Raw genomic sequence first — 135,442 nt, forward strand, 5'->3', positions numbered from 1 at the left:
TCTGCCTCTCTCTGCACTCATCTGGGTATTTTCCTCTGATCTTCGGGTCATTAATTTTCTTGCTAGCCACTTCTAATCTGTAATTTTTTATTGCGATTTCAGCTCTAGAGTTTCCATTAGATCCTTTTTTTGTACTTTCCCATCCTCTACCAAAATTCTCAATCTTATTTTTAAAAGAACATTCACAGTAGAAAACAACACTGTAATTATTCTTCCATAATGCATACAGCTCTGACGAAAATAATATATTTTCATTATTGACAAGATCTTTGTTCTCTTGGACTGTCCTCTTTGTTCCTTGCCGTGATGCAATTATTACCACAGCTTTTTATCTTAATATCTTACAAGGTTGAGTCTCCCTTTATCAATACAATTTTTTTAAAGTATTTTGGTTATTTCAGACCTTAATTTTTCCATACGGATTTTAGAAACAGTTCCATTCCTTTAAAAGTTCTTCTGAGATGAGATTTTTATTGGTGTTTCATTGGATTTGTGGTTTAATTTGGGAAGAATGGTCACCTCCACAATAAGTGTTTCTGTCCTCCTTTGTGTCTCCATTCATGCACGTCTTCTTCCATGTTCTTTTAAAATATATATTATTTTCATCATCAGAGCTATATGCATTATGGAAGATTAATTACAGTGTTGTTTTCTACTGTGAATGGCATTTTATTTTGTATTTTCTTGTTATTTCTTTTTTGGTAGAGAAAGCTAGCATTTTTTTCAAGTCTAAGATATGCATTTGGCCGCAAGTCACAGAATATCCAGGTAGTAATAGCTTAAACAAACAGAGACAAGAGGTCAGGATGTCGGCAGTACAGGGTCAAAGGCACAGCCTTCCCCTGCCCTTGGGGACCCAGGGTCATCCCACTTCTCCACCCCACGTAGCCTGCTGGTTCAGCATCCTGTAATCCTCAGATGGCCACAGAAGCCCTGGGAACCACGTCCACCATCCAGGCAGCACAAGAGAGAAAAGGAAAAAGGCATTCAAGTTTTGCACAGCCCCTCTTTTTAGTAGAAAGCATTCCCAGAGATCCTCCAGAGCACACTTAATTGTGGATTTCATTAGTTTTCTGTGTCACATGTCGCCCCCTCCCCCCACCAGCTGCAAAGGGCAGGTGAAAGATCAGTGTCAGGAAAGAGCATTTGGGCCACAGATCTGCAGAATCCGCCACTTCCTCAGCAACATTTTATCCTGTCAGTAGTTCTGCTGATAGTATGTCAAACAGAAGTGGTGAGAAATAGAATCTTTTCTAATTCGTATTTTTAAAGGGATACATTTAAAGGTTCTCCATTAAGCACAATGTCTGCTGAGGTTATTTGTTTTTTTGGAAAAATAGACTTTATCAGGTTAAAAATTCACTTTTTGACCTAGTTTTAGCATTTTTTAAAATCACAAATGAGTATTGATTGCAATCAAATACTTTTTCATTTTCTGAAAAAAATAATGAGTATTTGTCTCCTTTGGTTCATTAATGAGGCATAGTAAATTGACTAGTTTTCCAAAGTAAATCATCCAGGACTTGATCATGATGTATTTTTTAATGTGGTTGGATTTAGCTTGCTAATATTTTGTTTAGGATTTTCACATCTATATTCCAATATAAAATTTTGTTGTTTTTTTTTTTCCTTATACTTCCCTTACACATCTTAAGATAAAGGTTTATGTCTCATAAAATCAGTTGAAGGGCCTCTTCTCCCTTCACTTCTGCAAGCTTAGCTTATTTCCTCTTCCTCCCCAGTTTCTCTTCTCTCCTAAGTAGAGCTCTTAGATGGGAGACTTCCTAAGCGGACCTACAAGTCCTTGCTTTTCTCTCATAGCCGCAGTTTTTCTCCTGTTCACCCAGAGAGATTTTCTTAACTTTATATTTAAAGCCTTTGTTTTTTGTTTGTTTGCAATGTTTTTTATTTTCAAAAGTTCTTTCTTAGTGTTTGCCGTGTCCTCCATCACAGCACTCGGTTCTCATCTTATAAATCTAGTATCTCCCCCAGTCTTTCTGCTTATAAATTGGATTACATTTGTTTTAAGTTTTTCTGATTCCCTAAACATCTTGATTTTTTTTTAGCATTTGTTTGCCTTGGTCTTTTTCGAGTTGCTTTTCTTGAATGTCTTAAAATGAAGCAGTGGTTTGGTTGCCTGCGAGTTTTCTGTACTTTGGAAGGGCCGGCTCACTGGGAGGCCTTCGGGGTGCAGGTCCTTCTAACAGCCAGTTCAAACAGTCTTCAAGGAAAAGGGGAATTCTGCTCACTAAACAGAAACGTCCAAGACGTCGGCCTTGACACTGCCCGATCCAGGGGTCCAGTGGCGTCACCAGGACTGGGCTCTCCTCTCTGTCCCGCCCTGTCCCCACTGGCCCCAGACACAGGAAGAAGATGCGTCCCTCAGCAGCTCAGGCAAGTCCTGGCCTAGGTTGGAAGGCAGCCCCTCTATGTCCAGGAAGAAGGCTGGCCGGCCAGGCCAGGCTCGCTGATTCACCCACAGAGCCAGGATGCCGTCTTGGCCAGAACCCCTGGGCTGGCTGGCTCCGCAGGGACAGGAAGGACACTCTTTGACCTGAGTGAGGAAAGTGGATACTGAGTGGCAAAAGCAGCAGCTGTCCCCGCAGGACCCACGCCCAGCACAAGCTGCCCTGGTTCATCCCAACTTCTTCAGAGAAGTGTCTTTTACTTCCCTAGGTGAGCAAAGGCTGCCAGCTGCTCCCGGCAGGCCTCAGGGGGAGACTCAGTCCTCACTTCCCGGAGCCATCGATCGTCACAGCTGCCCCTGAGTTCCGGTCGGTTTTCTCTCCCCTGAGCTGAAGCCCCCTTCCCAGAGCCCCCTCTCAGGATTCTAGGATCCCCCACCCCCCCATGGGGGCTGGGGCAGGAGGGGCCGCTATCACCCAGCCAATGGAGAGGTGGGCACAGGCCTGGGGAGGTCTTGGGGCTGGGGTGGGTGTGGAGGAAGAAGCCTGGACCCAGGCCCTGGACAGCGGGGCGACCCCATCCCCAGGCGCAGGGACCACCCTGGAGCCCAGGGTCCACAGTCACACTGAGTTCCCGCAGGTGCGAGGGCGCTGCCCGGGGCAGGGATGCGTGTGGAAGGGGGTTGGGGGGAGTGGTGCAGCTGGGGTTCTTGTAGAGCAAGGGGGTGGAGAAGGGTGACGCTGGGGGGTCGGTGGGAAGGGAGGAGGCAAGGGGAGATGTGCGGCGGGGCTTGGTGAGGAGCGGGACAGGGACGGGGCTGGGTGTGCCTGGGGTGGGGGGTGACGGAGGGGGCAGACCGCGCGGAAGGGATGGTGTCTGGGGAGGGAGGTGGGAGGGAGGACGGCGTGCGGCCAGGACGGCGGGTGGGAAGGGCGAGGCTCGCGCCCCCTCCGGAGTCTGCCTTCTCTCCTCCCTCCGCGCCTCCCGGGGGATGAGCGTCCGCCGCCCGCCCGCCCCCAACCCCAGCGCGGACTGGCGCACAGCCCCGGCGCCGCGGCTCCGCGCTCCGGAGAGGCTGCTTCCCCCGCGGCCGCTGCCCCTGGAGCCGCCTCCGCGGCCTGCGGCTGCGACGTGGCCCGTGGCGGGTAAGGCCCAGGCGGCCGGGATCCGGGCGCCGGCGGAGGCTGGGGCGGGCGCCGTGCGGGAACCGGCGGGGCAGGAGGGGAGGACCGAGCCGCCGCCCTGGTCGCCGCGCCCCGGCCTGCTGGACCCGGCCGCCTGAGGGGAACGCGGGCCCGGGCCGGGGTCTAGGCCTGACGGCGCGGGGGAGGGGCGGGCTGCACGGGGACCGGCCCGCGCGGTGTCCCCAGTGGCGCGTCCTCCGCGCCACCCACGAAGCACGAACCCCACCCCCCCATCTCCGGGTGTGTCCCGGCGCCCAGTGCACGCGCCCCGGACCTTTGGTCTCCATGACTGGGAGGGAGAGCGCCCGGAGGGTTCGGGCAAGCCAGGCCCGAGGTGCAGGGCGGGTCCCTTCTCCACTCTCATCTGGTCCTTGGGGGCCCTCCGTCCCTGGCAACCGAGTCCTCCAAACCAACCTCTCCCCCCACGCACACCTGTTAACGGGAAGGCTCTGTGGTGCCGGGTATCCCAGCGTGGCTTCTGGTCCTGCTCTAGATCCCAGGGTACAGCGCCACCTCCCCCAGGCCAGAGGTCCCTTTGTGGGGTGCTCAGTCCCCCATTTTGTGCCACGCACAGAACTCTCCTGCCCTCGCTCACCCACTTCCCACAGTTTCTTAATACGACCCCACCCAACCCTCAGGCTTGAGTCCCTGATCCTCAGGCATTAAAACCTCCTCCATCAATCCCCAACCCTGAGCGGGCTGTCTCCCCAAGTTTTAAGTTTGATCCCCCTAGAGCTTGACCCCCATTAAGCAGAGGCTCACTCTGCTCCCCCCAACCCCTGGTCCCTTGCCTAGGTGTTGACCCTAGGGTAGAATCCCCACCCCAGGACAAGACCCCATCCCCCAGGCCCTGAGCCCCTGTCCCCCAGGCCCTGAGCCCGTGGCCCTCTAAGGAGCTGAGAGCCCTCTTCTGTTCACCGCAGGTTCAGCCCCACGAAGATGAACTGGACGGCCACGACGTGCTGGGCCCTGCTGCTGGCAGCCGCCTTCCTCTGCGACAGCAGCGCGGCCAAGGGTGGCCGTGGAGGGGCGCGCGGCAGCGCCCGGGGCGGGCTGCGTGGGGGCGGGCGCGGTTCCCCGAGGGTGCGCGTGAGGCCTGCGCCCCGCTACGGACCCGCGGGCTCCTCCCTGCGCGTGGCGGCGGCAGGGGCAGCGGCCGGGGTAGCGGCCGGGGCAGCCGCGGGCCTGGCGGCAGGCTCCAGCTGGAAAACAGCCGAGGGACCCGGAGCCAGCGGCCCGTGGGACGGGGAGGACGAGGCGCCCGGCGGCAACGGGACCGGCCCGGGCCTCTACAGCTACCGGGCTTTGACTTCGGGCGCTGGGCGCACACGCACCGACCCACGCCTCTGCGGGCTGCTGGGTGGGGCCCTCGGGGTCCTGGGGCTGCTGCGACCCTAGGCCTGACTGGGGTGGGGGTGGGAGGCAGCCAGGCCCTCAGGCCGCCATTGCGCAAGCCCACCCACAAGAGGGCCGGACAATGAGCGCCCTTCCCCTTGCAGCCTACAACCCCCAGAGCGAGACGGGCTGCCCGGGGCCTCTCCTACCTGTGACCCACAGGGCCACTTGCTATCCACCATCCTGTCCACAGGGTGGTCCCACAGGCTCCAGGGCCGCTCTCCCTCCCCTCCAGTGGGGAGATACACCACACACAGAGGCAGGTGTCCTGGGGCTCCTGTGTCACGTCCCCAGCCAGTTGCCCACCATCCTCTCCAGAGCACTGAAGAGAGGTGCCAAGACCAGACCCTCCGGCCACTCCAGCACCTGACACCACCGAGGGCAGCTGACCCCACCCTGGACACCTGAGAAGCAGCTGTGGACGGTGCCGACCACCAAGTAGAAAGGCCTCCCCCACAGAACCAGCCAGAGGCGACCCAAGGATTCAGAATTGGACGGAGGGGGAGGTTGTAGCATGGAGAATTTCCACTGCTAACCACCTGTACAGAAGCGGCAGTTTCATAGACTTTATAGAGCTTGTCCTTCCCAGAAATGCCACTGTGGTTATCTCTGGGTGGTTTCTAGAACATACCTGCCCACAGGGCACCTGCCCAGGATGCCAGTGACCAGGGGAGAAGCCCACATTTTCCTTTGAGCCACTTTGCTCCAACAACTTCCTAAAGAGTCATCTAACTCTACTTGGGACACATCTGGCGAAAAAGAAAGGAATGTCTCGGTTAAACTTCAAGAGCCTTCCATTTTCTTTGAACTTGAGGTTCACGTTTCAGGTTCTAGAGTTCCCACGTACTTGGGGCGAGGAGAGGGGCAGTCAACAGCCAATCCCACAAAAGAGCCCCCATGGGCACAGCCCGAGCCATGGTTCCAGGTAGATCTCCCAGTGGGCAGCAGCTGGGCCAGGGCCAGGCAGGGAGGCCTGGGTGAGGGCACCAGGGTGGGCTCAGCGGAGACCAGGAGCCCTGGACAAGCGGCGTGAGGATGTGAACTCAGGCTGCATGCGCCACGGCAGCTCCAGCAGAGGGGAAGGCAGCCGAGAAGGCTGTGCCCTGTGCAGTGCCACGTGGGTTTGTGTGATCAGAGGACATTCTGGGGATGGGATGGAAACCAAGAAGCTGCTGAGGAAACCCCAGGCTTCCTGCCACCGTCCAAATGCCTCTTTGCATAAAGCAAGCACTTCCTTTTTTGGTGCCGAGGGGCCTGCTCCAGAACCGGAGCCAACATGGTTCATGCACCTGGAGCCGCGACCCTGAGTAGACCTCTAGCCTCGAAATCTCGTCCTCCTCCGGTGCTCGGGCGGAGCCGCCTCCGAACCCACCCTCACTGCCCCAGCACCGTGGGGCCGTGCCTTTGGACCCGGCTGACGGACACCTGTGCCAAGACCAGAATCTCCCACCACCCCTCATCCCACAACCGGCAGCAGCTCCACGGGAGTGGAGGGGCTTGGCACGCTCCTGGTGGACCTGGAACAAGTATCCACAGGCTGCAGCCTCAAGATGCGGTCAGCCGGCCTGTGTCCACACTGCCAGTGCTCCCGGCAACCCAGAGAGTCCAGGGGAGCCTCTGTCCCACCCAGACCAGCCTGAGGTGACCAAAGACCCGTCCACCAATGCCAGGCCCGCCTGGGGCCTCACCAGCAGTGCGCTCCCAGCGAATCCACCCAAAACTGCCTCCCTCTGATGCACAGGGGGACTGCGTGGAGACCTCGGCAAGGGAGAGCACCCAGCGGCCCCTGCGTCTGAGCTCAGTTCTTACAGCACCCAGGCCCAAGCCCACCCCCCACTCGCACTCCCAAACTTGGCTTCTCAGTTGGCCCCAGGACGGCCTCACACTGCACAGCCATGTGCGAGCCAGAGGCCATGGGGTCCTTCTGGGTGAGACAGAAGCATCAACCCAACCTGACATCCTGCGTGTCCAGCATTTGATGCAGCCCAGAGTGCCAAACACCCCAGCCGCCCAGCCAGGGCTCCTGCAGGAGGCACACAGCGTGCTCCACGGGGGGACCCCAGGAGTCCAACACAGGGACATCTTAAGGGGAGCACAGGCTGGGGAGACGCCACCTGGGCTAGCCCGGTCCAAGGGGGTGAGGGCACGACATCCGGCCCTAGCTGAGAAGCAGGCACCCCTACATCAAGGGAAGGGCTGCCCTGGGTGCCAGTGTGCCCAGGGCCTGGGTGGAGGGTCAGCACCAGGTGGTGCCGTGGGAAAGTAATAAAGCGAGTCCAGAGGCCCCTGTCCAAGTGCAGGGCCCTGGCCTGTACCCAGCTCCCACCCTACCTGCCCTTCGTCTCCCTCCATCCCCCCTCATCTAGAAAGCAGGCTGGCAGCAGGGTTTGGGAAAGCGCCTCTCACACCTCTCACCCCCGCCATGAGCGAACACAGATCCCATGGCTCTTCTGCTACCTAAAGGGGTGCCTGGGTGGGCTGGAGGCCCCAGTCTCCCTGCCCCAGTGGGCAGCCCTTCTGAGGAATGGGTCCCCTCCAGGGGGGTAGGGGACAGGCTGGTCCTGGACTCTGCCTCGGCTGTTCTGACCACACGTCAATGCCTGTGTGCACATTTTAATGCTGTTGTGAAAATAAACCACTCTGCTGGCACCACGATTCTCTCCAGGGTCTGAATCAAGAGCCCTTTAGTTACTAACCTGCTCATAGGCCCAACAGTTTTCATTTGTGAGAGCAGCTTTCTGTGAGCCCCAGATACCACAGGTGCACGGGAGCAGGCCAACAGACGCCTTTTTAATTAAGAATTGCAAATGCAACCACAGAGTTTCTCTACCTCTCTAGGAGAGGCTGAGGCTGTACCTCCTCCCTGGTCAGACATGCACATGGCTCGGGAAGCCCGCTGCCCCGTCCACCCCAGACCCCACCCACACACAGGGCAGGGGGTGCTGCTGCCCCGTCCACACTGGAGCTGGAACGGTGTGGCAAGGCAGACAAGCAGGGTGCTCCTTCCCCAAGCAGAGGCCCTCAGGATACGGCGGCCGGCCTGGAGCCCCTGGAGAGGCCACAACCCCACACCCAGGAGCAGAGGCCTCCCAGAGCTGGGCCCTTCAGGGCTCTGTCTCAGCCGGGGGGAAGCTCCGGGCCCCCGCCAAGCAAGGCCCCTGCAAGACGTCGCGGTCGAGCATCACTGGGCCCAGGGACCCACTGCGGAAGGCCCGGAGGAAGTCGCCAGCTGCCGCGGTGTAGTTAGGCTGGACAACGTTCACAGGCCCTGTGAGGAGAGGAAAGGCCTTGGCCTCCACAGGCAGGATGGGGCCCAGGGCGTGGGACCCCCACACAGACGTGTCCCACCTGTCTGAGCACCCACCCTGAGAGGCAGAGGCATCGGTGAGGCTCAGGGGACCAGGGCATGTTCAAAAATGGGTCAGAACAAGGCCACTGTCCCTCAGTGCCAGAAGACCCGAGAGAGGCCTCAGAAGACCCAAGAGGGACTCCAGCACTGTCCAGGACCTGGTGGGGTGGGGGACAGGGCCAAAATCTCACCCCTCTGAGCCTGGGCAGCCTCACTGGCACCCCGCCCATCCCAGGAGAGCCAGGAATTCCCAGCACCCTCCCCCAAGCCCCCCACTCCCCTCTTCTCCCCCTCCCCCACCCCCTTCTCCCCATCGCCTTCCCCTCCCTTTTTCTCCCCCTCCTCCTAACCCCCCCCTTACCCCTTCCTGGGTCTACCTGGGGTCCCCAAGATTTGATAGACTGGCACAGTCAGTCCCCCTGGACGGGCAGGAGACCCCCGTGCAGGGCCCCACTCACCAGAGCCTGTGAGGACCTTCACCCTCTGGGTCTTCCGCAGCCTCACGGCCACCTGCTTGAGCACATCCTCTATGTCGTCACAGGCACCGCCCAGGCCGTAGTGCTGCACGTACCTGCACACAGACCCCAATCAGCCCCAACAGACGCCCGACACGATGCTGCCTGGGGAGCCAGAGCCAGTCACACCACTCACAGGCGATGGGGACAGTGCCGGCTCTGTGCAGGTGTGGTACCTGCTGACTGCTCAGCCCTCGGCTGAGGACCCGTGGCTTCAGGGCACACACAGCAAGCCCAGGCCAGCCAGGGTCACCTGAATTCCCTGCAGCAGCCTCGAGGCTTCCGGGTTATTCTCTAGAACAGGCTCTGAGTGTTTCTGCAGCATGCATTTATCCGGGGCCCACCACTGCTGGCACTCGCCCGCGATTTCTCACGGAAGCCCCATCCCCAAGCTCAAGAAGGGCCTGAGCCGAGGCCAGAGGGAAGGGCTGGCACACAGCAGCTCTCAAACTGAATGACTGAAGAGAAGAGCCCTCCTCAGGAAAGAAGTGGCCTCTGTGACCTCCCTGTCTCACAGCTGCCGCAGAGGACGGGCACACTTCCTCAGGCAGCAAGGCGGGCCTGTGCTCAGGCAGTCTGAGAATGAGGACATGGGGGCAAGTGAGGACCCTGCCATGAGCACCTGAGCCTCAGGTGGACAATTCAACACCCACAGCACACAGTCCCCAGTTGAGCTCCAGAGAGACTCCGAGCCTCAGGGCTGCCGAGCAGCAGGCCCCAAAGACACCCCTGTCCATGGGTGCTCCTGCAAAGCACGCTCTGAGGGAGACTTCCAAACACCTGCCGACTGCAGAACTCGACTCCTACATTTTCCAGGCACACTGCAGAATTTGAAAGGTCCAAGCAAACTAACTTCAGTGAAAATAAAGCAAAAAAATTACATTTGAAATGCCACTTGCCTGCAAAATGGAGTAACAGGGACCCTCTCATCCGAGACAATCAGAAATGACAGAAAACAGGTAAAGGGCTGCATTTACTGGGCAAGTGCCAATCAAGAAAACAGTGTCAAGACCTGCTCCCAGCACACGGTGTGACCGCTCGTCCGCTCCTCGGGCTGCTGCCCGCCCTCTGCGGCCCCAGGCCTTGTTCCAGCTGGGACTGACTGACCTGGGACGCTCTCTCAGGCTCAGCCTCCTTCTTCGCCCCCACCCCACCACACCCCACACCCCCAGATGTGCACTCCAGGCAAAAGGAGCTTGGGACAGCTAAAGAGTATAGGAAACAATGAGGTCACACAGCCTGGGGCAATGGCTCACCTGCTTTAAGTCCCGCACCAGGGCACCAGGGCAGCAGGCAGCCAGAGAAAGCCTATGTTATGGGGAGTGGAGGGGAATTCAAATTCCTATGAACAAGGGATTCCTAAGCACTGGAGGCACAAGCCCCAAACAAGACCCACGCTCTACACTCACCTCGGGCTGAGCGTGGCAGGAGACTGAGCTCTGAAGGCAAGCACGAACCAAGGCAGAGCCAGTTTGCAAAGACTGTGAAAGGTGTTTTTCTGCATTGGTGTGTTTGGTTTTGTTAGCTCCTGGCACTCAAAGGAATCTCTATCATAACACAAGCTGGATACAAACTCAAGAAACAGCTCAGGGTGTAAATACCATAGTTAAGATTTTAAATATTAAAATTTACAGTGTGAACAAAAGATTGTAAGACAAAGAATCAGGAAATGATGGCTCATCCAAAGGAACAGTATAAATATCCAGAAACCATCAACAAAGACCAGGTTTTGGATATACCAAAGACTTGTAAAAAAATGATCCCCAATATGCTCAAGATGAAGGAAAATACAGAGACGGACTAAAGGATATCAGGAAAACAATGAATGAACAATCTGGGAATCTCAATAGAGACAGAAATTTTAAAATTTCCAAAAAGAACTACTGGAGTTGAAGACCATGATAACTGAAATGAAAAATTCCTTAGAGGATTTCAACAGCTGATTGGAGCTGGCAGAAGAATCAGTGAACTTGAAGACAAGACAACTGGAATGAATCAGGCTGAGGAGCAGAAAGAAAAAAAGAATTAGAAAAAGCTAAAATAGCCTAAGATTCCTGTGGACACCATCAAGCATACCAATATATGCATTATGAGATTCCCAGAAGAGAACAGAGAAAGAGGCAGAAGGAATATTCAAAGAAATAATGGCAGAAAACTTCCCAAACATAGCAAAAGACATGAATATGCACATCTGAGAAGCCCAAGAAACCCCAAACAGGATAAACTTGAGGAGAGACATGCCCAGATGCAGAATCCAAGCTGCCAAGTGCATAGGACAAGTAGCGAGTCCTGAGTGCTGCAAGAGAAGAGCACTGGGCTCTGTGCAGAGAGTCCCAAGAAGATTAAGTTCCATTTTCTTATCAGAAACCATGGAGGCAAAAAGGTGGTAAGAAGAAATAAAGTGCTGAAAGAAAACAGTTACCAAGAATTTTAAATGTGGCATACCTGTCTTTCAAAACTGAGGGAGAGATTTAGATCTTCCCAGACAAACAAAAGCTGGGGAAGTCCACCAGCGCTAGACCTGCCCTCCAAGCCATGCTAAAGGGAGCTCTTCAGGCTGAAGGGAAGGACAGCAGACAGATGGAAGCTACAGAAAGAAATCAAGACCCCAGATAAAGATAACCAGGTGGGTAACTATAAATGCCAGTAGTACTGTATTCTATTTTTGGGGATGTAACTCCAGTTTTTACTTCTTATAGGTTCAAAAATACAAATGCATAAATAGTAATGATAAATCCATCATTAGGTAAATGCAATGTATAAAGATACTATTTGTAACAAGTGCAACATAAGGTTCCGTGACAGAGGAGTACAGGAGCAGTTTATGTACAGGCTGTTGAAGCTAAATGGTCATAATATGTCAAAAGAGTTACGGGAAAACATGGGCAAAGGAGTAAAAAATATCAGGAAAATGACAGATGAACATGAAGAGAATATCAGTAGAGAGGTAGAAATTATGAAAAGGAACCAAACAGCTGAAGACCATGGTAACAAAAATTTAAAATTCCATAAAGGGGTTCAATAGCAGATTGGAGCCAGGAGAAGAATGAATCAGTGAACTTAAAGATAAGACAACAGAAATCATCCCATCTGAGGAGCAGAAAGAAGAAAGAATGAAGAAAAGTGAACAGAGCCCGAGGAGCCCATGGGACACCATCAAGTGTATCAATACATTCACTATGGGAATCCCAAAGGGAGAAGAAAGAGGGAAAGGGGCAGAGAGAATATTCAAGGAAATAGTGGCTGAAAACTTCCCAAATTTAATGAAAGACATGAATATACACATCCAAGATGCGCAAATGAACTCTAAACGAGAAAAACCCAAATGACCCACACTGCAGCATACACTCAAACTGTCAAATGCCAAAGATAAAGAGAGAATTCTGACAGCCCCAAGAAAGAAGCAACATGTCACATACAGGGAAGCCGCAAGAAGACTAAGTGCCAATTCTCATCAGAAACCATGGAGGCAAGATGGCAGTGGGATGACATCTATAAAGTGCTGAAAACAAAAAACTGCCAGCCAAGAATTCTATACCTGGCAAAATTGTCTTTCAAAAATGAGGGAGGCGATACATCCCAAAGTGATTTGGGCAGAGAATTAAAATGTATTTGCAGGGTCCTCCTAAGGAACTGAGGGAAAACACGGAAATGTTGGACTTTCCCGCCTGGGTTATTACTGATATTCTCAAAAACATTGAGGACTACTAATTTAGTAGGCCGAGACCTCGATCTGGGGGCTTTCCCTTATGAGGCTTGTTACTGCAAAGGAGAGGCTAAGCCTACTTATAATTGTGCCTAAAAGTCTCCCTGAGAGATCTTTGTTGCTCAGATGTGGCCTCTCTAAGCCCCCTCGGCAGGTAAACTCACTGAACTACCCCCTACGTGGGACATGACTCCCAGGGATGAGCCTGGACCTGACATCATGGGATTGAGAAAATCTTCTTGACCAAAAGGGGGAAGAGAGATGAAACAAAATAAGGTTTCAGTGGCTGTGAAATTTCAAGTGGAGTCAAGCGGTCACTCTGGAGGACATTCTTACACACTATATAGATACCCCTTTTTCATTTTTAGGGTGTTGGAACAGCTATAGGGAAATACTTGAAGCTGTCAGACTGCAACCCAGTGGCCTTGGTTCTTGAAGACAATTGTTTAACTATGTAGCTTACACTGTGTGACTGTGTGATTGTGAAAACCTTGTGGCTCACACTCCCTTTATCTAGTGTATGGACAGATGAGTAGAAAAATGGGGACAAAAATTAGATGAAAAATAGGGGGATGGAATATTTTAGGTGTTCTCTTTTACTTTTTTTTTTTTTTTTTTGGAGTAAGGAAGATGTTCAAAAATTGATTCTGGTGATGAATGCACAACTCCATGATGGTATTGTGAATAACTGATTGCACACTGTGGATGACTGTAGGGTATGTGAATATATCTCAATAAAACTTTATTTTTTAAAAAATGAGGAAGGGATTAAGACATCCCCACATAAACAAAAACTGAGAGTGTTTACCACTAGATCAGCCCTACAAGGGATACTAAAGAGAGTTCTGCAGTTTGAAAGGAAAGGACAACAGACAACTGACTGAAGTCACATGAAGAAATAAAGATCTCCAGTAAAGATCATGTTGTGGGTAAATACAAATGCCAGTGCTATTGTATTTTTGATTTGTGACTCCACTTTTTACTGACTACAGGTTCTAAAAGGCAAATGCCAAAAATGTGATGATAAATCGGTGGTTTTGGACTCACAATGTATAAATATGTAATGTGTGACAAGAACTACATAAAGATAGAGGAGACAGAAGGGTATGGAACATAGTTTATGTATGCTATTGAAGTTGTTAAGTTGGTATCAAAGGAAATTAGATGGTTATAGTTTTAGGATGATGAATTTAAGCCCTATGGTAACCACAAAGAAAATATAAAAAACTCATAAAGACAGAAAATAGAGTACAGGGTACCAGGGGTGGGGGGCAGAGGCAATGGAGAGTTAATGCAAAATGACTGTAGGGTTTCTATTTGTGGTGGAGGGGAAGTTCTGGTAATGGATGGTGGTGACTGGTCTGCAATACTATTTATGTGATGAATGCAGTGGGATGGGATGATTTGTGCTATATATGTTTCCACTTTAAAAAAAAGAGAAACTAGTAAGATAATGACAATTAAATGCAATACATGGCACTAGATAGGCTCAAAAGGACATTATTGGGACATAGGATAAAACTGGAATATAGAATATAAGTTTTATATCAATTTTAAATTTCTTGAACTTGTTAACTGAACTGAAGGTGACTGTGTAAGTGAGCATCCTTCTTTATAGTAAATGTACATGGGAGTGCCATGGGTTCAAGGACTATGATATGTACAACCTGCTCTCAAATATTTAGAAAAGAGATGGATGGTGGATGGATGGACAGACAGATAGACAGACAGATAGATGGTATGGCAAAGGTGGCAAAAATGTTAAAATTGGTAGAGCTGGATGTCTGGGGGTTGGAGTTCTCTGTGCAGGGTTTATATTATCTTTGCAAGCATCCTGTAAGTTTGAAATTATTTCAAGATAAAAGGTTAAAAAATTAGAAAATGGAAAATAGCAAGTGTTAGAGCAGATGTGGAGAAACAGGAACACTTATTCACTGTTGGTGGGAATGTAAACTGGTGCAGCCACCAAGGAACACAGTTTGGTAGCTCCTCAGAAAGAAAGTTAAGTACAGAACTATACCATATGACCCAGCAATCCCACTTCTCGGTATATACCCAAAATAATTTAAAGTAGGGACTCAAACAGATATTTGCACACAATGTTCACAGCAGCATTATTCATAGTTGCCAAAAGATGGAAGCAACCCACAAGTCCACGAACCGATGAGTGGATAAATAACATGAATGGATACATGCATTTAATGGAATATCATTCAGACATAAAAAGGAATGAAGTTCTGATCCATGCGACATGGATGAATCTTGAAGACACCGTGTTGAGTGAAATAAACCAGACACAAAAGGACAAATATTGTATGATCTCAGATATGAAATAATTAGAATAAGCAAATCATAGAGTCAGTAACAAGAATACAGGTTACCAGGGGTGGGGTGGGGGTAGAGAACGGGAAGTTATTGCTTCATAGGTGCAGAGTTTCTGTTTGGGGTGATGGAAAAATTCAGTATAGGATGGTGGTGATGGTAGCACAACATTGTAAATGTACTTAACAGCACTGAATTATATATTTAAATGTGGTTATAAGTGGAAATTTATAATATATATAGTTTATACATATATAATTTATATATATTACTGGAATAAAAATTTTTAAAAAAACACATCTGTATAGCATACATGAACTCTAATGTAAACTACAGATTAAAGTTAATAGTGCAATTATGATAATGTTCTTTCATCAACTGTAACAAAGGTATCGTGCTAATGTGAAATGTTAATAAAAGGGAAAAGTGTGTGTAAGGGGAGATATGGAAACTATTTTCTGCATAATTTTTTCATAAACCTACAACTTCTCTAATAAAAAAATAATAACTGCTAGAACTGCAAGGAGAAACAGACAAAACCACAATTATAGTTGGAGATTTCAATACCCCTCTCTCAACAGTGGATAGTAAAATAGAAAGAAAATCAGCAAAGTGGAAATTAGGAAATTATAATAAAGATTGGATGAAAACCAATGGAACAGAAAACAGAAAGATAAGAAAAATTCAATGAAACCAAAAGCTGATGGATTTTTGGGAAAAATCAATAAAACTGATAAACCTCTAGCCAGACGGATTTCTTCAACCTGACAAAGGACATCTATGAAGCACTTAGAACTATCATCCTACTTAATGTTGAAGACTGAAAGCTCTCCCCCTAAGATCAGGAATAAGACAAAGATGTCTGCTTTCACCACTTCTATTCAACATTGTATTGGAGGTTCTAGCCAGTGTAATAAGACAAGAAAAAGAAATAAAGGTCATCCAGATTTATAAAGGAAAAATCAAAATCTCTTTATTCACAGTTGATAAGATCATTAAGTAGAAAATCTGATGTAATAAGACTAAATAAATAGATATACCACATTCATGGGTAAAAAGATTCAATATAAGGTGTTAATTCACTCCAAATTGATCTATAAATTCAATGCAACACCAATTAAAAAGTTGTTTTTTTCCACAGAAACTGATAAACTGATTGTAAAATTCACATGAGAATGCAAAGGACCTATTACAGTCCAAAAACAACTTTGAGCAAGAACAAGGTTGGAGGACTAATGCTACTTGATTTCAAGTTTCACTTTAAGGGTACAGTAATCAAGAACACGAAACAGATCAATGGAACATAGCAGAGTCCAGAAATAACTCTCACATGAAATGGGCAGCTGGTTTTCAAAAAAGGTGCAAAGACAATGCAGTGTAGAAAGATGATCTTTTTAACAAATGTCCCTGTAACTGGTTAGCTACGTGCAAAAAAAAAAAAAAAACTTGAATCCAGATCTTGCACCAAATACAAAAAAAAAAAAAAAATAGCTCAAAAAGGATCATGGGCCTAAATGTAAAACCCCAAACTACAAATCTTCCAGAGGAAAACAAAGGAAAACCATTGTGAACATGGGTTGGGCAAAGATTTCTTAGATATGACAACAAAAACACCATCCATAAAAGATCTAACTGATAAACCAAACTTCTTCAAAATTAACCTTTTCCGCTCCTCAAAAATCACTGTTTAAGGCGATGGAAAGACAAGCCACAGACTCAGAGAAAATATGTGCCAAGCATTATCTCTGATTAAGGAGTTATATCCAGAATTCATAAAGAACTCCCACAACTCAATAAGAAAAGAAACAAATCAGTTCAAAAACAAAAAACTAACAAAAGATTTGAACAGTCATTTCCACAAAGAAGATACACAGATGGCAAATAAGCACCTTAAAATTGCGCAACATCACTAGTTATTAGGGAGATGCACAATGAAACCACAGTGTAACACACCACACAACTGGATAAGCTAAAATTAAAAGACTGACAAGGATGTGGAGGAACAGCAGTCTCATTCTCTGCTGGTTGGAACATAAAATGGTACCTACAGTCATTTTGGAAAATAGTTTGACAGCTTCTTAAAAAGTTAAACATGGGCCTACCACATAACCCAGCCATTCCATTCCTAGTTATTTACGCAAGAGATAAGACAACATATGTCCACACAAGGACTTGTACTGTAATGTTCGGTAGCTTTATTCATAATTGCCAAAACTGGAAACCCAAATGTCCATCAGCAGGTGAATGGATAAACAAACTGCAGTGTATCCATACAATAAAAAGGAATGAACTACTGATATATGCCACAACATGGAACAATCTCAAAACAGGCTGAGTGAAAAAAGTTAGACAAGAGCACACTCTGTGATTCCATTTACATAAAATTCTAGAAAACGCACATTAACCTATAGTGACAGAAAGCAGATCCGCGGCTGCCAGGGTCCAGGGGTGGGGGGGACAGGGACAGGTAAAAAGGAAGGTAATAAAAGAGCACAAGGAGCCATTTGGAGTGATTGAAATGTTCATTTTCTTTGTGGCGATAGCTTCATAGATGTGTCCATATGTCGAAACTTATCAAATTGTACATTTTTTAAAATGTGCATATAATTATATGTCAGTAATACTGTAACATTGCTGTTTAAAAAAAACAACACTATTTTTGGCTAGGATGAGAAGGAAGGAGACAGAGTCCTACCTGCCCCGCACAAGCAGCCACTCACCCAAAGAGCTGGTGCTGGTTGAGGGTGAAAAGGAGGTAGTCGGCCATGGTCTCCTCTCCCACCAAGTGGTCCAAAACCGTTCCTGGGGAGCCAGCCAGCACAGGGGAGTGAGCAGCCCCACACCTGTGCACCCACAAGCTCCAACGTGCCCACCCTGGGTCTCAGACCCAAAGACTGCCCGGTGCCCAAGGAGCAGCTTTCCTGCGAGGGGCTGGGACACAGGCTGACGACGGCCGCGCCCATCCTCCTGGCACATGCCCTGGGCTGTGAAGCTGACCTTGCTGCCTCCTCACCTGCAAATGAGGAAAACAAAGGCCCCTCCCTGGCAGAGGCCCGGGAGGATGGGGGGGCTCACATCACTGTGCACTGCTCCTGCTGACGCTGCTTAGGAAACAGTCTCTGCCAGCGTAGAGAAGCGGCTGGCAGCAACCAAGGACAAGGTCATAACCCTGCCCGGTCCAGGGGTCCCAGGCCAAAGTCAGCAGGTGGTGCCCTAAAGCAGGGCAGGGGGCCCGGAAACCGCCACCCACCACCGCCCGGCTCACCACACAGGGCCAGCTTCAGGCCGGTCTCCACGCTTTCAATCCGGGGGGCCAGCACCCCAGGAGTGTCCAACAGGAACATGAGTGGCCGCTCACACACCTGTGCAGGTACAGAAGGGGAACCCAGCTGAGCAGCAGCCTCAGAACAGCCGCCTCCACCAGCTCTGCGAGGGCTGGAGACCCTGAGGGGGCCTGACAGACTCAGCCTGAGCCACGGAGCTTAGCTCTGGAAGAAATCCAGCCAGGCTCTGGGCTCCAAGAAGCCCCCAAAGAGCCCACCTACATGTACAGACATTTTCACCAAGCTCTAGGGCTCCCCATAGGATTTAACTCCCCAAAAGTCTGGAGAATAATAGAGGCATCAGCTCACAAACAGCTCTCATATCCTCCCCTCCCAGGAGGACAAACGGAGCATGTGGAGAAGCTGACGGCCACCATGACAGAGACGGGGCTCAGCTCAGCTCTGCCCTGACCGCTGAGTGACCTCCCTGGGCCTCACTGTTCACATCTGTGAAGTGGGGACAAGAATGTCTTCCCACGGAGTGGTGCAAGGACTGGGACAGGGCTGGGCACACGCGGAGCCCAGTGGGAGTGGCCAGTGGCCAGGAGGGAGGGACACAGATAGAGGAAGGCGCAGCCCCAGGCCCAGCCCCTGGCCCAGCAGCCAAGGACCCTCTACCTGAATTCTGGACATCACAGCTCTGGTGATCCCAGGCTGGCCACCCACCCTGGTGGCTTTTCCTGCAGGATGAAAAGGGGCTGTCAGGTGTTTATGAGACAAATGAGGCCAGCACAGAGGCCACAGAATCAGAAGTGAACCCTCGTATGTCACATCAGGCCCAGCAGGCAGATATGGGACACGCGAAGGTCTGGGAGGAGCTTCCTGGGCCCATCTCCCCTCCAGGCCCACCCCAACCCACTGGGACCCAGGAAATGCGCCAGGACCCGCACCACGCCCAGGGGCCTGGGTGCCCCAAACAGCTGACACTAAAGGCCAAGCCGGCATCACCCCTTCACAGTGGCCCAGACCTCCCTCCAGAGTGAGCCAGCACAGCTGCACTCCCAGGCACTGCTCCCACACTTGGGCCCTCCGGGAAGCCCAAGCCTTTACTTTGAGCACCACACTTCCTCAAACCAGCTCAAGTGTGTCCCGAAGGAGACTGCACCACCCCTGGTGGAACCAACTCGAGAGTAAAGGCAAGAAAAATACATAAAAGGTACTCAAATTAGAAAGCAAGAAGTAAAACGATATCTACTTGCAGATAACATGATCTCATACACAGAAAATCCAAAGTAATTCACAAGAAAACTTCTAGAGCTAATAAACGATTTTAGCAAAGTACTGGGATTCAAGATCAACATGCAAAAATCAATGGTGTTTCTATATACCAGCAAGGGACAATCTGAAGAGAAAAATTTTTAAAATATTCCATTTACAATAGCATCCAAAAGAGTATAATACCTAGGAATAAAATTAATAAGGAGATAAAAGACTCATACACTGAAAACTACAAAACATTGCTGAAAGAAACTGAAGACCCAAATAAATGGTAAAACATCCCATGTTCATGGATTGGAAAACTTAATATCATGAAGATGTCCATACTACCTAAAGCAATCTACAAATTCAATGCAATTCCTTTCAAAATTCCTGCAGCCTTTGTTTGCAGACATGGAAAAAATGATCCTCAAATTCACAGGGAATTACAATGGACCCTGCATAGCAAAACAATTCTAAAAGGAACAATGGAGGACTCACACGTCCCGATTTCATAGTGTACCACAAAGCTATATTAATCAAACAGTGTGGTACCAGCCTAAAGATGGATAGATCAACGGAACAGAACTGAAAGTCCAGAAGGAAACCCACACATCTACATCCAGTTGATTTTCTACAAGAGTGCTAAGAACATGCAATGGGGAAAATAGTCTCTTCAACGAATGGTGCTGGGAAAACTGGACTGCCACAAGCAAAAGACTGAATGTGGGCCCCTACCTCACACGATATTCAAAAAACAACTCAAAATGGACCAACAACCTAAATATAAGCACTAAATCTGTAAAACTCTTAGAAGATAACATAGAGGCAAATCTTCATGACAGGGATTTGGCAATGGAGTTTAGATATGACACCAAAAGCACAAGCAACAACAAAAAATAGTTAATTTGACTTCATCAAAATTTAAAACTTTTGTATGTCAAAGGACATTATCAAGAAAGTGAAAAGACAACATACAGAATGGGAGAAAATGTTTCAAACCATCTATTGGATAGGGGATTAATATCCAGAATATATAAAGAAATTTTAAAATACAACAACCAAAAGACAACCCAATTTTAAAATGGGCAAAGGACTTGAATAGACATTTCTCCAATGAAGACAAATGGCCAATAAGCATATAAAAAAATGCTCAACATCATTAACCATTAGAGAAATGCAAATCAAAACCACAATGAGATGTACCACATCACACCCTCAAGGATGGCCATTATTTAAAAAAATAATAATAATAATAACACATATTGGAGAGGATGCAGAGAAACTGGAACTCTAGTGCACTGTTGGTGATAATTTAAAATGGTTCAGCCACTGTGGAAAGCAGTGTGGCAATTCCTCAAAAAGTTAACTATAGCACTGCCATATAACCCAGCAATTCCACTTCTGGGTACATACTCAAAGACGGTGAAAACAGGTTCTCAAACAGATACTTGTACACCAGTGTTTACAGTGGCATTATTCACAATTGCCAAAAGGTGGAAACAACCCAAGTGTCTAACAGCAGATGAAAGGATAAACAAAATGTGAAACATAAATACAATGGAATATTACTCAGCCCTAAGAAAGAATGAAATTCTGAGACACACTACAACATGAAAAACCTTGAAAACATTATACTCAGTGAAATAAGCCAGACACATAAGGAAAAATACTGTACAATGTCACAAATGAAAGCTCTGGAAATAGCAAATCCACAGAGACAGGAAGTGGACTAGAGGTTACCAGGGAGTGTTTGGTGGATATGGTGTGTTTGTGAAAATAAGTAGTAAATAATAAATTACTTAATTTTTAAAAATTAATAAAACAATAAATTTTAAGATAAGTTAAGAAAGGAAAGAGTAAAGTGGGCAATTCTGTTCTAAGAATCAGAAAATAACTACAAAACAACGGTATAAGTCCCTGAAGGTCTTACAAACTGGCTGCAAAGATTTCAATGGAAGTTTCAAAAAGAAAACATTTCAGGGCATTGCAGCATGATTAGAACAAAAATACACAGCTTCCCAAGGTCACAATTTTGAAGGAAAGCACTCATTTCCAATGTGTACATTCAGACATGCTTATTAAAAGTCAGCCTTTCTGCCTAATAATTAAACCCACATATTCCATATTGTTTTGAATTATCCGGATAAAAGACATTTAAACAAATGTAAAAAACAAAATTACCCAAGTTTTAAAGCCATCTTCATATCACAGATTTGAAAAGAGAGAAAACAAATTAAGTAAAAAATGTAACTCTGAGCAGCTGTCTTGCCATCTGACCCTCTATCAGAGTCCACTGGGTCCTTTGCGGGGAAAGAGACATCAGGAAACTCCTCAACAAGCTTTGGGGACAGGCAAGCTTTGTCTCAGGACAACAGCAGACTGACCGGCTGCGCTCAGCCCTCGCAGCAGCCCCGCTCCTCTCCGGGAAAAACAAGCCTGGACAGGGAGGCTCGGCCCCGTACCTTTCCGCAGGTGCCGTCTCCTGATGGAGTTGATGAGCGAGGACTTGCCCACGTTGGGAATCCCGATCACCATGAGGCAGAACTCCAGATTCTGAGGGAGGCAGAAGAGTGGGGAGTCACATGGCCTCGCCCAGGGCCCCCCAACCCCAGGCTCCCCCAACCTGACCCGGGCCAGTTAAGAGTGGAAGGAGCTGATGGATGGAGACAGTTCTAGTTCTTCCTGTTGAACAAGAGCATGAAGCTGAGGTCTCCACCGGCTGAGGGGCGCAGCACCCCGTTCTCATTGCCAGTGCAGCAGCACAGTAGAAAGGTCAGACCACCCCTGCCCATGCCAAGACCCAGCTCAGTTCTGGAGTTCACGGTTGCAGCCCACTGTGGGACTGGGTCCCCGTGATTCAGCAGGGGAGGCTTGGGACCCCACCCCAGTTGGGGCTAGTGATCTCGACCCCCACCCCAGGCCCTACCCACTGACCTCTCCTCGGTGATAGCGGTAGCTGCACCCAATCAATTCGGTCACTGTCAGGATGATCTGCAACCAGACAAACCACACGCATGCACACGCGCACACACACACACACACAGTGCAGGTTCAGAGGTCTGATGTCTGCTTCATGTAACCACTCTTCCTGCTACCTCAAAATACCCAGATTATGGACTCCCAATGTTTTCCTTTTCATTTATTAGTTAAAAGAACAAAGACCTCATATCCAGACTTTTATTCAACATAGCTTCATACGGAAACCTGACTTCTTGTTTAATTTTTGGCAGTAGTACGTTCGAGCACCTAGGATGGGGCAATGTGAATTCAGCCCAGCTGTCTGCCTTCGGATGGAGTCACCTGTACATACCCGCGCCCATCGCTGTGTACAGGCAGCTAGCCTGGGGGAGGCTGCAGTGAAAGCAGGGCCTGCAACTACCTTCTAAGGAAGATGCACACCAAATGGGGAAATTTTGCCAAGGGTTTCTAGTATTCATAATGCTAGAATATGTTTTCTGCAGCCCTGTAAATTCATTGCAGACTGTTCTAAACAGCAAGGATAGCCTAGGAGGTCAGAGGCCACACGGCAGCTGGATGCCATCCCCAGGGATCGTCTCCAAACTCTGCTTATTCTTAAAGCATAACCTAATTTACATTATCCCTTGAATGTATTTAAGCAAAAACAACATTAGAGTATAAAACAGAGAAAAAGCCTACCTGGTCGATATTTTCATCCTTTACACAGTCGGTAAAGATTACATTTTTTAAGCCTTCTCTTTCTAAGTGTTGCAGAATTTTCTGAAAGAGGCAAGACACTTCCATCTTAAATACTAAATAAAGATATGGAAGACAGTGTGATGTGATAAAAAGAAGGGTCTGGGGTCAGAGGATCTGAGGTGAAAGCCTCCGGCTCCGCCAGGTATGTCCGTCCACTCAACCAGCCACTCAGAGACTGATAGGATCCTGTGGGAACAGGGGTCAGACAAGGCTGGGGGTCCAGGCAAGAACGGGGCCTGGGCCTGCCCCAGAGAAGCTTGGGGGTGGCGCAGCGACAGAGACCCCAGGCACATGCCCAGGTGACGGTGAGCCATGCCACGTGAGCCACGCCAGCTGTGGCCCAGAGAGCACAGGATTCCAGAAGCAGGTGGCCAGCCCCATCAGGGGCCCCTGGGAAGGACCCAGAGCAGCCACCCCCACAGAATGAGGACTGGAGGGGGGCCCTCCCAGTGGAGGATGCAGTGGGCTGAGAGGGTCGCCAGGTCTGTGTGCTCCAGGCCCTGCCAGTGGAAGGCGCAGTGCAGCCAACCACAGCTGCCCTCTCCCACTGCAGCAGCGTCTTCATGTAAAATGAGGCGAACTAGGCTATTCTGAAGCCACTTCTAGTACTAAGATGATGGCGTCTGCGTCTTCATTTAGTACTCTCATTATCTTGTGTATTCTGACAAGCTTTTATGAATGAACAGTTTAAACCTCACCTGATTCCAGAGCATATGGAACACTTTAGAAACCCAAAAGTAAACTAAGGTGAATATAAACATACTAGCCCCAAAATGAAATGAAATCAGCATAAATCAGCATATGCTGAATAATATTTTTTTAAATTGGTATTTTGTTGTTTGATCAGATACTGACCTAAAAATGCAATCAATGCTTAAATGAACAACAAAAAAAATCATTATTTTAGCATTCATCATGTGACCGATATTAAGATTTCAGCCGTAACCTGAAAGCACCATGCTCTGACGCGTGGTGCATCCCTAAATTCTCTGCTGACACCTCTCTGAGCTCCTGCCCCAATGCTCCGGCCACAGCAGCCCCTGGAAGAAGGCAGGCCACCCCAACCCACTGAGGTGTGACACTGCTGCGTCCGTGCAGCACTGGGAGGTCACCTCATTGCACCCACCTGTCCACCAAAATAGCATTTTAAGGGCAGAGACGGTCACTAAGATTTAGAAGTCTCAACTAATAAAAGCAATTGAAAGCATTTGTGATGATAAACAACTAAAACTGGAAATGTAAGCACCTGCGGTGAAGAACATGAGCATTTGGTTCCCAGAAGAACAGCACTGCCTCGTTTTGCACAGGAGGGGCTTCTTCAATTATGAGACCTGCCCGCATGCAGAGGGGAGGTGGGCTCTCATTTCAGGGATGACTTCTGCTCAGATTCTCAATGAACAAAGAGCCCTTGTGGTTTTAATACTTAATGTTTCTCTGGAAACCTTGTGGTACAAAGTCATGTGGTTTGGGTTAAGTAACTCAGATGTACCACAAGTAACTGGAAATGTATTATTGCTACTGCAACAAAAGGAAAAATTATGTACATTAAGAACTTGTAAAAAAAAAAAAAATTAGCTTGAATTCAAAAGATGCTGACACCTACTCTTTGCTGAGGGTTTAACAACAAAGCAAGAAAAGCAGAGATGAGCACTTCAAAAGTAACGTTTCCAAAATCTTCAGGTCTCTTTCACCTCCGGGACCCCTGCTCTGTGTCACTTGTGTCCTCCTGATCCTGACACTGAAAAGCTGCCTGGCTTTGGAAAAATCAGCTACTCTGGGCCCATGTGTCATCTTGGAAGATGAAAGATGAAGCTAACAGGCTCTCTGTGGCCTTTCCAGCTGCCAGCCCTCCCGGAGTGCTGGGCAGCCCAGCACAGGCCCTGGCATATGGGAGGCCCCAGGCCACTGCTGTCCAACACTGCAGCCACTAGCCACGCACAGCTACTGAGATGAACAAATTAAAACTAAATAAAACACAAACACCAGTTCCTTAGCTATGGCAGCCACATTCCAGCACGCACAGCTGCAGATGGCTAGAGGCTACTGTCTGGGGCAGAGCAGACACAGAGCACACGCACGTCTCCAGACAAGGGGCTCTGCTATCGCACAGACCACGCAGCACAGCCTGACCCCTGCCTGGGGCTTGCTGATACCCAGGTGAGCACACTCTGCTCATGTGAGTCATAAATTAAATGTCAGAGGAAAGCAGGCTATTTTGAGACCCTGTGCCAGAAAACCTATGCAAAGCGGTCTTTTGCTAAAGCCAATCCTCTGGGCTACCAAGTCAGCCACCCTCCTGGTGCACAGGAGCAGCCCTCGGGAGGACTCAGTCCCGTGCCGAGGCGGATGTCAGGGAAAGCCTTTACCTGCTGCTCCGTCAGATCTGCCAAGTCCATCTTGTTGAGGACAAGCAAGTGAGGCTTGATGCCAAGGGCTTCCTGAAACAGAGGGTTACGGCCTGAAAGTGGGATGTTGCAAAATTAAGGCAAAAATTCCTTTAAAACTTTACCACCCAGTTCATTTCCTTTGCCTCATTTTGCTAAGCAGAGTGGTAGCACCTCCAAAAAGCAATCCCCAGCAGGGGCCTGCTGCAGCAATGAGGCACAGTCTCAGGCCAAGGGCACTCCGGACAGCCCATCCTACGTTCAAACTCAGTCCTGCTCTCCCAGGTCAGGAAAGGTGTGCCCTGTCCTCACTGCCTTGGCAACACAGGCCACTCTCTTTCCTGGAGACCACGGGGTGGACAGGCTGGAGCAGGGGAGGAGGCTGCCATCACGGGGCTTCTCAACAGTAATGATGGTGGCAAGAACAACAGGCTCGAACTGCCCAGCACACCCAGACAAAGGGCAAGGGCTGCCGGCTCACCATCCCGGCTGCTGTGTCTCAGAGCAGCGCCCGCAGCACGGAGCCAGCTTGCAGGCCCCAGACCCCCTCCTGCCCCTGCCGTGGAAACCCTTGTTAAAGACCCTGCACGCAGCCTCCTGCGCTACACTGTGCACCGCACCAGCCCCCCACCTCCTTCCCACCAGTCAGAGACCCTGGGCCTCACTTAAGCTCCCCCTCAGGTGATGGCAACACCCACAGGAAGGGGGCTTTTTACTCTCATCTTCTGAGTCCTCAGCACTTTGCTGATGCTTCACCATTTACAGCTCCTAACCCTCCACACCTCTGGCAGCCCCCTCCAGGCACCAGCGAGAGGGTGTACCCCACACCACACAACAAAGGGACTTTGCATAAACTGCACTCTTCCCTCGGAGATTAACCGATCCCGCTATTTCAGAATACCAACAGCCTCCAGACTCCCTCTCCCTGGATGTTACAGAGGCCACTGTCCACCATCGGGGCTTCCTACCCCAGCCCAGATGAGGTGGGCTGTCCGGGTGCCTGCTCATCACAGCCTACTGAGCAGTTACATAGACCTTGTTAGTTTTCAGTAACCAGATATATAATGGTAGTTAGCATTTTTTTACCAGTGCGACACATCACAATGAACGTATTTATGGCCTACAGCAAAGACACTCAATGCTTCATGGCAAAAGTCCCAACAAGCTTTTACATAGTGAAAATGGTTCCTAAACCCAACTACTCTTTCCAGAGAGTCTGGGCAGTGGAAACCATGGCCACATACACTGTTTATCTGTCTCTAGGTTAACACTGCCTGAAGGGTTAGTTCCGCAGCGTTCTATTTTCACAAACTCTACCTAGGAGTCACCTAGGCAGACTGGTAACAATGTACAAACTAATGTCTTCATCACAGAAGGAGAAATCAAACATCACTCAAATATAATCCAAGAACAGGGTCTGAAAACTGTAGCCATTAATGAACAGAATCATTAAATCTTGCCAAATCACTCACCAAGAACAAAGGGAAAGACCTGATGGTAGGAACATTTTAATCGTTGTTTCATATCCTACCTAGAGAGTTCTGCTGTTGGACCAGATTCAGAAGCTTGAGCACGCTAGGCAGAGGGCCCTGGACAAATGATGCTCCCATGTATCAGTGGAGAGCTTCAAAAACTGTGAGGCCTAGACCCCACACCTGGGATCCCAATATAATTCAGGAATGGGCCCCAGGAACAAGGTATTTCTAAAAGCCTCCTGGGTTATTCTAACATGCCACTAGGGCTGAGAACCCCTGCTTCAAATGCCAACAACTATGACAGGTGGGTGGGCCCAGAGGAACTGGGTGGAAGCAGGACAACCCCCCAGGAATGCTTCCTGCCACCTGTGCAATGCCTGGTGCAGGAAGAGGGTTCCCTTCCATCACAAAAGGATATCCGGGCATCATGAACCTCGATAATGCAGTCCACCAGCTTCAAGCTACTCTGCATCTTCTTCAGCCCTGGAAAACAGAAGAAGGGTGCATAAGCGGAGAAGATGTGGTTTAAACTGAACCATCAAAACCACCATAAAGAACCTGAAAAGCACATCTGAGCCAAGAGCCCGGGCTGAGTGCCTCCTTTCAGGCTCTGCACCGGCAGGGGGCGACAGGGAGACGCGCACAGAGGCAGCTGGATCCCGTCCCTGACACTTGATGCTTGGGTGACTTTGGGTGGAACATTTGACCTTATAGGTCAAGGGCACAGACGCACTGGGCTATCTGTGGAGATACACACCAGACAGCACCAGACAACACACAAAACAAAAACAACAAAAAACCTTTTTGTTTTCCCATCTCACCAAATGGTAATACCACCCCTCACCTCAAATTGTCCCACTTTTTTCCATTTCTGCTGCCACCCCCCATAAAAGCCCCACCCTCTTCAACACCAATGGACACCAGCATTTAGCAGAGATCCTGGCAGAGAAGGTGCTTGGTTACTGTTTGTTGGATGAATCGGAGCTTACTATGGGGGCTAGAGTGGCAGACAATCGAGGCCCAGCCCTAGATGTCTTCTTGGGGCCAGATTTTGACAAACTCGCAGAGACAAACGCCGAGAAAAACATAATTCGAGATGGATTATAAAGGTATTGCAATGACAGTAGCTGAATAACTTATACTTTGAAAAGGGCTTTCATTTCCTCCTCAAAATAAAACACTTTCTTAAACAGACGTGGAACCTCAGGCTCAGGGGGATCAAGTGGCTTGTGCTAGGCACCTGCAAGTGGGAGAAGGCACTTGGGCTGGGAAACAGGACTGACCCAAGCCCAGTTCCACCCGGGCCTGCATCTTCTCACGGCGGAGCGGCCGTGGCTGGTGGACCCGAAGTGCGTGGGGCTCAGGACGAATGAGCCGGGACCGCCCACTTCCGAGAGTCAAACGGGACCGTGCACCGCGCCGCGGGAGACGGGGGTGTGCGCAAGGCTACGCCGCGGAGGGAGGACCCCTCCGTCCGGGAACCCGCCTCTGACCCCCGCAGCGTCGGAGGTGCCGCCCCCCGCCCGCAGAAGCGCCGGCGGCGCCACGCCCGGGGCGGGAAGGGGCAGGGGTCAGCCCGGGCACAGGCCCCCGACTCGCCCGGGCGCCCCATCCGGCCGGCCCGCAGGCTGAGGCGCAGCCGGCTAGGCGGACACGCGCGCGGTCGTGGGCGCGGGGCCCGGCCGAGGCCGAAGGCCGGATCTGCCCTCCCGCCCGCGCCTCACCCTTGGCCATGTGGCCTGGGAACCAGCGGGCCACGTCGCGACCCGCCAGCGGGAAGCTCTCCCGCCAAGCGGCCCGGGCCGCGCTGCACAGCGCGCGCGGGAACAGCCTCATGGCGCCGCTGCCCCGGAAACGCCGGCGCGCGGGCGGCTCCTCGGCGAACTCCCTCCGCGGCGCCCCGACCCCGCCACCAGCGTTCCGCCGCTCCGAGGGGCCGCGCCGCGGCGCGCGCGTGCGCACAACGCCGCCTCGGCCACAGGCGGAGTCCGGAGCGGGCGGCCCCGGCCGCGGGGCGGGGGGCGGGGCTGCGGGAGGAACTCCTGGCCGCGACCCCCGACTCCTGACCCCCGACCTCCGACCCCGGCCCCACCGCGCGCAGGCACCGCGGGCCTGGGAGTTCTTAGGTGACCTAGTTGGTTTTTCAATTATTGAAGTAATTCATAGAGATTTATTAAATTAAAATATCCTAGTTCTTCCTGAAGCTTATCCTGAGGGTAAGTTTAAAGAATATTTAGCAGGCGCCTGTCAATGTTTGGTCCTCTTACAAAGGTGGTTAAAAACTTTCAAATCTCGTCAGTTTTCTTTATAAATGCAATATCCGCGCTTTCCTTTTCGAGTACTCCGTTGTGACGCTGATGTAACAAACAACCCTTTCCACCTGCAGCAGCTCTGCTGGTGTGAACTACTAATACGTGGGCTGCGCCGCCGCTGTGTGTACACGTAGTCAGAGTTTACCCCTAGGCCGGGAGTCCAGGCAACTGCCCAGTTCCTTACTGGGTCACCCTCTTTCCCCCAGTGGGTCTGGGGTTTTGAGAGGAGCTCCGAGAGCAGCCAGTGTGCCCAAGGCCTTCTCACCCCGAAGGGTCACCACCGCGGCTCCCATGCTCATGAGCCTCCGCCGGGTAACTCCCAGCGCCCCACGCAGGAGTCAGTAGCCCCCACCCCGTGCTCCGACGCCGGGTGGGGGCTGCTCAGAGCCTCTGGGCAGGCCCTCGGGTCAGGCCTCCCACCCGCCCCCGGCTCCCCGCCCCAAGACGGCCGGCCTGGGGCTTGCAGCCGCGTCCCTGTGGATCCTGAAATGCCTCCCAAGGTGCGTGGACTGGCGAAACCCCAAATGGAAACAGCTTTTCCAGTCCACAACAAAGACCTATGACCTGTGGGCACCAGGGCTCGCTCCAATCCCGGGACCACAGAACTGAGAACATCACCCACCCACCCCCCGGTGAATGTTGGGTTTCTCTCACCGCCCTCGTGTGTGTCACACCCTCGGCCATTCTAGGGACACAAACCATTCTAGGGATGCCGAAAGCGCGAGGAGCAAGGACGACTCCAGAGGCAAGCGGGCTTTAACATGCTGTATGTGGGCAGCCATCCACGCAGCACAGTCGTGTCCCATGTCTCCGGGAAGACCGTGCCCGGCTGGGGCTCAGGCCTGGCTGGACCCTGAGGAATTAGAGAGGGTGACCCGGCCACCAAGACACGAGGATGGTCCTTAACATCCCCAAATTGCAACCGGGCTGATGATGATCAGTCGGAGGAAGGTTCCCTCTGCCGGCCACCCGCCCCTGCGGAGAAAGCCCTAACCGGGGCAGAGGGGCCCCAGGGCTCAGAGCCAGGGCCGCGGCTGCAGGCTGATGAGGCGCTCGGCCTCCCGCCAGCCCGACAGCAGGGCCCCGTGCGTGGTGGAGTAGAAGGTGCGGTGAGTGGCTTCCCCAGCAAACAGGATCTGCAGCTGCAAAAGAAGGGTGAGGATTAGGAGGTGGATGCCCGGGCCAGGCCGCAAGCCATATTCCTTCTGCTTGCTGCCAAATCAAACTTATCAGTACAACGAACCTGAAATTCTAACTCGTCCAAAATTATGTGAACAGTTAGCTTTTGCAACACGCTCCTAAGCTAGCAGATGTGCTCAGGTCCTTTCTCAGCATGAAGATGTCACTACTGTGGTTCAGATTCTCTCAAACCTAATACTTAACTGAGGACCAGTAAGTGGTTTCAATTGTCACTTAATCACCCTCTGCTGTGAACATGCAACAAGCACCAGCTACCACCGCTGCTGCAAACAGTGAAGGAACTCCCAGAGAGCAAAGAAGAGCTCTTGGAAATTAAACAAGAGAGCAAAATTAAAGACTCGACAGAAGGACTGGAAGGCACGGTAGAGCAAGAAAATCAGAGAGAGAAATTATGAAGGAAAAGATAAGACAATATGAGGACTAGTCCAGAATTCCAACATCCAAATAACAGAAATCCCAGAAAGAGAGAAAAAAAATGGAAAGTGCATCAGATAATTCAGGAGAATTTCCTGAGCTAATGAACATGAATTTCCAGATCAAAAGGGTTGACCAAGTGCTTAGCACAAAGAAGGAAGGCATTTCCTGGTGAGATTTCAGAACATTCGGTGCAAAGCAAGTTGTGTGAAATGAGTTCATGCGTGTATGGAACTTAGAAGGCGGTCAGACTCAGACTCAGCCTCTGACTGTTGGTGCTTAACCCTGTGCATTCTGAGCTTCCTCAGAGGCTTGAAAAATCAGGCGGCATGAGGAGGAAAGGAATCTGAATGCCTTGGATTCCCAACAGCAACACCGGAGAACGCCTTTAAAACCCGAGGGACACGGCTCCCAGTAAAGTTTCATACCCAGTGTGGGGGTTTCAATGGCTGTAAATTCTTTGACACTCCTTTCATGCAGAGGTGGGATCTAGGCCACCCTCCCTGAATCGAGGCTAGCAACCGCTTCGGCCAGTGGAGAGTGGGGACAGAAGTGGTGCTTCCTGACCACCAGGCCACCAAATGGCACCCGCGTGCTGGAGCCCTGAGCCGCCCGAGCCGGGGCGTGGCTGCCAAGGCTTCCAGGCCACGAGGAAGGCCAAGCCACCGAGGGGCCGCGTGCAGGTGCTGCCGCAGCTGAGCCGGGCTTCCAGCCCTCCCGGTCCAGGGGTGAGCAGGTGGGTGGCGGAGCCCCGGGTGATTCCAAGCCAGCCGAGACCCCAGGCATCCCCACTGTGCCCTGTCTGAATTTCTGACCTACAGAATCTCTCAGCTTAATGGTTGTTTCCACCACTAAGTTTTGGGGCAATTTATTGCACTGCAATATCAATGGTGACAGCTGGCCAGACTATCAGGTGTAAAAGTAGAAACAAGACATTTTCAGATGTATGAGGTCCCTAAAAGTTTACCTCCCTTGCAAGCCTTTCTCAGGAAGCTACTGGAATAAATGCTGCCACAAAGCAAAGGAGCTGCCCAAGAGGGGTGATGCAGAGCACAGGATCGGGGCCAGAGCGGGAAGCAGTACGGGGGGCACTGCACAGGGAGTGGGAGGAAGAGCCCAGGGCCAGAGCCGGCCGGGCGTGGGGCGGCAGCTCCCTGCAGGCTCCAGCCGTGTCTTCCAGCAGCTGAGGCTGGTGGAGCCCGAGCCCATGAGTGACTACACTAGCAGAGTGGGTGAGAAACACACACATGTGCACTCACACACATACCCCCTTACACGCACTTGCACTCACACATGCTCACACCACACGTGCATGCACACTCCCACTCGTGCACACTCACCCATGTAAACACACACAAACTCTTGCTCACGGTAACACACTCAAACATGCTCACACACATACTCATGCTTATGTGTATGCATACTCACATGCACACACACACGTGTGCACTCACAATAACACATGTGTGCACACTCACATACTCTCCCACCCACAAATGGGCATGAAAAGAAACCATCGCATTCTCAGTGCTCAGCTGTGAATAGCATTTACTGAGCAAACAGGAGCAGGTGAATGTTCGGGGGATGGTGGGAGAGTGTTTGGGAGTCGGGGTGGGCAAAGGAGTGAAAGGAAGCTGCAACCTCATCTCCTGCAGTGAGAAGTCAACCGAAAATGCCTGAAGCTGAAAATTCAAGAAGCAAGGTTTAAAAACAAGCAAACTGAAAAGATGATCTGACAAGTGGAAAAGCAAACACCATTGCATAACACTGAAGAATTGTTCATTTTTCTCTCAGTGTGGTATTATAGTTTTGCTTTTTTGAAAGGGGGTCCTTATATATCCGAGATGACTCCACACTGTGCGCCGAGGAGATGAGGCCCCGGGTGGGATGTGGTTAAACCTCTTGAGGGGCACACGATCGAGGCCGAGTGAAATAAGGCTGCTGGAGCGAGTGAGGGGACACAGCGGCACTGTTACCTACCAGACATTTGAAGTTTTCCATAAAGAAAAGGTTTTTAAAAGTGGCGGCATAAACAAGTCAGTCAGTTATGGAATTTTGAGACAAGGATCAGCTAAAAGCGCAGCTGCTTCTGGAGGGTGGGGGAAGACGGTGCCCCTCCCCACCTGCACTGCTGGTTGCATTTGGTTGGATTTATCAGCCAGCACTGTGGAATTCTCCGACTCTTTAAGCTATGTGCAGGTATAATCCTGATAAGAATAATACACTCTGAAAGTTATCCTTAATTTCATAAGTCAGTGGATTCTGAGTTGCGTGAGTCTCGGCCCACCCACGGCTCCCTCCCTCGCCAGCAGCTCTCAGCCTGCACAGAGGGCCTGTCCCACTTTGGGATTGGGGGGGCTCTGCCACGGGACCCCTGGTGCCCCCCCACTCCCAGGCTGTGCCATCAAACCTGGGTGCCTGTGCCGCCTGCAGGGAGGGGCTCGGCCAGCGTGTCGATGTCGTCCCCAGTGCTGCCCACGGCGACGTAGCTGTAGGAGCCCCGGGTGTAGGGGGCACTGTGCCAGCGAGACCGCAGCACGCTCCTGGGCGCCGGGAGCCGGGGGTCTCCTGGACGGCAGAGAGCAGCACGTTAGCACAGCACTCCCGCCCTTGGGCTCGTGATCTGGTTTTCGTTTTAAAGCCCGAGCAGTTTCCAAAGGGACGGACACTGCAGGGAAGAAAAGCAAGTCACAGACACACAGGGAAGAGGCGCTCCCGCCATGGCAGCTTTGCCGAACTCAACACAGAAAGGAGGGCACCTGACAGAACGGCCCCCAGCAGGCTGCGCTTTGCTTCCTGGGAGCCTCAGTGCCCTCCTCTGAAAAAATCTGGCTGAGGACAACTGCGCTTATTTTGGCTACAGATTTCAGGAAGACAGAGAGAAGCAGAAGTGTTTGCAGAGCAATTTCAGCTCCTCAGAGGTAGGGGCTGGTGGAGAGCGACCCCTGTCCGGCTGACAAGTCGGTTCCTGTTTGCAGGTCAGCCACCAAGCACGAGGCGGTCACTCCGCGGGGCCTGGGAAGTACCTGTCATCCTCCGAAGGACTTGGGTCAGAGACATGAGGACCTCCTCGTCCGACAGAGTCTCCATGAACTCGGACTCAAGCCCAGCAATGAACCCACAGAGGACGTGGGCAGACCTGCATGGAGAGAAGGGCCTTTGCCGAGGCTGCCGGGTGGCTGCGTCCCACCCCACTCCAGCATCTGCCAGGGCCAAGACGGCGCCTGCCGAGTGTCCTGCGGGCTGCCCAGCAGCACCCAGAGCAAGGGCAGTCCACACAGCCTTGGGGTCCTGAGACCCTGCCAGGGTCTGCCAGGCCAGGACTGTTTGCTGGACACCAAGAGGGAGTTTGCACCAACGTGCAAGAGCAGCGCCCCGTAAAGCTGCAGCTTCGTCCCAGTGGAGGCGGCAGCCCCAAACCACGCCAGGGCACCACATCCTTCACCGCGGGAGAAAAGGCCAAATGCACTCCTTGGCGAAGCAGCAAAAGTCATTCATTTCATTACATCTTGACTCCTGAGTATGTCTTTTTAATATTCTTTGAGGAAAAGGGGGCTCGCGCCCACCCTCTCTGCTCACTGGACATCACAAGGGAGCGTGTGCAGCCGCTGAGTCAGGAGCTACGCTAGCTGCTTGGCCAGGGAGCCCCCCTTCTGCCTGGAAGAGGGGCTCCCATCACGGTGTTCGGGCTCAGCAGGCACTCGGAAAGGAACGGGGTCTGTCACTGCAAGGAGAGCCACTGACAATGTCACTGCCAGTAATAAAATATGAGCTCTCAAGCTAAAAATAGAATTTTGGAAAATCAGCTTAACAGCTCCCAGATTCTTAAAGGCTTTTCTGAGATCAGTGTTGATATAAAAAATTTTGATTTTTTTTCATCACCTAATGAAATGGGTCAATGTTTGGAAAACTGCCTGATTCAGTGAGCCAATATTTTCCAAATGACCAAAATTGTGGATAGGTAAGAAGAAATCCATCAGAATGCAGGACAGACACTTGGGCTCTAATGTCACAGAGTAGGAAAAACTCACTGCAGTGGTTGCAGACTTCTCGTCACAGCCAACGTTTCAGAAACTACTTGTTGAGTTTTGATTAATGTCAAAGAATATCTACAATTATCTGAAAAACTATTTACATACTCCTCCCTTTTCCAACTACATGTTTGCATAACTTCCAGTTTTCCTCTAATATTTCAACCAAACTAAAAGTGCAATCGATTGGCTACAGAACCAGCTGTGAGAATCCAGCTGTCATCTACAAAGCCAGATGTGAGAGATCTGCAAAGATGTAAAACAATGCCACTCTTCTAACTAAATTTTACTTTAGAAAGTACAGCTATTCTTCATTTTAAATTGTTACGCTAACATGGAATAGGTTTCTCATGTCATTTTAAATAATAAACCTTTATTTTAGTTTCTAATGTGTACATGTATAGACATGATCCACATAAGGAAAGGCTCGTTGGGATCCTCAACAATTTGGAGGAGTATAAAAGGGGTCCTGAGACCACAAAGGCATGGACAGCACCCCGCGAAGGTGCTCAGGGTCCCCCGAGAACAGGGAGCCCAATGACAGCCTAACTGACAGCACAGGTCCCGGGGAGGTTGCAGGTTGCCAAACTCCTGAAGCACCAGGTTTATTTGGGTGCAAAGAAAGCAGCACCCTTGCAGATGCAAAGCCGCAGGGGGCCGCATTTTAAAACACTCAGCACCGCCAGGTACACGAGATCTCACTACCTCAAGGGATGGCAGGGTTGGCTCTACCACAGCTTTGCCTCTGTTTCTGAGTTCTGATCTCAAGACTTTTAGGCTCAGAACCTTGTCCCCTTCCTGCCTCACATCTGAGTGAAATATGGAATCATACCTGCCATCTGGTCACGATATGCTAACTTGTTTTTCAGCCTTGCCAGAAGAAGCAGCTCCTTCATCCCTAAATTAGTCATGAAATTTTTTAGTTACTTTTTGAATTAGCACCTGTGCCAGTTTGAATATATTATGTCCCCCAAAACACCATTATATTTGTTGCAATCTTTTGTGGGCAGAAGTATTGGTGTTGATTAGATTGCAATTCTTTGATTGTTTCCATGGAGATGCAACCCACCCAACTGTAGGTGATAACTCTGATTGGATAATTTCCATGGAGGTGTGGCCCCGCCCATCCAGTGTGGGCCTTGATTAGTTTACTAGAGCACTATAAAAGCTCAGACAGAAGGAGCGAGCTTGCTACAGCCAAGAGGGACACTTTGAAGAATGCACAGGAGCTGAGAGAGGAGCTGCAGCTTATAGAGACATTTTGAAGATGGCCATTGAAAGCAGAGTTTTGCTGACATTTTAGAGGTACTAGCCCAGAGTTTGCCCTGAGAAACTCACACAGAGACATTTTGGAGAAAGCCATTTTGAAATGCAACCTGGGAGCAAGCAGACGCCAGCCACATGCCTTCCCAGCTAATAGAGGTTTTCCGGATGACAATGGCCTTTCTCCAGTGAAGGTATCCTACTGTTGATGGACATTTTATGGCCTTAAGATTATAACTTTGTAACCAAATAATCCCCCTCTATAAAAGCCAATCCATTTCTTGTGTTTTGCAAAATGACAGCATTAGCAAACTGGAACAGCACCTAATTCTATTCATGCTGTTTCACAGAACAGCTGAGCCATTAGATGTAGTATTGTATTGTGGGTCAATAATTCCTATATTTACAATGTTTACTTAATTATTGCATTGTATTTAAGTATCATCTCCCCAGTTATGAAGGGATTCATGCTGCAGCATCCATCTGTAACCCTCAAGCCCTGGCTCCCTAATAATGCCCATAAATACTTTCTCATGGATTGAACACGCTATCCTGCCAACAGCACTTTCTAGGCCCTGCTTGTGGCTGCCTCTACGTGTCTCTTCAGGGGTCAGACTCTGGGTGTCTGTTCCCAGGCCCTTGGAGAGCTCCTGGGGTACCCACCCCCTAAACTCTCCAGAAACCCCCACCACAGATCAACACACTGGACCAGACCGAGGCACACTGGCACAGCTGGAGGTGGCATCAGGCTTCCCCTGAGAACCCACAAGTACATACTCAAAGGCCGGCAGGACCAAGAAGCCCACAAGCTTCTTGAACCAGGCGTCCTGCAGCTCCAGGCGGGCATTCTCCAGCGGCGACATGTCCTCCCACACCACCTGGATGAACTGGCATTCCGGCTCCCAGAAGGGCTCCTCAAACTCCAGGAAGATTTTATTGTTGGTCCCAAAGCCCATTCTCCCAATGGCTTCTGCCTTCTCAGGGGGCAGCGGCGGCTGAAAGAAGGTGTCCAGATGTTCTTTAAGGAAGCCTGCAATTCATAAGGAGACTCGACTTACACCACATGAATCTCTTAAACCAGAGTCAACAGCCAACATATCCCCCCACCACCCCGCACCCCCAGTCAGAGGAGCCAGAGAAAGAGGTTCTCGGAGATGCAGAGACACCAGGTTCACAACTCGGCAGAGGACCTTCCATCCATGCAGCCAGAGCTTGCCAGGCCCTCGGCCCTGGGCTGCAGAAAGGAGGGCTGCTCTGCCTCGGGGCTCACCATCTGGGTGGCCGCAGCTGTCACTTAGCACCACCCACACAGACCTGCAGGGACCATTTCCTCACTTCTAAGCCTCTGCTTCTCACCTCTGCAAGCCACATGGCTCGAGAAGGAGCCTGGAGTAGTGGCTACACACACATGCTTCATAAAGAAGCTACATAAAAATGAACTTACATGGCAACAAAAAACATTTAGTCAAAGTCAAACAACAAGTTGGGGATGAAATATCTGTAGCATGTGTGATAAGCCAATTTTCTTAAGGTAGAAAAAGTGCTTGCAAATCAGTAAGAAAATGAGCAACCCAATAGAAAATCAGGCAAATGCCATTGAGAGGAGGTGAGATGCGGGGGACGAGCACCCAGGCCCTGTGGTCACAGAGATCCATGGGCGTGCCCCTGCCTTCCAAAGAGCCATGTCCACTTCTCCCACCCAGTAATTCCCACCACTGGCACTGATCCTACAAATACCTTCCCTCAAGTATTTTCAAACACGCATGTCAAACATTGTATGAAATGGGAAAAGCAAAAAGAAACTAACTTTCTATGAACAGTAAATAAAGATGTCCGCATACAAAAGAATACCACGTGACTGTAAAATAATGTGCTACCTGAGCTGCCCCCCAACAAGGTCCACACTGCTGCAACAGTGTATCCAGTGACAACATCCATATTGCTATAACAATGTATCCAGTGAGGATATCAATGCCACTGCAACAATGTATCCAGTGATACCATCCATACTACTGCAACAATGTAACCCAGCAATTAGCACACAGCAGGGGTTCAGCAGGTATTTAGTTCAGAAAGAATGATCCACTGAGTGAGTGAATAAGCCCTTGATGTTAAAAAGAGACTGTGATAAATCTATATGTGCTGATTTGGAAAAAGCAACGAGACATTTATTCAGCAGGAAAAACAAAGCAAGCAGAGGAGCAGAGCAGTATGTCCAGTATGATTCCATCTGTGGGGAAAAGACGCGCCTGGGTGTGTACCACCATATCAAATATGTCCCGAAAAGACACACAAAACACCGAGCCCACAGCCCCCGGGGGTGGAGACTTTTCCTGTTCATTTTACACCTCTGGCATTTGCTAGCTTTGTGAACTTGACAATTAAACCATTTTTGTGTCTTCACCTAAAAGTGCACATTTGCCAAGCGGGGATTGTAACAGACACCCCCCAAGGCTCTGTGAGGAGAAAACGAGGTATTGCAGGTGGCGGACGCAGGGGATGTCTGCGGGAGCAAGAGTCTGAAATGTAGCAGCCATCAGTGCATCACCTTTGTGTTCAGCCTTCTCCACATCTGACCAAACTTAAAATGAGTTCTATTCAGAGGCCTATATCTAGTGCAGTGCATCTGGAATTAAATAAAATTACTCACATAATTCCTTCCACAGACCAGCACCAGGGCCTGACCTGGACACCTGGTTTTTCATACCTGTTTCCTGGCTCCAGGAAGGTGCACCTGGCTTCCCCTCCAAAGGCAGTTCCCATCCTTTCCAGCCACCACCCAACCAACGAAACATCTGCTCGTTTGCTCTTCTCTTATGGTCAAACCCTTAATTCCAGAGCACGCAAAGGCTAGAAAGATAATTGAATAATTCAGCCTATCTGAAAACTGTTCCAGTGAAAACGTGAGCTTAGCGTCCAGGCAAAGCAATCGCTCCGTGAGGCAGGGCGGAGCCGGGGCCAGGACACCGGGTTCTGAACGGGGACTGAAAAGCCAGGAGCGGCGGCTTCACCTAGCGGCACAGTGAGGATGACGTGATGCGCAGCGAAGCAGGCCCCGTCCTCGCACTCCACCAGCACCGGGAACATCTCCGTGGGAACCGCCTCTTCTCGGAAGGACCCGTTCCAATGGATGGTCTTCACTGGTTTGTTGAAAACCATGACATCCTTGGGCAAAGAAGTCAGGATGCAGCCTGTGAGGCCTTCGTAGCCCCTGCAGGAGACATCAGCATCAGTGTCGCGTGAAGAACCTGCCTCTGGAAGAGCAGGACTGGCCGAAATAAACCCATTGGACTATCGCAATACTGGATGGAAACTGCACCCAGGGTGGATGCTCGGCCCGGGTGAGGCACGAGGCGAGGAGGAGAGCGGTCCCCCAGGGCCAGCCAGAGCTGTGGTCTGGGGCGCAGACCAGGGGCCGGATGTGAATATGGCCGGGGGTGGTGGTGCAGGAAATGAGCCACAAACTCTAGGTCACAAACTCAGCCCCGCTGCGGGAGCCTCGGGAGCCTCGGGGTTGACAAAGGCCATGGGGCGGGGAGGGGCCGGCCTTCTCTGCAGTGGTCACCCTCACACAGCCCTGGCCAGGAGGGTCAGCAAATATGCTGCGAGGAAGGGGCACAAGACATCTCTCTTCTTTTTAAACACTTTCTCTTCAAAATAACTCTTTTCATTTTCTCAAATGAGGCAAAAGAGGAAAACGACCCAGTTTCTCTGACACGGGGAGGGAGGCCTTCCCATCCCTGCCCCCAACCCCACTTTCCCAAGCCGGACAGCCACAGCCACCGGGGTGCGTGGAGGCGGCCGGGCAGGGTGCACGTACCCGGAGAAGGTGCAGTCCAGCCCGGGCAGCATGGTGTACTCCCCGAAAGGCCCGAGGGCGACCCGGTCCATGCTGTGGGTGCCGCTGACACAGCACTCCAGGTGGAAGAACGTGCTCAGCACCGCCAGCCTGAGCTTCCTCGTCTCCTCGTCCTCTGTCCACTCAGCCGCCTGCTGGCCGATCTCCCTCCTGAGGAACTCGCCGACGCTGGGGACGGGGGTCTCGGCCACGTGCAGGAACTCCCGGGTCTGGTCTAGCAGGCTGTAGAAGAGACTGGCCATGTCTGCCACCAGCTCGAGGCTCAGGCGCTGCCAGGAGCTGGCGTAGGACACGGAGGGCAGGCCCACGTGGCCCCCGAGCTCCACCAGCTGGTTCTCCTCCGACAGCTCCTTCTCCCCCAGCAGCCCGTACTGGGCAGCCAGCTGGAAGACGGGGTTGCCCTTGGAGGGGCCGTGGATCCACTGCGCACCCATCTCCACCACGCCACCTGGGGAGGGGACAGGAGCCGCCACCGTGAGGTCCTCTCCCTCGGGGGGTCCCCTGGATCGTGCCCTGCGCGACTGTGCTCAGCAGACCAGGCCGAGGGCCAGGCAGGCCCGGCAGGCGAGGGGCCTGGGGGTCGCCGGCACCTGTTTCTGGCGGGCACCGGCCAGGCGGGCCTCTGGACAGGTACCTGGCCCTTCGCAGGCAGAGCCGGCGGCAGCCTAACTAGCTCTGTAGGAAGAGCAGTTGAGTTTCGGGCCCGGTGAACTTTGGCTGATTAAGCTGGGGCGAGGATTCATTCTGGGGAGCCTGGTAAGCGCCGGTACCGGGGTGCGGACGGAGCCCCGAGGCAGGCCGAGATTGGGAGGCGCCGGTTGGGTTCCGGGAACGAGTTCCGGGAAGGGGCCGTTACCGAATTTGCGCTCCGAGCGGATGCGGCCGCCGGCGCGGGCCGTGGCCTCCAGGACCCGCAGCTGCCAGAAGGCCGGGTGGCGGCAGAGCCTCTCGGCGGCTCCCAGCCCCGCGATGCCGCCGCCCACCACCAGCACCCGCGGGCCGCGGCCCGGGGCCTCCGCGCTGCCGCCGCTCGACTCCATCCGCCGGCCTGGGCAGTCCCCGCGCGTCCCCGCCGCCGCCGCGCGGAGGTCTGCGGGCCCGGACTGCCCCGCGGGAGGGGAGGGCGGGGGAGCGCGAGGGGGAGGAGGGGCGCGAGGCGCGCGAGCCCGGGGCGGCGAGGGGCGGGGAGGAGGGAGATCCCGAGGCAGCGCGGAGAGTGCAGCGGGGAGCGCGCGAGTGGCCAGACCGAGGCGGGGTAGGGGACGGGGTGGGCGCGGCGCGGGGCCGGACCCGGCGGGGGTCCCCGCGTCAGCCTCCCTCGGCTCCACGCGCCTCTCCGGACTGGCCCTGGGGCGTCCGGAGTCCGGGCTACGCCCCCGACTGTAGCCGAGGGGCGATGAGCACCGGCCCTTGCGCGCCCCGGAGCCTCCGCAGCACCCGGAGGCTGAGGGTCGGGGAGTGCTGTCGCCGCGGCCTCGGGGCAGGACGCTGGGCGCGTGCGCCCAGCCTGGGGAGCGGCGTCGGGCGGGCCGCCCGGGCGGCCTGTCTGTCTGGTTCCAGGAGAGATAAGGGAAGGGACTCCTTCCCCGGCCTCCACCCGGCCCCGAGCAGCCTCCCCCGCGGAGGCCGCGCGCGCTGACAGCGCGGATGTTCCCCGGGTCGGCGGGTGCTGGCTTTCAGGGGTGGGACCAAGGAGGGCTTAAAAGGCGGGTCCGTGGGATGCCTCCTCGCCCTGACGCCGTGCTGTCGGTCCGTGTGTAGTCACCGTAATACACAGGACAGCTCGACAGAAACAGAGAGGAAATGGGGGACAGATCCTCATGCCCCTTGACCCCTTCCCCCGCCTTCCGAATCTCCCAGGGCCCATCCCTGCCTTTCTGCTCCTATTACAGCGTGCAAGCCTTCTCAGTAAGGTATCCTCGGGCGCCCTCTGACCACCCCGCCAGAGGCGCAGCCCCCGGAAGCCTCATCACGCAGCCCCAGATGCGCACCCGCAGACTGCAGGAGTGAGGCCGCCAGGGACAGGGCTTTGGTCCGCGCCACAAACTCCCGGGAGTGCCCCAGCCGGGACAGCTTGCCCTGCGAGTCCGGGATCCCTTCTCTCCACCCTCCACAGGACCCCTTTCCCTCTCTCCCGCGTGGGATCGCCAGTGTCGCCTGAATCACCGCTCCTGCTCCTTGGTTTCCTGCAGTGTTTCCCCAGAGTGAATGCTCTACTTGGGGAAAGGTGTGTGGGAGACAATTTGACAAGATATTGCAAATCTAGACATCTTTATTTTGCCCTCACACTTGGTTTACAGTTTGCCTGGACATAGAAGTCTAGGTTAGAAACATTTTCCTTCCGAATTTTCAAGAGGTTGCTTCACTGTTCTGTCTCTTCCAGCAGTGCTCTTACAGAATTCCAAGCAATTCTAATGTCTAGTCCTTTCTGTGTGTCCTGGGATTTTTCCCTCCCTGGAAGCTGACAGGATTCTCTCTAAAGTTCCCAGGGAGGTGCCTCGATGGGGGTCCCCTGCCGTCCCCACTGCTAGGCACCCACTGGCCCTCAGCCTGGAAACGCCTGTCCCGGGAAACTCTTCCCTTGGTCATCTCTCCGCTGAGGATCCCCCCACCGTGGTCTCTTTCTGGAATTCCTATTTTAGGACGTTAGGCACTCTAGACTGGCCCTTGGGCTTTCTTACCTGTTACCTCCTGTTTTCCATCTTTATCTTTTCACTCTGCTTTCTGAGAGATTCCTCTCAACTTTAACTCCCAAATCTTCTATCGAGTTTTTTTTTTATTTCTGCTGTCATAGTGTTTAATTTCTGATAATTCTTTCTTGTTCTATGAATGTTGCTTATTAGAGAAAAGAAACACTCTATTCCTACTTCACTAGTGCAATATCAATGATAAAAATTGAAGTGTTGTTCTTCCTGCATAATTTGTTTCCTACAAATTGTCTTTTTGCTGGCTTTCAGCTTCGGTCTTCCAGGTTAGAAGTTCTGCTAGGAGTTGCTCACAATGAGATGAAAGAGCTGCTTGGAAGCATCAGGGTTGCGGGTGTGGGGGCTTATTATGTGGGCTTGACTCCAGGCTTCTCCGAGTGGGCGGTCGGTTGGGAAACCGCCATGTAGTATCTGTGGTCTTTCCTCTTGGGCTGATTGGTTTCCCAGGGAAGAGACTTCCAGGCTGCTGCAGGGAGCCTGCAGGCCTGGCTGTCCGCAAGGTGGGAGCCAGCAGGGCATAGGAGCAGGGTGGGCAACATTCAGCATGCGGGAGTTGCTCCCCCAACCAAGGCCGCCGTCCTCCAGCCCGAGCCCCTCGGCGTAGGGCAGACGTGTTCGGGAGGCTGGCGTCTGTCCACAGAGCAGCTCCAGTAGTGAGTTACACAAGTGACCAGGTAGGTCAAGGTGGCCACGCTGACTGCGACTGCCCCCTGCTCCCTCCCCAGAGGACAGATGGGCCCGCTGGCCTTCCTCAGCTGAGGCCGCAGTGCCAGGCAGTGGCCCTGGGCTCCTGTCCTGTGCCCCAGCCCTCCTGGGTCACCCTGTGGACTTTGGGGGCTGGGGAACCGGCACACATGCCATGCCGAGACTCTCCTACTGCTTTCTCTGTAGATGATAAAGCCTTTCGTCTCTGACCCAGATGTCTTGTGTCATAAAAGTAGGGTGAAATCTCAGGCCCATTGTGGCTCTTGGCATTTGGGAACACAGACAGGGTGCTGAGCAGCATGGCTTTCTGAAAGAGAAACAGCAGAGGGTCTCCAGGGGCCAGGTGAGATCTGAGAAGCCCCCACAACCCGGGGTGAATGCTCTCACCCAAGCAGGGGTGAGGGGGGCCCCCACTCCTACCCACTAATGAGTGTTGAGCAGTTAAGTGGTGAGGGTGGGATTGAAACCAGCCACAAAAAGGGGCTCTGTCTGCTGCCCCCTCAGGGGCAGCAGAAAGAGGGGGTGTCATCCTGCTAAAGGGCAGCACGCCCTGAGCCCCGGCACAGGCCGACATGGCTGCAGCCGCTGAGCCACAGGTCCCCAAACGGAGATAAATGATGTCAGCGACGGGGTGATGGGAAACGCTAAGTATTGGTTTGCCTGCCCCATGGATGGTCATTTGAAAGCAGGAGTCCCACGGGCTGCTGCCCCTCCAAGGGCCCCCTCCACGGCTCTGAGGAGAAAGCCTGGAGTTGGCTGGGGGACCTCAGAGACACCTGAGCCTCTATAGCTCTGTGGGATGCAGGCACACAAGTCTCCACCCTTCCTGGTCCCCTGGGGGAGAGGCACTGGGTGGGGGGCAGTCGGGAGCTCGGGGCAGGGGGAGCTGCAGCGTGGGAGGGGGCAGAAGGGAAGGTGCCTGAGCCAGCACTGCAGGAGGGTCGGCCCTAACCCTGGGCTCCCTGTTCTGCAGTCAGGCCCCTCAGGATGGCCCCTTGCCCTTCCCCTCCTCTTCCCCTCCCCCCACTGTCCCCGAACCCACCAATCCCCGATGGAGAGCATGAGCTCTGGTGGCTGGTCTAACCCCTGCAGGGTGCGTGTTATACTCTGTCTGTTTTCCTGAAGCAGAGAAAAGCGCCTGAAGGGTTTGGACAAGACTCTCAGTGGGGAGGAGGACTCCGTGGCCCTGTGGGTGCCCCCCACTGGCGTCTGAGGACATGAGTGCTGCCTGCCTGTAGCAGGCCCACTGGGGACTGCCGCCCAGGCAGGGTGACCCCCGTCTCCTTCTAGCAAGGGCAAAAAGCAACCCAAAGCCCAGGAGGAAACTGAAAGTCAGGCTCCACCTGAGGCTGCGATGGGAGAATGGGGGTATCTCCCAGTACAGGAGCCACCCCCCTGAGGGGGCCAAGTGCACCCCTTGGAAAAGATCAAAGCCAACCTCTGACCCATGGGACCTTGTCACAACCTGACACCGCACTTGGGGACTGGTCACCGCAAAGGGTCAGCCGGCCTTGCAATGTGTTTGGGGGTGCAGCCTGCCTGGCCCCGCATCACCCTGATTTCCATGAAGGGACACAGAGCAGAAAACACCAAGGGAAGTGAGAGACACAGAGAGGGAAGACAGCCCATGACATTGGGGCAGAGACAGTCGTGCCACAGCCCAGGAATGCCCACGGCCACCGCCGAGGCCAGGAGAGTCCCCGACAGGCCCTAAAATGTCCTTGTCCCACCCACCCCTGGCCCTTCCAGATGGAAGGTCTGGGGACGGGACGACTGGGACATGATCCTGCCACCTGGGAAAGGAGTGCCCTCGAGCTGGTGTGAGCATGGGGGCAGGTGAGCCTCTTGTCCTCTAGATGCAGCCTGGATCACACAGCAGCTGCAGCCCACAGACTCACCTGCCAGGTGTGTTGTCTCCGCTCCACAGGCTACGAAAGCAGAAAACCCACACAGACATGCCAGTCCAACACCATCAGCACAGCTGGGACACAAAGACCGGCAGAAACAAACGCAGGTACCACCCAGTGACAGCCCAGGTGACTTAACCAAATCCGGTTTTTTTAAAGTGTTATCAAGATACAAATTGCATACCATAAAATTCACCCATTTAAAGTGCACAATTCGTTGCATATTTACACTGTTCTGCAACCATGACCACAATCAATTTTAGAACATTTTTACCCACAGTCCCCCCATAATAGAAATTCACACCTTCAGTAGTCACTCCCACTCCCCTCGCCCCTCAGCCCTGGCAACCAAACCACAGGCTACTTTCTGTCTCTACGGATTTGCCTTTTCTGGACATTTCATATAAATGTGGCCTTTTTGTGTCTGGCTTCTTCAGCATAATGTTTCAAGTTCATCCATGTTATTCAGGTGTCAACTTCAGTCCTTTTTAGGGCTGAGTAATACTCCACATATGGATACACCACATTTTGTTTATCCATCTGAATAATGCTGCCGTGAACATTTGTGTACAACTTTGTGTGTGGGCGTGTTTTCATTCCTGTGATTATGTACGTAGCAGTGGAACTGCTGGTCCACGGTGACTCCAGACTGTTCCGCCGCAGCTGCCCCATTTTATGTTCCCACCGGCACTGTAGGGGTCCCAGGGTCTCCGCAGCTTACCAGCATTTATTAGTTTCTATCTTTTTTATTCTAACCACTCTAGTGGGTGCAACATGATATCTCAGGGGTTTTGATTCGCATGTCCCATGACTGATGATGTGGCGCACTCTTCATGTGCTTATTGGTCATTTGTATGTCATCTTTGGAGAAATGTCTCTTCAGTGACTTGGACCATTTAAAAATTGTTTCCATGTGTTATCCAGTGTTGGCGGGGAGGGCCGTCCTCCTCCTCCTTCGATCTCAGGACCTGCTTTGGATCCTCAGATCTTCGCTGCGGGGGCGGTTGGTGTGTCTCCACCACGGTTTTCCCATGGGCTTTTCAACTTGCTCAAGCCTCCCGCATGAAGACTCTCCCGTGTCTGTCTCTAGCGCTAGGGCGCTGTGCCCTTCCCCCTCTCCGTGGACAAAGACTCTCTCTCCTCAGCTTTGGGCCTTCTGCCCTGGTCCCCGGCTCCCCCTTTCCTTTGCACAGTTGCAAGAGCTTCCTCTTTGGTTGAGCTCTTCAAGGCTCACCCCTGCTGTGCAGTCTCTAATAAACAGCCCCAACCCTGAGAGGCCTGAGAGACAAAGGCTTCTCCTGTTTCACATCACAGCCCCAGCAGAAGGCCACGTTCAGGAATTCAGCTGACACCTCAATGCTGGCTCCCTGGAAGAGTCCCTGGGCACCAATGCCTCTGTCAGAGGATGGAGAGAGGAGGCAGGGAGGATGGAGAGATGGCCAGAACACAATCACACAGCTGAAAGCTGGAAAATGTGTGCAACTATGTGTCCCGGAGGAAACTGAAGCCAGGCTGGTGACACAACCCCGCTTCCAAAAATCCGCTTCACCCTCTCTGCTCACAGAGAGCCCACCCACCGCCAAGGAGCCACTGTGTCCGGCTCGGAGTGCGGCCCCGAGGAGCCTCTCCACTGGGCCCAGAGGTGCCGGCGTTCCAGGGACCTGTGAACCGAGAAGCAGACGGCCCCGCACAGGACCCCTGGTGAAAGGGCCCGACAGCCGGGGGCAAAAGCCCCCCCACCCCACCAGGCCCGGAAAGGGGAGAAAGCAGGAGCTCAGGCGCCCTGATCCCACCTGCAGCTGGCTCCGTTTCCTCTGAGGTCGGCCCGCTTTCCGAGCCCGCTCCGGCTGCAGAGCGGCGCGGACGCCGGCAGGCTCCGGCCTTTTCTCCAGATAAGGGCCTGGGTCCGCGCCACCCGCGCCCTCGCCCTGCTCCCGGCCCCGGCTCCTTGCGGGGTGCGAGCGCGTCCACGCGCGTGCGCGGATCTGGGGCGGGGCCGGGTCCTGGAGGCGGCACCGGACGGTCACGGTTTCCCGGCGCTCGGTGGCCAGGCGCGGCCTGGGCCCCGCCCCCAGCCTAGGCCCCGCCCATCTGTCCCTAGCCCCGCCTCAGCCTCGTTCCCGACCCTTCACCTCCTTTCTCGGCCGCCCCTCCCGCCTCCGCCTGATGTCGCGGCACCGATCCCTGGTCTCGTGATTACGGTCTGTGCTCTCGCGATAGCGGCCTCGGGGGCGGGGAGAGCCCTGAGTGGCGGGGCCGGGGGGCGGCTCCGCGGGGAGTGCCCGGAGCGGGCTGCGACGACCCCAGTGCGCCATGGCCTCCCTGCGTGTCCTGCTGCGCGGCTTCCGCGGCCCGCTGCTCGCCTGGGCCGGCTGCTCGGCGCCGCGCTCCTTCGCCGCGGGTGAGTGCAGAGGCGGGGGCGGGTCTCGCGGGGGGTTCAGCCTGCACCCCCGGCCTGACCCCGACCTCCGCCCACCTCGGTGGGTGTCCGCCCCGCGCCCCCGGCCTGACCCCGACCTCCGCCCACCTCGGTGGGTGTCCGCCCCGCACCCCCGGCCTGACCCCGGCCCCCACGGAGTGTCCCACCTGCACCCCGACTTGACCCAGCCCTCCGCTCACCTCCGCGGGGTGTCCGCCCCGCACCCCCGGCCTGACCCCGACCTCCGCCCACCTCGGTGGGTGTCCGCCCCGCACCCCCGGCCTGACCCAGCCCCCGTCCCACCCCCCCCGGTCCCCACCCCGCTGCCCTCCGACCTCCCGGTGACCCGAGCTCGCCGAGCGCCTGCAGGGAGGAGCGGGTGGGTTACTGATTACCCGCGGCTTCTGCGCGGCCCTGGGGAGAGGTGCTGACGCCTGTGGCCATTTCAGGTGTCGGTTGCTGCTGGGCATTCAGGCCCCTGGGGCCGCAGCCCGGACAGTTTTGGCCCCAGGCCTTGCCTTGCACCCCGCCTCTCCGGGCAGCAGGGGCATAGACTGCTTCAGTCGGTCATGATGGAAACACCCGCTGGGGTCTCCACCCCACCCCCACCCCACCCCCACCCGCTCTCCTGCCTGAGCTTCCCCTGCAGCCCTCCGCAAGGCCAGCACTTCTGGGGAGTCTTGGTCATGCCTAGGGCTGGGGAAGAATCGTGTCCTTCCTCACCCCATGTAGCAGATCATGTTTTACCCCTAGATTCTCTTTGACCACCCTCTCCCTGCATCCTGACCTGTGCCAAGCAGGAATCCTTTTCTAGATCTCCTGGGACACAGGCACCCCACCACTGCACCCTGTACCCCCCTCACCCCGCGGCCCACCGGCCCTATTGCTCGCTTGCTGGGGTCCTCCCTGTGGCAGGGCCAGTCCCCTAGAAGGCCGTTCCCTTTCCCTGTCTGTACCCCCAGCCTGTCCACCCCCAAAGGCAGGTTTTCTGTCCTGTTCATGGTTTAACTCCCCCCAGCCTGGTAGTGTTTGTTGAGAGAATGAATTTCCCTGTCCTTTGTTCCTGCAGAATCAGGGCCCTCTCCCGGGCTCTGTTCTGGGAAGAGCCTACCACACACGTGTGGAGAGGGAAGAAGGAGTTATTAATTTAAGGAAATGCTCAGATATATGCGAGAATAGAGAGATTCAAAGGCTGCCGTGGAGCCGTGCAACTTTGAGCTGGGAGCCGAAGCCACCCGGGCTGGACGGGGTGACCCTGTGCCCGTCACTGGGTGCTCACCCCCCGTTTGGTAACTGCATGCGTGGATGTCCCTCTGTCCTTCCTGCTGTAGGTGCTAACTTTGAGTACATCGTCACAGAGAAAAAGGGGGAGAATGGCACCGTGGGGCTCATCCGGCTGAACCGGCCCAAAGTTCTCAACGCCCTGTGCGGCGGCCTGATCATGGAGCTCAACCAGGCCCTGGACGCCTTCGAGGACGACCCAGCCGTGGGGGCAATCGTCCTCACCGGCGGGGATAAGGCGTTTGCAGGTACAGCAGGCGCAGTCGTTCCTGCAGCACGTGCTGCTGTCCGAGGCTTCAGGAGAGACCCAGGCGTCTCGGAGAGGCGGGACCCAGCACAGCCGGGGGATGTAAATGCTACGGAGCCGGGCGCTGCGAACAGCTGGGATCAGTGCCTGTGCAGACGGTTAACGCTCGGTTGTAGTCCAGCCACAGGGCCACTTTGAAATAACTCGGGCTTTGGGGGTGCCCAGGGCCTAAGTGACAAGTGAAAAGCCCTGTTTTAGTTTCTCACTGCTGAAACAAATATCATGCAATAGATTGGCTTAAACATCGGAAATGTATTGGCTCCCGACTTGAGGCTAGGGGAACTCCAAAATCAAGGCGAAGCTTTCTCTCAGAAGACTGTCACCATCTCGGCTGGCTGTCGGCAACCCTTGGTCTTTGGCTTTTCCCTCACCTGGGGGCGTCTTCTCCTTTCTCTTCCGGGCTCTACGGACTTCCGGCTTCTGGCTGTTCCCCGCGGATTCTCCTTCTGTGTCCAATTTCCTTTGCTTATAAGGACCCCAGCTATACTGGATTAAAGCCCACCCTCCTTCAGTTTGGGCACCCCTTAACTGATAGCATGTTCCGAGGCCCCATTTACGGACGGCTCCACACCTCCAGGACCAGGAGTGGGGACTTGAGCCTTTTGTGGGAACATGTTTCGGTCCCCGACTCCCCTTCTCTGAGCCCACCTCCACCTGTTACCTGTCCCTGGGACCCTCTGGTCTCGCCGCACACATCTCAGTGTTTTGCCTGCTCTCCCTGCTTGTCCGGGGCTGTGGCCCCATGGGCACCTGCAGAGCTGGGCCCTGGGCTGTACTCACAGCCCCTCGGCCTGCATGTGGCAGGTACAACGTAGCTGCCTGTTGATTTGGGGGTTGCTAAACAGTGGGGTCTCTGCTTTCTGGTAATTGGACCCTTTTTCCACTCCTTTCCAGCCGGAGCTGATATTAAGGAAATGCAGAACTATACGTTCCAGAGCTGTTATTACCACAATTTCCTGGCCCGCTGGGACCACCTGACCCAGGTCAAGAAGCCGGTGATAGCTGCCGTCAACGGTTACGCTGTGCGTGTCGCCAGGTTCTCCTCGCTCAGAATGGCTTAAATTGTACCTGTGCACATAGAGTACGGCAGGGATTTTCATTTTGGAAAGGCCTTAGTTATGGTTCCAAGGCCAACAAACCCCTTTTCCTCTGAATGGTATAAGGAGTGGGAATTTTAAGGGGAGAAATGTTTCTGCGTGGACTTTTTGGTGGCTGTTCAGCTACTGACCTTTGGCTTCCTTTGTGAGTCTTCCCCGGGCCCTGCGACTCCCCAGGAAGGCCCTTCCCCCCCAGGGTGAGGACGGTGCAGTTTACGGACCCTTCTGGCCCTCGCCACGCTGATGAGCCAGTTCTTCCTGCTTTTAGAGCTCTCTGCCCCTGTGCTTGGTGTGCCAGCCTCTCCCATAGCCACGTGACAGCAGGCCCTGCACCAGGGCCGGCCCGGCCTGTGGGCAAGCAGGTGAGCCGACAAGCACCTCAACCCCTGACTCCTTTATTCCACAAAGGCCCCTTGCTCCATCCGGCTGTGGGCAGCTTGATAAGTTTCATTGGCTCACAGCCTCGCCCGCTCCTTTATGCCTTCTCTGGGCTGCTTTGGGGCAGACCCTTGGCCCAGAGCTGTGAGATTTACCGTCCAGCACTTTCCAGAGCGACGGTGGCCTTGGCGTTCCGCATCAGCTTTGGCGGATAACTTACGCAATGTGACTAACCTTTGCCACATCCTGGACTCTGTTTCATTTCAGTAGAAAATCTGAGCAGACAGAGGTCTTCTGGTAGACTCCGCTGCCAAGACTTGTGCTGATGCCTGTTTGTCTTGCAGCTGGGTGGAGGCTGTGAGCTCGCCATGATGTGTGACATCATCTACGCCGGGGAGAAAGCCCAGTTTGGGCAGCCCGAGATCTTACTGGGAACTATCCCAGGTAAGAGTCTGACTGTAGCTCTGGCATAAACTCATGTGGTGATGCCCCCAAATCAGCCCACCTCAGAGAGAATTGTAGACTGTTTGCAGTAATGGAAGGTGGGCTGCTGGATGAGAGGCGGGGGGCTGCCACCAGCCTGCTGGGAGGGGTGGGGCAGGGGCAGGGAGGCCTGGGGGTCCAGGGAGATGTCCTATGGGACATGTGACTTGATCCTGAGACCCAGGTGTGTGTGGGGGTGGGGGGTCTCCGAGACAAGCCTGCCCTGTGGTCTCAGGCCTCCTCCAGCATCCCCACCTGCAGCCCTGGGAGCCTGCCAGCCGCACTGGGTGTTCCCTTCATTACACTCGCCACAGGCCGCGGTGACCAGCGTCGCCCTCCCCCTTGCAGGTTCCGGGGGCACGCAGAGACTGACCCGCGCCGTGGGGAAGTCGCTGGCCATGGAGATGGTCCTCACCGGCGACCGCATCTCAGCCCAGGACGCCAAGCAGGCAGGTGCGGGCCGGGGGGCCTGGGGTCCACGGGGAGTGCAGGAGGGAGGGCACAGTGGGGCCCAAAGCCAGAGGACAGGGCCAGGGAAGGGGGTATCGGGGAGGGGGGGCGCAGGGGGTCTCCAGGTGTTCCCAGCTGTGTGCAGTAGGCCTGACGGCCTTGGAAGACCACACATGACAAAGGAGTGGCTGACCCATGGGTCCGGGTCAAAGGGTGACGATAAAATGAGCCCTGTCCCCTAGTCCTGTGCACTGTGGGGAGGTGCCCCACCCCTGACGCTGCGTGCCCCCTGCCCACAGGGGTGGCCTGTCCAGGCCGCTGTGTACCCGCCTGCCTCGCTTTCCCTTTGGCCTGGTGGTGGCTGCAGCGGAAGGTCTCAGTGCCTGCCCCAGGCAGCTCCAAGTGGACTCTCGCCCATTTGGAAGCCGTCCCTGTTCAGCACATGGAGAGCCTAGGCACGCAACGCTCTGCTCTCAAAAGTCATTAATGACTCGAAAAGAAACAGAACTAGTGCATTTCTACGTGGTTTTCCCCATTTTTGATTTAGGTCTTGTAAGCAAAGTTTTTCCTGTTGAAACATTGGTGGAAGAAGCCATCAGATGTGCAGAAAAAATTGCCAGCAATTCTAAAATTGTGTCAGCAATGGCCAAAGAATCGGTGAACGCAGGTAGGGGCTTCCCCTGGGAGCAGACGGGAGGGTCCCCGACGGCAGAGATGCAGCAACCGGACGGGTCTTATGGTCTGGGTTGCTCCACCCCAGCCACCGCGGGCAGAAATCGTGGATTTGCAGTATTTCCATCTTGGCCAGCTGTAGAGTCTGGCGCGTCAGGTCTCCTCCTCCTGCTGGACCCGGGGACCTGGCCAGCTGGGAGGGAGGGGAGGGAATGGTCGTGGGGGGGGTGACAGTCTCTGTAGTGGAACGGTCCCGCTCGTGGGTGATGGCGTCCTTCACCAGCCACAGGCCGTGTCCGCCTGGGCCAGCCGCTGCGTGGTGGCCCCAGCCTGCCCAGGGGCTCCACTGGCCCCTGAAAACAGCCAGTGGAAGATGGGGGGGCAGGCTCTCGCGGCCTCATTTGTGGATGCAGTTAGTTCTGATGGTGCCACGAACCCACCCCGCAGCGCCCGCTCTGGCTGGTGGGACCCGTGGGTTCAGCGCTGCCGAGGCTGAGCCCTGCAGGGCTGAGCCACCCCGGACAGGTTTCTCCACCCAGCCCGTTTACCCACCAGGAAATCGAACACCTCCGGGGGTGCTCAGGGCATCAGCTTAATAGGCTTGTGTTTGTGAAGCCACTTGTGGCCACGTTTGCGCAGTGGGTTTCCTCAGCGGAAGCTGCTGTCCCCAGGGGGCTGAGTGTGGTGGGTAGGGTCGGCCGCGGGCACCTGTTGTCCCCGCCATGCTGGGGGGCGAGTCGCTCGTCTGCCCGAGGGAGACACTGCCCGAGCCCCCGCTTTCCACTGCCACTCACAGTGGCCCGTCCTCACCTTCACCGAGAAGAGAGGGCCCACCCCGAGGCCCAGAGCGAGTGCGGCCTCCTGGGGCGGCACCGGCTCCGTCGGCCCTCGTCCTTAGTCACTGTCCCGTGTTTTCTTGGCAAATGGACAGAGTTATAAGTGTGACCGGGCAGCTCGCCTCACCCTCCATCCAGTTCCCTGTCCCGCTGCGGGGCCCAGGGCAGCCATCTGCCCCCTGCCTGACAGTCCAGAGGGGACCCCAGTTTGCACAAGTGGGGATCCAGGAACCGGGGGCCCGCCCCCCCCACACACATTGCCAGGCCCTGGGCAGGGCTGGGGGTCCCCACCTCCCCCGGCAGCATCACGGCTCATCGCCTCCTGGGTTTTCCTCTTCAGCTTTTGAAATGACTTTGGCAGAAGGAAATAAGTTGGAGAAGAAACTCTTTTATTCAACTTTTGCCACTGTAAGTAAACACAATTAAACTGGAAAATCACATATTCCAGTCTTAAAAATTGCTAGGAATTTCCTTTTAGATTTTATCATTAAACACCATTTGTTTTTGGTCAGAAGTGTTAGCTTCCCCTCTGACTGGGCCAGATGTGCTCCATCCGGGTGTCTTGATTTTAGCCAAAAATAGTGTGTAGGAAATGTTTGGGATTATTTCCTGTTACAAAAGACTTTATGAAATTGCATCCTTAACCAGCAGGCTCTTTATTTAAAGTACAATGCATTTTACCCAGGATTTTCCTAGAACATGCCAGTTGTTTGGAATGTGGTACAGACGTGTAGGTAAAACTTAGGGATTTCTGCCAGTGACATAAAGGAGGCCATTGTTCTCATTGTTCCCGTCCACCTCTTTTATTATTGGAAAGTCGCATCTAGGTGTTCGTAGAAAGATTAGAAATGGTTTCAGCTCTTGAGGAGGAAGGTGTCTGTGTGCACGTGCAGGTGGACACGCGTGTGCAGGCGCAGGGGGAGGGTGTGCCTGGAGCTGAGCTCTGCCTCCTGGCCCCGCTCCCGCCATGTGCAGGGGCTGCCCGGGCTGCTCTCTGGGGGTGTCCGTTCGCACAGGGGTGCCCGGCGGCCGGAAGCCTTTTTAAAAGGCCCATTCCCAGGCCGGGCCCTGATGGTCCGTAGGTGGGGCCAGGAGTCGGGGTTGAAACGCTGACCCTGTGAGAGCCCCTCCTGCTCCCCTGGGTGCGGGGAGGTGCCGGGAGCCGCCAGAGCCACACGCAGTGGGAAAGCCGAATTCAGCCTTCGCCTCTGCTGCCGCCCTGCCAGGAGGACCGGAGGGAGGGAATGACCGCCTTTGTGGAGAAGAGAAAGGCCAACTTCAGAGACCAGTAGTCGCCGGCCTGGAGGGAGGCAGAGCTGCTGGCCGTTCTCTCTCCAAGGGCAACAACGTGCCACACGTCCTCCCTGCCCGGCCGCAGGTGTGTGCCCGCGGGGGCAGCACAGCGGGGGCACTCACACCCTCTTGGGGCACAGCGTCTGTCCTCGCCCAGCGCTCTCACTGTGTCTGGAGCACGTGCGTGTTCTGGTCTGATCATGTTCTTTCAAATAAAAATCCCACTGTGGAGCCTTCAGCGTGCTTCAAACATTTTTACTTGATTTCAGGAAGGGGGAGGTGCCTGGGTGCCAGCCGAGTCTGTTTATGCAGCACCTGCGTGCGGGTGGGACGGGGGTGCACCCCGTGTGTCTGCGTGCGGGTGGGACGGGTGCACCCCGTGTGGTTGCGTGCGGGTGGGACGGGGGTGCACCCCGTGTGTCTGCGTGCGGGTGGGACAGGTGCACCCCATGTGGTTGCGTGCGGGTGGGACGGGTGCACCCCGTGTGTCTGCGTGCGGGTGGGACGGGGGTTCACCCGTGTGTCTGTGTGTGGGTCGGACGGGTGCACCCCGTGTGTCTGCGTGCGGGTGGGACGGGGGTGCACCCCGTGTGTCTGCGTGCGGGTGGGACGGGTGCACCCCATGTGGTTGCGTGCGGGTGGGATGGGTGCACCCCGTGTGTCTGCGTGCGGGTGGGACGGGGGTTCACCCGTGTGTCTGTGTGCGGGTCGGACGGGTGCACCCCATGTGTCTGCGTGCGGGTGGGACGGGGGTGCACCCCGTGGTGGTTGCGTGCGGGTGGGACGGGGGTGTACCCCGTGTGTCTGCGTGCGGGTGGGATGGGGGTGCACCCCGTGTGTCTGCGTGCGGGTGGGACGGGGGGTGCACCCCGTGTGTCTGCGTGCGGGTGGGACGGGGGTGCACCCCGTGGTGGTTGCGTGTGGGTGGGACGGGGGTGCACCCCATGTGTCTGCGTGTGGGTGGGACGGGTGCACCCCGTGTGTCTGCTTGCGGGTGGGACGGGGGTACACTCCATGGTTCGCCCCCACCTAAGCGTGCCTGTGATCGGGTCAGGCACGCTCAGCTTACCTTGCTCTCAACTGGCTCCTCTCTTCCTTGTAATCGTCTCTGGAGCTGCACCGTCTGTCTGTCTGGGTGTCTCTTCACTGAGTGAAAATGTTCAAATGGAGCCCAGGTCTGCACACAGCCATCGCCCCCACACTGCCCTCATCAGTAGCTTCCAGCAGGGATGGCCTCACCCACCAGGCCCCCGGCCAGGCCTGCTCCATGTGCCGGGTCTGAGCCCCAACTTGGACATGCAAGGTGGGGAAGCTGTCGGATGTCCTGCCGCCCTCGGAGGTCACGCTCTGCAGCAGGAAGCACTGGGTCCCCCAGGTGACTGGGTACACGGGCCCTGCTCCCCGAGGAAGGGGGAGGGGCAGCCTCCACCTTGTCTGACAGCCAGGTGTGCACAGGTAAGGATGACCCCTAGGACAAGGCCATTTCCGAGTGAGGCGGGCTGTGCTGTGGGTCGGGCTGTGAGGGACCCACCAGCCCTTGCGGTTAAGGAAGAATTGAACTGACCTTTGTAAAGGTTTCGGTAGCTGAATGTCTTAGATCATATACTCTTATAAATGTAACTTTGGTTACATTTGCACAGCAAAGCGGTGACACCTATAAAAACAAATATTAAAAAGTGTCCTGCAGACCCACTAGTCTTCCAGCTACTAACCTGTTTGCAGTCTTCACCCACACCCACTTCTGCTCTTTTGTGGGGAGTGGGAGGTTTTGCATGTGGTGATTGGAAATCCACTACTCCAGAGTGGGCTTCAGAAGTGAGAAAGGATTTGAGAAGGAAACAGAACTTTCTATAAATAAAGACCCGGACCACCAGAGCTGTTAAAGGAAAAGCTTCTCAGCAGCCTTAAATCCAGGACCTCATGGCTTTGTGGAGCCATTTGTGAACCGGGCGGCACAGAGACGAACACGGAAGCCAGCAAGCAGATGTTCTCATTGGCTGATGCTTCCCATTTTACTTCGCGTGTCTTAGGGAGTGGGGAGCAGATAAGCACTGGTGAGCTGTCCTACGGGACGGAAACTAGTTCATGGCCAGGTGCTGTTTACCTGTCGTTCCGTTTTCTCGGAAAGCCCCTGCAGGTCAATTATTTTTGTCTCCCTGAATAGCCCTCCTCGGAAAGGGGTCCCTCCCAGCAATGCCCAATGCAGGCTGCCATCTTTACTTAACAAAGCAAACACCGAGCTTTGATGGAGTCAAACTGGGGCAGAAGGCAGGGGTGACGTTATTTTCAGGTAAGAATCTCAGACTATTTGATGGTGCCACAGAACTTGAGCAAGGCTGGCCCGGTCGGATCGGCCTGTCCCCAAGGATGGATGTGAAAGGTTAATGTATTAAAGCTAAATAAACAAGTGCATGTTTCTGCTGGATGACATCCCACCTATGACAGACTCAAGAATAAACAGGCAGAGGCATGTGCCAAAGTAAAGGCATATCCAAGGGAGGAAACCTTGAAAGTTAAAAATTCATTTATTAGTTTAATTTTCAAGTGCACTGGCCAGTGGCCTCCATAACTTGATTTTTGGCCATGGAGCACTTGGTGCCACCCCAGTTCTGTGAAAGACAGTTTTGAGAACACTGTCCCTGGGCTGGCATGTCTAGCTGTGCTCTTGCTCTGAATCCATCTCGAAGGTCTGTATCCACGAAGTTATTTGGGTTCCAGAACTTGGCCAAGGCAGCTCCCATCCCTGAGACCGTCTCTTCGTTCTTGCCCCCGTCCCCAGCCTTGGAGCTCTGGGAGGGCTGTCGGACTTCGCTGTGCTGACGGTACCGCTGACAAACCCGAACATGACTGTCCGGGAGGTGACCGCACACCCCAAGAGGGGGCTTCTGCTTACTGTTAATTGTCCTCTGGCCCACCGTTGTCTTCTGGTTTTGTTTTGATTTGCTTTTCAGGCTGAAACCTTCCCTTCTCGTTCATTTACATAAAACTGGTTTTTCCCTCGAATGTTTGTACTAAAAGTTAAAGCTGTAGGGTGATGACCCTACCGCCCTCCTCCTAAGGTGTGTAGAAACTGTCCCCAAGCACAACCTCATGCCGGGGCCCACTCGCTGCTCCGTGCAGCCCACCTGCCATCGCAGGGCCCACCACCGGCTCCTGGCCCCAGCTCCACACGGTGTCCAGGGCTCCCCTGGGCAGGTCCTGACTTCCCAGAGCCGAGTGTTCAGTGTTGTTGGGGGCCGGGACTCGGGGTACTGACCTGGCAACACGGACGTAGCCAGGGCCTCTCCCAGCAGCGAGAGTCTGTCCAGTGCCACTGTTGCCCTCGCTCAGAGTGTTTTACAGAACTTTCCCCAGAAGCTGTCAGGCCTCCAGTGTTTCGTGTCATAGCGGGACTGACGGCCACACCACCCCGCGCCCGGAGGAACGAGTGTGCGGTGTGCCCCGGGCCTCCTCCCAGTGGGGGCCGGGTCCACGGAGAGTGTCCTGAGAGGAGCATGAGGGGGGAGCCACTCGCCTTCATGACGTATCTCAGGAGCCAGGCGGTGCCACGTCCACGACCTTCTCGGGGTCCAGTGGATGCAAGGTCCGCCCAGCTCTGAGGGAAGGGAACCCAGACTCCACCTCGAAGGACACAGGTCCACGCCGCAGGATGAGAAGAGCCCTGGGAGGGGCCCCCTGGGTGAGGTCGTCTCCCCTCTGGGGTGCTGGAAGGTGGTGGCACCCCAAGGAAGGGAAAGCAGGGTGCAGCCGGTGATCCTGACTCGGAAGGGGTTAACCTGGGAGCCGGGCATCCAGACTCCGGGACAGCCCAGGCAGGCGTCAGTGGTCAGGGAGGAGGGGCTGTGCCGGCGGAAGGCAAGGTGCTCCCTCTGTTCAGAGGAAGGCGCTGTGGGGGGCGGGACCGAGCCGTGGGTGCACCCCCCCCCATACTGGACGGCCAGCGTCAGGGTTCTGCGCATGGAGCAGCGAGCTGGCACAGCGCGACAGGAACCCAAGGCAGGGGGTAGGGAGCCTCCAATGCCAGCGCACCCGGGCCGGGGATTAGATTCGGGGGACCCCGGGGCGCCTGCAAGGCAGGAGTGTGACCCGCCGGCTCTTCCGTCCCCTGCGCAGCCGCCCTCGGGAAGTCCTGGGCGCGCCCCGAGCCTCTGGGACCCGCCCCGGCCGCGCGCGCTCCCGCCTCCCCGCGCCCCGCAGTGGTGGCGACATGGTGGTGCTGAAGGGCGTCCCCGCGCTGCTGTCCCCGGAGCTGCTCTACGCCCTGGCGCGGATGGGCCACGGAGACGAGATCGGTGAGCGCCTCGGGGCCGGGACCCCACCGCGCCCGGGCTCCTCGGGAAATGCGGCCCCGGGCGGGCTGCGCCGGCGTCCTGGGCGTCTGCCCCGGGCGGTCACGAGGACGCGGCCCGGGTCCGGAGGGGCTGTCCCCCCGGGGTAGGGCCGGCCGCTCCCCACCCCATCCCGGTGCCTCCCGGGTCTGGGCGGGACCGCAGCCTCCGACCTCGGCCCAACGCCCCTTCGACTCGCGCTCGACCTGCCCGACCTGTCCCAGACGACCCCCGAGGGTCCCCGACCGCGCCGGGGCGTCCTGACCCGGCGTGTTCGCGAGGGGCTCCGTCCCCCCGGTGGCCCCTACCCCGCCTCGCCTGCATTCCCTATTTTACCCCGGGATAAAGGTTCCTCTCCAACTGGGGTTGGGGCCTGGGGACTCCGACACGTCCGTCCTGAGACCCCCGCAGCGGTGGGGACGGGTCGGGATGGGGGTGGGCGGCGCGCTGGGCCCCGGGAGGGGAGCGGGTCTTGACCTCTGCAGTTTCAGTCCTCGCGGATGCGAACTTCCCCACCTCCGCCATCTGCCAGTGCGGCCCCGCGGAGATCCGCGCCGACGGTGAGCTCCCGCGCCCCCCCACCCCCAACCCGGGCCGGGGCAGCCGGGGACGGGGGAGGCCCGGGATCAGAGGGGCTGGGTGCGTCCTGGGCCGAGGCACCCAGCCCTTCCCTGGGAGCCTGAGAGCGCCAGTCCCAGCCCCCGTCTCCCGCGCTGAGCCTGGGAGGAAGCCCGCGAGGGCCTCTCAAAGCCGGGAAGCTGAGACCCTGGTCAGTGTAGTGCCCTGTCCGCTAGCGTCTGGGCCTTGGGGCCCCCTGGGCAGGTCACTGACCTTGGCAGTGGAAGTCCCAGAGTTGTGACAGATGCCCTTGGAGTGTTTCCAAGCATCCTCACACCCTTGTTTCCCCCGACAGCCCCCGACAGCGGGCTGGGTGGTGGTGAGTGTAGTGTTGACCGTCCCTCGACGGTGTGAGGTGGGAGCAAGGTCTCCATGCAGAGCTGAGGCACAGATTTAAGGGCCGGGTAAACCCAAGAACCTCTAGACATAGGGGGCAAGAGGTGCGGGGCCACCTGGATCCCCTCCAAGGGCCGTCCCCTCCAGGCTCCCAGAGGCCTGCCTCGGCCTCCACCCCCAACTCAGGGAGCTCAGCCAGCCCTGCCTCTGTTTACCCCATTGGCCACATGACCCACGGTGCCTGGCTCCCCAAGGAAAGTGGGGACGCCATCAGCCCTGGAAGGAGCTGGGTGTCCGTCCCTGGGATTTACCCTCTCAGAGACTTGGGAACGACCAGAATACTTGAAGCTTGCCCGTCAGTGGGAAACAAGCAACACGGACTCAGAGGGGAATATGCGGAAAACCCTGACCTCCTAGAAACCAAAGACTGAAGGAAATACGCTGAGATGTTAGCAGGGTTCTCTCTAGGTGCTCAGATCGCAGCTGGGTTTTTTCCCTTTTCGTAGATTTCTTTATTTCCAAGTCATGGTCAATGAGAGTGCTGAACTTTAACAACCTCAAACCGGCTTTGCAAAGGAGGGAGAGTCCTGGCTGTGGAGCCAGGCGGGCCTGGTTTTGTGTCTCCTTAGAGGCTGCCAGGCCTTGGGCCAGCCCAGCCCTGTCCTCGAACCTCCCTGTCCTCCCTGTGGAGCAAAGACGTGGCTCCATGTCAGGGCTCTTCCCGGGGAGGCCGAGGAGATGGCGCGTGAGGGCCCACGCAGCTGCTGCAACAAACAGCCTGCCCTGGGTTGGCATAAACAACGAGAATTTATTGGCTCTTGGTTTTGAGGCTAGGGGAAGTCCAAAATCAACCCTGGCATTGTGGGGCTGGCTGCTGGCGATCCTTGGTCCTTGGCTTTTCCGTCACATGGCCGTGCCCATGGCGGTGTCCTCTCCTTTCTCCTCGGGGCTCCTCTCTAAGTCTGAATTCCATTCTATTTATGAAGGACTCCAGTAACCAGATTAAAACCCAATCTGGCACATCAACTGAAGTGATGTCTTGAGGAGATCTTAGTTACGACAGGTCCCCACACACCAGTGTGCGACCAAGGCCAAGAGCATGTCTGAATTGGGGTTCAGAATTCACACCACAGTCTGCCCTCTGGACCCCAAAAAGCCATGCTCTTCCCACATGCAGAATACATCAATTCCATCACAGCTTCCCGAAGCCTCAGGACCCGTGCCCCTAAGTACAGGTCTCACCAAGGTCTGCCATGAGTGTGGCCTGTCCTGGGGCACGGTCCCCTCCGGCTGTGGGCCCTGGAAACCTAGAGAACGAGTTATCTGCTTCTGTACCCCAAGGAGGGACAGGTGTGGGATAGGGATTCTTCCAGAAGGGAGGACTTGGAAGGGGAACGGCTCCTGGGCCCCAAGCAAGCCCGATACCCAGCGGGGCAAAGTCCAGCGGATCTCAAGGGCTGACGGAGGTTGTGTCCTCCGGGCCTGATGGGGCACAGCCCGCCCCTTCCACGCACTTGAGCAGTGGCCACGCTCTCCCCCAATGCTGGGGCGAAGACCCCACCTTCTCCGAGTGTCAGGTGGTGGCCAGGCCTCCGCACATGGCCCCATTGGCCGAGAGCCCCTCGGTCCCCTTGTCCCACCTGAGTCCTCACCAGTGGCCATCGGTGAGGTGTTTTCCCTCAAACCATCGGAAGTTTGTTCATTCAGGGGTCTAAACACCAGAAGCTTCCAAACAGCAGCATTCCTTTAAAAGGATGCATGTTGTGGCTGCCGGTCTGAAGGGCACACACGCCGCAGCCGAGGGGCAGCACGTCTAGCCCAGGCGCAGAGTAGATGGGGACTGGCTGGACCCGGGCCCGAGTTTGGTGCATTGACCATATCACACCCCGAGTTGCTTTCCTGTGTTGGTGGCTCCACTCACTTGCGGCTCCCTGGGGCCCTGAGTCCTTGCTGGCCGGGAGGGCCACTGTCAGGTGAGACTCAGGTGTGCAGGTGTGGCAGGAGGGCAGGGACGAGGGCAGCAGGGACAGAGCCTCCCCTTGCCGGGTGGGGGCTCTGTCCCCTGAGCTCTGGGCTCTGCCCTCCCAGGCCTGGGCATCCCGCGGCTCCTGGAAGCTGTGCTGAAGCTGCTGCCCTTGGACACCTACGTGGAGAGTCCGGTGAGCTGGGCCCACAGCACTGCCCTGCCTCGGTTTCCCTTTTGCCTGAATTCAGAGGACCCACTTGCTGATGCTTTCTGGGACTGGCTGTGGGGTGAGGGGGGAGGACACATGTCTGCCCCAGGGCCCTTGAGCTCCTGCCCCTCATCTGAGGAACCCTGAGCTGTCCCTGCAAGGCGAGGCCTGGAGACCCCAGGGCAGCTGGGTGGGTGGGGGCAGCACAGCCCATGTCCCCGTTCCCCCACCCAGGCTGCCGTCATGGAGCTGGTGGCCAGCGACAGGGCGAGGGGCCTGCAGACCCCGGTGTGGAAAGACTACGAGGCTCTCCTCGCCAGGGCGGACTGCACGGTGAGCCCACTGCCCCACCAGGAAGGGGCGGAAGACAGGGGCCCCCAAATACTGCCTCCTGCTACCACCCCAGAGGTGGGCGGCTGGGCCCGGCCTCCCTCCTGGGGTGCTCGGCCCCACAGCTGTCCCGAAAGGCTGCCCTATAGGGCCTGCGGCTCTGCCTCCCACCCCCACCCCAGCTCTTGCTTTGGGTGGTCTCTGAGGACCGCTGAGGGGGACCCTACCCCTGTGTGCAGAGCTCAGCCCAGGAGAGAACCGAGGGGCCCTGGGAGGGGCAGCTGTGGCTCTGGAACGATGATGTGGCCACAGTGGGGGGCCTCTTCCCCCGGGAGGCCAATTCTCCGGGGTGGGCTCAGCTCCTGAGTCCGGGGGCTCTGCCTTAGGCTGAGGGGGCCACCTGCCCCCCAGGACCTCCTCAGGGTCCTGGAGCCCGGCTGAGCTTTGCCCTGGAGGCAGGAAGACCTCGGTCCAGCCGCTCTGGACCCCATATTTCCCTTCCTTTTGTCACGAGTTCCCCAGCCGGCCAGTGTCGGGGATCGGTGCCCCAAGTGTCCCCGCGAGTGCCCCCTGCTGTCCCCGCTGGGCATCCCGGGTCCTGCTTGCCCTCAGGGGGCCGCACGGGGGCTCAGCCCAGCTCCACGCCTCCGAGGTGCCTGCGGGAGGCTGTCACGGGCAGGGGGGTCAGAGGGGACCCCGGGGATGCTGGAGCAGGGCCTGCCTGGGGCTCCGCTCCTGTCGGCAGGGCTCACGGGCTCACTGGGACCTCAGGCTGGACCCCGGGCGGGCCAGGCAGCACCTCCGTCCACACCCACTGCCGTGCAGGGACACGGCTGCCCCGTCCTCGGGAGTCAGGGTCCTCAGCCCACGCCAGGAGCAAAAGAAAAGCAGCTCAGAAGGCCGTGCTCCTGCTGGCTCTAACGCGGCTGGGGGCTCAGGGGCCTGGCCCTTGCATCCACTTGTGACCACTGCCATTTTGCCTTCCAGAAAACCCTAGAGAAGATAGAACGGTTTGCATTTTATGAGCGGGCGAAAAAGGCTTTCGCGGTTGTAGCAACTGGGTGAGTCCCAGGCTTTTCGCTGTCTCCCAACACTGGGGGCCCCTCTCGGATCCTGGGGCTCCCCCACCCTCTGCTCAGCCCCTGCTCCAAGAAACTGGATGACATGGAGCAGGAACATGAGGGATTGGGGGGCTGGGGGTCCCCTCTTTACCCAAGGCAGCTGGGCCCTGAGCTTCTGTTCAGAGGAGGGGATGGAGGTGGACGGGGTCAGTCCCGAGAGGACTTGGGGTGCCAGGGAGGACCCACACGCTCGGCCTGGCTCCTTTGCAGGGAAACCGCCCTGTACGGAAACCTCATCCTGAAGAAGGGGGTGCTTGCGCCCGACACCCCACAGTAGTCCTGGGTGAAGACTGTCTGTAGCCCCACGAGGAATGGAGGAGCCCTGAACCCAGCACACCGCACCCCAACAGTCCTGCCAGCCCTGGGCCCTCCACCAGCCCACAGCAGCCAGAGCCGGGCCCAGCCAGGCTGCAGGGGCGGGCGCCACTCAGGGTCCTGCTCACCAGCTGGGGCTCCCCCCGACCCCCAGGTGTATAAAAATGATGCAATGTCTGTCGATTTGTCGCCACAGTCTAAAGCACTTAAACAATGCTTCCTTCTTACTCAAACGCTTGTTTGGCTCCCGGCTCCGGGAAGTCACCAGCTCCCCAAACACACCACGGCTGCCCTGGGGAATACGTGGGAATCGGGCCTCGCCTTTCCCGCAGCCGGGTCAGACCCCGCCGGCCAGGGGCTCATGGGCTCCGGAAAGGCCTGGAGGGCTGCGCAGACCCCGCCGAGGTGTGCTGGGGGCGTGGGAACCCCGGGAGCACCCCTGCTCAGGCAGGAGGCGGGGGGCCGTCCTGTGGCCCCAGGTCAGCTTTCAGCGGCAGAGCTGGTCGAGCACCCGCTGGGTGCCCTCCGGCAGTGGCGCTGAGCCCCGGGGATAGAGACCCGTGATTTGGCCACTGCTCTCCTGGAGCCTGAATTGTCCTGGGACACGTGGTGAACGAGTAAGAGGACGTCTGTGCCCGGTGCCCAGGTGAGTAGGACACGGGGGTGGGGAGTGGTGGCCGCCTGGGAGGGGCCAGCGGCACGAGGACCTGGTGCCTGGACCAGGAGAGGAGGGGGGAGGTCCCAGGGCTCTGACCGCCCCACCAGACGGGGCAGGTGGGCTGTGGTCCAGGGCGGACGGGTGGCGGGAGCTGCCCACCACCGGGGGCGTGCTGGCCCCTGACCCAGACCCTCCACAAGGCCTCAGCCAAGTGACCCCCATCGAATGCGGGGTTCTCTGCCCGATGCACTCACAGCTGATCTATGATGCCGGCTCTCAAAGGGAGAAAGTTTATTGCTCCATGAAGCAGAACAGACGGCCTGTCGCCCTAAACCTGTCTCCCCCAACCACAGCAACCCTGAGAGTTTTGTGGTGTCAGAAGGTGGACAGGTTTGTCCCCAGAAGGAAAGTTAGGGTTAAAACACAGGCATGTATAGTACAGTGAGTCTTGTGGACAATGTCCGCGATTATCTGTACAGATATAAAAATGTTCTTACATAACTAGAACAAATGTACAACACTATTACAAAGAATTAACAATGGGCAAGATGTACTATCAACTGTAGTTAGCAGTAATATTTTAACATCTTTCATCAACAGTAACAAATGTACACCAATCCTATCCATCAGTAATAGGGGGGAGAAGAAGTATAGGGGGATTTAGGTTTTTTATTCTTTTCTGGAGTAATGAAAATGTTCTAAATTTGATCATGGTGATGTGTGCACAAGTTTGTGACAATACTGTGAGCCAGTGATTGTATACTTCAGGTGAATTGTATGGTGTGTGAATATATCTCAATAAAGTTGCATTAAAATAAAAAAGTAAAAGATGGGCAAGGTTTAGGATAATGCGTAGAATGGCCTGAGATTATCTCATTATTGAGCAAGCACAAACTGATTACATGCTTAGCCACAGAGCATAAGAAAATGGCAGCCTTAATGTGACAATGGGCATGATTTTTAGTATTATGAGGTATTGGTTGCTTATAGGTTAAAGTCTAAGCTACTGCCCGTGTCAGACGGGCTCATTTAGGTTAAATCCAGCTTGGTCTGGTGCGATAGCTTAGGAACTGGGGAGGGTTGGTTCTGGGCTGACTTCATTAATAAACATGAGGGGCTGTGTTTATTATCATAGGACCCTAAAGTTGAAAACCAGGGTAAGGGGGTAGAAGCAGGGCCAGTCATGAGGTTTTTGCAATGACAAGGTAAAGGCTGTGTAGTTAGACATCATCGGAGATTGGGCTGCTGGGTTCAGCGGGTGTCGGTAATTTCAGGTCTTTCCTTTCGGCTTGTTCCGCTAAAGAGTAAGAAGCAGCATCTGCATCATGGTTTGGCTATCTTAATTATTTGTTACTTCTTAATTTCTCAGTTACGAGAGTCAGCCCAAGGCCAAAAGTCTTAGTCAACCCTCTGCTGGTGAGGAGAGCATGGGAATGCGTGCGCATGGCTGTGTGCCTGCGTGTGGGGGCCCCACCTGAGACCCCACGACCCTGCGGGGTGAAGGGCAGCTCGGCGGCCCCCACCCCAAAACCGTGTGCCTGGGGTCCTGTCTGCCTGTCGGGGCTGCGCAGAAGCACACGCTGCTCGGCTGCTCACAGGTGCGTGCACCCCCAGATCCTCCCAGCTCTTCCCCAGCTCTCAGTCGCACTCAGAAACACCCCCGGGGGGTTCCCCTCCTCTCACGTGGCTCACCACCGCAAATACCCCTCGGGGCTGCCCAGGCTCAGTGGACGCCGTGGGGTTGGGGGGGGGTTGTGGCTGCGAGGCCTTTGGTGGAACCCAGAGCCCACAGATCCTCACCTGCCTGGGAGAGGTCACCCGGGGGAGGGAGGATCGAGTAGCAGAGCCAAGTCCCTGGCCCTGGGTCCGAGCCCTCTGCTCCTCCTGGGGGCCAGGTGGGGCGGGCAGTGGGGCGCTGGGCTGAGCACGGGACGTCGGAGCTTGGTCCTCCGCCCGCCTGGCCCCTCTGCCGGGTTAGGGCAGGTCCTTCATGGGGCCCGCTCTGGCCCCGGTGTCCTCCTGACACATGGTCAAGGGCAGCAGTGCACATCGCATCTCAGGGGTGCCCGAGGTCACCCACAACCATGGGCCCTGGCGCCTCGCTGGCCCCTCTGGCTGCTCCCCGCTCACAGCCGCAGGTGCGCGCCCACCTGTGCAGACCAGCCAGGGCAGGTCCGAGGGCCCAGGCCCCGAGTGTCGCCCTCCAGGTGGAGGGTATGGCAAGAAACCCCCTCCACGCTCGCACGCAGTTCAGTTCACCTGCCCCCACCTGTCCACCTGGCCCCTGGGCCCCTCCTGCCTTTGCAAGGTCCCGTCCTTCCTCCAGACCCTTCTGCAGGTCTCCGTGCTGAGACGGACCCACCTGTGTCCTCTGTCCCCAGCCACTGACCGCCGCCCCTCACCTCCCTGCAGCTGAGGCTCCCTGAGCCTTCGGGGGTGTGGGCAGCTGGGGGTGGGCACGGAACCCCCAGGCCCCGGGAGGATGCAGCCCCTCGTCTCCCAGGCAGAGTAGCCCAGGCCCAGGGTTACTGTTCTCCAAAACACAGGGCCTCCTGCTTCATGCGTTTATTTCTCTTTTAGGTGGCAGGGGTCGGGGGACAGTCAGAGAAGCCCATGGTCTGGCCCGGCCTCCGCCGGGTGGTAGAGGTGGTCTCGGTCCTCCTCCGGCCCCTGGAGCACCTGAAGGCTCAGCAGCGCCCGCGACCTGGGCTCCTGCTGGGCCGGGGCCTCGGCGTGCTGCAGGTGGTACAGGCCGTCGCGGTCCAGCTCCGGCCCCGGCCTGGGGCTCCGGAAGCGGCCCAGGACGTCCTTGATCTCCGCCACCACCGCGGCATCTAGGGACAGGGCCGTGGTGGCCGGTGCACCCCCGACCACCTTCCTGATCCCTCCCCGGGTCGTCTGCCCATCCCAGGGGCGGGACTTCCCTCCTGTGGTGAGACCCCGGCCCGGGGGGCCCGACCCACCTGGCAGCTTCTTGGGGGCAGCAGCCTTCAGGGGGAGGAGCCCCTGCCACGGATCATCCTTCGGAGGCGCCGCGGCTCTGGTGTCCCAGGCCCTGCGTGGGAGCTGGGTCAGGGCTGTGGGCGGCCGCAGGGGGCCACGTGGCAGGGAGAGGCCAGAGGAGGAGAGGGACGGGCCACCATGGGGCCGAGCGAGGGTCACGCCTCTGAGTGCGCCAACCCCTGACCCCCAGCCCCTCAGAGGACCCCGCATGGGGCCAGTGGCCTGCACGGAGCTGAGGACAGCACCACCGCCTCTAGGCAGCCCGCCGTGCCCGGGGATATGACAGGGCAGGGCGCCCCTGCAAGGAGTCTGCTGGCTCCAGCCCCTCACCACCAGCAGCCCCCCAAGAGCTTCTCGGGGAGCTGGGCGGGGGCCTCCCATGAGCTCTGTCCCCAGACGTGAGGGCTGCTGAGAGCACGCCCAGGCCCCCACGGGACAGGGCACCTGCCCCGGACGGCAACACGCTGTGGGTGCCCCAGCGGGGGTGAGGTGTGAGGAGGGGCGGCCTGGGGCGGGAGAGGGGGCCGATGGCAGGAGTCCTCAAGCCCCCACAGTGGCCTCTCCCCCCCCCCCATTGCCCAGAGGGCCCCGATATCAGGGGAGGCCCCGGGGGCTGGATCCAGGGAGGGGGCGGCTTACTGCTCCGTGTCCTGCTCGGAGGCGGTGTCTTTGACTTTGGTCTTGATGGAGACCTGGAGAGTGAGGGCAGGTGTGGGCTTTGCTGGGTCCCTCGGGGGCAGCTCTGGGGGCAGGAGAGCCCGCGGACCTGTCCCCGGTTCACAGCCCCTCCGGGTGAGGGGCCCTCCTGGGCCGGCTTGTGCTGTGGTGGGAGGCCCGTGGGCCTCGGGCAGCTCCGTCCACTGACCCAACCCACCCGGAGCCCCCCTACCCCCACCCCACTCCTCTCCTGCCCCCTCCCCAGAGCTGGGCCCTGAGGGGGCAACTTGCAGGGGACCCCGGAGCCTGGCTGGAGGTGTTTGCTCCTGGGGTGCAGCGGGCGGGGTGGGGCTGGAAGCCCATGTCCGGGGCTGGCTGGGCTGGGGGCGCAGCTGTGAGCCGAGGAGGCTGTGCAGGGCCCCGCAGCCGATGGGGGTGACTGTCTCCAAGGGCCCCCACGATGCAGAGTGTCCCCTCACATCTCGTTCACAGTCAGCAGCACCCCCCCAGGAGGTCCAGGTGTCGGGGAGCAGTGGGGTGGGGCCAGGACACCCCCAGTCCCGGCCAAGGCAGTACAGCTCCCATCCCCCCACGGGTCCCAGCTCGGACAGGTGCCCTCAGATCAAGCCGAATGAGGCCCCGCTCCCCTCGTCCCTCGGGGGGGTACACAGGCGGACCCGTGTGAACCGCCTTCCCTCCCTTGGCCAGTGTGGGGGTCGCCGGGAATGTGCTCTCTCCGCCCCTGGGGCAGGGCCCGCACGTACCTGGGGCAGGGGGCCCGCACCTGCCTCCCGGGGCAGCAGAGCCAGCAGACTGGCGAGGAAGATGAGCCTGCACAGGACAGAGGGGGTGAGGGGGTGCACGGGCTGCTCCCCTCCCCCTGCCCCAGGCCCCAGGGGCGGGCAGCCTGTCGTGGGGGGACCCTCTCCCCGCTGCCGGACCCGGGCCCAGCCTGGTTCTGCTTTCGGCCCACGCAGCCCCTCCCGGCTCCCTCTGGATCTGGGTTCCGGCTCGGTGGCGGGAAGGGGCCAGGCCTGGGGGGCAGCTGGCGCTGGGTCCTGGGGGCACCCGGGACTGAGGCCTCCGAGGAGGGCTGGAGGCGTCTGGGTGTGGAAGCCCCCCCACAGGCCTGGGGCTGCAGGGTGGGGGGCCCGGGCTGGGTCTGAGGGAGCTCAGCCCCATCACACCGCTGCCTGGCCCGGAATCCTGACCCCACGAAGACCTTTGTTCCTTTCCTGGGTGACCCAGCACTGGGCGTGTGGCCTGGAGGCCAAAGGGGAGAGCGGGGCCCGGGCCGGGGAGTCCTGGCCGGGGTGGGGGCAGGGTTCCAGCCCCTGCGTCCCCGGGGGCAGCACTGGCTGCCAGCAGGCCTGGCTGTGGTCCCCTCCCCACTCTCTGCGAAGATGGCTGGTGGTGAGGAGGTCCCCAAGGCTCCCAGCCCCGGGAGGGCCCCCAGGGAGAGGGCCCAGGGCAGTCGGCTGGGGCCCCAGGGTCCGGCAGGCCTGAGCCCCCCGAGCTCGAGCCCGGCTCCCAGGTCCTGGGGCCCTGCCCCTCCCTTTGGGGCAGCCACGGGCACTGCCCTTTGCCCTGGCGCCTCTGCCTCCTGCCCCAGCTGTCCCGGGCGAGTCTGTGCTGGGCTGGGGTCCCCAGGAACGGGCCTGCTCACCGTCCCCATGTGCCCTGGGCCTCCGCAGACCCCAGACGGCGGCCGGAGGGGAGAGTCCTGCCGGAACCCCTTCTTCCCGGCAGGGAAACGTGGTCTGATCGCTGTGGACAGAAGGCCTTGACCCCCCCCCCCACCCTCGCCACCCAGCTGCCCTGGGGCTGGTCTCTGAGCAGGAGGCGGTGACTGTGGGGGTCGGGTGGGGGCTTTACCTCCTCATGTCTGTGTTCCCGTCTCAGAGCAGACGTCCCGGGACCCAGGCCTCAGGCACCCTGCGCTCCCCGCCCAGCCTGACGGGTTTTATGGCCCCCATGAGGTGTGTCTGGGCCGGAGGTCAGGGGCCAGGCCCGCCCAGCTGCACCCCAGGCTGGGTCTGAGCCAGGAGGAGCCCCTGCCTCCGGCAGAGCCCCCAGCACCCACCCACCCAGCCTCCCCACCCCACCGTGGGCCCCAGCCCACCCTGCCCCAGCCCCGACCCCCTCCCCCACCTCCCGCCCACCACCTCCTGCAACCTTCACCCCCCACCTCCCGCCCAGCACCACCCGCCTGGCCCCCAGAGGCCACCTGTCGCATAATAAATGATTTGGCTGCATTTGCCCCTGTTCCAGGAGATACGCTCTAAAGCTTTGGAATTGCCTGCACTGGAATGTCTTTGTTATGCATAAACCTGCTGATTTATCTAATGAGATCCCAGGGTGGGGCCAACTGTGATTAGGGGGTTGGGGCTTTGAGCTGCCTCCATGCACCAGGAGGGGCCGGAGACGGGGTCCAGCCACCGGGCAGTGATTACAAACCCTACACACGCTGGCACCCGGATCGGGAGCCTCTCTGGTGTGACAGTAATCAGTGTGACGGAGGGTGATGTGGGGGCTTCGTGTCTGGGGCCCTCCCAGACCTCTTCTTTGGCTCCATATTGTTATTTTTATTTCTTTAAACAATTTTGTTGCGTGACATGTACATAACACGTTTCCCGTTTTAACCACTTCCAGGTATACAATTGAGCGGCTTTAATTACATTCACGATGTTGTGCCGCCAGCAGCAAAGTCACTACTGACACTTCACCCCAAACAGAAGCTCTGCACCCACGAGGCAATAGCCCCCTCCCCTCCCCCTACGGCACCCCTGTAACCTCTAATCTTTCGTCTCTTCGAATTTGCATATTCTAGTTATTTGATATATGTGAGATCATACGATATTTGTCCTTTTGTGTCTGGCTTAGTTTACTCAACTTGATGTCTTCAAGGTTCATCCATATTGCAGCAGGCGGCAAAACTTCATTCTTTTTACAGCGGAATAATCTACTGTACAGACAGACCACATTCTGTGTCCGTTCTTCTACTGATGGACCCTGGGCTGCTTCCACCTTTTGGCAGTTGTGAATAACGCTGCGGTGAACACTGGTGTGTAAATATCTGTTTCAGTCCCTGCTTTCAGTTCTTCTGGTACATACCCAGAGTGGGGTTGCCGGTCATGGTGATTCTGTACTCACCTTTCTGAGGAACTGCCAAACTCTCCCCCACCAGCTTCACCCTCTTACGTTCCACCAGCAGTGCACACGTTCCCGTGTCTCTGCGTTCTCGTCGGCACTTGCTGTTTTCCGTATTTTAAACGGCAGCCATCCTTGTGCGGGTGAGGGGGATCGCATGGTTTTGATATGCACTTTCCTAATGGCTAACGATGTTGAGCATCTTTTCATCTGCTTATTGGCTGTTGTATATCTTCTTTAGAGAAATATCTATGCAAATCCTTGGTCCATTTTTCAATTGGGTTGTTTTTGTTTTTGTTGCTGAGTTGTAGGAGTTCTTTATGTATCCTGGATAGTAAACCCTAATCAGATGTATGATGATTTGGCCAGATTTCTCGAGAGAAGCAGAACTGAAAGTATATAGTTCAAATATTATGAGATGTATTATAGGAACTGGCTCACATGACGTGGGCACGGGCAAGTTTGAATTCTGTAGGGCAGGCCACAAGCTGGGAACGCCAGTGGAGGTTTCTGATGAATTCCCCAGAAGCTGGCTGAAGCAGGGATGGAAAATCTTCCTTCTAATGCTGAAATCCCCAGTTTTCCCTTCAAGGTCTCTTCAGCTGACTGGATTGGATGAGGTTCTCTCACGGCTGAGGGCCAGCTCCTTTGCTGGCTGTAGATGCAGTCCGCCATAGATGCAGTCAACTAACCGATGGTCCTAGTCCATGGGACGCCCTCCAGGAACAGCCAGGCCAGTGCTTGCTGGACCAGACAGCCGGACACCTCACCATCAAGTCGACACATGATCTCACCATCACATGAGGTTTCCTAATATTCCCTCCTCTTCTATGGGTTTGTCAGGCCCCAGAAAAAGAGTCTAACGTATAGAAGGAATGTCTGATCCACAGGCCCTGCTGCTTATCTCATAAATACCAGGTGTGCCATAAACTAAGGGTTGAAGGCTGTTTTAGGAATCCCAGTCACAGTGGCACCTAGACTCCAGGGGGTGGACAAGGCAAGATCAGATATCCCCATAAAGATGAATGACCACAAACAAGCCAAAAGGCCTGCTTCCTCCACATAGATAATATAGTGCACATCAAAGAAGAGTAGTGTGTTAGAACCCTAGTAACCAGTCAGCAGGAACTGATAAGCACTCACCCAATCGAGGCCCAGAACACATTCAGCAGGACCTTCCCCCCCAACACCCAACGTGGGTTTTTCCTTTAAAAAATGCTGCTCTCAGATAGAGGGCTGGAGCCATTTTTCCTTTCTTTCTTTTCTGATGGCTCCCACCTGCTTTCTTCTGCTTTCTTCCTCTAATAAACCTTAAATTCTCTATTTAAACCGTGACTCGCTGCATTTGTGTGAATTCCTAAATGACCTAACAGGGTTGTCTTTTCACTTTCTTGATAATGTTCTCTGATGCACAAAAGTTTTTAATTTTGATGACGTCCAATTTATCTATTTTGTCTTTTGTTGCTTGAGCTTTTGGTATAAAGTCTAAGAATCCATTGCCAACTACAATGTTCAGAAGATGTTTCCCTACATTTTCTCCTGGAACAAAACTATTTCATAGTTTTAAGTTCTTGTATTTAGGTGGTTTATCCATTTTGAGTTAATTCTTGTATATGGAGTGAATTCGTATCATTTCTGCTATAATAAAACTGCAACTGTCAGTATAGAGCTTTCCTGAGTTCTGGGCATCACTCCGGTGAGTTATCCAGCCTGAGGGGGGTTGGAAGCCCCTGAACTTCGGAGCCAGTTGGTCGGAAGTGAGGGCGGCCGCGTGGGGACGCGCCCCTGCCCTGGGTAGCTGGTGTCAGAGGGAGCAGGGTTTGCTCGGACGGCCCTGACTCGCTGGCACTTGGGGTTCGGGGGAGATGGGGTGGACAAGCAGGGAACGAGGAGCTTCGTTTCCCGACAGCCACAGGCCCCCCATGGTGGGAGATGGGCCACGCTGCCACCAGTCACTAAAGGTAGAAGTTACAGTGGGCTCAGAAGTGGTGGTGGACCAGCCCCCTGGATACCTCAGGAGAGGTAAATAATAAGCTAAAAACCCAATCCCTTATCTGTAGTTGCTAAAATGAAGATAAAAGAGAGCTGGGGGGGTCCTAAGCTGGGCTGAGCCATGACTGCCAGCCTCAGGCCAGTCCCAGAGGGGACACTTGCACAGGGACACGTCAACACCTCTAAGGCCCCAGCCACCAAGGTGGTCCCATGGGGCGAGGGCCAAGGAACCCTGGAACGAGGGGGAGCATGAAGTCTTGTTTCCTGGCTCGGTGCCCTCGGCTTCCCAAGGAACCTTCTGCAGGACGCGTTGCTTCCGGAGGCAGCGGAGCACAGGGCCTGCCTGGGGACCCACAGCTCCCGATAAGTGGCATGTGGTAGCTCATTCCAGGGAGTAGCCGGCCTGGCCTGGCCTGGACGAGAGCTGGTCTCCCGTGAGGGGAGATTGGGGGTCTCCTGAGAAGCAGCAGACAGGCCGCGTGCGTGGGCCATGCCGGAGTCACGTACGAGGCTGCGGTGCCCATGGCTGGAGAGCCCCTTCGGCTCCAGCCCCGTGGAACCCGGCTGCTGCAAGATCCAGCAGCGCCCCAAGAAGCCTCAAGGGTTTGCCGTCTCAGCTTCCCCTTAGGGACTTCCAGGTGCAGGAAAATTAGAGCAATTCACAAGGAAAGGGGGAAAGGCCGAGGGGAGCGCTAAGTTCCAACAGCGGAGTCTTCAGATGGGCGTTAAGAAATGGGCTGAACAAAGCAGACACCGGTGGGGTTGGAACAGTTGTTAATGTGTCACTAACACAGTGGGGGGCCCTGGGAGCCCCTGCTAGTCCCTCAAGATTAAAGATCCTAAACAAGTTGCCTCTACTCAGCCCGGCTTGGAGGAATTTAAAAAGCCAGAAGGAAGCTTGGAATTGCCTGGGGCCGTGAGCAGCAGGAGGGAGAGGTGGTCCCTGGCTGCCCGCCCCCTCTGCAGGGACCCCAGGCCATTGGCACCTGTGGGTGAAGAGCATGGGGAGGGGAAAGGCTCCTCTGGGGTCCCTCACACAGGAGCCGGGGGGACTGGACCCCACAGCCTGCACCTGGTCCCAAGGGGCCAGGGTTAGACGGGGCGGGGGGGGCGCTACGGAGACGCAGTGGTTGATGGAATTAAGGTGGTGTTCAGAAGAAAGCTGGAATTTTTGAACAGCTTTATGTGAAGTGACTGTGCCCCCCTTACCTGCATGTCATATGGGGACAGACACCCTGGGTAGAACGTCCCCTACCTGGTGATGAGAGACAAGGGGTCGGCCTCTGGGCCAGGCTGGACGGGACACGCTACGTGGGGACCCGGGGCTGCCAGAGCCCACCCAGGGTGCTGACCTGAACCAGCAACCAACAGAGACGAGCACTGCAGCTAACGCCTCGCAGAGGCCAGGGTGCTGGCGCCAGCGGAGTCCCTGCGCGGTCATGTCCTGTGTGGCCCGGTGGCTCGAGGAACCACGGCTGCTTGATAACCCAGCAGGGATCCAAAGGCCTCCCAAACACGAGTCTCCCAGGAATCACCTGCGATGTTCCACAGGTGACAGGAAGACACTGCCGCCCTCACCTACCCCTAACACTAAACAGGAGGCCCAGCACTTGGTTGGTTTATTTGGATTTTGGAGACTCTGAGAATATTGCTGGTTCCTACCTATAAAAAAATCACCTAAAAGAATGGGGACCTGAGCAAAAGGAGGCTGCGCCGGAATTGGAAGGAGCCTTTGGATCCCCACCCACCTGCAGACCCGATTTTGGAAGCGTCTCCAGGTTCTCAGGCAGACACGCTCCTGGCAAAAGCCTGCGATTGCCACCCAGTGCCAACCACCGGGATTTTGCAGCAAAGACTTTCCAGACGCTGTGACACGTGCCATTTGAGAGACAAGTATCAGCTGTTGTGTTAACTGAAACTGTCCCTATGAGTGAAGGACGTGAGATAATCCCCAAACACCCAAAATGTCTCAGGTGATGTCAGAGAAACGCTCTAATGAGGCAGCAGCCCGGGAGAGCTCCGTGATTAAATGGCCCCCACGGTGCCCACCAGCAGGGAACCCCTCTCCCAGGACCGGCTTCAGAACCACCTGAGGAGCTGCCGGAGCCGTGGCCACATGGCAGGGCCCTATGAGCAGCCCCAACGGCCCACGAGACGCCATGGGCCTACAGCCGGCAGCTCCGAGGGGGCATCTGCACCACCCGGGACCCCCGGGAGGAAGGGCCACGGCAGGAGAAGGGAGGGCAAGTCAGCTCAGGGGCCGAATCACGTGCCGTGTCCTCACAGTGATGGAGGAACTCAGAGGTGACACGTTTGGGTTTTCACTGGCTTGTGGGTGGAGGCCAATGGCAGAAACCTCGACGACAGGAGGCTTGGGAAGGGCCCTGGTGACACTGGCCAAGAACAACAGCCACATGCCCAACGGGCCAGGGCGCCTGGTGCTGTGGCTGCAAAGCTGCTGAGCAGGAAAAGACAACGGGGTCCTGGTGGGATTAACCGAGGGTGGCTCGGGGGTGAGGGCCCTGGGGACCAGCCACCCCTCCCCCAGAGGAGGAAGGCACACCTGTGGCTTACCTGAGGTAACCCCATCCAGGTGTGGCTGCCCCGCTCTACCCGGTGTGGGCTCTAAGCCGAGCCGCGGGCCTGGCCCCGCTAGAGAACCCCACAGCACCCAGCTCAAATTCTCACACACCCAGTTGTTTTTAAACAGCCCCCCCCAATTTTTAGTCACTGTAGAGTTGACCCTGCTTTGCTTAGCCTGGGAAACTGCACCCTCGACAAGAAAGCAGCCTGCAAGTGCCCCAGCTGCTCAGCGGGTTCCCCCTGCGTCCCCGCTAGCCCCCCCCGCCCCCCACACCTGCACACCTGTCCAGGGCGCCCCCAGGAATGCCTACATGCGGCTGCCATCTAGTGCCACTTGTTTTTCCTCGGTCAACTCTAAAATCCACAGACTCAAACTCGCTCCAGGGTCCAACATTTTGGGTGCAAAGCCTATATAACCTAACTGCCCCCAGGCCATCAGACAAAATGGCTAAAGCACCGAGGTAAAATGGAGCGGGTGCTGCTTTGTGGGGCACAGCATTCAGAGACGTGAAACAGGGTTATCAGCCAGAAGGATTAGGGAGCGTTCTCCTCCAAGAGGAGGGCCTGGTGGGAGCCAGCCTGGAAGGATGACGAGGTTCCTGCGAAGTGGGCCAGGCAGACTCGACAAACACTGCCGGGCAAGAGAGGGCACCCGACGGGGCCCCGGGCTGTTTCTATACAGCCAAGGCCCAAGTGCCCGGGGGCAGTGGCCCCTAGCCCAGCCCCTGAGGCTCGAGGGGACACACCTCTGGGAAACGTGTGGACCTCCAAGCCTATGACATTCTCTGGGGCACCCGTACATAGAGGACCCTCCCTGTCCCCATAGGCTGAAATAAGACACAGCCTGTCATACAGTGAGCAGGGACGCCCCATCCTCCCCGAAGGAGACGACGGACGGCAGCCTCAGCTCAGGCCTGTGAGTGAGACGGGGTGGTTGACCGTGTCCCCGGCTGACTCGGGACGGGGCACCTGACCATGTCCCCAGCTGACTCAGGACAGGGTGACTGACTGTGTCCCCGGCTGACTTGGAAGGTAGAAAGACCCTCATGGCCAACTGTGATGCTGTCTGTCCACGACACTATCTGGGATTCTGACAAAGGCCGGTTCTGTTGAAAAGCCCCAGCAAACACCTCCGGATTCTCACTGGGTTTTCTGCACTCAAGCTGAATGGTGCCGGGACCGTACTATGGGGGGTGGGTGGGAAGGGGTGGGTGGTGCTGTCAGCTGACGACACTCACCTGCCCCGTGCAGGTGCATCATGTGACACCACGGGTCAGAGGACCGGGCAGCAAGGGCACTGGGAGCCGAGTGAAAGCCCCCAGGGCCTGCAGAGGAACCGGACTTGGCTCACCACCAGCTAATTTCTTTGCTGAGTTCTGCACAAGTTTATCATAAGGTACAGATAGTGGGAGATCAAGGGGGAAAGAGGAAAGGAATCAGATCAAGAATATGAAAATGTAAGTAATGGCTTCAGAGAACAAACTATTCATTTCTCTAACTCCCCCCACGCCGCTCCCCTGAATCCCAGCTGTCTTCCTATTGCTCTTGCACATCCATCAGGTAAATGGTCCAGTTAGTGCAGGTGCACAGACAGGTACCGGGGAACCACAGCAAGACCGGGAGGTGGACTGTCAGAGGCAGAGACTCTGGCTGGCCTTTGCCCCCAGCTCCTCAGAGACACCCTGGAAATCTCCAGGATTTCCCTCGACAGGAGAGTCTCTGTGGAGGGCCCTCGTGTACACCTGGTGGTTCATGCTGACAAAGTGACTCGGGTGGGGCCTCACTGTGTCACCCACCGGGATGAGAGGTGGGGGCTCAGGGCCAAGCCCTGCCGGCCCCTCCAGGGAGGCGGGCGGGGGCTGGGGACCGAGCGCACCCTGAGGGCATCAATCCCACCCGCCGACCAGGTGACGGCCCCTCAGTAAAAACCGTGCTGGTGCCTGGTGAGCTTCCCCAGCCGGCAGCACCCACTGATGTGCCGGGAGGGTGACCCGAGGGTGACACGCTGTGGGTGGGGTCCCTCCAGGCCTTGCTCTGTTGTCTCCTCTTTTGACTCCTTGTTTGTATCCTCTGAACTACAATAAGGCTGCAATTGTAAGTCTAGCACTTTCTTGAGTTATGTAAGTCCTTCAAGCGATTTATTGAACTTGAGAGGGTGGCAGGAACCGTGAATCTGGAGCCCGTTGGTCGGAGTGAGGTGGCTCTGGGAACCCTGAACTCGTGGCTGGTGTCTGAGGGGCCGTCTGGTGGGGGCCTCGCCCGAGGCTGTCGGGACCCCTGGTGGCTGGAGTCCGAGCTGCAGGGCAGCATCAGGCCCAGGGCTGAGCGGGCAGAGGGAACAGGGCGTTGGCACTCGTTGGCAGGCATGGGGGCTCCCATTGTGCCCCCCGCCAGCAGCTGCTGACAGCTGCCCTGCAGCCTGACACCTCCCATGGCACAGGGCTCCTCCTGGAGCCAACTTTGCAAAAAGAAATAGAGAGGGATGGGACTTCTGATCTGGAACAAGGAGCTGGACATATCCTCTTCTCCCCAAACAGCAATGAAACTGGACACGGTCATCAAAAAGAACCATCTCAGGGCCTCAGCTTGGGCAGGTGACCAACTGAGAGCCTCGGGTCAGAAGGAGGGAGGCTGTGACCCTCCTCCCGCCCCAGAGTGGGGGACAGGGGCTCCACCGGTGAGGCAGGAGGAAGGCTGGGGCCCGCGGACCTGAGGCGAGGGCCTGGTAGGGACAAGCCATGGGCTGGCAGACTGGCCAGAAGTGCAGCAGGGAGCTCCATGGGCTGCAGAGGCTCAGGCAGAGACAGGGCTGCCCCCAGACCCAGGGGAGACCAGGGAGGGTCCCACCACACTCCCTGTCCAGCACCCAGGGCAGACGTGAAAGTGGCCTCAACCTGAAGCACTGGGGCCAGGGCACGGAGTGGAAGTGGCTCAAGGGGTCACCGGCTGACACCACACAAAAGGGTGAGCCTGGGCAGGGGTGATGGGGAGCAGCTGGGCCTTCCACCCAGGTCATACCTGGGAGCCTGGGGAGTCCCACTGCTGAGGAGCAGGAGGGAGGCAGTGAGGTGGCCCGACCCCCTAATTCCGTGTGGTGGTTTGAGACCATATGCACCCAAAAAATCATGTTCTTAAAGGGAATCCATTCCTTGGGTGTGGCCCAGGGTGGGTGGGATTTAATCTGTGCTAGAGCCTTTATAAGAAAAGAAATTCAGAGAGGAAGCCATGGAAGTTGGAACTGAAATCCACGACACCCGGAAGAGAAGGGAGAGCCAGCAGACACCACCATGTGCCTGGCCAGGTGGCCGCGGAGCCCCGGTTTGCCAGCAGCCAAAGCTCGGGAAGAAAGCATCGCCTGATGATGCCTGGATTTCTCAGCCTCGGAGCTGTAAGCCTGTGGGCTGATAAACTCCCCTCGTTGGGCCAACCTGCTCCACGGCATCTGCTTTCAGCAGCCGCGGACACTAATGCACCCCGACTCATCCATCCTGCCCCTGCCCTGCTCTGGGTGGGGCCGGCTGGCTGGCTGAACCCGGGTCAGTGTGGGGGGCAGAGTGAGCCCCCCCATCCCCTTCCATCACCCCTCCCACCACTCACACATGCAACACTCATGCATGTGCACACACACACACAAATACACTTCCAAACCCCCTCTCATACACACCCATCCATGCTCTCACACTCACACTTACACTCACAGAGACATTCATGCTCATTCACACACACACACACACATACATACACGCACACACTTGAGCCTGCACCTGCCCCGGGAGCCTTGGGAAGTCTGGAGCTCAGCTGCCACCTTTGACCCCTGTACACCCTATACACGGCCCTGGCCCCTGCCGGGAAGGAGGACAGGGAGGGCATGGGTGCTTGGAGGAGTGGGATGGGGAGGGATGGGTGGGGGAAGGGGAAAGACCCCAGCATCCCTGAGGCCATCCCAGGACCCACCCTCACACCTGGAATGAATTGGAAGTGGAGAAGTGGGGACCCTGGCCTGTCCTGAGGCTGCTTGGGGGCCCTGGCTGAGCTGAGTCTGGAAGCCCCTTGATGCCCAGCTGGACAGAATTCGGGGCCCTAGATTGCTGGGCTCCTCAGCTTCCAGAAGATCAGGGTTTCAGGCACCCGGGGTGGGTGGGCAAGGGCTGAGAATGTCCCTCCGCGTCTGGAAGTGCACCCACACTCAGAGCTCTGGGGGTGTCTGCGGCCTGTGACTGTGGCCTGTGGTCGCAGCTGGGGCTGCAGAGAGCCCACAGGACAGGGTCTGCCAGAGGCAACCAGCCAAGGTGGAGCAGGCTGGGCCAGACAGACAGCCAGCGCAGTCCTGCACCCAGAGGACCTGCTGCGGGAGAGGAGCTAGTGTCTGTGAGCTCCTGGCGGGTGATAGTGCATGTGCGCAAGGTGTGTGCCTGGGTATATGTGTGTGCAAGGTTTGGATGCACACTTGTGTGTCTGCATAGTGTGCATGAGAGTGTAGGCTTGTGGCTAGGCTGAGGCTGAGGCTGGGGGAGTGAGAAGGTGAGCCGGAAAATGAGGGTGTGTGGTGTGGGTGAATGGGTGAGTGTGGTGAGCAAGTGTGAATGTGGGGGTACGCATGTGAGTGTGGGTGAGCATATGTGTACGTGTATGTGTTTGTAGTGTGTGAGGGTGGTTAGCGAGTATTTACGTGTGTGAGTGCGGGTGTGGGTGAGCGAGTGTGTACGTGGGTGAGTTTGAGGGTGGGTGAGCGTGGGTGTTGGGGCGCAGGTGGGGGTGCGCAGTGGCTCTGACAGGGAACGGGGCGGTGCGCCCGGCAGAGCATCCAGGCACCCCCCCACACCCGTCTCCCGGGCAACCGCAGCCTCGGTCTCGCGGTCCCCGCCCCTCCCCCCCCGCCCGCCGAGAAGCGTCTGGAACCGCATCCTGGTCCTGCATCCGCATCCTGCAGCGACCGCATCCTTCGCAGCTGCCCGTTGGAGCCGCCTGTGAGCGATTTCCACATTTCTCCCTGTGGGCCTGGGGGAGGGGGGGTGTGTGTGCACGTGTGCGCGAGATCCGTGTGCGTGGGTGTGAGTGGGGGAGTCTGCGGCTGATCCCAGGGGCAGCCGGGCCAGAGGTGGGTCCCCGCCAAGGGGTTTCTCTGCTGAGCGGAGGGGCCTCAGGCCTCGGGCGGACAGGGCTCCTCGTCGGGTGGTCCAGGGCTGCCCACCCCCCGACAGCCCCCTCCCTGGGACCGCCCGGCCCCCCCTGCAGGAATAGCAGAGCCTGTGGGAGCCGGGCGCCCGGAGGTGTATGCGTACGTGCCAGCACCCGGTCCTGCTCAGCAATGTCGGGGGGCGGGGCGGGGGGCAGAGGAGACTGGGGCACGGGGGAGCCGCTGCCCACCAGGGGGCGGCGGGGGGGGCGGCATGGCCGGGAGCGGGGCGGCATTTGTCTGGAGGTCGGAGTCTTCCAGGCGCCGGGTGCGGGACCACTGGTTGCTGCGAACGAGGTGCAGCCTCCCCGCCCCCGCCTTTGCCAGGGCCCCCTTGCTCCGAGAGCGGGGAGACTATCGCCCGCTGTGGTCATGTGTGGCTGCCCCTGAGCGGAGCCAGCCATGAAGGACCTGCGGGGCGGGGTGCGGGGTCCGAGGCGCTCACGTCCGCTGCCACACGCACGGCCTGACACAAGCACACGCTCGCGTGCAACCAGCGCACCTCCCCGCTGTGACGCAGCATCCCGGGGCGAGCGTGGAAGCGAGTCTGCGACGTGACCCGCCCGCCTCCGCCGAGCTTGTGCGGGCGGTTGGGCGAGGTCTGTCGCCCCGTCCAGCGGTCCACGGCCCCCTCCCCGCCGGGAGAGACCGACGCCTTGTCGGGCCGGACGCCGCGGGGAGAAGAGACAGTGCTGGAGCGGGGTGCAGGGAGGGGGCGCGAGGGGAGCTGGGACGCCCCCCGTCCCACGGAGACGCGCGTCGTGTGAGTGAGCGCCCCCGGCCTCCCCCGGCCTCCCAGCGGGCGCCCCGCGACTAGGCAATGGGAAGGAATGGGGGGCCCGGGCCAGCCAGCCCCTCCCCAGCATCCTGCCTGCGAGCCGAGGGCCCCAATGGCTCCTGGTTTCCATGGAGACATACCTGCTTGTGCCCCTCTCGGTTGCCATGGAAACCCGCGGAGGCATAAGGTGACGTCACGCTCGCATCAGAGTGGGAACCGGCTCCCGGCGGGCCCCGGGGGGCGGGCTCTCCACGGGGGGCTCCGCCCTCCGACGGGGTCTGCGTCTGCGAAGCCGAGCCCCCGTCCCTCCCCCGGCGACCCCGCGTCCTCTCTCCCCTGTAAAAGGCAGCGCTGGCCGAGCAGGGGTCGCGCCCGCCCCCAGCCCGCGATCTGTGGGTCTAACCTGTCCGCTGCGGCCGCGGGTCCGAGGATGCAGCCCCGACCACCGCGCCCCCGCCCCCACCGCTCCCAGCAAGCGCCCTGAATGAACGGACGGAGGAACGACTGCCCCGCCCGGCCGCGGCCCTGCCTGCTGGGGGGCAGGTGCGGATGTGCCCGCGGGGAGGGCGGCCGGCGCACCTGGGAAGGCGCGCACTTCTGCCAACGCCGAACAGCGCTGAGACCTCCCCCGAGCGCCCGCCGAGCGCTGGGGGGGGGGGTCGGTAGCCACGTCTCTCCCCAGCGCAGCTGCTTCCTTCGCACCCGCCCCGTCCTCGCCACGCTCTTGCTTCCCTTAGCGCCGTCCTGCCTGTGATACCTGCTCCGCGGTCCGTGCCTCCCGCAGGGGAGCTCTGCAGGGCGGGTCTCCTCACTTTGCGCAGCGCGGGACCCCACCCAGAGCCCGCGGACTGGGCCCTGGACCCTGGGGCCGGGGAGGGAGTGTCACGGCGCCTGTGGGGCCATGACGGGGAGAGGCAGTGGAGGGAGGGGGCACCGGGACGTCCCAGGGCAGGAGCCTGATGGACGGAGGCTCAGCATCCTCTGCAGGGGGCGGGGTGAGCGTATGTTTGGGGGTACCCATCCTCACCTCCAGGGGTTCAGAGGCCAACAAGGAAAAAGATGATTCCTAAGTCTCTGCCCTGTGAGTTCCCCTCTCCTGGAGGAGGGGTCCTCGGAAGGCAGGGGTCGGGGAGCTGGGACCTGCTCAGGCTCCCTAGCAGCTGACCCTCTGGCCACAGCCTCGCTTCCCCACGGATGGCCCTGAAGGGCCCGGGGTCCCATCTCTAGAGGAGGGCAGCGGGGTGGCCTGTCACAGACCTGCTTCCTTTGGTTGCTTTTTGTCTGTTCGCCATATAATGGGTTGTGATAAAGTGAACCCCAAGGCTCTGCCATTCGGGTCAAGAACTAGAAAATCCTCAGCCCCGGAAGTCCCTGCCTGATTTCACCTCCTTGACAATCACTGGCCACTTGAGATCTGCTGCCCAGTGTGTCTTTTTCTCTGCCAATTGAGGAGCTCTTTATATATTTTGGATGTAAGCCCTTGGTCCATGGTGGGTTGCAAATATGTTGGTTTGTATTTCCTTCCTTTTAATGCTATGCATTGATGAGCAGAAGCTCTTAGTTTTTATGTTCTCATTTCATCAATATTTTCTTCTGTGGTTAGTGCTTATTTGTCCTGTGGGTAAAATCTCCCCTCCCCTGAGGGCAGGGAAACCTTCTCCGTGTTACCTTTGAGACCCTTCCTTGTTTGCTTTTCCCTCTTTGGTTTACATCCCCCTGCAGTTGATTCCATGTGTGGTGTGAAGGAGGGATCAGGTTTGCTGTTTTCCACGTGGACATCTGCTTATTGAAGGAGTGCCCTCCCCCCCCCCGCTGTAAACCCAGGGCCCACCGTGGGCTGGTGCCACTCCACTCACTTTCTGCTGTGATGCAGCACACGAGGTCTCTGGCAGAGCGGGTCCCCTCTGGTTCCTTCCCTGAGGTATCTTGGCTATGGTCCCTTTGCAGGCCACGTAAGATTCCGTCCAATTCCACAAGAAAATTCTGTTGGGATATTTTCGGGGATTTATTGATTCTCTAGATACATTTTGGGGGAAAATGACATGTTTGAATGGAGCCTTCTGAAAGCCATGACCACGTCTTTCTCCATTCATTTAGGGGGATTTAGGTCTTCTTTGGTCTCAGTCAATGTTTCCTGGTTTCCACACAGAGGTCCTGCTCCTCTCTCGTTAGACTCGTTCCTGATCACTTGTATTTGATACTATTTAAATGGGATCTTTTAGATATTATTTCTAACTTCTTATGGATGATAGAAATGCAATTGATTTCTGAATACCTTAAATCCAGAAAAACTTGTTGTACTCACTTTTCAATCCTAATTATCTGTAGAATCTTTGGATTTTTACCTACAAAGGCATTTCATCTGTAATACTGAGAGTTTACGCAGTCGTGTCTAGTTCTTATATCTCTTATTTCTTTTTCTTGCTCTACAACATTGGCTAGGATCTCCAATACCAGGAATTAAGGGGATTTGTGTCTCCTTCTTGATCTCAAAGCAAGGTTTTCACCATTCACATGAAATAAAGCTTGCTGTGGGTTTATTTTGTTGGTAGTGGTGGATAACCTTTATGAGATTAAGAATGTTTCCCTCATCCTTTAGGTGCTAATAGATTTTTTTAAGTAAATGAATATTCAATCTTATCAAGTACTTTTTCAGCAATTAAAATTAGTCAGATGACTTTTTCTTCTTTATTCTGTTAATGTGAACTGATTGTTTTTCAAATGTTAACAAACTTAATTTCCAGAATCCACCCAACTTGAACATGATGTGTTATCTTTTTATATATTTCTTGATTCTGTCTCTTTGTAGTTCATTTGGGGTATTTGCACTGCTTTTTGTGGGTGGCACCACCCTGTGACATTCTCTCTCATATTGTTCTTGCCAGGATTTGAGATTGGGGGGAGGGTGGCCTCGTAAATGAGTTGGGGAGTGCCCCCACTGTCCTTTCTTCTCTATGTGATTGGCAGAATTCAGTGGTGATGCCGTCTGGCTCTGAAATCCTTTGAGGGAAGGTTTTTGTGACAGCTTCACTTTCTTTTTCTTTTGATTGATTGTGGATATTTTGCTTTTCTTCTTTTTCCATCTATCAGCTTGGACATCCTTTGCTCTTGGTGGTCAGACTATGGATTAGACCATGCACCTGGGCATGTCCAGTGTTAGGTGGGCCCTGGGCCCCCTTTCCAGACCGTTCCCCTTCTTCTCCCCTCCTGACTTATGGGCTTTTATTTTGGGTCTTTTGGATCCCTGATGGTTCAGCTTTCCTGGCATTATTAGCACTGTGTCCTGTGGGATTGGCACTCGGATTTACTCTCAACATGTCCTTTCTGTAGCTCTTTGTTACTTCCTGCTTCTCCAGCAGGACTGCCAAATAAAACACAGGATGTCCAGTTAAATGTGAATTTCAGAGCAACAACGAATAATGTTTTAGGATAAATAGGTCCCACACTGCATATCACATGGGACATACTTACGCTGAAAAAGTACGCAGTGTTAGTCTGAAATTCAAGTCTAGCTGGGTGTCCCATATTTGCATTTGTGAATTCTCCAGGCCTCTATCTGGGATCGTTTTCCTTTGACCTGAATAGCTCCCCTGGAATTTCCTCTAGAGAGGGTTGGCGGGTGGAGGTTCTCCTGGTGTTGGTTTGGGCAGTCACCTGCCTTCCCGGCACTGCCGTGGGTCCTGGAAGTGGGGGCAGGAGGAGTCGGACACCCTCAGCTGGACTTGCAGCTTGCCTTGGGGAGGGTGGCCTGACTGCCCTGGGCCCGGCCCGGCTCCGGCATGGGGGGCTCCAGGACCAGCCTGGGGTTCTCTTGCTCCAGGTGGGGTGGGCAAGGCACTGGGTGGCCGGGGCAGTGCCTGCACCTCTGTCCCTGCCCCAGGACCAGGACTGTCACCGCCATGGTGAAGCTGGGCTGCAGCTTCTCTGGGAAGCCGGGCAAAGACCCTGGGGACCAGGATGGGGCTGCCACGGACAGCGTCCCTCTCATCAGCCCCCTGGACGTCAGCCACCTCCAGCCACCATTCCCAGACCAGGTGAGGGCGGCCCTGGGCAGGGTTGGGGTGAGGGTGGCTCGGCTGTGCCTCCTCCAGGTATCAGAGCAGGCGGGAGAAGGGCCAACGCTGGGCCGAGGGCCCAGTGGGCCACCCTTGTCCCGGAGCTGCCCTTTCCTCACCCATGGACCAGGGTGAAGCAGCTGCCGGTGACTGCAGAATCCATACGCCAACTGGCAGAGCGTGCCAGCCCATGCGGCCGGGGGGCTCAGCCAGCAGAGGCCCCCACCCTCCCCTGCGGGCCCCAGCTCTGTGTTGGGTCAGGGCCTGCCTGAGGGAGCTCTCAGCAGAAATCCTTAAGAAGCAAAGAGTTGGGTTCAGCAGAAGCCCACAGGGAGCTCCACGGTGGAAGTGGCACTGAGAGCCCCCCACTGGCGGGGGGCGTGGTGGGGTCCCAGCAGTTAGCAACACACCACCTGGGAGAAGAGATGTGGGTGGGCTTTGGCAGCATCAGTTGAAGCTCTGGGGCCGGTTCTCAGTGGACGCTGTGGGGAGGGCACAGTCCTTGCCCCAGGGGAGCACACAGACTGCATCTGCTCCTTCTGGCACGTGGTAGGGAGCACAAGGCTCTAGAAGGCAGAGAAGTCCAGGCAGACTTCCTGGAAGAAGAGGCAATGCTACATGACCTCCAAAGGGGAAGTCCTGGCAGGGAGAGCTCACTACCCCCAGAGTTAAATGTGGCAGCCAAGTGGGGGGTTCTGTCAGTGGTCTGCTGGACGCCAAGGCTGCGTGGCCCCAGCCAACTAGCAGCATCTGGCTCTCCTGTGGCCTCAGCTTGTCACCGCCAGACAGTCATGACAGCCAGTCCACGGCCACGTGGTTGACCCCTGGCTCCCCTACACCAGCCCTCTGAGTTCCCCAAGGGCCCCCCGTGTCCTTGCCACCTGCCTGGCAAGGCCGCAGCCATCTCTTTGCACAGGTGGTCATCCAGACGCAGACGGAATACCAGCTTTCCTCCCCGGAGCAGCTGAAGACGCTGCCTGACCTGGAGGCCCAGAGGCTGGCCTGCAGCCACCCCGAGGAAGGGCGCAAGGTGACACCTCCCAGCCCGCTGCAGCCCGTGGGGGTCAGGCCGGAGGGGGCAGCGGGCAAGGCCGGGCAGGGGGCTCCTGGCTGGTCCCCTGGGCTGGGGGCCCATGTGGGGGGGCCGGGGGGCTCTGGCCCTTTGCTGGACAGCTGACCTTGAGGGCTGCCCCCCGCTGAGCCTGCTTCCTGCGTGTCAAGCAGGGTGAGACGCGCTTTCCCTGCTGGGGCCACGGACAGGACCCTGCTAGGAACCACCGCCTTTGTCCTCCGTGAGGCGCTGGTCCCAGCGGGGAATGTCTTTCCTTAGTGATCCCTAAGGAGTGTTCCGTTCTTTCTCTGCCGTGTGCTTGGCAAGCATTTTCTCCCATCCTCTTTAATCTCCTAACTTTATTAAGGATGACTTTTTTTAATTAAATTCAGTTTTATTGAGATATATTCACATACCATACAATCATCCATGGTGTACAATCAGCTGTTCACAGGACCATCATATAGCTGTGCATTCATCACCCCAATCTAATTTTGAACATTTTCCTTACATCAGAAAGAATAAGAATAAAAATAAAAGTAAAAAAGAACACCCAAATCACCCCCCCCCACACACACACACCCTACTTTTCATTTAGTTTTTGTCCCCATTTTTCTACTCATCCATCCATACACTGGATAAAGGGGGTGTGATCCACAGGGTTTTCACAATCACACTGTCACCCCTTGTAAGCTACATAGTTATACAATCGTCTCCAAGAGTCAAGGTTACCGGGTTGCAGTTTGGTAGTTTCAGGTATTTACTTCTAGCTATTCCAATACATTAAATCCTAAAAACGGTTATCTATATAGTGCATAAGAATATCCACTGGAGTGACCTCTCAACTCCATTAGAAATCTCTCAGCCACTAAAACTTTATTTTGTTTCATTTTACATTCCCTTTTGGTCAAGAAGATGTTCTCAATCCCACAATGCCAGGTCCAGATAAGGATGACTTTTTAAAAAATTATTTTTACTGTATTATTTTTGTAAAGCCTGTGATTTTTAAGTGGGAAAACCTCCCCCTTTCCCTGAAATCCCATCATTTATAAGCTGGAAGCACCACCCCACAGAGGCCTGCATTTTCCACCGGTTCATCCCTGGCCTCAATCCTCTGGGAACTCCTTTGGGGTCGTGGGGAGAGGGGACACGGCTCCTGCTCAGGTTTCCCTGCAGTGAACCCCCTCATCACAGCCCAGGCCCTTCCAGTCCCCCCTGGTGTCCCTCACCCCCCAGCCCCTCCCCACGTGGGGTTCCTGAACCACCGAGAGGTGGACTTCAGGCGCCCGATCCGGCCCGCCTGACCCGCCCTCGGCCGGAGCTCAGCGTGGGGCCACGGGCAGAGTGGACGCTGCTCCCCGCCGCACCCAACCCCGCTCTCAGCCGGGCCGCTGCTCTGGCCGGTGGCTCTACACCCACAGCCGGCACCCACCGGCTCCACAGGTGCACCTGGTTTTTAGCAGAGTCGGGGCTTGCTCCACCCGCGCGTGGTCTTGGCAAAGGCTCCCGACGAGGAGGTTCCAAGCCGCCCGCGCCCCCGCGCTTCTCTGCCACCGACCCCTGAAACGGCTTGCAAGGGTCTTAGTCCGCGGGGGTCTCCTCCAAGATGCTGCGTCCGCAGCCTGTAGCAGACGCGCGGGGGCGGCCCCAGGACAACTTCCCACAGGCAGCCGCGCAGAGTCCCCGGGTGTCCCGCGGAGGGGCGGCGTCCAGGCCGGTGCCGACGCGGTGGATCCTCAGGGGAGAGCAAGAGCACCGCAGGGGCGAGGCCGGCAGAGACTCGGGTGGGACGGGGTTCCCTGAGGGGCTGCGCCCCCGAGGCTGCCCCGGTAACCGGCTCCTCTGCGTCCTGCCGCGCGCGCAGCTGCCCACCGCCAGGATGATCGCCTTCGCCATGGCGCTGCTGGGCTGCGTCCTGATCATGTACAAGGCCATCTGGTACGACCAGTTCACCTGCCCCGACGGCTTCCTGCTTCGGGTAAGGGCAAGCGGGCTCCGGGGCGCCCCGGGGTGGTGGGAGTCGGTGCAGTGGAGACAGCCGGGGAAGCCCCCTGGGGTGGGGGTGAGGGGGCGACCTGCCTCTCCCGCGCAGCACAAGATCTGCACACCGCTGACCCTGGAGATGTACTACACGGAGATGGACCCCGAGCGCCACCGCAGCATCCTGGCGGCCATCGGGGCTTACCCTCTGAGCCGCAAGTACGGCACAGAGATGCCGGCGGCCTGGGGGGACAGCTACCGCGCCAAGAAGGAGCCCAAGGTGCCCACCCCGGCGGGGACCCAAGCGGCCACGGAGCCCCCTGGGAAGCTCACAGCCAAGGCCGAGAAGGAGGCCAGGAAGGCCGCGGGGAGCTCGCCGCCCCTGTCCCCGCAGTGATGCCCCTGCCGGCCGCTCAGGTAGGCGCGCCCCATCGCGGGGAACGCGGAGCCGTCGCGGTGGCCGTGGGTGCGGGGCGGGGCCCCTCAACCAGGAGGTGGTGGCGGGTTCAGCCGGGCTCTGCTCTCTGCCTCCAGGTGGGCAGTGGGACCACCAGCAGCCAGACCATGCCTCGCTTGCTCGCAGCCCCCCCACCCCTGGATCTGAGCCAGCGGCATCCTGTGGCCGGCGCCGGCGCCCAGCGCTGCCCTCGTGTTTGTGCTCTGCCCCCGGCACCCCTGCCCCATGTCTGTTGAGACGCAGGCTTTGTTGCTTTCCTGTGAGTAAAGATTCATGTCCATCCTGGTCTCTTGTTTTTCCTGCACGTCCTCCTGGGTCCCCAGCCTACTGCCCAGCAGGACCCCTGGGGGGCCATGCCAGCTTGTCCAGAGTGGCTGCAGCTGGGGGGGAGCAGCAGGGCTGGGGTCACACAGGCAGGTGCAGGGCCACCGCCTGAGCCCCCTGGCGGCAGTCCATTTCCCCAGTGCCCATCCCCCTGCCAGCCACAGTGGGTGAGTTCAGTCCTCTGTGGTCCTCTGGGACCACCTCCCAGCCCCACTTCCTGTCCCCAACCCCCCCCCAGCCCCCCCCCCACACACCTGCTGCTGGGCCTTGTCCCCAGCACCTCCCCTGGCTGGAGCTTCTGGGGCGGCCCCTCCTCTAGTCAGGACCAGCACACGCTGTGCATCCCCCAGACGCGTGGTCCCTCAAGTGAAGAGAGGGGGGACTGAGTAATCTGAGGGGGTGGCTGCATCTCTCCACTTCTAGGGATGTGAGCCCTTACTGAGCAGCTCCTCACACCCACCGGGCGTCCCCGGCCCGGCCCCACGGTCGAATTGGCTGTGGGACGGGTTTCATGGTGTGATCTCACCTCCTGTGGAAGGTGCCGGCTGCCTGGGCACCTCCCTGCTCTGAGCCCCCCGGGGCTCTGGAGGCCCTGCCCCGTGTCCCCACACCTGGGTGTGCTGGGCTCCTGCTCCCCGGGCACCTCCCCACTGCTCATGGCTTTGATGCCCCACCCAGGAGACCAGCCCCTGTCCAGGCAGCCCGCCCTGGAGCCAGGGGCTCCACCCCGGAGGGAGCTGAGCCCAGGGCTCTGCCAGCGAGGAGCCTGGAGGGCATGGGGGAGGCTCAGGGGCCGAGAGGGAAATGGTTCAAAGTGTACGCTGGCCCAGCTGCGCAGGACCGGGGCAGGTGCTGACAGGAGGCTGAGTCCCCTAGGAGAAGCCCCCTGTAGCGGCACTGAGCTCCCACGACTGAAGGGTCCGGGGGGGTGCCGCCCAGGGCCAGGATGCGTGCAGCCTGTTTCCCAGCACAGAGCCGAGCCCCAGGCCCCGGGCGCAGACACAGCGCTGGGTGCTCAGGACCCAGGGCCCCAAGGCCCAGCAGGAGAGGTGGGACCAGGGCCTGCTTCGGAACAGTGTGGCTGCACCTGGGAAGTGGGCAAGGCAAGTGTGCAAGGGAGTGTGTGCAAGGGAGGACCTGGGGCACGCGGGGGCTCGGGCAGAGGGGTGGGACTCCGCCTCCAAGGATGGGGCGTGGGAGCAAACGGGGGACGCATATGAGGAGAGGCCTCGGGGGTCAGGGCAGCTAAGGGCCGCCAGGCCAGGTGGGTGGGTGCTGGAAGGGGCTGGACCACACTGCACGGGACACACCGTGCACACGTGCACACACCTGCACACCCACAGGCCGCGTGAAGAGCTGCTCCACCCAGTGGCTCCGAGCTGCAGCCCTTCCCACAGCCACGTCCACGGCCGATTCCAGGGGTTTTCGAGGCCGAGTGCGTGTTTATTGTGGTTTGTCTGGACTTGGTGCTGTTGAACGTGAGCGCGATGACGCTGCCATCTTATTGGGTCCTATTTTTATGATCACAGGCACAGTTTTCAGTGTGGTGCCCAACCCCATTTTCCCCGAAAGCCCTGAGGTTTTATTGTGTGACTCTTTAGGGTCGCCTGTGTCACCCTACTGGGGAATGGACAGGACTCCACATCCCCTAGAACAACAGCTGCCCCTTGGCCTGTCATATTCTCGCATGACTCTGAGAGGGCATCTTTCCACCTCTTCAAGTTTTGGACTCTTTGCCCCAATGGCAGGACGGGACCGTACAGCAGGTCGCTGACAGGAAGGGCCCCCGAGGGGAGCCAGGCACACAGGGAATTGAGCCTGGGGGCAGCACGGGGCATGGCCAGGGAGCCAGGGGGCTCGTGAGCAGGGGCCCTGCTGAGCCTGGGGTGGTCAGGAAGAGCTGGGGAGATGGTGGGGGCTGCGAGGGGGTGGGGAGGGGTCTAGAGGGAAGGGGCGGGGAGGGACTGAGAGGCCAAGGGCAGCAGGGAGGGGCGGGGGCGCACGAGACCCTTGGCGTCTCCATGATGGGGGTGGGGCAGGCTGAGTTCGGTGGGGCCCAGCAGAGCCGGGGCTGCAGGAGCCGCCAAGCAGGCTGCGAGGTCAGCAGGGCTGAGCCAGGGGAGGGCCGAGGGCGGGGGCTGGCTCGGGGCTCACCGCAGACCCTCAGCGCCTAGAGCCCCTCAGCCCGGCACCGGCCCCAGCCCTGCAGGGTGCGGGTGACGTTCCCCAGAGAAGGCCAGGACTCGCGCCCAGCACAGCGTCCCAGGGAGCCGGGGCACGGGCAGGGACAGCAGACAGGAGGGTGACCCCTGGGCCCACTCGCAAGCCCCCGCTGGCCCCCAGGCCCACGCCCCGCGCTCCCCTGGCTCACCGCACCCCATCAGCTCGCACAACCCACCCCTGTCCCCGGCTTGGCTCACAAGGTGCCTCCCTGGGCCCTTGCTGCACAGTCCCTTCCCGTCGTCAGGGTGAAGTGTCTGAACTCGGGAATGAGGCAGAAAGATGACCCTGGACCCTGGGACCGGGCAGCACAGAGGGCAGAGGCCTGGCCCGAGGCCTTGGGGGCAGCTCAGGAAAGGGCCGGGGGCTGCCGCTGGCGCACCGGGGGGTCAGGCCCAGGAGGGGACTAGCCAAGGTGGCTGCCTCCAGGTGACGCACACAGACCTGCGGGGGCCGAGCTCAGCTCTCAGGGTGCCTGCAGTCCAGCTGACACCCCAGCATCCCTGTCACCCCATAGGGGTCTGGGAGGTCCAGCAGGGTCCACGCCTGGACGGCTCTCGGGGGGTGGGTGCAGCACCAGCCTCCCCGCCTCTGCTCAGGTCCCCCGAGGGCCCCTCGGGGAGGGGAGCAACTCAGGGGCCTGCTTTCAGGGACCCACGAGGGCCACCCCCAGCAAGTGTCTCCTATCAGGGTCCCTTTATAACACACAGAGTCTCACACACAGAGATGCACACACAGATGCACACACTGACACACACAGACTCAGATTTACATATACACATGCACAGGCTCACACGCAACAGACTCAGAGACACACAGACACACACAGACTCATACATGGATTCACACATACTCTCTCACACACACATGTGATGCCCCCTCCCAGGTGTCCCCCCAGAGCTGTTGGGGTCCAGATAAGGCCCCCCCAAGGTCTGGTGACCCTAGTCTGCCTGAGATCCCCCCCCAAGGGTCAGCCCTTCCTGAGAGGCATCTGCAGGAAGTGGGGGCTGCAGGTGAGCAAGGTGCCCCCCCCACCTGTCCAGGTGGGCTGGACCCCAGTGCATTCCAGGGCTGCTGTGGCCTGGACACCCCCACCAGCCCCAGGGACTCAGCCAACCTCAGCTGGGCCTTGGACGTGGAGCTCCGCAGGGCAAAGGGACTGGTATTTTCACAGGAGCCACGGGAACGTCTCTGCGGGCTGACAGCGTGGGGCAGGTGGGGGCTGGGGGCTGAGCTCTCACGAGGGACTCCCCTCCAGCACCTGGGGCGGGGGTCAGTGGCAATGCAGTTGTCCAGGGACCAGCCCGGAGCCCTGGCTCGGGAGATGGCTGCTCCTGGGTGTGGGGGGAATGGGCTGAGGCCTAGGGACCCCTTGGGGATGGGAAGAGTGGGGCTCGGGCATCAGGCACCCAGGGGACAAGACTGGTCAGATCCGCCTGGGCGAGGGGACCAGGTGGCGAGAGTGAGGCTGACGGGCAGCGGGTGGGACTGGGAGGCGGCTCTGGGCCACGGGTCTCTCCTTCCAGACCCTTTGAGGGACATGGGGGGCGGGGCGCCACCCCTCAAGGTCCACTCCAGCATCTCCCGTGTGGCCTGATGCTGCCCAGCCCGGGCGGGGGCCCACGTGGGGGTTTCTGCTGGGCAAGGAGGAGGGAAGACGGGAAGGGGCTGAGACGTGGGGAAGGAGGAGTCTGATTTCCCAGCAGCCCTGGGCAAAGATCACTGTAACTGCCTGCGTGAGCATTTCCCTCGAGCTGCAAATGTGTTACCGCAGGACTTGAGAAGTCCTGGCCTTCTGAAGGGACGGGCCCTTTCTGTCTGCCGCCTGTCTCCTGGCTGCAAGGTGCCCATGAGGGGAGCAGGAAGGTCGCTGCAGGAGGCCGCATGGCCGGGGGAACCCAGGAAAAGGCCCCCGCCCAGCTTTCTCAGTACCCCACGCTCTGGCGCTCTCCAAGGCGGCTGTGCTTGGGTCCTCACCTGTGCCGTTGGGGTCCTCAGCCCACGTTGAGGTCCTCACTGTGTTGTTGGGTTCCTCACTGGTGCTGTACTCTCTCCAGTGGAGGACTCTGGGCACTAGGACCCAGCGGAGTCCCGGTGTGCCCGGGAAGGCAGGCAACCCCTGGAAGGGACAGAAGCAGACTCTGATCCAGGGACCCCCCGGGCCTGTCTCCCCAGTCCCGGAATAGGTCTGCCGAGGTTTTCCCTCACGGGGGTCGGGCTTAGAGCATGTCCCTGCCTTGGATGTCCCAGAGACCATGGTGACTGGAAGCTTTGTGGGGGGCTCCTGGCGCCCGACGTTATCCCCAAGAAAGTTCCGGGCCCCGACCCGCACCCCAGGGCTCATGGGAGGCTCCCCTGCACGCTGATCTTGGGCCACCTCCTGCGCCCCGCTGGTTCCTCAGACGCACAGGGGAGCTGGCTCATCCCCTCAAACGCCTTCCCTGGACCTGCACCCCACCCCCGGGGTCAGTGCCTTCCCAGCGTGGGACGTGGGAGTGGGCCGGCACCCCTCCAACCCTCTGGGGTCCCCACTTTGCTGTGTTTAGGACAGAGGGTGTGTCTCCCAGGAGCACCAGGCACAGTGGGCTGAGGACTCACCGCACGTCATGGGGGCTCCCCTCTGTCCCCCATCCTCTTCATCCTGGCTCCAGACCCACCAGGCCCTGGGACTCCCCTCACAGTCATCCTCGGCTCTGGACGGCCCCCGGGCCCCTGCTGGGGTGGCCTCTAGACTGGTCGTCTGGCTGTGCCCATGGGTGGGGGCACGGCATCTGCAACCCGTCAACAGCCCTCGGGGGGTCTCAGCCTCTCCCCAGACGCACCTGGGCTCCTGCTGCTCCTTCTGTCCAGCACCCCCGCCCCCTGTCTGCCCTCCCCCTCCTGCCCAGGTAAGACCCTCCCCACACCGTCCAGCCTCAGCTCTGGCTGCCCAGGGGCCCAGCGGCTCCCAGAGGCGTCCCGGGGAACATCAGTCTGCTGGACAGGGCTGGGAGACCACCGGTCAGCTGCCTCACCTTACAGATGGGTAAACCGAGGCCTGGCCCCACCTCTAACTTCCGAGGCCCTGCCTTGTAGCTTGCCTGTGACAGCTGTGTGGTTCGGATCTCTGGGCCACACGTCCGGGCAGGTGTCCAGGGGCCCCGGATGGTGGCCGCCCAGTCACACTGGGGGTGTTGCTCCTTCTTGTCACCTCCTGTTTCCCACCATCCAGACCACCCGCCAAAAGGAGGCAGCCCCCCTCAGCCGGGCTGGTCCCCCCACTCCTCTCCCCAGGCCCCCTCACCCCGGCTTTCCCGCCACAGCCTCCTTTCAGATACTTCAACACCCAGATGCAGATGAAGCACAAATCCCACCTCACACAGGTACCCTGCAGGTACCCTCATTAGCCCAGCCCCCTGCCCCCCCAAAGGGGCCGGGCCGCCCTTTTGTTCCCGGCCTCAATTCCGGGCTTCGGCTTCTCCGGGGCTGAGGGGGGAGGGCAGGCGCGAGGGAGGAGGGAGAGTCGGGGCACCCGGCACTTGCAGGCGGCTGACAGCCCTGGAGCCCGCACGGCCGCGCCCCGCGCTCACGCACCGGGAACGGTCGCGCCCCTCCCCGCGCCCCTCCCGGCAGGCTGCTCCCGCCTCCGCCCGGCCTTTCCCAGGGTGTCCGCGGGTGGGCGGGGTCTCCCCGCCGACCGCCCCGCCCTCCGCGAAGTGAGTGCGGGTGTCCGGGCCGCGCTCCGCCCGAGACGGTCCTCCGTCCCTTGAACGAGAAGGTCGGCGCGACGCGCTGGCAGGAAGCCAACACCAGAGCATCCCGGCGCCCGCAGTGAGCGCCCCCCCATTAGACCAGTGGGGAAACCGAGGCACAGCGCGACTGGAGACCACGCGGCACAGCCAGGACGCACGCTCCCCGCGCCGTGTCCCCAGCACGCGGAAGGCACCGGGTCCTCCAAACGCCGCCTCTTCAGCCTCGCGGACGCCGCTCCGGGTCTCCCGGGATTGAACGGCCGAGCGCGACACCGCGCCAGGGCGCCGGCACTTTTATTATGAAAGCGAGACGTGCTCGCGCTTCAGGGCTCGGGACGCCGGGAGGTGGCACTGCAGCCACAGCCGCGGCTCCTCGGAGAGGGGCGGAGACTCGGGACGCGTGTGGGAGAGAGGGAGCGAACCCAGCGGAAGACAGATCAGCCGTGGGGCAAACAGACCCCAGTCCCCTCTCCCCCGCACCCCCCTTCCCTTCCTGCAGCGCGGGCTTGACACCTGGGGGGAACAGCAGCGACCGGGACCCCCAGACGCAGGCCGCCACCGCTTCCGTTTCCACGCAGGATGGCTGTTGGCTGCGGCTAGGTCCCCGTGATTGGAGGGGCGCACACGGGAACGGGCCTGAGTCCCGCAAGGTCTGCCCCCTGCCTCCCCCCCAGGGGCAGGCTCCCAACGACCAGCACCTGGAGGAGCAGCCGCGGGGGCGGGGCTTGGAAAGGAGGGTCCCGGGAGGGTGCCTGGAGCAGAACCTGTGGGGCCTCAGCCCCCCAGAGAGGAGGGTGTTCTGGAGGGTGGTGTCTGCTGCCTGCCCTCTGGCTGCTCCTCTCAGGCAGCTCTGATGAAGGCCCCCCAGAGCCTGCAGGCACTGAGCCCGAAGTGCAGCTCCTCCATCAGGCTTCCGAAACGTCCGAGCAGGGGCCACAGCTGTCCTCCAACCTGGGGTGCCAAGTCCCCAGGGCTGGCCGAGGTGGGGGTGGAGGGGTGCTGGACCTCCCTCAAAAGCAGAGCCAAGGCAGTGCACCCAGGGCCACTGGCAGGCCCACCCCCAAGTAGCTGCCCCCAGGCACCGCCGCAGTCACACGGCTCACCCTCCTACGTCCTGTGGCCTCAGCTGCAGAGAGACCCAGGAAGCACAGCCACGGTCCAGGGGCAGGGCGGCCACATCCTTGCGGGGGCTGCACCTTGGCGAGGCAGCAGGTGTAGGTGCTGGGCCCGAGGAGAGCCGCCCGGCCGCTCAGAACATGTCTCCCAGGGAGGCGAGGCAGAGCTGTTCACCGTCTCACACCCCATCAGCACAGAGTGGGTGCCAGGAGGGCGTGGGTTGCCCCCGCTTTTAGGGTCACTGCTCACAGCTTCCTCTTAGAAAACCTTCTGAACCAGCACAGCGGTTAACGGCCAAAACTGTGAAGCGGGACAAAAAAATGGGGAGGCTGTGGTGATGAGCTCCGCGGACGGGCCCTGCTTCCTCCATCATCACAACCGAAGCCAAGGAGGGTTCTTCGCCCAGCACAATCTGTAGCCCAGGGCCAAAGGCAGGACTTGGGGGACAGGACCCTCTTCAGGATCCAAGACCATCTTTGGGGGGTCCAAGACCCTCCTTGAGGGCAGGATGCCCCTGTTGATGCACTGGAGGGTCATCAGCCTCTTACCTCCATGGAGGGAGGGGCTGGGGTGGGTCGAGGGTGCAGCTCCCAGAGCTGGTTTGGGTGCACAGGGCACGCGCCACCTTGCCATGGAGGCAGCTCTGGGGGCTTCCAGGGCACACGGCTCTTTTGTCCCCACGTCCATCATCTCTGCTCCCTGAGGGTTGGTTTGGGGGCATGAATGACTCCTAGCAGGCAGGCGAGTGGGCAGGAGCACCACAGCTGGGGGGAGGGCAGGGTTTCCGACCCGAGCCCTTTCTCGCTGCACACCCTCCGCCAGCTGCCGGCCCGCAGGCTGCGGTGCGCCCTGTGCTTGCGCGGCGGCCGCCACTCCCGGAGCGCCTCCGACCCCGCGGCCACACTCACCTCAGTCGCCGCGGAGGGGGTGTCGGCGGCAGATCCCGCTTTCCCGCGGGGGTCCTCACCCCAGCCAGGCCCGCGCCCTGGGGCTCCACTCCAGGGCCACGAGAAGCAACAACCCACACGGCCCCAACTGCTTCCACCGGCTTCCAGACCCCCGTTGGGGGGCCCTGCCCGAGGGATTTGACGCGAGTGGACAAAAGCGCCTAAGCGCAGAGTCGGCGGGGGTCGTGGCGTGGGGCCGGACACTGACACCCCTCCCACAGCACCCCCCCAGCGGAGGCTGACCCCTTCTCGCCTTCCCTCCCACCCCCACCCACCCCGCCCCCAGGCACACCCCTTGCGGGCCCGGCTCTGCCCGGTCCCCTCCCCACTGGCCTGCTGCGCTTCCGGGTCACGCTGCCTTCCACGTTCGGATTTTACCCCCTCTGCTCTTCTCCCAAAGCGCATCTGTTGGCTTACCTGTGTGCCGGGGCCGCTGGAATTTCCCAGAGCTCCGGCCTGTCCGCGCGTGTCCCCCTCCCTGCTCCCCGCAGCTGCACGGCCGCGCTCACTGCGCCTTCAGCTGGGCCGGTTCCCTTTGGGGCTGCGCCGGGCCGAGGTGTGTGTTGGGGCAGCGCGCGGCGGGGTCACTGACTTAGAGGGCGAAGTGGGGCACCCGGGACCTTGACGAGGCGCAGGCAACACTTTACTCCTTCAACTCTGGGGGCACCTGAGTGCCCCCCACCCGGCGCACTACGGACCCCATGGGCGACCTCAGGGACTTTACATTCTCGCCCTTTAAAGCTCCCTTGACTCTCGCACGCAGGCCCCTTGGGTCTCCCCAATTCAGACCTTTCTGCTCCCCAAGCGCCCGGGCTGCGGGCGGGGACAGCAGGGGCAGGCGGGATACAGCCCGGGCGCGCCCCGCAGAGTTCCCGGTCGGCCTGTTACCTCCAGCCCCCCCAACTCCCCCAGCCCCAGAGCGAGTCCCCCTCCCCCCTCCCGCACGTCACCCCGCCCCCGGCCTTCCCGCCACCCACACCCAGGGGCCCCACCCGCCGGAGGGGGCAGGGAGGGGGCGGGGCGCGCCGGGCGAGCGCAGGGGCGGTGGAGAGACCACGCCCTCCAGGGATAGTGTAATTTCAAAATACAATCCGTGGAGGCAGTCAGTCGCCGCGTTAGGGAGTCCGGGGAGTTTGGGAGCCAGCCAGGCCGGTGGCCTCTTCCCGGGTCCAGGCGCCCCCTCTGCCATCCTGGGGTCCAGTGAGGAGATCAAAGGACAGGCCGCCCCTCCAGGGCTCAGGGACTCGCTGCCGAGGCGAAGGACCAGCGCCGGTGCTGACCCCCTCAAAGCGCTGCCGGCCCGTCCTCAGGTTGCCGACAAGGACTCCCTGCTCCCCGAGAGCGTCTTCCCCTCGGGAACCAAGAAGGGGGTCCGGTCGCAGCCGCAGGTGGGAGACAGGGCCGGTAGTCGCTGTCCTGGGGGGTGGGGTGCGGTGACCAAGGTGACGCTCACCGCCTGCTCAGCGGATTATTTTTTGCTGTTTAATTGGTTATTGAAAACATTGGATAGTGGTAGTTTTGGTGAAGAAAACTAAAAAATTGTTTCTTTTTCAAAATAGCAGCATGTGAGTCTCAGAGGCTGTGTCCCACCTGGACATCACTGCCTTCCACCCCTGCAGGCCCCAAGGCCCTGGGGGGTGAGGTGGGCTCTGCAGGCGCCTGTGCACCAGCTGCAGAAGGTTCCAGGGCTGCCTGGGAGCCTTGTGGGGGGAGGGGGGCTTCCAGGCCAGGACCAGGGCAGCCTGCTGTCCGTCCTGCAGGAGTGGCTGCAAAATGAGTCCTGTGCCTGCGGGCAAAGCTGGCACCAGCCCCTGTTAAGATCAGGAGGAAAAGCCTCCAGGCACAGAAATATTTGTTGAGCTCTATTTACTGTTTTGATTTGTGTCTGGGTTGGGCACCGTGCCCAGAGATCAGAGGAGCTTATTTAGGAAGAGAAAGGAAATCGCCTGTGTGCCCCAAGTCGAGTCCGTTTTGAATTAGGGGAAGGGGTTCCGGGCTGGGCAAGCGGCAGGGATGCAGAGTGGCGCACCCCAGCCGGACTGTGGACCCAGGTGGGGGTGGGGGCACCGCGGGCTCATCCTGGGGGCCTGCCGGGGGCACTGACATCACACATCCGTGTCCTCCCACAAGGGGCCCTGAAGCAGCTCCCGTGGTGGGTGGAGGGGGACGCCCCTGCAGCCCTGGCCCTGCCCCGCCTGTACCCAGAGCCCCCTGGGAAGGGCAGCGAAGGGGCCCTTGGGGACAGGCGCTGGGACGTGGGCCTGCAGCGGGCTCTGAGCAGCGCAGCCACCCCCAGGCCAGGAGGATCTCTGCTCCCCTCCCTGTCAAGGGTGCCCCTTCCTCCCCCAGAACCTTGCCAGTAGGAAAGGAAGGGAGCAGGGGAATCCCGGGGGTCCCCTCCAGCTTCACTGAGGGCCAGGGCAGCGCTGGGCTGGGGGAGGCTCCAGTACCCCCAGGGCAGCCATGGGGCCCTCCCAGGAGGGCAGCTTTGGAGCTGGTCCCCCACTGGCCCGGGTCACCCTGAGCTGCTGGCCTTGTCTGTGAGCTGCCAACCCCCACTCAGGGCTCCTGTAAAGGGGGCTCGGCCTCTCCCCTACGCCTTGTCCTGGGTGATACATCCACCTCCGGGTCCTTTACCAGACAGAGGCCCACGCTGGTCAGAACGGAGAGGGAGGGGAGGGCAGGGGAGGGTAAGGAGGGGGAGAGAGAGAGGAGGGGTGCCCTGTAACACTGCCTGTGATGAAGCCCTGACACCAGCCTCCAGGGCACGGACCGCGTGGGGACCAGTTTCTCAGGGTGCCCCCACCCCCCGGTTCCCCAGGAACTGACCCAACAGCATCACCTGTGTGTCTCGGAGCCCCTCCAGCTACCAGCCCCGCGTATTCCCCGAGCAGCAGCCCTGGGGGGGCCTGAGGGACGGCGGGGGGAAGCCACTTTGGGGCGGCGCAGTCCCATCTGCCTGGTTTCCTCGTCCACAGGCCGGGTATTTTCGAGTACGACCATATCCGTGGAAACGTTCCAGACCTGGGAGCCCACTGGGGTTGGGACAGGCCCCCAGATTTGAAGATGCCTCTGTGCAGGGACTGACCCACTCCCGGGCTGGCTTCAGGGTGAAGTGAGGGGTGGGGTGAGCGGAGGGGCTTCGGGGATGGTGGTGGGGTGGGCTGTGCAGTCTGTCTGCTCCTGTACGAGTTGGGATTTTTCATTATGAAAGTGTTTTGAAAGGAACCAGGAGTGCTGGGCTGTGGGGTGAGGTCAGGGGTAGGGCGGGCAGTGATGGGTGGGGGGTGCGGGAACGGTGGGGGACAGGGATCAGGTGACCACCCGGGTTTTGTCCAGGACCTGGTGGGCTTTCTCTGGGACCCAGGTGGCCGGGTCTCTGGGCAAGCAGGTGGGGGCGATGGGGGTGCGGGCTGGACAGGTGGAGGCAGAGGAGAGGGGGTTCTGAGGCAGGAAAGTGGGGGTGGAGGGGGGCTGTCATGGGGACTGGTTCCTGCAGGAGCCCCCAGTGGGTGAGGCACCTTCTGGCCTGGGAGGCTGGGGTGGGGGCGTCTGTGGAGGTTGGGAAACGGGGGGCAGACCCGTTTGGAGCCTATGGGGTTTGTGGGGCCTGTGGGACCCCACGTGGAGGGCTAGCCAGGGAGTGTCTGGATGGGCCTGGAGCTGGAGCAGAGGCAGACTGGGCCGTGAGGGGCTTACGAAAGAGGGTAGGAGGTCTCAGGAGAGTGTGGGGCCCCTCCAGGTGGGGGTGGGGGCCACAAGGCCACCTCCCAGCTGAGCCACTCCTTGTCTGCCTGACCTCGGGGCCTGCTGGAAATCAGGTGTCGGCCTAGGAGGAGCAGAGAAGACCCTGCACCCCACCCCCAGCCCGGCCTGTGGCCCTGTGGAAGCCTCCAGTTCTCAGAACCCACAGTTCTGGGACAGGCACCATCGGTGGGAACCCGTGGGAAGGGGCATCACCCAGGGCCCTCACCTCCAGGGCCTCACCTCATGCTGGGGCTGAGGCCTTCTCTCCCGAGGCTGGGAGGCAGGCTGTGCACCCCACAAGGGATATGGGGGTGCACAGCACTGCTCCCCGTGGGGCAGCCGTCCCAGCTCTGGGTCCTGGCACCTGCCAGCAGGTGGGAGCAGCTCTCACAGTACCAGGTGGCCAAGCTGCCCGGCCCCCACTCTTGCTACCCGAGTGGCCCTTGTTCAGATGCTGAACCTCTGGAACCTCAGGGGGTGCAGCTGATAAGTGGGGTGGTGATGCAAACAAGTGGACCGGGTCCCTGCAGGAGGCCATGCAAATCCATTCCTGAAGGACGTAGCCCTCCACCCACACCACACAGGACCCCCACGGAGAAGGCCACAAGGATGAACTCAGTCCACGGTCACAAAACACACAAGGAGGTGGCACCGAGCGAAATGCAGCTGAAACAGCAAACAGACGTGGGATCCTCCGACAACAGATGAGAGAGACAGAAGTAAAATGTGTTTAAAATTTTAAGAGAAATAAAAGATGGAATTGAAACCACAAGATGGGCTCAAAGTGCATTAATAATAAAAAGGCAAATTTGAAAAAGAATAAAATAGAACTTCTAGTAATAAAAACTATATTTATTGAAAATTAAACACTTGGTGGACAGCTAAACAGCACTATTCTGGTTTGCTAATGCTGCCGTCATGCAAAATACCAGAAACGGACTGGCTTTTATAAAGGGGGTTTATTTGGTTACAAAATTACAGTCTTAAGGCCACAAAGTGTCCAAGGTAAGGAGGTGCCTTCACTGGAGGATGGCCATTAGCATCCGGAAAACCTCTGTTAACTTGGAAGGCTCATGGCTGGCATCTGCTTGCTCCCAGGTTGTGTTTCAAAATGGTCTTCTCCAAAATGTTGCTCTTGGGGCATTTTGCCCTCTCTTAGTTACAGCTCCTCTTCAAAATGTCACTCTCAGTTGCTCTCTGGTCCTTCTGCCTGTGCATTCCTTTATACAACAGTGATCCAATCAATGCCCACCCTGAATGGGTGGAGCAACACCTCCATGGAAACCATCCAATCAAACATTTCATTCATGGTTGATTGAGTCACATCTCCATGGAAACACTAATCAAAGAATTCCAATCTAATCAACACTAATACATTTCCCCCCACAAGATTGTATCAAAGAATATGGCTTTTGGCGGGACATAATATATCCAAACTAGCACAAGCATCAAATGCAGCTGAAGAAAAAAAAATGGGAAAGTGGAAGATACAGCTGAAGAAATTGTCCAGAATGAGGCAGAAATGAGTAGAAAGAGACAGAGGACCTCAAGGGGGGGTCGGGAGAGCCAGAGACGGGGCGAGATGACGTCAAGCTAACTCGAGTCTCAGAGGGGAGAAAACATTTGAAAAGTTCAAGGCTAATAACTTTTCAGAATTGGTGAAAAACACTGACTTTCCTAAAAGCACAACATATCCCAAGCAGGATAGATAAGAGAACAAAAGTAAAGGTAGAATTTCCAAACTAAAGTGGGGGAAATTTTTTTTAAAAGGCTCAAAAGATAATCAGAAAAGGAGAAAAAAGGAGCAAAGCTGAAGCAGAGTAAACAGAAAGCACAAAAAAAAATACTAGCACTAAACCCAAATATATCAGTAATCATATTAAATGCAAATAAAAGGACTGAATACATCAATTAAAAGGGATGATCAGACTGGCTGACAGAATAAAATCCAGCCACCACTGTTACAAGAGACCCGTCAAACATGGGGACACAGAAAAGTTGTAAAATGAGGGAAAAAAGCAGCCAAGCAAATGCCGCTCATGAGGGGGAAGCGGGTGTCGCGTTGCGCAGGCACCAGTTTACGAGGAGCGGAGGGGGCAGTGCTGGGGGTGAGCTCCAGCCCCCCGGAAGGGCGTCACCCTCTGACCCCAGGCCTTCTAACAGCCTGGACATGCGGACCGAGAAGGAGCAGGTGACGCTCGCCGTCAGCACGGGGCTCCCAACAGCCCCTCTCCCCGGAGCTGCGGGAACAGGCAGGGGAGGACCAGGGTGGGGGCGTCAGAGGCCCGGCCCCGGGTCAAAGGGGGGGCCACCCAGGGAGTGCAGAATTAGCTCCCCATCTCCGGCTGGTCGGCTGATAAGCAAACGATTTCCCCTCTGCAGGTGCCCTGACATCAGAGCCCAGGGATGGGATGGGGGACAGGGGTGGGCGTCTCCCAGGGCTGCTGTTCTCCACACACCCCACCCCACCCCAGCTCCCACACATGCACACATGCACACACACACACACACACACACACACGCACGCACACACACACACACACACACACACACACACACACACACGCACGCATGGCTGTCCCCCTGGCGCGGGCCTCCCCAGCACATCTCCCCGCAGTCCTCAGCACCCATGGGGGGCTGGCAGACACCGTCTGGGCACCGTGGATCCAGGGTGACAGCAGGTGGGGAGGATGATGACTGCAGGCTCACCCTGACAACGGGGCCGGCTGGGCACGGAGCCGGGTAATTACGGGGCCAGCAGTGGGACGGGTGGGACAGTGGACACTCGATGACAGGCCTCCCGCAGAGCCCTGGCCCAGCCACCCCTGCACCATGGGCACCACCTGGGGGAATGGGGGAGAAGCGGGGTTGGGGGGCTGAGCCTCAGGCCACCTGACAGTGCATCTACCGTCCATGGGAGGGGTCCCAGCGCCTCACCCCTTCCCCTGCGTCTGTGTCTCTGCCGTCCCCTCTCCCTGTCATTCCTCCTCTTCCGGCCGCGGTAGGAGGGGCTGAGCGAGGGCTTGTCCGAGGCTGTGTCCAGGTGTCCAGTTGGCCGGAGGGGACACGGCCTTGTGGTCCCGCCTGTCCGGAACAGACCGCGCCTGTTTCCTGCTGTCTGCATGAACGTCTGTCCTTCCTGCCAAAGCTGCCCTGGCCCTTTGTGCCCACTGGAAGGATAAACCGCTGTCCCCAGCTGAGCGCTGCCTGAAGTCGGGCTGAAAGTTGTCCTTGCAGAGAAAGCCGCTGCGGATCGCATTTCCCCGGGAGACATCTGTGCACGACGCCCCCAGCTCTCAGGGATCAGGTGACGCTGCCCGAGGTGCAGGGGAGGGGACCCGGCACCCTCAGAGCCCTGTCCTGCCCGAGGCTGGGGAGGCGGACGGCTGGGGCCACCTCTGCTCACGGGCGGTGGTGAGGATGGGTCCCACCCACGCAGGGCAGGTCCAGACGGACAAAGCCTGACCCCCCAGGGACAGTCCCCGACCCCACGGGAGGCCCCTCGGAAGGCAGGGCACCGTCCCCTCCCCAGGCCTGCAGCAGGATTGAGGGCAGCTTCTCCTGGCACCAACGCCCAATTGGATTTCCCTCTGGCTGGGGCCAAAGGTCAGTCCAGATCCAGTCACAGAAATGGGGGCCTCTCCCCACAGCCCAAGGGTCACCCCGTCCCCTTGGCTGGCAGGAGGACAGAGCGGTCAGGGCAGGTGGCAGCCATGCGACCCAGCCTCGCTGTCCGAAAGGAAGTCTGGCCCGGGTGGTGCAGGCTCGGAGGCTCGTGTCTGCAGCCCACAGGTCTTGATGTCCCCAGCCGGGCACGGAGGCCCAGAGATGCCCCCCGGACCTTGCTGGTGATGGCAGCTTGGCCACCGACCTGCGCCCCAAACCTCAGAGAAGGAGCTGTTTTGGGGAGGCCTGAGCCCCGGCAGTCAGCCTTCACCTGGACGCAGGTCCCGGAGCCCTCGGCCGTGGGGTTCAGTGCTGCCTGCGGCCACGGCCCCACCTGGGCAGGGGCCAGGAGAGGGAGGGGCGGCAGGAGGCAACGAGGCCGACCCCCCAGTGAACGCCCAAAGCCCTCAGAGATGGCTCCGCATCCAGCCCCCATCAGAGCCCCCAGGCCCCCACCCGCCTGCGCAGAGCCGTGCCCCCCACCCTGAGGGCCATCCACAACGAGGGCAGCAAGCAGAGCTGGAGCCCCAGCAGATTCAGGCCTGGCCCGGCTGGCCGTGCAGGGGCAGGAGGAGGCGGTGGGGGGGTGCTGGCTGTTGGGGGGGCCGGTGCCATGTGCCCTATGGGGTGGAGGTGGGCAGCCCCCAAGCGCTGCCAGGCGCCTGAGGCAGGTCAGTGAGTGGCCGCGCAGAGCTGTGGCTTCCCAGGCCTCGGGGTGGGCTGCTCCCAGCTGGCGCGGGCCCGGGCCCCGGTGGTCTCATCTGTGCAGTGGAGACCCTGCTCTGCCTGTATGGACGAGACATGCATGCTCTGCCCATCTCACCCCAGGAGCACCCCTTTCCCGCTGGAGGAGCACCCGGGGGAGGGGTGGCCAGAGGAGGCTGATGGGGGGAGATTGCCCTCGACCGGTTGGCTCTGGGGGACCCAGGAGCCCACCCCTCACCTTGAGGGCACTGAACCTCGGCCCCCCAAAGCTGCGTGCTCCTCTGTGGTTGGGGTGGTGGCTTTGGCTCCCCAAACGTCGTCGCCTCTTAGGGATGGTCTAAGGAACAAGCAGGTTCCCGCGGACGTCACCCTCCGAGTCCAGTTCCACCCTCACGAGTGGGCTCCAGGCCGCGCTTTCGCCCACCCAGCCCCGGGCACCCGCCACAGCCCCGAGCACAGAGCTGCCGCTCCCAGTGGGGGCCCGCGGGGTGCGGGGTGGGTGGGGGGCTGCAGGGGAGCCAGGCAGGGCAGGGAGTGGCTGCCGCCCTTGGGGTCAGCCTCCCAGAGGCCCGTGTCACAGACAGGAGCTAAAAGTTGCTCGGCCAGGATTCGAACCCAGAGCCATCTCCCGCCAAAGCCAGTCCTCCCCAGGGAGCCCTCGCTGGGCCATGGCAAGATTCTGAGCTGCTGTGCAGGCCTGACCCACACAAAGCTGGGTGCTGGGGTGGGGTCCCTCCCTGGGGAGGCCCGGGAGGAAGGCATGCTGGGGCAATGGAGTAGCTGATGGCCAGGGGCCCTGCGCCAAGGCTGGCAAGGTGGCAAGCGCTCTGGAGAAAGGTGGGTCCCAGGGGTCATGGTGGCAGGTGGGGGCAGGGAGGCTCCTGTCCAGAGCCCCCACAGCTCGGCTGCCCCGGGGCATCCGGAGGCCCCTCCCTCAGGCCCTGGACCCTGCCCCTGCGAGGGCTGGGTCTCCACGGGCCTGGGAGACGAGGGGAGCTGGGTTCCCGCGGCCTTTCAGCTCTGGGTCCGTTGCTCCTCGGGACAGTAGAGATAAGCCAGCCCGGGCAGGGGCTGCGCCGAGAAACAGGCCCCTGCTGTGCCCCCACTGGTGCTCCTCTCCCAGGACACCGGCCACGGATCCGACCCCAGAGAGGTGTGGGGGCTCAGCGCTCCCAGTGGGTACCTCAGAAAAGCGAGATCGGGGGGCAGCCACCGGCAGGGGTGTCCACGTGGAGCCACAAGGGCAGCGGGGCCAGGCCCGGGGGCAGAGGGTGAGATGGGGGGCCCGGAGGAGGCAGAGGCCTCAGGGGTGGAGGCTGCTGCCCCAGGCTCTGCTCGGGCGCCCCCGGGGCTGGCTGGGGGGCTGCAGAGTCCAGATGCTGGGGTCAGAGGCAGGAGCCAGGAAGCAGGGCTCGGAGACCCCAGGGGAAGGGGATGATGCTCCAGGCTGGGCACAGAGGGTGGGACCAGGGAGACCCCCAGTCCTGATGCCCAACCCCGGCCTCAGCCAGCGGGAGTGGGGGAGGTGGCCCTCAGCACCTCGAGGCTGAGGGGCTCCCCAGTGGGTAGGGGTTTGTTGGGAGCGTGTGTGCATGTGTGTGTGCATGGGTGTGTGTCATGGGTGTGCATGTGTGTGTGCTATGGGTGTGCATGTGTGTGTTGTGTGTGTATGCACATACGTGTGCAGGTGTGCACGCACAGGGGGAGGCAGGCTGAATCTGAGGCTTTTGCAGGATGGTGGGGGCCCAGAGCAGCTGGGTGGATGGAGAGGGATGGAGGGGGTCGTCCTGGGTCTGGGGCTCAAAGCGTGTGTCCTGGTGGCGGCACAGTTTGGGGGGTGGCCTCTGGGCTGGGGCGCCCCTCCCAGGACTGCCTCCGGGCCCCTCAGAGCCGCTGCAGATGAACTGAAGCACAATGCTAGCAGGGGAGGGGCGTGTTCTCAGTCCCATAATGTGAATATTCCAGAAACCTCACCGCGCGTGGCTCTGTAACCATCTACCTCGGGAGGACCTCCAGATTCACTGGGAGACTCTGCACACTGGAGCTGGGGCCCCCAGAGCCCATGCGAGACCCTCAGGTGCTGGACATGTCTCAGTGGGGACAGATGAGGGTCCAAGACCCCAGAACCAGACGCAGGAGGGGGACAGGGATGTGCCGGGGTTGCATCATCAGATGTAGTCAGCCGGATCGAGGCAGGTGACTGGCCTTCAGCCCTCAGGCCTGGGGGTGCCGGAAGCCTGTCATCCATGGTGGGGACATACCCCAGCGCTGCCCAGTATCTCTTCCCCTCCATCTGCATTGACAGAGTCCACTGTGTTCAGGACAGCCACGTGCCCGGGCCAACTCACCTTCCCAACCTTCCTGCAGCCCCCCAGCATGCCACGCCATGAACAGGGCTCTGCTGGACCAAGGGGAACAGACGCACCTGCATCCACCTTCCCTCTTGCTCCTGCCTTGGATGCAGTTGTGATGACTGGAGCTGCGGCAACTATCTTGTGACTGGAAGCAAAAGACTGAAGGAAATGCTGTGTGTTTCTGACAGGGCTGAGCCACCAAACCAAGGCCACCCCCTCTGGTCTCTGAGACAAGCACACAGGAGGACTTCAGTGGGGAGCTCTGCTTCTAGGGCATTTGCTATGAGGCTGGCCCTTCACCACACCAGTGCCTCATCCACCCCAGGGAGCTCACAGCCCAGTGGGGGAGACAGTGCAGACCCACAGCTGCCCATTCCCTGTCAGACCACCTGACAAATCCCTGCAGGAACCATTCTGGTGCCGTGGATGAGGGGAGGGTGAGTTGGGGTAAAGGATTGTGTGGGGCAGGAAAGCAGGTGGACCCACCAAGGCAAGTAAGAGGGGGAAGGGGCAGGAGCAGACATGGCCAGGAAACACAGGGGTCAGGCCTCAGGGGAGAAACAACTCAGAGTTTTGCCTTCTGGAAGCTTCTTTCTTCACTTGGGGCAGATCTGGAGCTGTTTGGAGGATGAGCTGGACATGTCCCCGAAAGGCCAGCATCAGAGCAGGGGGCTGGGGCTGCAGCTCTGTGCTCTGGACGCCCCTCTGGCCCTGTGGTCACTGGCCACAGAACTCCCAGGTGGACACGGGGGTCGGCCCACTGAGAAAGTGCCTGGAGCCAGGCAGGCTCTGGCTTCAAGAAGAGTCCTCAGACGGCCAGATCCCAGGGGTCTCGCGGGCGAAAGGCGGCTCGCGTCTGCCCCGATACCCACACACCTGCCCAGCCCCAGGGTGAGGGGCAGCTGGAGGGGATGGCGTGTGGGCTCTGGGTCAAGCAACAGCAACTTGTCCCCCATTGAGGGCTCTTTGAAGATGCCATGAGGTGCCAACCTGCCCAGGTCTGAGCCCCCAGTCACTGGAACCCCATTCAGTGGCCGCTGTCATGAGTGACCACGAGAGGCGGGAGCAGCCACTGCAGCTGCTGTGCCTGGAGGAGCCCGCCAAGGGCAGGACAGGGCGTTGCTCTGAGGGCCACTCAGAGGACCCGCCAGGGCGGTCAGTGTCTGTCCAGGAGGTGCCCTGGGGCGAGCACAGGCCACCCCTCAGAGCGCACTGGGAAGAAATGTTCTCTGGGCGTGGGGGTCAGGGATCCCCCGGGCCGGCCCCCTGCACCCCCACAAAGGTGGTGGGCAGCAGCAGGAGTCATGTGCCCAGAGCCCACCCGGCCTCCCAGTGGGAAGGGGTCAGCCGAGGCCAGAGCGGCCGAGAGAGGGCATCAATTTGGCCCCTCCGAGAGCTGCTGGGGACGCTAACGGTTTCCAGACTGAGGTTTCCCTTCAGGTCGATTTCCAAAATCAACCCCAACATGTGGAGCCTGCCAAGGTAGCAGGGACCCAGGCCCCAGCCCCTCTCGCTCTGGGGGAGGTGAGGAGGGTGGGGTGCCCAGCCCTGCTCCCCCTGTCTCCTGATGTGGGAGAAAGGCCGCTGCAGAGCTCGGCAAGGCGCCGGTGAGAGCGCGGGTGGGGAGGGCCCGAGGCTGGGGTCGCAGCCCCCGAGGTGGGGAGCAGGAGGGATGCGCGTCGGGAGAGGGTCCCAGCGCCTCACGTACAGTCACTCCGGGTCCGATGGGGCGTGGCTCACAGGAGCCAGAAGGCGGAACGTGGCATCCACCGACCGGGACAGGGCCATCCCTGTAGTGGACGGTCGCCGGCTGCGGGGAGGGATGCAGGCTGAGACCTGCGACACGCAGGTGACCCTCGACGACAGCATGTTGAGTGAAATGAGCCAGATACAACGTCCTTGAGACAGCAAGTCGGTTCGTGGCGGCCGGGGCTGGGGCTAGGGCGGAGGTGGGGCGGGGAGTGACCACTCAGGGGCCCGGACTGGAGACGCTGACAATGCCACGGAAACGGAGCTCTCTCGGGGCCGGTGGGGCTGCCCAAGGCCTTGGCTGCAGGGACACGTCCTGCCAGGAGCCCCTGGCTGGATTTGGGGCCCCCTGGGGCTTTTTGTGCTCTCCTAAAATATCTGAGGGGCGGGGTGTCTTCCCCCTCCTGCGGGGTGTAAACCCACTCCTCTCCCCTGGGACAACAGCCGCTGCAGCCCCCTTGGCTGCCCGTGGGGTCAGTGCCTTTCAGGAGCACAGGCTGGGGCTCCCCGTCCTTGGCCAGCCTGGGGGGGTGGGGCGGGGGGAGGGGGAGGGAGGGGGAGGAAGGTGGGGGAGGGAAGGGAGGGAGGGGTGGGGGCGGGGCGTCCACACAGCAGGGCTCGGGGACAGCCACCACTCTCTCTCCCGGGATGGAGGGGATGAGCGTGGCCGCCTCGCCTTCCAGCTCCGCAGGCGCTCTCATGCAGGCAGCCGGCGGGCACATCCCTGATGCTTCCACAGGGCTGCCTCCCCCTTCTGGCATTTCCTGTCGGGCAGCGAGGAAAGGTGGCTGGACATCAGCTTCCTGCCGTGGAGGGACACTGTCCTCAGCGCCAGTGTGGCCGGTCATCGGGGTCACTCAGGCCAGGCCCGGCGCCCCTGCCAGCCCCCACACCACGAGGGCAGAGGCACAAGAGCCCCTGGCTGGGTCCCGAGTGGCCCCTGCCCTGTGGCGTGGACGTGGCCAGGGCAGCAGACGGAGGCCTGTGACTGGGGCGCTGCTCTCTCTCTCTGGCGCTTCGTCGTGCCTCCTGGTGAATCCTCGCCCGGGAGCCCGTCTGTGCCGCGGCGCGGCCATCTGTGGCTCTGTGCCGGGACGGGACGGGTGTGAGGCTTGGGTGCCCCAGGGCCCCGCTGAGGCTCAGGCCCGAGAGACACAGGCACCTCCGGGTGCTGCTGGGGCCGTGAGGGCTGACGGGCGGGAGAGGCGGCCAGGGGCTGCCCCTCAGTGGGCCTGACCGTCCCGTCGGGGCTGCCTGGTGCTGCTGCACCTCACACCGGCGCCGGGCAGGGCGCCCACGAGGGTGCTGCTCGCTGAGGGGTCCGGCTGAGAAGAGAAAACGCAGATGCCGGGCTGCCCACCAGCCTGCCCGGGCCAAGCCGCTGCAGAGCACTCCGCGAAGGCCACTCCCCTGCGCCCGGCCTGGCCTGTCCCCTGTCCCGTCTCCGTGAACCTCAAGCTCCTCCTCGGTGGGAGCGACACGCGCGGGTTTCCGCCGCAAATAGACCTAAGCGCCAGCAGTGGCCCGACCACGTCCACGCCCACGGACGAGATCGCAGAGCCCGGAGCCGGCGCCTTTCCGGCTGCTGGAGTCAGGCCCGGCCCCAGGGCGAACAGCCGGCGGGAGTGCAACCCACGGAAACCTGCAGCGCCCCACGACACGGCGCTCTTAGGCCCCAGGACCCACCTCCAACCCCACACCCCAAACCCTCTCCACACCCCCATACCCCAGCTCCCCACACAACCCAATCCCCTCTCCACACCCCGACCCCCGACCCCCCACACCCCTGCCCTTGGCCCCGCTCCCCCGTCGCCCCGCTGAGCAGAGCTGCTGCCCCGACCAGGATCTGGTTTTAATAAAGTTGAAAGGAAAGGACGGAAAGGAGCTGAAACTGAGCGGCCAGCACGGCCCTGCCATGGAGGGTGGGAGTGCCTGGGGCACAGACACCCCCCAGCCCTGAAAAAGAGCAACGACCCAGGCGAGGGGCGGGCAGGGACGGGCGTGGAGGGGCAGGAGGCGGGAACCCGCAGGGTGAGGGGAAGGTTGGCGGGGAGGGGGTTGGGGGGGAAGGCCAGGGATGGCAGGGGTGGGGGGCAGGGTGGGGGGCCGGGGATGGCGGGTCCGGGGCGGCTCCGAGCGGCTCCCTGCTGCCGTCTCAGAGCCTCTCACTGGCCCGGCAGGAGGGCACCTGCGGAGACGGCAACATTCAGCCTTTGAGGCGCAGCAGCTGCCGGGGGCTGTGGGTGGCACCTGGTGCGGTGGAGAATAGGAACGGGGCGTCTGAGTGAGGGGCCACGTGGGAACAGCAGGCCTGTGCCAAGCCCGCGAGGAAAGAAAGTGCTGGATGTCTGCGGGGGGGTGGGCGGTGGGGAGGCCGCTCTCAGCCCCCAGCCCCGTGTGCATGACAAAGGGCCCCGGGCAGTTCCTCGTGGCTGTGGCGCCTGCGGGAGGAGCCCCACCCCGGACCCCGCTCGGCCTCCCCGGACCCCCACCCGCACCCACAGACGGCAGCACGTCAGACCCGCGGTCACAGCCGGGGTCCCGGCCGTGGAGACCCGGGCTTCTCCCGGAGACTCGGCAGCGGTGACTGGAGCGGGTGGGGGCTGCTGCTGCCCTGGGTGGGGGGTGGGGGGGGCACTGGGTCCCGTGGGTCTTCCCGTGGGAAAGCCCAGGGGGTGGGCTTGGCCCTCCCCTGGGAAACGGCAACTGCAGAGCAGCATTGAGCTCAGGCCCCAGGGCCCCTCCGCACCCCACTCGCTCCCACACTGTCCGCCCCCTTCATGCCCCCTTCCCGTCCAGCAGGTGGTGGGTGAGACCCCCAAGCTGGGCTCCAGGGTTTGCAAAACCAGTGCTGCCACTTCAGGCGCAGAGCAACCAGCACCTGTGACTGGGGAGCTTGTGGCCCCAGGTCCCTCCTGCAAGGAGCCTGGCCCCCTTCACAGCCCCTGAGACCCCCACTGGGCATGGCCAGCAACCCCTAGGCCCAATCCTGAGGCCCCAGGGGCTGTGCACTGGACCAGCCCAGTGGAGGGGGCATGGGGTATCCACTTACACCTCTGGGCAGGGGGTGACATGTCCTGCACCAGAAGCACCCCAAGCCCACTGGGGAGGGGGCCCTGAGCATGCACCCACCTCCCAGGGCCCTGCTGCCTGTGGCTATCTCTGCCCACCCATCCCCACTAGCAGGAGCCCCCATGGTGCTGGGGTGTCTTCCTGGGGTGTCAGAGCACCAGGGCGAGGTGGGGGGGTGGTCGGGACCCCAGGGTGCAGCCCTCTCTGTGGTCAGTACCACAAACACAGGCTGACACGGGGGCCCCGGGCCGTTCCGCCCCAGCCTGTCCCCAGGGGGTGCTGCCCTTTGGCTGGAGAGAAACCCCTCTCTTTGGGGGTGCCCTTCAGAGCCAGCCCAGCCGCGAGGATGTGTTTTATTTAATCACCTCGGTGCAGCCCTGGGGGCAGCAGGTGTCCTTCGCCACAGTCAACAGCAGCACCTCTGCCCCCCGCTGCAGTGACGCCCGCTCATTCTGTCTACCTGGGAGCTGCGCCCATGACTGGCTTTCTCTACGTGGGTCCTCAGCACTGACCGGGAAGGCCGGACACTTCTCAGGGCAGGTGAGCTCCGGCAGGGACAGGGGGAGGCACAGCTGTCCTCAATTCCGGGCGTCCATGGGGCCCTGCACCCGGGCCTCTGAGGCTCTGGGGATGGTGAGCCGGGGGCCCTGGGGATGGTGAGCCGGGGGCCCCTGTGTCACATGCTTGGGTCTCGGACATCTCAGGGGAGTGGGGTCTGGGGTTTCATGTCTGTCCAAGGGAACGCATCACACCGCATGGCTGGAGCACTCTGCAGAGGGTGAGGAGCGTGCAGCTTGGCGCATTGAGGGGATGACCCCGAGCCTCTGCTGGAGCTCCGGTGGGGAGGGGCCGGCTGGGCCCTCCTTATCTGTCTGTCCCCAGCGGCTGCAGGCCCTCTCCACCCCGCCTTCACCCTGGCTGCAGGGCATCCTGAGGACAGCAGACATGGTCCTTCTTTGGGTCCAGTGTGTGGCTGCGGGCAGCCTACCCTTCTCATCTTTGGTGACCTCGACCTGCAGTGGCACCTTCCACCCTGCACCCCAGCCCACCGAGCCCTCAGGCAAGGGTGCCCCCACCTCGGCCCTGCCCGGCTCCCCACATCCCCTGCTTCCAGGCCTCAGCCTGCCGCTGGCCTCACAGCAGAGATGACCGAGCAAGTCCGTGGGGGCCAAGGGGCCAACCGGGGACTGGAGCTCAAGTGGCCACAGGCCCTGGGGCCCGGATTGGGCCTGTTCACCTGGACTCTACTCCAGGCGAGCCAGCTAGATGGCCAGAAGACACGGGGGCCCCTCCTAACACGGTCAGGAGGGGAGCACCCGGCCGGAGCCCACCTCAGAGCACGCAGGAGGGTCGAGTGTGTGGCCGCGGGACAGGACACCTGAGGCCAGAGCTCTGGGTGGGCAGTGAGGCCCCTGACCCACCAGCCCCATCACCCCATCCCAGTGGGGTCTGGGGCACTGTGCGTGGCCTGGCTCCAGCCTCCCCTGCTGCCCACGGCCCTGGCCAGACACCTGTCCAGCGGCCTCCAGGTGCAGGGCAGGTGAAGGCACAGTCACCGGGTGTTTGCTCCCACCGCCAGATCGCTCGTCTGCTGTGGGGCTGTCGGTGCTTTAGACCAGGGTGAACTTGACACTTGCTTTTTCATTAACTTACATCTCAGGTTGCTTTCAAACCTTGCAAGACTTGGGCCGCAAATTGTCCACGGATGTACACACTCGACTGCACACTGGCCAGAGGTCTTGGCTCAAGAAGAGGACGTCCACAGCCCCCCTGCAGGGCCCTAACCGGCCTCCTCTCTCTGCCATGGCAACTGATGGCCGCTGCCCCCAGCTCACTCCTACCCACTGGGTCTGCTGGAGCCCACTCTGTGCTCTGCCCCATTCCGCCCTCTGGACCACCCAGGCCTCGGGTCCAGGGACCCCTGAGGATGGCCTGTGGGGGACCAACCCCCAGGGCGGGCAGTCCCCAAGCAGGCAGGCCTCTACAGACCAGCTCCCAGGCACAGCCTGGGGCTTCCTGGGGTTCCCCCAAGGCCCCCAGCACCACCCCAGGCTGGGTGTGACTCTGTCACTCCTGGCACCGCTGGCCCAGGCTGTTGCCTGAGGAAGACGACCAGCTTGTAAAGGCAGCTGGCCAAGCAGGCGTGTGTGTCTCTGCACGTGTGCTCACAAGGGTCCACGTGTGCACACCCTGCATCTGTGAGCACCCAGTACCATGCACGTGTGTGTCTGCGTGTGCATGCATGAGTGCCATGTCTGCACGTGTTAGTGTGTGTGTGTCAGCACCCTGCACCTGCACACGTGTGCCCGTGTGTGTGTGAACACCCTATACCTGCTCGTGCATGAGCACCTGTGTGCCTTTGCATGTGTGTGTGTGTGTCAGTGCACATGTGAGCACCTGTGTTTTGTGCTTGTGTCTGCACATGAGCAGGTGCCCATGTCACTTGCACATGCGTGTGTGTCCTTGGGTCTGTGCAGCACGGCCGTGCACATGTGTTTAGCTCCAGCCCACAGCTGTGTGAGTCGCCCTGGAACCTGCAGACGGTTACACCCCCGGCCAGGGCCTCCTGGCTGAGTGTCCTAGTTCGCTAATGCTGCAGAATGCAAAACACCAGAGATGGACTGGCTTTTATAAAATGGGGGTTTATTTTGCTACACAGTTACAGTCTTAAGGCCACAAAGCTTCCAAGGTAACACACCAGCAATCGGGTACCTTCACCGGAGGATGGCCAACGGCGTCCGGAAAACCTCTGTTAGCTGGGAAGGCAGCTGGTGTCTGCTCCAAAGCTCCGGCCTCAAAACAGCTTTCTCCCAGGACGTTCCTCTCTAGCAAGCTTGCTCCTCTTCAAAACATCACTCCCAGCTGCACTCAGTTTTCTCCCCCCAAGTTAGCTCATTTATATGGCTCCACCGATCAAGGCCCACCCTGAATGGGCGGGGCCACGCCTCCATGGGAACATCTCATCAGAATCATCTCCCACAGCTGGGTGGGGCACATTCCAAGCAAATCCAACCAGCACCAAAACTTCTGCCCCACACAAGACCACAAAGATAATGGCATTTGGGGGACACAATACACTCAAACCGGCACACTGAGCCTTGAATTCCTGACCCTCAAAACTGTGTGAGATGCTATTTTGGTTTCCCAGGCAGCTCAAAGCAGATACCACGGTAACAGTTGGAAATTACGAGCTTGGTTTGAAGCCGTGACACTGCCCAAACCAGGCATCCTCAAGGTGACGCTTTCTTCCCAAAGGCCAGCTGCCGGCGACCCTGGGCTCCTCGGCCACCCGGCCAGGCACAGGGCGGGGTCTGCTGGTCGCCCCCTCTCGCCCGGGGCACCTTGATTTCAGCTTCCTGTCCCCAAGGCTCCCCCCTGCCGCTTCTCTGAATTTCATTCTCTTACAAAGGACTCCAGCAAGGACTAAGACCCACCCAGGGCCTTCACTGAAGTCACCTCATCAAAAGGTCCCACTTAGGATCGGGTCACACACACAGGAACGGGTCGGCTAAGGAACGTGATCTTCTGGGTGCCTGCAGTTCCAAACCACCACAGGAGCCGAGGGCCTGTCGTTCCAGCGGCTGGGTTTGCGGTAATCTGCTGGGCCCCTCTCAGCCACTGTCCAGGAGACCCAGGGGGGGTCACTGGGAAGTGTGACCCAGCTTCCACCACATTTGGGAAAATTCAGAGCCCCCCACAGTTCCCCAAGACCCCACCTGCTCAGGATCCTGCTCAGCCTCCGGCACACCCCCAAACGCCCCTTCCCCAGCCACTGGTCACCGTGGCGCTGACGGCTGTTGGGGGACGCGTCCCCTTGTGTTTTCCCCGTGCAGGGCGTGTGCTGCTGCACCTGCCAGCCTCTCGCTGCCCTCCCGCCCCCCGACCTGGGGTCACCCACCCTCGGGCCTGACTGAGGCTCGGCGGTGGCCCGTGGGGCTGGGGGAGCTGCCTCGTCCAGGCTGACCTGTCGGACCCTCACCCTCAGTCTCTGCCTCTGACCTGGCCGGAGACGGGGGTGACCGGCTGGCTCCCAGGGCCACGGCTCCTCACATGTGCGGCTGTTTGCCAGGGAGCTGGGCTCTTACCTGGCCCCTCCGAGAGAGCCAAGAACAACGGGATTATCTCCCCTGGTTCACTTTCTCTGCCCCTGTAGGGACTCACGTCCATGAAGGCAGCCAGGCTGCTCAGCCTCAGGGACGCACGACAGAGGGGGCGGTTGTCGGCCCGGGAGGGGTAGGAAAGGGCCCAGAGGTCTCAAACTTTTCCTCCCATCCTGACAGGCCCGACCCAGGCTGCAGAGAACTGGCTCTGGTTTCAGTGGGCCCTGGGCCTCGGTGGGCCTGGGCGGAACCTGCCTCGCACCTGGGCCCGGCCGTGGCTGGCTCTGCCTTTGTGGCAGGACGTCCCCCAGGCCGAGGGAGACCACAGAGAGGACGGCTCACGACTCTTCCGAAAACACCCGGGGGCCGCCTGCGAGGGCCGGGCCCAGATGGGACTCCAGGCAGTTGCCGTGGGGCTCAGTGTTGGGGGGGGGTCCCGGCTGTGGTCCGGCTGTGGGAACCCCACAGAGGGGCCTCGTGTGCCTGCGGGGTGTGGCCTCACTGAGCGCCAGGGCAGAGTAGGAGGATTACATGTCCGATGACACCCCCGGGAGCCTCCCGCAGAGGCTCGGGGCAGGACCCCTGCCCCTCCATGGGGGGCGACACCCCCTCTAGCAGGCTCTGAAACGGGGCTTGGAAGCAGTTTAGAAACTTCCCTGCAGTCAGCCGGACACGGCACTCCCCGCGGGCTGGGCACGTTATTAAGAAACGAGTGTGGAGCTTGGCCGGGGAGGGCCGGGCTGTGTGGCTGAGCGGCCCCCCTGGGACCCTCGGGTGTACCGCACCGAAGCCCCTAACGGTGGGAGGCACACGCTGCGCTGGTTCAAAACATGGACTCTGGGAAAGGGGGTGGGACAAGGTCTCTGCTCTTTGTTCCTCAAACCTTTGTGACCCCAGGGATTCCCCATCGTGCCCAGCACCCCCACCCCCACCCCCAGTGGCCTCTGCAAGGACGTCCCCAGCCTCAGGACAAAGAAAGCTGGTTCTGGGGACCCCAGCAGCGAGGTGACACAGCTGTCCCTGAGGAAGAGGACGACTGCGTTTTCCAGCCATCAACCCGGCCAGGCACACGGCGGCCTCCTCTGCCGGCAGCGGCTGCGGAGATTCCACAGGTCCCCGGAGCCAGCGGGGAGCTCCCGAGCCAGCCCGGGAATCACGGAGACTCGCCTCCAGCCCCCCCTGACTTCTGGGGTACAACTGTCCCCCTCGGCCAGGCCGCGACCCCCACTCCTGGCGGACGCCTGCTCCCCATCCCCAAACCTCGGGCGGCCGCAGGTCCAGGGACTGCCCCTTGCACTGGGGTGCCACGACCTCAGCTCCTCCCGGACCCTCCAAACAGCCTCCAGAGTGAACCCCCAGCCCCTGCCATGGCCTGTGACCCCAAGACCCAGCCCCTCCCGTCCCCGGCTCCCCACCCTCCAGCCACAGGCGCCTCCGCTGCCCCTCGGGGACATCAGTCCCCATGGGGTCTTTGCCCGCCACAGAGGGGCCACTAGCTGTTCCCAGCCTGAACCCAGACCCACTTCTGCAGCTCCCGCGCTCGCCCCTCAGCACGAGCCCCTCAGAGCTCCTGTGTCCTGCAGCCCCCTGTGCGGGGCAGATCCCTCAAAGCCCACAGACAGGTGCAGATGCCGAGGGGCTCCCACCCACCTCTCAGGGCTCTGGGATGACCCCCAGCCTCCCTCAGACCCACCCGCGGGAGAAACCAGCCCCGGCTGCAGCCAAGCTGCTCCCGAAGCCGCAGAGGCAGAGCCACGGCGACTGCTTCAGGCCAGGACCCGGAACCCCCCCACGCCCACTCCGCTTCGACTCCCACGACCCAGAAACCAGGGTGGCTCCACCGTCCTAGGCCGGCTGACGCCCCATTTACTATGTGAAGGCCAGGCCCAGTTTGCTGGTGGCTGCGGGGTCCCTGCACTCCCTGGCTCAGCTCTCGGGGCGCACGGCGGGCACCGTGGACTGCAGGGGCTCCTGCGTGGACAGCCTCTGCCCCAGGTGAGCCCCCCGCCCTGCAGCCTGGCCTGGACCCCCGGCCTCTGAGAGCTGACCCCACCCTCCCTGGGGTCACTGGACAGCTGGGATGGGATGGGGGTACCCACCGCTCGTTCCTCTGAACTTGGGGACCAAAATTTGTGGAGAGGAAGGGCTGGGGCAGCAGTGGCTTCTTTGGGGCCCTGTGGATTTGGGGAGGAGAGTTGGGGGGTGAGACCAGGGCTTGGGCTGGGGGCTAAGAGCCATGTGGCCCACATCCTGGCCCCACCCTCACACCCACGGACAGAGGAGCTGCAGAGAGGCCCAGGAGCCTGAAACTGGCTGAGCAAGGGACCAGGCTGATGGCCCCAGCCGGGCACCCACAGTTCCAGGGGTACCAGGGCCCCACCCCGAGGCCACCAAGGCCCTGCCCTGTGGGCTCCAAGTCCCTGGGAATTCTGTGGCTCTGGCCTCTGGCCCCAGTTTCTTTCTTCTCACTTCCCCTCTGCCCCTCCCCAAGCCAAGACCAGTACAAAGGCTGCAGGTGCCACTCAACCCTCCTGAGAGAGGGGAGATGCTGGTCCTGGGGGAGGAGGGTCCGAGCACCCACCCCCACCCCGTGCTTCCTGCTCTGAGCCCTCCGTTCCCCCAAGGCCAGGCCTCCACGTGGGGAGCTGAGGTCACTCACCCCACAAGGCGTTTCCCACAACCTCTGGGCTGACTCTGCAGAGCAGAAATGTTTATCACGGATCCAGGAGCCACGAGTGGGCCCCTTGCAGTGTTCCTGCCCTTTCTGAGCACTTCGCTGCCCTTGTGGGACCCAGAAGCCAGAGGCAGACCCTGCTCCAGGCCTGCTCTCTGCCAGGACGGGGGGGACCAGGGGAGAGCAGGTGTGGGGGCCAGAATCAGCCGAAGGGGTGGCCGAGGCCCCCACCCCATCAGGGACCCCCCCCCGGCTATCACTGCACAAGTGGTGGTGGTGGGGGTTGGGGGTCCCGTGGTGGGAAAACTGGAGATGCACATGCAAAAGAATGGATGTGGACCCCCACCTCACACAGTATGCAAAAACTAACTCAAAGGTGATCAATACTCTAAACATAATGAGAGCCAAACCTACAAAACGCTTAGAGAAAAACATAGGGAAATATCTTCAGGACCTTGTATTACGCAATGGATTCTTAGACTTCGCACCAAAAACATAAGCAACAACAGAGAAAATGGGTAAAAAGGACTTCATCATAATTTAAAAGCTTTGTGCATCTAAAGACATTATCAAGAAAGTGAAAAGGCAATCTACAGAATGGGGGGAAATATTTGAGAAAGCACAGGTTTGATAAGGGTTTAATATCGAGAATATGTAAAGAACTCCAATTCAACAAAAAAAAAACAAACAACCCAATTTAAAAATGGATAAGGGACTTGACTAGATTTCTCCAAAGGAGATAAATGAATGGACAAAAAGCACATGAAAAGATGCTCCACATCATTAGCCATCGAAGAAATGCAAATAAAAACTACAATGAGATGCCACGTCACACCCACCAGGTTGGCTGTTATTTAAAAGATGGAAAATAAGTGCTGGTGAGGATGTGGGAAAATAGAAACCCTGGTACATTGTTGGTGTGAATGTAAAATGGTTCAGACACTGGAAAAGTTTGGCTGTTAAAAACATAATTAAACGTAGAACCACCATATGATCCAGCAACCCCAGGTCTAGGGCTCTGCACCCAGGAACTGAAAGCAACGACTTGGACAGACGTTTGCCCACAGATGTTCACAGCAGCTTTATTCACAGTGGCCAAAAGGTGGCAGCAGCCCAGTGTCCGGGAGCAGACGAATGGGTAAGGAAGATGTGGCGCATCCACACAAGGGGACGCGCCCAGGCTTAGACAGGAGGGGAGTCCGAGCCACGCCCCACAGCGGTGGACCCTGAAGACATCAGGTTGAGTGAAATGTCGGACACAACAGGACAGATCCTGGATGCTTTCACGTCCGTACAGCAGCGAGATTGTGCAAACACACAGGGGCAGATGGTAGAGCGCAGCGGGAGGGGAACAGGGAGCCCCTGCATAAGGGGAAGGGCTTCTGTTCGGGGCGACAGGAAAGTTCTGGTAAAGGACGGTGGTGAGGGCAGCACAGCCCCGGGAGCGTGAGTCACCTGCTGCCTGGAGTGGGTGGGAGGGGAAAGTTCGCGATGGACATGCGTTCCCACGATCGCAAGGCGGGCAACCAAGGAGACTGGGACAATTACATGCAGCACCTGAATCTGGCCTGGATCTAGGAATGGAGTCTAAAATGCCCAAAGGACATTATTGGGACGTATGAAAAAATTGGGATACAAATTGAAAGCTTTTTATCAATGTTAACGTTCTTGAACTAGCTAACTGTACTTAAGGTGGATGCGTGAGTGAACATCCTTGTTCTTAGGAAATGTACATGGCAGTATTACGTGCTCAAGGAGCATGATGCGTACAACCTACTCTCAAATGTTTATAAAAGTGACAGATAAATGGACGGATAGATGGAATAATACAGCAAATGTGCAAATTGTTCAAATTGGTGTTTCTAGGTATCAGTAGAGGGCAATATATTGGAGTTCTCTGTATAGGTTTTGTATTATTTTTGCAACTGTCCTGTAAATTTGAAAATTAAAAAATAAAATGTGTAAGGAAAAATGAAGGGGTAAAAACTAACTGTATGAAAACAAATAACCCAATTTAAAAAAGATCTGAACATACACCTCAACAAAGAACATATAAACAGACGGTGAATACGATTATGAAAAGATGCTCGACAGCATGTCATTAGGGAATTGCACATTAGGACAACAATTGAGATGCCAGTGTTCACCGATTAAAACGGCTAACATTCGCACACCCGCCGACACCAAAGGCTGAGGAGAACGTGCAGCAGGAACTCTGATCCATTGCTGGTGGGAGTGCAAGATGGAGCAACCACTTTGGAAGACAGTTTGGCAGTTTCTTAAGAAGTTAAACACAGGCTTACCCTCCGATCTAGCAGTCACATCCCAGTTGAAAACTTCTGTGCACACAAAAACCTGCACATGAATGTTTACCGCAGCCTTATTCATAACTGCCAAAACTGAAAAGCAACCAAGATTCCCTCAATAGGTGAATGGATAAACAAACTGCTGCAGCCACGCAATGGCATATTATTTAGTAATGAAAAGAAATGAGCCATCAAGCCATGAAAAGACGTGCAAAGTAAAGGCCGTTGCTCAGTGAAAGCAGACAGTCTGCGAAGGCTGCGTACTGTCGGCCTCCACTCAAGGAACAAACTGTAGAGACCGTCGGAAGGTGGGTGGTCGCCGGGGCAGGAGGGAGGAATGAATTGGTGGAGAGCAGCATTTTTAGGGCAGTGGAACCACCCTGTGCGATGCTGTTGTAGTGGACACACAACATGGACACGTGTCAAAACCCACAGACCGAGCAACACAAACAGTGCGCCCTAATGCATGCTATGAACTCCAGTTAATAACATTATTGAAATTTATCCATTAATTGTAAATAATGGACCAGGTCGATGCAGGAGACTAAAAACAGGAGAGTCTGTGTGCGAGGCAGAGGGGGTATATGGGAACGCCCAAAAAATAAATTTCACTAGTGTTAAAAAGTGAAGAAGGACTCCTAGGCACAGGTTTCAACAACCAGGAATCTCTTTCAACATGGCCCAGAACAACTGCGCAAACAACATGATCGCTACACACCAAAGGCGCAGTTGCACCAAATTCACAGCCGACCGGTTGAAAATCCTCATCGACACTTTCAACCAAAAACCTTACCCGGGTTATGCCACCAAACAAAAACTTGCTTTAGAAATTAACGCTGAAGAGTCGAGAATCCAGATTTGGTTTCAGAATCGAAGAGCTCGACAGTCATTCCAGAGAACAGAACCTGAGCAGGCCTTGGAAACAAGCCAGGCCCACAGGCAACACCTCCCTGCAGAGATTCAAGCTACTCTAGATAGACGGTGCCACACCTGCTATACATCTTCCCAATTACGCACTCTCATCAAGGCGTTCAAGAACAACCCTTACCCTGGGATTGATTCCAGAGAACAGCTTGCTAAAGATATTGGGGTTCCAGAGTCAAGAGTCCAAGTTTGGTTTCAAAACCGAAGATCTAGATTATTTGCCCAGAGAAAAAGAGAACCTGATGAGATCTTAGAACAAATACAAGACAAGGGGTAAAATCCCTGAGATGAGAGGGTTCAAGGCATAGAAGCGACACAAAATATCACCAACCTCACTAGCAACTGTTTTATTTCTCTGGAACCAGAATGAGGGGGCACAGAAACTAGTTCAGTGTATCTGATATCATCATCCTGAGCCCCAAATATTTCTCACTCTTGCTGGGGATGCACCCTTCCTCTGAGACTGCAAGTTGAGCATTCTGGAAATGTTAAGCAAGACTTCGGGGACAGAGATGGGTCCAAGAGGCTCTCCACAGCACTACTGACCCAGCCTGGACCCAGAGTTCAGCAGAGCTGAGGACAATGAAAATAAAATGAATACATATTATTTCATAATCATCTCAGTAATAATTGATTCAGGCAAAAAACATCAATGTATGTAAAAATTTCAAAGTGAATGTTTTATGAAGAACAAGATATATATTGTCTCAAAGAATCTACACACAGATTACTTATTAATTAAAAAAGGAAAACTGATAAATTTGCAATGGAAAAACCTGACAGATTCCACCGTGACCAAGTGCACGATATTCACTTTACCAACAGCAATACAGACTGACATGAGGTGCCGCCTGAAATGAAGCATCTAAGACACAACATCCCTTCTGTGGTTTTAATGCCAAAAGTGCTCATGCTTAATTTAATCATAAGGAAACAGCAGACAAGCAAAATTGAGTGACATTCTGCAAAGTTACAGACCTGTACTCCTCAACAGTGGATTGAATAATTGCAATAAGGATGGAGAGAAAGTATTCCAACTCAGGAAGTCTCCTGAAGAGTTATCTTCTATATGTAGCATGTGCTACCATTTATATGGGGAAGGGACACAAAAACAGAGACCTGTTTATGTCTAAAATTTCTCTCCAAAGATGCTCAAGAAACTGGTGATGTTAGTTATCTCTTGGGAAGAGAGGTGGAAAATTGAAATGGGAAATAGAACTTTTTTCACTTTGATATATGTATTTTTTTACTTGTAGTACCAAATAGTCAACTCAAAATTTGTCAGTTTAATCACTTCCAAGTATACTATTCATTCACTGGCATTGATTCCATTTGCAATATTGTGCTACCATCACTAACACCCATTTTCTCAACTTTTTCATCACCTCAAAGAGAATCTCTGCACCCATTAAGCAATAACTCCCCCTCCCCACACCCTCCTCTTCCCCACTTCCTGCTGCCATGGTCACTGGTGTCCTTTAGTCTACAACTGTTGCTGTGAAGTTTACTTATTACAGGTATTTCATATAAACTATATCATACAATCATAAAAAAAAAAGTGAAGAGAAAATAAACACTTTTCAAGCCTGAAAGAATTTATCACCAGCAGATGTGCACTTCAAGAAAGATTAAAGAAAGTCCTTCAGACGGGAGGAAAGTAATACCAGAGGGAAATCTGATCTACACCCAAAAATGAAGAGCACCAGAAATTGTAACTACATGGAAAAACATAAAATACTTTTTTATTACTTAAATCTCTTTAAAAGGTAGCTGACTTTTTAAAATGGTAGTGTAGCATGGGGTTATAACACATAGAAGTAAGATGTGTGACGAGGGGAAGAGGAAGGCTCTGCCATCGTGCAGTGGGGTCACATCACTTGCGGGTGGGTTGTAGAGAATTCAGGATGTATACTGTAAATCCTAAGGCAACCACCAAAATAAAATACAAAGAACTCTAGCTGATGAGCCGATGAAGGGGCTATATTAGAACAAAACAATATTCAATTGATCTAGAAGAAAGCAGAAAAAGAGAAAAAAATGGAACAAGGAACAGAAGGGCATTTGGCAGACAATTAGTGAGATGACAGATTTAAACCTAACCATATCAGTGGTCACATCAAATGTAAAATGGTATAAAAGTCGCAATTACAAGGCACAGACTGCCAGGTTAGGTAAAGGAGACCCCTCACCCAATTCTACGTCTTACAAGAACTACTCTTTAAAGATAAAGACACAGATAGGTTAAATTTAAAAGAACACCAGGCTAATAGTAGTCTCAAGGTGAGATGGGGCAGCCGCGAGGCAGGGGCCGCTGGTGAGGGCCCGAAGTGAGTCCTCAACCTTCACCCGCTTCCATGACGTGGGGTCACCCGTGGTCCTACGGCACCGCCTGTCACTGATTTAACACAACCTCAGCTGTAGCATCAAATGCTCTGTCCAAGCCTTAAGAGAGGAGGGAGAGCATGTTTTTTAAACCTCGTAAATTCCACTCAAATTCCAAAGTTGGCCATAAATATTCTACAAAACCAAAAACACCCCCCAAAAACTCTACAGCATGAAAGGCCACCAGGAAAGCCCATCACTTCCGGCACTCCAAGGGCCAAAATGGACACTCGGTCCAGAAAGGTAGAGATTCGCTCCTTCTCTACGAGGAGGCATTGGAAGGAGCTGCCTCTGCCCGACCCCATGGTTCCCTCGTGCGGCTCAAGGGGCTGCTCAGGCAACAGCAGGAAGTTCAGGGTTCCTGGAGGCCCAGGCAAGCTCGGAGCAAACACAGGCACTGTGGGGGACGATGCCTCTGAAAGGGGTTACAGGCTCTGCCAACGTGTGCCTGAGCCTGTCAGTCTTGGGGAGTTTGCCATCATTTTGGGGCACAGCCTGGACTCAGGCTGGGGTCACTGGCAGGAAAGGAAAGCTCCTTTGCTGGCCCCAGCAGGCCCAGCCTGCAGAAGGAGCTCCTGCCAGAGGCCACGCCCGGCGTCCCTGTCCAAGTGTGTCCAGGACACCTCCTGGTTGTCAGTGCTGAGCGACCGGCTTCCTGGGCACTGGGAACCAAGAAGCTGCAGACGTCCTCTTTCATCCTGGTGACCGGAGACAGTAGCCAGGTGCTTTCTGCAACTGGACAGCATCCGTCCCCAGTCCCCAGCCCTCTCCACTTGATCAGGAGCCTTCCAGGGGCTCTGCCAGCAGGTTCACGGGGCTGGGATATGGCGGTGCCAGAGGTCTGTTTGCCAAAGTGTGTTGTCGGGGTTTTCCTTTCCTCTCTGTGATGTTGGAAGCTGTAAGCACCCCAGAAAAGATCGTTAAAACTAATCCATTCCTGTGGGTGTGGACCCATTTAAGTAGGACATTTGGTGAGTAGGATCTTACGTTGAGATGTGACCCACCTCATTCAGGGTAAGTCTTAATCCTCTTACTGGAGTCCTTTATAAGTGGATAAAAGACAGGGAGAAGCCACAGAGAAAGACACAAAAGCTCAGAGCGAAAAGCCAGAGAAGCCAAGAAAAGACACACAGAAAACAGAGAGAAACTACAGAAAGAGAGCGAGGAGGCCGCCGAAGGCAGAGGCTGGCAGCAGCGAGACGTGGGAGGGAAGGGAGAGAGCTGCAGGTGCTCCCATGCACCTTGCTGGGTGGCAGCGGAGCCCAGGATCACGGCAGCCGGTCTCTGGGGAGAAAGCATTGCTTGTAGATGCCTTGATTTGGACATTTTCACACCTTCAGAAACGTAAACTTATAAGTTAATAAATCTCCATTGTAAAAGCCAACCCATTTCCGGTATATTGCATTTTGTCAGCTTTGGCAGGATAAAACATTCTCCTAGCTCCACACCTTTCTTATCCTTTGCCTTCCTGCTGGAGCCAGGAAGGGCTGCCAGGAGCCATGGCTCTTGGTGAACAGGGCAAGGCCCCATGGGCTGTGGGTCCCCTGCTGGGAGGGGCACGGACCCCACTGCAATCGCAAGGTCAGCCCAAAAGGCCTCTAGTCCCCGCAGCTCCCACCTAGTTCACCTGCAACCCCGGGCAGAACCATCACCACTGGGTACCGAAATTTGGCTCCTCTTGACCTTGGGGCAGACCCCAGGCAGGTGGCAGTCAGCTTTATAAAAATTCTTCTTAAAAAACTCCCAAGAGAGTCCTGGAGAAGATAAACTACCAAGAGTTCCCTTCAAAGAAAGTGCTTTCACAACACAATTATCTTCAATCCATTCGGAACACCTTTCTTCCATTAGAAAGGGGAGATTTGTCTCAGACTGTGGAGAGAATTGCTTGGGACCCCTTTTAGCCAGGCATCTGAATTTGCAGCGAGAAAAAACTTTCTAGTTGAATTATCTGGTGTAAGTGGAGAGTTTTCCAAAAACTATATTGATTTAGGTTGTTTCTGTGTTTTAAGATATTAATCAGACATGGAATCCCACAAACCAATCTTATTTTCTACTGGTAAAACCCAGCCGGGGTTCTTTCCCTGGGCGGCCAGACACCGCTGAGCAGTAGACAACCGAGGCCAGTCGCGGGCCTCGTTCGGCCTCTGCGGAAAGGGCTCTTAAACCAAAGCATCCGTCCAGATTCGGAGCGCCGCCTCTCCGCGGGAATCCGGCCTCAGCCTGAGTCTGGCGGGTACCCCGGGCACGGCCCGGGTCCGAAACGTCTTGGCGGGGAGAGTGCAGAGCGCGAGGGGCTGGAGGCGACCCAAACGCCCCGCAAGGGCGAAGGCGCGCCCCGCGGGCTCTGAGCAACCGGCCAGAAGCGCCCGAGCGGCCGCGCCTGGGTCCCGGGCCCTGCGTCTGAGGCGGGTAAGAAGTCGGTTCCGCCGCCTTTCCCGCAGCTCTGGCCTGGGCCCCGGCCCGGGTGGGAGCTCAGCAGCGCGAGGAGGGCCAAGGGTTCCGCGGCCGGGAGGCAAGGGGATGGAAGCGGGGTCCCCAGTTCGGGCGCGGGGGACCTGCTCTGGAAACCCTGCGGTGCGCAGAGAGCGTCCCGACAAAGCGGGCACGCGCCGGGGGCTCCAGGTCCTGAGCTGGGGCGCGGAGGGAAGAGAAGCCGACAGGAGACAGCGGGGCGACACCCAGGAACGCGCCTTTGATGGCGCTGAGCTCTCCCAGCGCTGGATGCGCCCGCGGTCGAGATCCAGTGCCTCCCACCGCGGCCCCTCCAGGCCTGCCCGACGTCGGAGCCTGGGGTCCCCGGGCGGGGAGGTGGGCATCAGCTCCGCGCGCCCAGGGCAGGAGGAACGCGGCACTGAGCCCCGGGTCGGGCCCGCAGCCTCGGGGAAGGGATGGCGGTCGCGCCGGGAGACGACAGGGGCGCTGCGAGGCGGACGGTCCCACGGCGGTCACCCCCCGCGCCCCTCCCCGCCCCGCCCAGCCCGCAGCCAATGGACGCCGGGGCTCGCGCGTCACCAGCCGCTGCGATTGGGCAGCGGCTCTTGAAAGCGGCGCCGCCTTTTTATAGGGCGCTGAAGACCGAGGGCGGGGGCGGTCACGGAGAGTCGGGTGTCGCTGCTCACTGCCCCCGCGCCCGCCCGCCGGTCCAGCCAGCCCCGCGCATGGCCCCGGCGTCGCTGGGCATGGACCCCGCTGGGCTCAGGGCACGCAGCGGGGACGGCGCAGGGTCCGGCCAGCTGCCCTTCAGCGTCGAGTCGCTGCTGGAGGAGGAGCGCGGGCCAGGCCCAGGTCTCACGGAGCCGGCGGAGGCCGAGCAGGAGGAGAGGCCGAGTGGCGCCGCGGAGCTCCGGGCCTGGTTCTCGCCGGCCGCCTGCACATCCCCCCCACGTAAGTGCCCAGCCACGCGGACCCGGCCTGGGCTCGGGGACCAGGGCGGGAAGGGCGCGATCGCTGGAAACTTGCGAAGGAGCTAAGTAGGCACTAACGCGCCCGGCCCGGGCAAAACTCCGACCCAGCGGACCCCTGGTGCGCCCCGGCGGCCACCTTCCGCCTCCCCCGCCCAGCCGGGCATTCTGGCGGGCCTGAGAGGCTGCGCTCACGCCCCCGAGCTCCTCGCATCCGGGTCTCGCCCGCCCAGAGCCCCTGCCCCACCCAGTCTCTGGGTGCTTCGTTTCTGCCTCTGCGCCCGCCGCCGTCGGTCTCGGCCAGGGCTGGGGCTGCAAACTTCTTGCAGTGGCCCCAGCGCGGCGCCTGCCCTAGCTTCTTGCTTCTCCCAAGTGGGCCGAGTCCCCCGCTCCTCCCAGCGGATGTGGGGCCGCCGCTCTGGGAAGCAGAATCGCACATCCTTCAGCGAGCCCCGCTCCAGCCGTGCCCCCGCCCGGTGCTTTGCTTCTCTTACCCCAGCGGCTTTGGGGGTTTGGTGATCTCCGGGTGCCGTGGTCGCGGAGCTGGGACTTGGAACTAGAACGGCTTTTCCGAGATCCGGGAGTGTCGGGGACAGGGGCGTGCACTTTCTGTTTATCTTTCCTCCTAGGAGCCCCCAGCCCTCCACTCTGCACCCTCCGAAAACACAAGAACAACCGCAAGCCGCGGACGCCCTTCACCACCGTGCAGCTGCTGGCGCTGGAGCGCAAGTTCCGCCAAAAGCGGTACCTGTCGGTTGCCGAGCGCGCCGCGTTCTCCGGTAGCCTGAGCCTCTCCGAGACGCAGGTCAAGATCTGGTTTCAGAACCGCCGGGCTAAGGCCAAGCGGCTGCAGGAGGCCGAGCTGGAGAAGCGGAAGCTGGCGGCCAAGCCGCTGCTGCCCTCGTTCTCCCTGCCCTTCCCCCTGGGCGCCCCGCAGCAGGGCTCCCCGGCCGTGTACGGCGGCGCCGCGGGCGTCCTGCCGCCGGTGCCCGGGTTCTTCGCCGCTCCGGTTGCCGCCCGTGGCCTCTACTACTTGTCCTAGGGCGCCCTGGACCGCCGCCTGCGCACAGGGTCCCCCGGGGGCTGCGGCACAGGGCGGGGAGGGGTGGGCTTCTGCCCCGCAGGCCAGCGCGGGCCCCCGGGCGCAGGGTCAGCGCGTTCGGCTCCCGGCGGCCAGCGGAGCCCCCGACCGGGTCCCTGCGCCCCGAACCGCCGCTCCCGGTAACCTCCAAACGTTTCGTTGATTTGTTCTGATTTTTTGTTTTTTTGGTGTTAATACAATGTTGACGCCCGAAGCTTATCTGTAGGTGTCTTACAGATATTTACAAATAATAATAATAAAAAAAATCATGTTCATATCAAACTGTTTGCCAAAAGGTAATGTACTTAGTTATGTACAGTGTCCTCAAATGAGACCAGAATAAAGCTTCCTAGTTTGTACAAAACCCCCCCAAAATAGTTTTAAGGTTTAGCCCGCGGGCTTGCTTCTGGGTGGACACCTCTGTTTCCCTGCTCATAACCGCGTTGACGGGAAAGAATTTACTAGATTGTTTTGGGCTGCAGCAAATGACTAATTTCCAAAGGAAGAAATTTAAATACTTCCATGTCAGACTGCCAAAAAAGAAACTTTTTAATTACTTTCGTCGCCTGGACCTATTGGAAACTTTGGCACTCATTTAAGACAATTTTTCATTATTACTATTGTATTATTATTATTCATAGAGAACATTTAGGGAGCCTGAGCGTGGGGGGTTGGAGGTGCCGCTGGCCCCGGGGGACCCCGCAGTGCTGGGGGTGGCCCTTGGTGGCCCGGAGCCGGCCGGGAGCACACGTGTGGACCGGTCTCTGGCACCTCCTTGGCGGCTGTCGCCGGGGGCCTCGGTGGCTCACCGAGCGCCGTGTTCTCTGCTGGTGGCACTGCAGGTGGCGAAGGGGAGGAACTGTGGTGCGCCCTGCCCTGCAGATGACCGCCACGTGGGGGAAGCCAGGTGGGCTCCCCGTGGGGTTCGAGTTCATCCAGATGGCCTTTGCCGACTCGGTCAAGGGTGCCAGGGACCCGCTGGCATCAGCTTCCTCTTCCTAGAGAAACTGAGAACACTGGGGCTGCCTTCACCCCAGGCCCTGCGTATGGAAAATGAAGGGTCCCACCCATTTACCAGAGTCTGCCCCTGCTTGGCCTCCAGCCTCAGATCAGGACGGGGGACCCCCTGGGGTGCCTGGCAGCAGGGGTGAGACAGATCACAGGCAGTTTTCCGTGGCAGCGTCAGCCCAGGCATGAGGCTTAGACCTGGAGGGTGGGCTGCGAGCCCCACAGCATGTCCTGGGGAGGCCCCAGCCAGAGCCTGTCGGCTGCCCCTCGCTCACACCCCGAGCTGGAGAGGAGACCTCGGGCTGCGACCCGGAGATGTGACCAGGGAGAGCGGGTGCCCAGGTTGCCTCCCTGTAGCGAACAGCACAGGTGGTCCCAGCTCACGGCCCTGCCCACCCCGGAGGAGTGAGAAGGACCCGTGGGACCCAGGGATGCAGGGAACCATCGCTCAGCAGCCCCGGGATGCCCCGGAGCCTCCTGCTCAGCCAAGGACACCGGGAGGAGCCAGCTGACAGGCTCTGAGTTCCCACGAGTGCCCATATTGATATCCCCCCTCTCTCTCCCAGAAAAACGAAAACTCATGACCAGTTTTTAAAGGGAAACTAACCCGGGCCCTGAAACACAAGCTGCTAAGAGCCAAAGCATCGTTGGGAGAGTGGGAAGGAGGCCCGGCCTGCTCAGCCATCCAGCACCTACTGAAACTACACCTTTTAAACTCAAAATTCAGCTCTAGCCGCCCTTCAGATCTGCCTGCAGCCTGTAACCAGGCGGGAGGAGGTGGGGGGTGCAGTGGCCGGCTCAGCGATGGGCTGGGGCCCCCCTGTTCTGGTTAGCTAATGCTGCCGTTTTGCAAAATACCAGAAATGGATTGGCTTTTATAAATGGGGGTTATTTGGTTACAAAGTTACAGTCTTAAGACCATAAAGTGTCCAACATAAGTCAGCAACCATTGGGTACCCTCACTACTTGCTCCCAGGTTGCGTTTCAAAATGGCGCTCTCCAAAGTGTTGCTTTTGGGGCGTTTTGTGCTCTCTTAGCTGCAGCTGCTCCTCAAAATGTCACTCTCAGTTGCTCTCCAAAACGTTACTCTTAGCTGCTCTTGGGGCATTTGTTCTCTCTTAGCTTCTCTGGAGCAAAAGTCTGCTTTCAAAGGCCGTCTCCAAAATGTCTCTGTAAGCTGAAGCTCCTCTCTCAGTTCCTGTGCATTCTTCAAAGTGTCCCTCTTGGCTGTAGCAAGCTCACTCCTTCTGTCTGAGCTTATATAGTGCTCTAGTAAACCAATCAAGGCCCACACTGAATGGGCAGGGCTACACCTCCATGGAAACTATCCAATCAGAGTTATCACCTACAGTTGGGTTGTCACATCTCCATGGAAACACTCAAAGAATTACAATCTAATAAACACTAATTTGCCCACACAAGGTTGCATCAAAGATAATGGTGTTTTGGGGGACATAATACATTCAAACTGGCACACCCCCCAAGCATGGCTTGTGTCCAGGCATTTCTACCCACCTCTCTGGGCATGGCAGCTGGTTTTTGGGGCAACACTCAGGTTGTCTTCTCAAATCTGAGGTCCCTCAGGTACCGGGCAAGCCAGGATGAAGTTTTATGGCCAAGATACCACTACTCACTGTCAATAATTTGAGAGGCATGTGGTAAATATTTCAAGAGATATTATTTTTCAGAAAATCTAAAGCAAACGTGACAATCCACGCATGAGGAAATGACTGGGTGCCTGCTGCCCTGCTTCTCCATCCAGCCTGTGGCCTCACAGTGCAGCAGGGGCTGTGCACCCCTCTGCACCCTGTTGGACTCCCGCAGCTCAGGCTGGCTGCAGCGCTTGCAAACAGCTGGACAGGGCCCTGTGGTCAGAGGGCAGGGGGTGTGCCCCTGTGTCTATCTGGGACCCTCACTGACCCCTGGGTCCCCACTGGGGGTCCGCCTCAGGGCTTTTGTGGGGGCACAGTCTGGGGGTGCCTGTTGTCTCATCACACGGGCTGGGTGCCTGCCGCTGATTCAGGCTGGAGCAAACTTGCCACGACGGGGTCTGTTCTGCTCTTCTCTTTGGCACGGGGGCTGCTGCCTGTGCGGCGTCTTCCTGGCGTCCCTGGAACACGCAGTGCCGGGTCCCGGCTGGGTGCACTGGCCACCACCTCCTTGGGCCACTGGGGGGGTCAGAGGCCACCATGCGCCGGAAGCCTGGAGCCGTGATGCGAAATCCCGTCACGTGGACAGACACGCCCTGTCATGCAGACAGACACACGGAACCCTCTCGGCTGCCTGCTGCCTGCCTGCAGCCCGGTGGATCCGCCCTTGGGAGTTCAGTCCAGCAGGGACCCACCAAGGTGGCGGCCGAGAGAGCGGCCAGAGCACGGCGAGGGCAGGGTGGGGCCAGACCGTCGACAGCCCGGAGTCCTCGCAGGACCGTGGAGAGGAGGCCTGAGGCTGGAAGCGTGCTCCGTGGGCTTTTAAAATGCTGCGTTGCATTTCTCACGCTGGGCGGGGGCCGCCGTGCTGACCTGCACTTCGGTACACTCCGGTAGGTGGGAAATATCTCGTGAGGAAACCGGGCGGCACCGACCCCCCGGGAACCTGGCACGTGAAGAACGAGATTCTCCACATGGGCTGGAATGCAACGCTCGGTGCTGCCACCGAGGGGCACGAAGCCCGCCACGGCCTGGCTCCGGGCTGCCCGACCCTCTCCTGACTGGGGGTGCCCCCAGGAAGTATTTCTGAATCGAGGTCCTACACTGTGATTTTGCAGTGTAGTGTGTAGTAGCTATCTCTGTAATTATAATAAACATCTTAACCTAATAACAACCTAGTTTGACTAATTTCCACCTAGTTTCAGTCATATCATCCATGGTTAAATTTGTTCCTAGGTATTTTATTCTTTTAGTTGTAAATGGAATTTTTGGCTTGATTTCTTTTTCAGATTGTTCATCACTAGTGCACAGAAATACCACTGATTTTTTTTGGGGGGAGGGGGCAGTTGCTCTTGTACTCAGCAACTTTGCTGAATTCGTTTAATAGCTCTAGCTTTGTTGTGGAAAGCTCCCAGAGTTTTGTTGTGATCCCATATAAATATATCCCATATGGGATCATGTCAGCTGCAAATAGAGATCGTTCTATTTCTTCCTTTCCAACTTGGATGCCTTTTATTTATTTCTCTTGCCAAATTACTCTGGCCAGAACGTCCAGTACAATATTGAATAACAGTGGTGACAGCGGGCATCCTTGTCTTGTTCCTGTCTGAGGAGAAAGCCTTCATTCTTTTACCAGGGAGCGTGGTGTTAGCTGTGGGTTTTTCATAAAAGCCCTTTATCATGTTGGAGAAGCTCCCTCTTATTCTAGTTCCTATTTTTCTTATGAAAGTGTGCTGCATCTTGCCAAATGCTTTTTCTGTCAGTTGAGATGATCTTGTGTTTTCTTCCTTTGTTCTACTAATGTGGAGTATTATATTAATTGATTTTCATATGTTGAACCAGCCTTGCAAACCTGGGATAAATCCCACTTGGTCATGGCATATAATCATCTTTATGTCCTGTGAGATTTGATTTGCCAGTATTTTGTAGAGAATTTGGCATCCATGTTGGCAAGAGACAGTGTCTGCAATTTTCTTTTCTTCCTCGGTCTTCATCTGGAATCGGGAAGGGACTGTCCTCTATTTTTAGGAGAGACTGAGAAGAATTGGTGTTTGATCTTTAAATGTCTGGGAGAATTCACCAGTGAAGGCACTTGGTCCAGACTTTTCTCTGTTGGGAGGTTTTTGCTGATTCGATCTCTTCCTTTGTCAGAGGTCTGTTCGGATTTTCTATTTCTACTTGAGTCAGTTTTGGTAATCTGTGTTTCTGGCAACTGTGTCCATTTCATCTAGTATGTTATGAATATAGTGTGCTTATAAACACAACATGTTATCTGTACAATTGTTCACAGTATTGTTGTTAAAGGAAGGACTTTTAATATTTTATCACTAACCTTGGCATATTCAGTGGGTTTTTCTAGACAGCTTTCCCGGTTACTAAGTCTCCCTTCTGAGATTAGCTGCTAAGAAGTTTTGTCATGAATGAATGTTGTCTTTTACCAAATGCTTTTTCTGAGTATACTGAGATGATCAAATGAATTTTTTCTATAATCTGTTAATTACAGTAAATTATAGTAATAAATTTTCCAATGTTAGGCCAATCTCGAATTTCTAGAATAAACCCAGCTTGGGGTAGGAGTGGGTGTGGCCTTTAAACACGTAAAAGTGAAGAAATAAATCACAAAGAAAATGGACAGGGATTTGACTACATAACTGTTTAAAACTTAGGTACAACAAAACACTGATGACACTGAGGCCAGCAGAAAACCAGTGGAAATATATTCAGTATCTTCAAGTTTGGTGAAAGAATGACCAGCGGCAGCAACTGGAGGTGTGGGGAGCAGAGTTTACGTGGGGGGTGTTCTGAAACGCTGGTGCGTCTGTACAGAGTGATGCAGCTGCACGGCTGCAAGCATGTGTATCCCCAGCGCGCATCAGCTCGGCTGCTTCCCGGCCGTCTCCAGCCTGGGCCGCGGTCAGTCCACAGGGGACAGGCTG

At 57.7% G+C, this 135,442-nt stretch overlaps 9 protein-coding genes across 27 annotated transcripts; 6 read left to right on the forward strand and 3 right to left on the reverse strand.

Moving 5' to 3' along the window:
* Positions 1–2,567: 2,567 nt before the first annotated feature.
* SPRN (shadow of prion protein) lies at positions 2,568–7,634 on the forward strand. Of its 3 annotated transcripts, none has more exons than XM_037804610.1 (2): positions 2,568–2,676; positions 4,514–7,634. In XM_037804610.1, the coding sequence occupies exon 2, from the start codon at positions 4,530–4,532 to the stop codon at positions 4,986–4,988; it is 459 nt and encodes a 152-aa protein (XP_037660538.1). In that variant the 5' UTR covers positions 2,568–2,676; positions 4,514–4,529; the 3' UTR covers positions 4,989–7,634. The 3 variants fall into 3 exon arrangements, with proteins under 3 accessions (XP_037660538.1, XP_037660539.1, XP_037660537.1); XM_037804611.1 differs by lacking the exon at positions 2,568–2,676 and adding an exon at positions 2,953–3,045; XM_037804609.1 differs by lacking the exon at positions 2,568–2,676 and adding an exon at positions 3,373–3,551.
* A 65-nt stretch (positions 7,635–7,699) lies between these two features.
* MTG1 (mitochondrial ribosome associated GTPase 1) lies at positions 7,700–28,889 on the reverse strand. Of its 2 annotated transcripts, XM_037804607.1 has the most exons (11): positions 28,701–28,863; positions 27,395–27,459; positions 25,484–25,588; positions 23,058–23,138; positions 22,335–22,391; positions 21,863–21,953; positions 18,819–18,880; positions 18,143–18,239; positions 17,598–17,679; positions 8,793–8,905; positions 7,700–8,253 (listed from the first exon to the last, which is right to left on the reverse strand). In XM_037804607.1, the coding sequence occupies exons 1-11, from the start codon at positions 28,810–28,812 to the stop codon at positions 8,090–8,092; spliced, it is 1,029 nt and encodes a 342-aa protein (XP_037660535.1). In that variant the 5' UTR covers positions 28,813–28,863; the 3' UTR covers positions 7,700–8,089. The 2 variants fall into 2 exon arrangements, with proteins under 2 accessions (XP_037660535.1, XP_037660536.1); XM_037804608.1 differs by lacking the exons at positions 7,700–8,253; positions 8,793–8,905; positions 17,598–17,679 and adding an exon at positions 17,703–17,919 and having other exon boundaries at positions 28,701–28,889.
* Positions 28,890–30,039: 1,150 nt separating this feature from the next.
* PAOX (polyamine oxidase) lies at positions 30,040–47,417 on the reverse strand. Of its 11 annotated transcripts, XM_037804487.1 has the most exons (8): positions 40,912–41,719; positions 40,017–40,503; positions 39,208–39,407; positions 38,904–39,046; positions 36,974–37,226; positions 35,766–35,831; positions 33,929–34,041; positions 33,335–33,470 (listed from the first exon to the last, which is right to left on the reverse strand). In XM_037804487.1, the coding sequence occupies exons 1-7, from the start codon at positions 41,093–41,095 to the stop codon at positions 33,953–33,955; spliced, it is 1,422 nt and encodes a 473-aa protein (XP_037660415.1). In that variant the 5' UTR covers positions 41,096–41,719; the 3' UTR covers positions 33,335–33,470; positions 33,929–33,952. The 11 variants fall into 11 exon arrangements, with proteins under 11 accessions (XP_037660418.1, XP_037660410.1, XP_037660411.1 ...); XM_037804483.1 differs by lacking the exons at positions 33,929–34,041; positions 35,766–35,831 and adding an exon at positions 30,167–30,430 and having other exon boundaries at positions 33,313–33,470; positions 40,912–41,715; XM_037804484.1 differs by lacking the exons at positions 35,766–35,831; positions 38,904–39,046 and adding an exon at positions 30,167–30,430 and having other exon boundaries at positions 33,313–33,470; positions 40,912–41,702.
* Positions 47,418–47,618: 201 nt separating this feature from the next.
* On the forward strand, positions 47,619–54,826 carry ECHS1 (enoyl-CoA hydratase, short chain 1). Its single transcript, XM_037804491.1, has 8 exons — positions 47,619–47,773; positions 49,123–49,320; positions 50,274–50,401; positions 51,199–51,298; positions 51,686–51,790; positions 52,335–52,454; positions 53,636–53,703; positions 54,522–54,826. The coding sequence occupies exons 1-8, from the start codon at positions 47,686–47,688 to the stop codon at positions 54,585–54,587; spliced, it is 873 nt and encodes a 290-aa protein (XP_037660419.1). The 5' UTR covers positions 47,619–47,685; the 3' UTR covers positions 54,588–54,826.
* Positions 54,827–58,456: 3,630 nt separating this feature from the next.
* FUOM (fucose mutarotase) lies at positions 58,457–64,043 on the forward strand. 2 transcript variants are annotated; one of them, XM_037804804.1, is made up of 7 exons: positions 58,457–58,591; positions 58,702–58,880; positions 59,408–59,476; positions 61,959–62,029; positions 62,279–62,377; positions 63,362–63,435; positions 63,706–64,043. In XM_037804804.1, the coding sequence occupies exons 2-7, from the start codon at positions 58,796–58,798 to the stop codon at positions 63,770–63,772; spliced, it is 465 nt and encodes a 154-aa protein (XP_037660732.1). In that variant the 5' UTR covers positions 58,457–58,591; positions 58,702–58,795; the 3' UTR covers positions 63,773–64,043. The 2 variants fall into 2 exon arrangements, with proteins under 2 accessions (XP_037660732.1, XP_037660731.1); XM_037804803.1 differs by lacking the exons at positions 58,457–58,591; positions 59,408–59,476.
* A 2,959-nt stretch (positions 64,044–67,002) lies between these two features.
* PRAP1 (proline rich acidic protein 1) lies at positions 67,003–70,098 on the reverse strand. 2 transcript variants are annotated; one of them, XM_037804802.1, is made up of 5 exons: positions 70,004–70,098; positions 68,893–68,959; positions 68,111–68,163; positions 67,432–67,523; positions 67,003–67,302 (listed from the first exon to the last, which is right to left on the reverse strand). In XM_037804802.1, the coding sequence occupies exons 1-5, from the start codon at positions 70,009–70,011 to the stop codon at positions 67,070–67,072; spliced, it is 453 nt and encodes a 150-aa protein (XP_037660730.1). In that variant the 5' UTR covers positions 70,012–70,098; the 3' UTR covers positions 67,003–67,069. The 2 variants fall into 2 exon arrangements, with proteins under 2 accessions (XP_037660730.1, XP_037660729.1); XM_037804801.1 differs by lacking the exon at positions 70,004–70,098 and adding an exon at positions 69,070–69,818.
* Positions 70,099–80,670: 10,572 nt separating this feature from the next.
* Positions 80,671–89,632, forward strand: CALY (calcyon neuron specific vesicular protein). 4 transcript variants are annotated; one of them, XM_037804969.1, is made up of 6 exons: positions 80,671–80,820; positions 85,688–85,841; positions 86,779–86,892; positions 88,778–88,891; positions 89,006–89,310; positions 89,428–89,632. In XM_037804969.1, exons 2-5 carry the CDS (start codon positions 85,707–85,709, stop codon positions 89,288–89,290), a joined length of 648 nt encoding a protein of 215 aa, XP_037660897.1. In that variant the 5' UTR covers positions 80,671–80,820; positions 85,688–85,706; the 3' UTR covers positions 89,291–89,310; positions 89,428–89,632. The 4 variants fall into 4 exon arrangements, with proteins under 4 accessions (XP_037660897.1, XP_037660898.1, XP_037660896.1 ...); XM_037804970.1 differs by lacking the exon at positions 80,671–80,820 and adding an exon at positions 81,644–81,792; XM_037804968.1 differs by lacking the exon at positions 80,671–80,820 and adding an exon at positions 82,144–82,350 and having other exon boundaries at positions 89,477–89,632.
* Positions 89,633–122,737: 33,105 nt separating this feature from the next.
* On the forward strand, positions 122,738–123,262 carry LOC119510996 (double homeobox protein A-like). Its single transcript, XM_037805440.1, has one exon. The coding sequence runs from the start codon at positions 122,738–122,740 to the stop codon at positions 123,260–123,262; it is 525 nt and encodes a 174-aa protein (XP_037661368.1).
* Positions 123,263–128,461: 5,199 nt separating this feature from the next.
* Positions 128,462–130,144, forward strand: LOC119510496 (homeobox protein MSX-3-like). The gene is made up of 2 exons (XM_037804830.1): positions 128,462–128,751; positions 129,398–130,144. The coding sequence occupies exons 1-2, from the start codon at positions 128,526–128,528 to the stop codon at positions 129,808–129,810; spliced, it is 639 nt and encodes a 212-aa protein (XP_037660758.1). The 5' UTR covers positions 128,462–128,525; the 3' UTR covers positions 129,811–130,144.
* The last annotated feature ends 5,298 nt before the right edge of the window (positions 130,145–135,442 follow it).

Source organism: Choloepus didactylus, chromosome 15, assembly GCF_015220235.1.
Source record: "Choloepus didactylus isolate mChoDid1 chromosome 15, mChoDid1.pri, whole genome shotgun sequence".
Classification (NCBI taxonomy): Eukaryota; Metazoa; Chordata; class Mammalia; order Pilosa; family Megalonychidae; genus Choloepus; species Choloepus didactylus.

Coding starts and splice junctions, on each gene's coding strand:
- SPRN (XM_037804610.1), top strand. CDS start 4,530: ATGAACTGGACGGCCACGACGTGCTGGGCCCTGCTGCTGGCAGCCGCC.
- MTG1 (XM_037804607.1), bottom strand. CDS start 28,812: ATGAGGCTGTTCCCGCGCGCGCTGTGCAGCGCGGCCCGGGCCGCTTGG. Junction 25,589..27,394: donor TCGAGGTTCATGATGCCCGG/ATATCCTTTTGT, acceptor TAATTTTGCAAC/ATCCCACTTTCAGGCCGTAA. Junction 8,906..17,597: donor AACCAGCACCAGCTCTTTGG/GTGAGTGGCTGC, acceptor GTCTGTGTGCAG/GTACGTGCAGCACTACGGCC.
- PAOX (XM_037804480.1), bottom strand. CDS start 41,095: ATGGAGTCGAGCGGCGGCAGCGCGGAGGCCCCGGGCCGCGGCCCGCGG. Junction 40,504..40,911: donor CCGCTCGGAGCGCAAATTCG/GTAACGGCCCCT, acceptor TCCCCTCCCCAG/GTGGCGTGGTGGAGATGGGT. Junction 39,408..40,016: donor CTGGACTGCACCTTCTCCGG/GTACGTGCACCC, acceptor TGTCTCCTGCAG/GGGCTACGAAGGCCTCACAG.
- ECHS1 (XM_037804491.1), top strand. CDS start 47,686: ATGGCCTCCCTGCGTGTCCTGCTGCGCGGCTTCCGCGGCCCGCTGCTC. Junction 51,791..52,334: donor CCAGGACGCCAAGCAGGCAG/GTGCGGGCCGGG, acceptor TTTTTGATTTAG/GTCTTGTAAGCAAAGTTTTT. Junction 53,704..54,521: donor TTTATTCAACTTTTGCCACT/GTAAGTAAACAC, acceptor CCGCCCTGCCAG/GAGGACCGGAGGGAGGGAAT.
- FUOM (XM_037804804.1), top strand. CDS start 58,796: ATGGTGGTGCTGAAGGGCGTCCCCGCGCTGCTGTCCCCGGAGCTGCTC. Junction 62,030..62,278: donor ACACCTACGTGGAGAGTCCG/GTGAGCTGGGCC, acceptor TCCCCCACCCAG/GCTGCCGTCATGGAGCTGGT. Junction 62,378..63,361: donor TCGCCAGGGCGGACTGCACG/GTGAGCCCACTG, acceptor TTTGCCTTCCAG/AAAACCCTAGAGAAGATAGA.
- PRAP1 (XM_037804801.1), bottom strand. CDS start 69,803: ATGGGGACGGTGAGCAGGCCCGTTCCTGGGGACCCCAGCCCAGCACAG. Junction 68,164..68,892: donor GTGCGGGCCCCCTGCCCCAG/GTACGTGCGGGC, acceptor CTCACTCTCCAG/GTCTCCATCAAGACCAAAGT. Junction 67,524..68,110: donor TCCGAGCAGGACACGGAGCA/GTAAGCCGCCCC, acceptor GCTCCCACGCAG/GGCCTGGGACACCAGAGCCG.
- CALY (XM_037804968.1), top strand. CDS start 82,292: ATGAACGGACGGAGGAACGACTGCCCCGCCCGGCCGCGGCCCTGCCTG. Junction 82,351..85,687: donor CCCTGCCTGCTGGGGGGCAG/GTGCGGATGTGC, acceptor TCCCTGCCCCAG/GACCAGGACTGTCACCGCCA. Junction 86,893..88,777: donor ACCCCGAGGAAGGGCGCAAG/GTGACACCTCCC, acceptor CCGCGCGCGCAG/CTGCCCACCGCCAGGATGAT.
- LOC119510996 (XM_037805440.1), top strand. CDS start 122,738: ATGGCCCAGAACAACTGCGCAAACAACATGATCGCTACACACCAAAGG.
- LOC119510496 (XM_037804830.1), top strand. CDS start 128,526: ATGGCCCCGGCGTCGCTGGGCATGGACCCCGCTGGGCTCAGGGCACGC. Junction 128,752..129,397: donor CGCCTGCACATCCCCCCCAC/GTAAGTGCCCAG, acceptor CTTTCCTCCTAG/GAGCCCCCAGCCCTCCACTC.